Genomic DNA, 111,647 nt, shown 5'->3' on the forward strand with positions numbered 1-111,647 from the left:
AAATTTGCTTCTTGACTTTCCCCAGAGAAAAATGGTCGTTTTAAAGTCAAGGGCTGGGCCAGGCCTGTTTTGCCAGCCTCAGGTATGGTTTTCCAGAGCTGCTGGGAACTTGAGACCTTAAAGTTTACTGAATCAAACGATAAAAACTTATGTCTAGGTATTTTGAAGTGACATAATACATAATATTGATAAGCCATGTGCCTCATTTTAAAATCCTACATATTATTTATTCTTTATGTGCTGACATCCTAATTGAGTCTAAAAGTATACAAATTTTATATTCTGTATGTCATCTTACAGGGATTATTACTTACCAAAAATTGTTGTCTTGGAAGGTTAAAAGCAAAGTTTTTATCAAATCTATAACCATGCTACTTTTAAATTTTGTCATTTGTGGACAGCTTTATTCTGATGCATTTGTAGGTATATGTTTAGAAAAACCCATGAAAAGGACTCTGACTTAATTTAAATTGCAGGTTTGTAAGCAGGTCATATTTTTGAACTGGATGAAGATTTATAGAAATTCAAGGAATAACTGAATTCAAAACCTACTGGCAAATAATCAGGATAAACAAAAATAACTATGGGACTAAATGAATTGAGGATAATTATTCTTATGACTGTTTAAAATATTGTTGACTTTTAAATCTTTTGTTTCCCAAATATAAGGAAAAGTAAAGAGCAGACATTCTGCATTATAAGAACTTACAAAATTGGTAACAGGTTCATTTCACAGTGCACTCCGGGCGACGAAGATTTCAAAGATCATGGCTTACAACCAGGAGATTTGGTGTGTTGGAAAAGATACCAAATAAAAGACTTTCTCCAACCTCGTTGGAGACGACCTTACCAGGTATTACTAACTAACCCATGTGCAGCTAAACTTAAAGGAGTTAGCTTTGGATTCACATTTCTCATTTGAAAAAGGCACCTGACTGTGAATGGGCATCTACTTCCATCTCTGACACCCATCTCCACCTGGAGCGGAGATCAAAGACTTTTCAAGGACAAGAAACAGCAGAGGTCTTTCAAGGATGAGAAGTTGCTGTCCACAAAGGCAGACAGCTATCCCAAGATGACGTCAAAAAGGCCTGTATACTCACAAACTGATATTACTAGCTGTGGTGATTCAAAGTTTTTAATGGGGAATGTTATCTGTCTTTATTGTTTAAGTATGTGTCTCTGTTTAAAATTATTTAGCTAGTAAAATTTCTGCTTGTGTCTCTTAAAAAAAAAAATGAATGTATTGCTAATCTGAGGAATGTTAATTATTTACATGTCACCTAAAAATTAAGGCTAAGAGTTTTAACTAGCTGGAAAGTATGGCTTAGGTGTGATGGAGGAAGGTAAAGAGAAATACTTAATGGAAGGTCTGAGGCATGGTTATGCATTTTTGAAGGACATAGAAAGAAGGTTTGAAGGCTAATTTGAAAGTGTGAAATTTATGAAGGTTTTGTATGTAATGAGAAGGAAAAGAGAAATGTTAAAAGAAAGTTGAATGCATGATAGGCCAGTAAGCTGGGGTAAGTAAAATAGGGAAACTGAGCAGAAAATCCTATCTTCCTTAAACCAAGGACACTTGGGAGTAAATAATTTGCATTTGCCTCCCTAAACAAAGGTTAAATCATTTATGTCAATCTGATTAGTGTCATTTGCCGTCCACACCCAAGGACAAATGAGTTAGAAAATAAGCCTTATTTTGATTAGTTCTTTTAGAATGTATGTTAAGGAATTTTAAAATTGCTCAAACCTTGCTGCCTTGGGTCCGGTTCTGCGTGTGTAAGAAGGGACAGAGTAAGGTTTAGCAGCAGGAGTGAAGAGGCAGGCAGGGCAGGAGCAGGCCAGAAGAAGCTGGCAAGGCCATCCAAACCACCCAGCGCTATCGGCCAGAGCCGCCTGAGGCAGACCTCCTCGGACTGGCAACAGCTGACTCTGACTGGGACAGACTGGGCTCTTTCCAAATGGGCCCCCATGAGCCGATGGTCGAAATGAAAATCGGGGGCCAGACTGTGAACTTTATGGTTGATACAGGAGCAGAGCACTCGGTAGTTACTCAGAAGGTAGCTCCCCTCTCAGGACAGGAAGTCACCATTATTGGAGCTACCAGGACCACAGCTGCAAAATGTTCTGCCGCCCCCGTTGATGTCAGTTAGGCGGCCACCAGGTGGTTCATGAATTCCTGTATTTGCCAGAATGCCTGTACCCCTTTCTTGGATGTGATCTCTTACAGAAATTACAAGCCACCCATAAGCTTGTTCGAGACGCCCTGCGAATGCCATCTCTGTACATCCTTTCCAGCCTGGGGACTCAGTGTGGGTAAAGAAGTTCACAACCCAAGGACTCACCCCAACTTGGAAAGGACTATACACTGTCGCCTGCAGAACTGGCTACACCACTCCCAGCTCCTGCTCCAGGAAATGGCCTTGATCCCGGCAGCCAGCGGCCTCACCCGTGAGAGCCAGGAGGAGGCTCGACGTCCGCAAGAGTGGAACTGGACTTCAGTGAGGACAGTACTAATGGGGACCGTGGCACTAGGGCGCTTGGTAACTGTAAGAACATTTTTTTTTCTAGCCAGTGAGAAAGTCCAGGGACAAGTGGGGCTAGATGCACAGGGGGACAGAAGAGCAGGAACAGAATAGAGAATGCCCCTAAAATAAGTGGGGTGAGTAAATGAAAATTAAATGTGCCAAACTGGCAGTTTAGAAAAATTAATTCGGTCTAACTACTTTTAGTTAGGGGGCAGTACAATCCCCTAACTAGTAAAAGATAAGTCCATGATTTGACTCATGTACATAAAACCAGTGGGGAATGAAGTATGGTACCTATTTGCTTTCCTTACCAGTGGAAAAATTATTTTGATTTTCTGAATTGTATACATCATCCCATGCGATTGAATGACCATCCCATTGATTGTGATCTTACTGGTTTTGGAAAGCACATTCTTCTGTACCTGGGAAACAGGACAGCGCAATTACCCTAGGTCATTTTAGTGACCACAGATAATGCATTCCAGTTGACTCAGTGGTCCCAAGGCCAGGGCAGCGCAATTACTCTAAATTTAATAAATTCCTGGCAACTCAGTGGTCTCAAGACCCGAGGGCTCTGGATAAGGTGTTTCTGTCAATTCAGTGATCCCGAGACCCAGAACTATAATTCTGCTTCTGTAAACAGTTTTGTTTTTTGGTTTTTTTTTGCGAACCAGGTTCCTCATTCCAAACCCTGGTATGTAATCAATACCTTTGTGATTTTTGTGTTCATGGTATGTAAATGTTATACTAGATGCAGAAAAGCAAAACTTAAGACAAACAGCAAAAAGACTCGGATCATGATGGCTCAAAAATTAGAAATGATCCAGAATACTTTTTAACCAGGACGTATAGGACCTGACTGCCTCCCATTTACCTGCCCTTTTTTAAATAATAATAATTCGACCTTAAATGCCATCTAAGGTTATGGTCTTGTCCCATCCCCAGTGGTCCACCTGTTCAGCAAGACATGCTGACACCGACACATCCTAGGAATGAGCCTTCCTAGCACCGTGGGACTCCATTATCCAACCAAAAGGTTGGTCATCAATGCATCCTTTGGATTGATTTATGACCAAAAGGGGGATGTGTGGACGAAAGGGGCCACACGCTGACCTGACAAGCTCAGGGAAGGCCTGCGTGGCAGCCCAGCAGACTCAGAGACCTAAAATAACCACAAAGGATGGTCTGAAATTAAACTTTGACTAAAAGCAGTGATGGTGGGCAGTTATGTCCTAGGCCGGTATCTTCACTGACAAGATCAACTTTGATCCTTACTGAGCCCATTTGCCTTTTTGCCTCTAAGATAACATTCCTTTGAAGTGTCTGGGTAACTTGTAACTTCCCTTTTTCTGGACCCCCTGGGGCACAACCAAATGTTCTGGGCTCCAGGGCAGATACTACAAATTCCTTCATTATCATGCTAATTGATCCTGCACCCACCTAAGTATATGTGTCCATCATTTTACCTTTTATCCAATCCCAGGGGTTCCCCCCCCCCCACTTTGCTTAAACCCACCTCCTTAATCTATCACCAATGAATTTCATGTAACCCACCTACATTCCTCCTTTGATTGCAAATGTATAAATACAAATGTAACCCCTCCATTCTCCGGAGCACTATCTCAATTCATTGAGGTTCTGCTTCCCGGCATATGTCGACAGTTTGGCTCAAATAAACTCACAAAAATTCTTTACAGGTTTCAATGGTTTTTTTACGTTAACAAATTTTTATTTATTTATTGACTTAAGAGAGAGAACGAGACATCATTTGTTGTTCCACTTGCTGATGCATCCGTTGGTTGAGTCTTGTATGTGCACTAAGAGAGGATTGAACCCACAGCTTGGCATATGGGGAGGACACTCGAACCGACTGAGCTGCCTGGCCGGGCTGTACTCTAGTTTTCCAAAATGTTATGATTGAGGAGAACAGGCGGAAATGTAAGGAATCTTAGAATTATTTGTTACTACTGCACGTGAACCTACAATTATCACCACGGAAGTTTCAGTCAAAAAAAGTAAAGGTCTTTCTCTGATTGTGTGTTTTGGTTTTTTGCCAAACCTACTTTGAAACTGCAATATAATTGGATTCTATCTAAAGCTTGCTTTCCCGCAGAACTTGCTGCTGTGTTGGTAATAGCATATGTCTGCACTGTCCCATATGGCGGCCACTGACACATGTGCCGCACTATTGAGCTCTGGAAATGTGGCTGGGCAACTGAAGAACTGAATGTAAACTGTACCGTTGTGATTAAAATAACATTCCAATGGCCACCTGTGGCTTGGTGGCTTCCATAAGGGACAGCACAGACATGAAATTTGGCTTTATATTCCCCTATTCCTCTGCTGTAAGCACTAAAGAGGAAGAAAATGCATTTCCCACCACATCTAATTTATGGACTTTCTGAGGATGCATCCTGACGAGTTACTGTGAGTATGAGAAAGGGCTACCAAGCCACCTGGTACCTCTACACTGGAGCCTCCGCATACGGGTAACTAACTGGCCTTGCAGGTGACTAAGGCACCGATTTTTTTAAATATATTTTTATTGATTTCAGAGAGGAAGGGAGAGGGAGAGAGAGATAGAAACATCAATGATGAGAGAGAATCTATTGGCTGCACCCTGTTCGCCCCCTACTGGGGACTAAGCCCACAACCCGGGCATATGCCTTTGACCAGAATAGAACCTGGGACCCTTCAGTCTGCAGTCTGATGCTCTAGCCACTGAGCCAAACTGGCTAGGGCTCGGGCACCGATTTTCAACTTTTTTCATTTCATGGACACAAACTAATTACTAAAATTCTGCGACACACCAAACATATATGTATTTTTTGCCGATCTGTCAAAAAAAATAGCATAATTTTGATTCACCAACACAGGTCAGCTCTTGTTGTTTTGGCCAAGCATGCCAAGCTGTGGCCCACAGGCCGCACGCGGCACACAACGAATACTCACTAACAATTACTCATTTACTTCGTCCCTTTGTATTCAGTATGTCTCTATCGAAATAAACCGACGTTTCTATGAAAATTGAGGCGTTTGTTTTTTTGCGGCCCGCATAAACCTAAACCTTGTTTATTTGGCCCGTGTTAGCCTTTGAGTTTGACATGCTTGTATTCAGGCTTTTTTAATTTGACAACCTAAGGGAAAAAAGAGGTCAGTGCCCCTGAATAAATTGGTATTGCATGTTTTAAAATGTCTCACACTGTGGCACACTGGTTGAAAATCGCTGGTCTGGAGAGGTGGTAACGCTGGGATGACTCACATGAATAGTTGCCCACTGTCATGTAAGAACCAGCCAGGGATGAGCCAGAGCTTTGCTCTCACACACTTAGAGGACAAATCAACACGCACGTGAGCGCTTGTCATGTTCACACAGCTTATTCCACGATTCCAGTTCCAAAGACTTCTGTTTTCAAGCTACATTTTTTAAAATATGGGGGAGCCCTAGCCGGTTTTGCTCAGTGGGTAGAGCACTGGCCTGCGGACTGAAGGGTCCCAGGTTCAATTCCAGTCAAGGACCGAGGCCGGGTTGCGGGCTCGATCACCAGTGGGGGCGTGCAGGAGGCAACCAATCAATGATTCTATCTCATCATTGATGTTTCTAGCTCTCCCTCTCCCTTCTCTGATTTCAATAAAAATATATTTTAGAAAATACAGGGGGGCCGGCGGCTAGGGAGCCAGGAAGGAGGGCAGTCTGTACAAATGTCCCATTTCTAAAGCTTAGTTAGGGGAATCCCAGGGAAAACCCTTGGAGAACCAAGGATTGGGTTCAGTTGAAAGGTAGCCACACAACCAATCAAAAAGATTCTCTACTGCCCAGCAGGCTGAGCCAACAGACAGTGGCCTTAGACTCTGGGCCAGTCCACCTGTCACCCTGCAGGCGGCCCTTGTTTACCTAACAAGCACCCCTGGGAGGGTCCCTGGGCCACGCCCAGAGGGGGCGGGGACTGCGCCTGCGCCTGCGCACTGGGCAAGAGGCGCCTTGGCGCCCAGTCCAGCACGTGCGCTGATGCTCGGAGCCTCCCGGGCCCTGATCGAAGCCGTTGGGCATCCACGGCCCGCTCCGCTCTCCACGCAAGTGCTTCTCGAGCCTCCTTCCCGGCCATGTCGTCCTGCAGCCGCGTGGCGCTCGTGACCCGAGCCAACAAGGGCATCGGCTTCGCCATCACGCGGGACCTGTGCCACCAGTTCTCCGGGGACGTGGTGCTCACGGCGCGGGACACGGCACGGGACCGGGCGGCCGTGCAGCAGCTGCAGGCCGAGGGCCTGAGGCCGCGCTTCCACCAGCTGGACATCCAGGACCTGCAGAGCATCCGCGCCCTGCGCGACTTCCTGCGCAAGGAGTACGGGGGCCTGGACGTGCTGGTCAACAACGCAGCTATTGGTTTCACGGGTAAAAGGCTGGGTGGTTGCAGCGGGGGAGGGGGAACACCCCAGCACCTGCAGCCAGGGTGGCTGGTATGTCAGGGAATCGGTACAATGGGGCTCCTCTCGTGTTTGGGGTGCAGGATGGCTCCCGAGGGGAGTAGGAGAGGCAGGGGGCACGGTGCCACTCAGTGGTTCTCAACCTTCCTAACGCCGCGACCCTTTAATACAGTTCCTCATGCTGTGGTGACCCCCAATTTCATTGTTACAAATTGAACATAATTAAACCATAGTGATTAATCACAAAAACAACATGTAATTATATATATATGTGTGTATATATATATATATATATATATATACACACACATATATATATATATATATATATATGTTTTCTGATGGTCTTAGGCGACCCCTGTGAAAGGGTCGTTGGACCCCCAAAGGGGTCGCGACCCACAGGTTGAGAACCGCTGCGACTAGATCATAGTGCAAGAGAAACTGGAGCACTTTGTGGCCCAAGGACCTTTTTGTTCTTGGGAGTCTTCTCTAGGTTGTCACCGTTCCTCCCGGTTTAGCCTTGAGGGCATTTGAGTGAATGTTGAATGGATTTTTAAATAAACAAGAACCTTGCACAAACAGGTTCGGAGATCCCACTGTGCACCTTCACCAGCCTCCGGGAATGGCACCATCTCAGACACTATAGAACATCAGGGAACAAGGAAATGGTCATTGCATGGGCGCCAATTCTACACAAAGTTCACATTTTGTTTTTATTTTTTTTTTCAATATATTTTTATTGATTTCAGAGAGGGAGGGAGAGGAAGGAGAGGGAGAGAGAGATAGAAACATCAATGATGTGAGAGAATCATTGATTGGCTGCCTCCTGCAAGTCCCCCACTTGGGAACAAGCCCGCAACCCGGGCATGTGTCCTGACTGGGAATCGAATCGTGACTTCTCCTGATTAATATAGGTTGATGCTCAACCACTGAGCCACACAGGCCAGGCCAATTTTCACATTTTATGTCATTCTATAGAATGGTACCACATAGCTACTATTTATTAACTATACACTCTTTCTCTCCTGAAAGGGAATGGTCCCACACCATTTCACATTAAAGCAGAAGTGACGATGAAAACAAACTTTTTTGGTAACCAAGATGTCAGCACGGAGCTGCTGCCTCTCGTGAAACCCCAAGGTGAGTCTAGGAGCCCTGGCTGCCTTGTATGTGGCAGCACCCAGTCCTGCCCTCCCCTGGTGTCATCTCCAGGCCCCTCCCTGCTCCTGCTCAGCTGCCCTGCCCCCTGGTGTCTCACCTGGCCAGGTGCCCTCAGCCTCAGGACTGGGCCATCTTTGCTGTCTGTCCCCTTGGTCTCTGCACAACCGGCTCTTGCTTATCCTTCAGCTCTTTGTTCAGAAGACTCCTCAGAGAGGCCAGTCATTGCTCGTGCCCCTCACAACCGTTGGAGTCCCCTGAGGATCCCAGGCCAGATCTTCCCTCCTCCTCTTCCCTCTCCGTCCTTCCCCTCCCTTCCTGAGTGACCGTTCCTACCTCCAATACATTAGGCCCCTGAACTCTTCTGCATCTGATCACAGGGGCCTTTCTTTGTACTCTACTAATACAGTGCGTTGCACCTATTGGTTCCGAGATGCTAAGCCAACCATGCACATCTGAGATAAACATCACTTGGTTTTCACAAGTTCAGATGTCTGTTATTTCCTCAGGAGACAGTCCAGGCAGAAGTCCTAGGCAGGTGTCTTATCCTGAGTGGTAAACCAGCAGGAGGAAATAGGAAGCCTTCAGAGTCACTGGTCTTGTCTATAAGTTTGAACAGAGGGGCTGTTTGAAGCAGAGGAGCTAACAGTCCTGGGATTTAATTATCAGGTGCTTCTCATAAATTGTGGAAGGCCACAGCTAAGAAAAAGAAAGGCCTTTTTCCATCCTAACAAGTGGGTTACGTAAAATCCATTGGTGATAGATTAGGGAGGCAGGAGAAAGCAAAGGGGGGGGGGGGGAGAAATGAGGGGAAGAGGTGGGACCACTGGGATTGGATAAAAAGAAAAGTGATAGACACATACTGCCTTTACTGAGGTGGCTGCAGGATAGTTAACTGTCAGTAAGTAACTCAGTTATAATGAGGGGATTTGTGGCCTCCACAAAGCTTGCCTGACCTTTGAGGGGTCCAAAATGACAGGAAAATGACTTTGACATTCCAGTGATATGTTATTGTAGATGCAAAAAGACAGTAGAGAGGCTCCATTATGCTGAAGATTGACCTTTGTCAGGGAAGGTGTCGGCCTAGAACATGATTACCCACCGTAAACTGCTTTTTAGTTTAAAAAGTTTTAATTTCAGCCCAGCCAGTGTGGTTCAGCATTTGATCTTCAGCCTATGAACCAGAAGGTCACTGTTTCAATTCCTGGTCAGGGCACATGTCCAGGTTGCAGGCTCCATCCCCATGAGTGGGAGTGCAGGAGGCAGCCAATCAATGATTCTCTCTTAACATTGATGTTTCTTTTCTTTTCTTTTTTTTAAAATATATTTTTATTGATTTTTTACAGAGAGGAAGGGAGAGAGATAGAGAGTCAGAAACATCGACGAGAGAGAAACATCGATCAGCTGCCTCCCGCACATTTCCTACTGGGGATATGCCCGCAACCCAGGTACATGCCCTTGACCGGAATCGAACCCGGGACCTTTCAGTCCGCAGGCCGACGCTCTATCCACTGAGCCAAACCGGTTTCGGCAACATTGGTGTTTCTAATTCTCTATCCCGCTCCCTTCCTTTCTGTAAAAAATCAATAAAATATATATTTTTTAATAAATAATAATTAAAAGTTTTAATTTCAGACACCATTGTGGTTACTTTAGGTTTCTGAGTTTACAAGACTGCCACGCAGACCTACCCTGAGCTAGTCAGATTAGCGTCGGCCCCTTTTCCTCATATATTAGCCCCTTTATGAAGTATTCAGTTTGAATTGGCTACTAAGTTTGAGTCTGTGATTCCTCCTGTGACACGGGGTGAAATAGGAGTGTGGGTGAGAGTAATGACTGATGATCAGCAGATGAATAATGGGTCTTGCTACAGATCCATCCTGCAGATCACTTGCATGATGTACCCGCTCAGAAATCAGATAGACATTTAGTTAGGCCAAGGAAGGAATAATGTGACTGAGGGGCTCACATACATTCTAGAAGGAGCCAGAGAGTAAATGTTTTCAGCTTTGCAGCCACAGTCTCTTGGGATACTCTCATCTCCTGTGGTAGCATGAAGGCAGCCACAGGTTCTAACCAGTGAGCAGGGCAGGGTTTTACATCTCTCTCTGTTAACTGTGACCAAGGACAAAACAAAGTGTAGGCACTTTAAGCAAACAGGATTATGTAACCATGAAATACACATGCCATCACCAGCTTGGTCCCCGAAAGACCTTCATAAATGCTGCCTCCCACTTGGGGGTCCCACACTGAATGCAATCACAGGGCCTATTTGATTCTGCCTTGGTTTCTCTTAAGAAAGGAAGGCGATCTGTGTCCTCAGAGGCAGTTGCCCTGTGCAAATACTTCATTGCATTTTAGAAAAAGCAGACATGCCTTTCTGCAGTGGAGGATGGGCCTGGGTCCCAACCAATGAGTCCTGCACCTACTTCCACCTTCTGGGCTTCTCCTGAAGTAGTTCCTTTAGTTCAACCAAAGCCCTTGATTCCCATCACCAACCCGTGTGCTTGGGGGAAGCACAGCCCTCCACCCTGTCCACTGCTGGGCTCAGAGCTGGGATCAAAAGAGGGTGTTGCGTGTCCTGCTTGGGCCGAACTTACATCACAGGAAGGGCCAGACCCGGAATGGGGGCCGTAGTAAACCTGGAACATTCAGCCCCCCCCCCCCCCCCCCCCCCCGGTGGTGGGAGGGAGGGACGGAGGGTAGAAGTCACAGCCCTGAAACACAGAACTCAGTTTGTGCTGCTTCTCAGATTGTCTGGGACACCACAGAGCGCGACCACACCCCCGAGCCCCTGTGACCCACAGCGCTGTCTGCTCTCTGTTCAAGTGCCCCCAGGACCCCTGCCAGCCATGGGGTCCTAACCCCTGTGGCCCTGGAGACTGTGGCCAGTAAGGGCACCCGCTTCGCCATCACACCGGACCTGTGCAGGCGGTTCTTGGGGAAGCGGCGCTCACTGCACAGGACTCGGTGCGGGGTTGGGCAGCTGGGTAGCAACTGCACAGGCCGAGGGCCAGGGCCCCGCTCCCACCATCTGGCCATCCTTGACCTTAGAGCGTCACATGGATTCCTGTGCAAGGAGTGTGGGGGCCACTGGGAGGTGAAGACCGGCCAGGGATGAGCCCGGAGCTTTGCTTTCCCACACTTCGGGGACAAATCAACACTCACGTGAGTCCTTGTCGCGTTCTCTCAGCTTATTGCACAATTCCAGTCCCAAAGACTTGTTTTGGGGGCTGTATTTTTTAAAACACCAAGGAAAAGCCATGGAGAACCAACGCTAAGGGCTCAGTTTAAAGGCAGTCAGATGACCAATCAAAATGATCCTCTGCTGACGGACAGCTGTCGGCAGCAGCCTCAGGCCTTCGCCTTGGGCCCGCCCATCTGTAAACCTGCCAGGTGGCCCAGGTTTGCATTCCCAGCCTCTGGGGCCTGGGCGGAGCCGGGAGGGGCCACGCCCCTGGGGGCGGGGCTTGTGCCTGCGGCTGGGCCACAGGACTAGAGACTCCAGCCAGTGCGCACGGTGCCCTTGCAGTCGCCCTCGCAGACGCTCCGAGCCTCGCGGGAGCCCTGGTCGCAGTCTTTGGGCATCCGCGGCCCGCTCCGCTCTCCAAGCAAGTGCTTCACGAGCCCCCTGCCCGGCCATGTCGTCCTGCAGCCGCGTGGCGCTCGTGACCGGGGCCAACAAGGGCATCGGCTTCGCCATCACGCGGGACCTGTGCCGCCGGTTCTCGGGGGACATGGTGCTCACGGCGCGGGATGCGGCGCAGGGCCGGGCGGCGGTGCAGCAGCTGCAGGCCGAGGGCCTGAGGCCGCGCTTCCAGCAGCTGGACATCGACGACCTGCAGAGCATCCGCGCCCTGCGCGACTTCCTGCGCAAGGAGTACGGGGGCCTGGACGTGCTGGTCAACAACGCGGGCATCGCCTTCAAGGGTAAAAGGCTGGGTGGTTCCAGGAGGGGTCACCCCAGCACCTGCAGCCAGGGTGGCTGGTATGTCGGGGTATCGGTACAATGGGGCTCCTCTCGTGTATTGGGTGCAGAATGGCTCCCGAGGGGACGAGGAGAGGCAGGAGACAGGGGTGCCACTAGATCAAAGTGCAAGAGAAGCTGGAGCGCCTTCTGGCCGAGGCACCTTTGTGTCCTTGGCCCAGATGCCTGGGAGTCTTTTCTAGGTTGTCACAGCTTCTCCTGGTTTAACCTTGAGGGCAAGGGGGGGTGAATTTTGCACAGACAAGTTCACAGAGACCACAGAGTGCACCCTTCACCAGCCTCCGGGAATGGCACCATCTCAGACACTATGTTCAGAAAACATCAGGAAACAAGGAAATGGTGGTTGCACAGTGCTATTACTCGGGACAATTATACAAAAAATTCACATTTTATATCATTCTATGGAAAGTTACCACATGGCTACTATTTATTAACTATACACTCCTTCTCTCCTGAAAGGGAATGATCCCACACCATTTCACATTAAAGCAGAAGTGACGATGAAAACAAACTTTTTTGGTACCCGAGACGTCAGCACGGAGCTGCTGCCTCTCATGAAACCCCAAGGTGAGTGTAGGAGCCCTGGCTGCCTTGTTTGTGGCAGCACCCAGTCCTGCCCTCCCCAGGTGTCATCTCCAGGCCCCTCCCTGATCCTGCTCAGCTGCCCTGCCCCCTGGTGTCTCACCTGGCCAGGTGCCCTTCAGCCTCAGGACTGGGCTATCTTTGCTGTCTGTCCCCTTGGTCTCTGCACAACCGGCTCTTGCTTATCCTTCAGCTCTTTGTTCAGAAGTCTCCTCAGAGAGGCCAGTCATTGCTCGTGCCCCTCACAACCGTTGGAGTCCCCTGAGGGTCCCAGGCCAGATCCTCCCTCCTCCCCCTCCCTCTTCGTCCTCCCCCTCCCTTCCTGAGTGACCGTTCCTACCTCCAATACATTAGGCCCCTGAACTCTTCTGCATCTGATCACAGGGGCCTTTCTTTGTACTCTACTGTTACAGAGCATGGCACTCATTGGTTCGGAGAGGCTAAACCAACCGTGCATATCTGAGATAAACATCACTTGGTTTTCACAAGTTCAGGAGTTCCCCCAGACCACCGTCAGGTTCAAGAATCCCTGCGAGGACTCAGAACTCAGGGACGCCATTATACTCAGAATGGCAGTGCTCAGCAGCAGAGGAAAGGGAGAGTGCTGCAGATCGACCGTGGGGGAGCTCTCAGGGGCCAGGGGGCAGGCGCCAGGGAAGCCCGGGCAGGGAGTTTCCAGCTATCCTGTCGCGTGGAGTCCTGCGGACAGCAGCTGTGTGTGTGAGAGGAACAGGGAGCACTGCCGTCCAGGGAAGCTCACACACCTTGTTTCAGGTGTGTCTGCTGAGGGCTGGCCTCACGGACATGGCCCGCTGTTCGCTTGGCTAACCTTCCTCTCCAGCACCTCCCCCAGGGACCCATTTGATACCAGGTAGCCTCACCATAACCATATTGTTAACATCCACTGTGTAGCCTGACCCTAAACCCCCAAGGTGACAGGACAATCTTTTTTTTTTTTTTTTTTAAATATATTTTATTGATTTTCCACAGAGAGGAAGGGAGAGAGATAGAGAGAAACATCGATGAGAGAGAAACATCGACCAGCCGCCTCCTGCACATCCCCCACCGGGGACGTGCCCGCAACCCAGGTACATGCCCTTGACCGGAATCGAACCCAGGACCCTTCAGTCCGCAGGCCGACGCTCTATCCACTGAGCCAAACCGGTTTCGGCAGGACAATCTTAAGAGGATGAACAGTCCAACGGTTTAAAGTTTACCCCAGCAGCCCTAGGCAAAGGCCAAACCTTGCTCTGGCCAAGCTTAATCCTTTATTTTCACAGCCTTGCTCCCAGCCCGCCTCCCCTCTCTTCCCTGCTCTGTTCCAGCCAAAGGATCACTGAAGGTATAAACTCTATATAGAATTTATATGACAGAAACAGACACAGGACCAGAAGTATGCCTGCCATTTGGAGGAGCCAGTGTGGCCTAAGGAGAGATGGGAAGGAGCAGATAGTCCATCCGGTAAAGCCACGACATACCAAGATTTTGTCCTCCTTTGAACAACTGATTTACCCTTTAGCTGGCATACAACTGTTTTTGCAGAACTATCTAATTTAAGAGGTAAATTGAACCCAGCTAGCTTGGCTCAGATGTTGAGGGTCGGCCTATGAATCAGGAAGTCATGATTCGATTCCTAGTCAGGGCCAATGCCCCATTTGTGGGCTCCATCCCCAGTGTGGAGCATGCCAGAGGCAGCCGATCAATGATCCTCTCTCATTGATGTTTCTATCTCTCTCTCCCTCTCCCTTCCTCTATGAAATTAATAAAAATATGTTTAAAAAAAACATTTCTCTGACATCATCTGAGATATACTGGGTATGACAGGTTTCTAGACTGTCTCTGGCCTTCATCAGAGAGGCAGTCTTCATTAATGCTCATGGAAACTTCCTGGTCTAGAATCCCAGCAGATTTGGCACCGGAATGCTCGCGCCTGCCTTTCTACATAACAACCTCCTTTGCATTTCAGGCAGAGTGGTGAATGTGTCGAGCATGGAGAGTCTCAGAGCTCTGAAAAACTGCAGCCCGGAGCTGCAGCAGAAGTTCAGAAGTGACACCATCAGCGAGGAGGAGCTGGTGGGGCTCATGAACAAGTTCGTGGAAGATGCACAAAACGGGGTGCACCAGAGGGAGGGCTGGCCCAACAGCACGTACGGCATCACAAAAATTGGCATCACCGTCCTGTCCAGGATCCATGCCAGGAACCTGAGTGCACACAGGAGAGAGGACAAGATCCTCCTGAACGCCTGCTGCCCAGGGTGGGTGAGAACCGACCTGACTGGACCCGAAGCCTCCAAAAGCCCAGAAGAGGGTGCGGAGACCCCTGTGTTCCTAGCCCTTTTGCCCTCAGATGCTGAGGGGCCTCATGGACAGTTAGTTACGGAGAAAAAAGTTGTAAAATGGTGAGCTCCTCTCTATGGGCCCTATTATGTTATCTGTTCTGAATAGACCAAAAGGACATGCACACTGTCACATCATTTCTATCCAAATATAGTATACTAGAGGCCCAGTGCACAAAATTCGTGCACTGGTGGGAAGGGGGTGTCCCTCAGCCCAGCCTGCCCCCTCTCACATACTGGGAGCCCTAAGGGGATGTCCTAGTGACGGCTTAGGCCCGCTCCCTGCTCCCCTTGGGGATAGGGCCTAAGCCGCAGTCTGGCCTCCCTTTGTGGGAGGTGACTGGGCTGATCAGGGGAAGGCACCAGCCCATCACCCCGCTGCTGCAGCCACTGCCAGTCACCGCAGCTAGCAAGGATTTTTCATCAACACGGACTCCAGTCCCTTCACCATGAAAAAATGACAACTTTCTTTAGGCATTTTGAAGATGTGTCTTTCATATAATAATAATTTCTTTATTTTTTTTTTTTATCCTCACCTGAGGATATGTTTCCATTGATTTTTAGAGAATATGGAAGAGAAAGGGAAAGACAGAGAGAAACATCAAAGTGAGAGGAACACTTTGATTGGTTGCCTCCTGCATGAGCCCTGACCTGGGCCCCAGCCAGGGAGGAGCCTGCAACCTAGGTACATGACCTTGGTCAGTATTGAACCCAGACCCTGCCATCGGCAGGCCAAGGCATTATCCACTGAACCAAACCGGCTAGGGCAGGATATGACATTTCTTAGCCTTCCAGCAGTGGACCTTCGTTTTTTTCGCCAGGAGTGTGGTGAAAAACCGTAGATCACCTTTTTAGATTCTTATTACCCAAGTTACTAAGAATATTGCCAGTGGCTACAGGGAGCTTAACCAATGAGTGGTCAGAAAAGGTGTTTCCTCTGTAGTTCAGACTAATCCCTGGCTTGGCGCCCCCGGCCGCCACCCCCCCACCCCTCACCCCCCCCCCCACCCCCCGCCCCAGGCCTGACACCTCTGGCCCAGGCTTCATGCCTGGGCAGGGGACCCCCATCTCCCCCGATCCCCGACTCCGCCCTTGCCCAAGCCTGACGCCTCTAGCTGAGGCGGCAGGCCTGGGCAGGGGATCCCCACATCCCCCCCGCCCATCACTGGCTCTGCCCCCCGCCCAGGCCTGACGCCTCAGCCAGAGGCATCGACTCCCATCACCCTCTGATTGACCCCCATCACCCTCTGATCGCAGGATAGGCCCCTTGCCCAGGCCTGACGCCTCCGCCAGAGGTGTCAAGTCTGGGCAGGGGACCCCCATCTCCCCCTGATCACCGGCTTTTGGGTGGCTTCTGGGGTTGGCCTGCAGCCCAAGATGGCGGCTCGCACTGGTGGCTGTGCTATCCTGCCCTGCCTGCACTATGCAAATTAGCTGCCATCTTTGTTGGTGGTTAATTTGCATATCATGCTGATTAGCCATTGGGAGGCATAGCAAAGATATGGTCAATTATTAGATAGGATTGTTAACATAGGAAACCTTCAAAACTTATAAAACCAGAAGTTTTATAAGATTTTTTGAGCCAAAGTCTCAACAAATGCTGGAAGCAGAATCTCAATGGATGAGATCATGCTCTGGAGAACATCGGATTTGCGCCTTGTTTGATACATTACAATCAAAAGAGGAGACATAAGTGCTGGTAAGGTTCTTGGGCCCGTGACTAGGGGACTTGGGCTGTGAAAGAATTCACAACTGTGAGAAGAGATGGATACAGAGAGAGTTTATTTCACTTCCCAGAGGGAAAGCGCCAGTGCATTGCTAACCAAGGGCAAAGAACAACAAAACTCTTTTCAAGCCTGGGACGGAAGGGAGGGGCACCTGGGGGCTGCTGCTGTTGCTAGGTGCAATGGGGCCCACAGCAGGGGATGTCTGTTATTTCCTCAGGAGACAGTCCAGGCAGAAGTCCTAGGCAGGTGTCTTATCCTGAGTGGGAAACCAGCGGGAGGAAACAGGAAGCCTTCAGAGTCACTGGTCTTGTCTGTAAGTTTGAACAGAGGGGCTGTTTGAAGCAGAGGAGCTAACAGTCTTGGGATTTACTTATCAGGTGCTTCTCATAAATTGTGGAAGGCCACAGCAAGGAAAGAGAAAGGCCTTTTTCCATCCTAACAAGTGGGTTACGTGAAACCCATTGGTGATAGATTAGGGAGGCAGGAGAAAGCAAAGGTGGGGGGGGGGGGGAATGAGGGGAAGGGGTGGGACCACTGGGATTGGATAAAAAGAAAAGTGATAGACACATACTGCCTTTACTGAGGTGGCTGCAGGATAGTTAACTGTCAGTAAGTAACTCAGTTATAATGAGGGGATTTGTGGCCTCCACAAACCGTGCCTGATCTTTGAGGGGTCCAAAATGACAGGAAAATGACTTTGACATTCCAATGATATGTAATTGTAGATGCAAAAAGACAATAGAGAGGACCCATTATGGTGAAGATTGTCAGGGAAAGCGTCGGCCTAAAACAGGGGTGGGCAAACTTTCTGACTCGAGGGCCACAATGGGTTCTGAGGGCCACAATGGGTTCTTAAACTGGACCGGAGGGCCGTAACAAAACCATGGATGGAGTGTTTGTGTGAACTAATATAAATTCAAAGTAAACATCATTGCATAAAAGGGTACTGCCTTTTTTTTCTTTAGTTTTATTCATTTCAAACAAGCCGGATCCGGCCCGCGGGCCATAGTTTGCCCACGGCTGGCCTAGAACAGGATTACCCCCGTAAACTGCTTTTTAGTTTAAAAAGTTTTAATTTCAGCCCAGCCAGTGTGGTTCAGCATTTGACCTTCAGCCTATGAACCAGAAGGTCACTTTTTAGATTCCTGGTCAGGGCACAGGCCCAGGTTGTGGGCTCCATCCCCAGTAGGGGGCGTGCAGAAGGCAGCTCATCAATTATTCTCTCTCATCATTGATGTTTATCTCTCCCTCTCCCTTCCTCTCTGAAATTAATTAAAACAATTTTTTTAATTAAGAGTTTTAATTTCACACCACCACTGTGGTTACTTTTGCTTTCTGCGTTTGCAAGGCTGCCACGCAAACCTACCCTGAGCTAGTCAGGATAGCATGTGGCCCCTTTTCCTCATGTATTAGCCCCTTTAGAGTATTCAGTTTGAATTGGCTACTGCTGAGTCTGTGATTTCTCCTGTGACACGGGGAGAAAAAGTGGAGTGGGTGAGAGTAATGACTGAACAATAGCAGGTGGTAAATGGTTCTTACTACATCCTGCAGATCACTTGCATGCTGTACCCGCTCAGAAATCGGATAGACCTAAAGGTAGGTCAAGAGAGGGACAGTGTGACTGAGGGGCTCACATACATTCTAGAAGGAGCCAGAGAGTAAATGTTTTCAGCTTTGCAGCCGCAGTCTCTTGGGATACTCTGATCTGCTGTGGTAGCATGAAGGCAGCCACAGGTTCTAACCAGCGAGTGGGGTGGGGTTTTACATCTCTCTCTGTTAACTGTGACCAAGGACAAAACAAAGTGTAGGCACTTTAAACAAACAGGATTATGTAACCATGAAATACACCTGCCATCACCAGCTTGGCCCACAGAAAGACCTTCATAAATGCTGCCTCCCACTTGGGGGTCCCACACTGAATGCAATCACAGGGCCTATTTGATTCTGCCTTGGTTTCTCTTAAGAAAGGAAGGCGATCTGTGTCCTCAGAGGCAGTTGCCCTGTGCAAATACTTCATTGCATTTTAGAAAAAGCAGACATGCCTTTCTGCAGTGGAGGATGGGCCTGGGTCCCAACCAATGAGTCCTGCACCTACTTCCACCTTCTGGGCTTCTCCTGAAGTAGTTCCTTTAGTTCAACCAAAGCCCTTGATTCCCATCACCAACCCGTGTGCTTGGGGAAGCACAGCTCTCCACCCTGTCCACTGCTGGGCTCAGAGCTGGGATCAAAAGAGGGTGTTGCGTGTCCTGCTTGGGCCGAACTTACATCACAGGAAGGGCCAGATCCGGTAGGGGGGCCGTAGTAAACCTGGAACATTCAGCCCCCCCGTGGAGGGAGGGAGGGACGGAGGGTAGAAGTCACAGCCCTGAAACACAGAACTCAGTTTGTGCTGCTTCTCATATTGTCTGGGACACCACAGAGCGCGACCACACCCCCGAGCCCCTGTGACCCACAGCACTGTCTGCTCTCTGTTCAAGTGCCTCCAGGACCCCTGCCAGCAATGGCGTCTTAACACCTGAGGCCCTGGAGACTGTGGCCAGTAAGGGCACCGCCTCGCCATCACACCGGACCTGTGCAGGCGGTCTGGGGACTCGGTGCGGGGTTGGGCAGCTGTGTAGCAACTGCACAGGCTGAGGCCCAGGGCCCCGCTCCCACCATCTGGACATCCTTGACCTGTAGAGCGTCTATCAGTGGTTCTCAACCTTCTGGCCCTTTAAATACAGTTGCTCATGTTGTGACCCAACCGTAAAATTATTTTCGTTGCTACTTCATAACTGTAATGTTGCTACTATTATGAATCGTAATGTAAATATGTCATATGCAGTATGGTCTTAGGCGACCTCTGTGAAAGGTTCATTCGACTGCCAAAGGGGTCGTGACCCACCGGTTGAGAACCGCTGGATTCCTGTGCAAGGAGTGTGGGGGCCACTGTGAGGTGAAGACCGGCCAGGGATGAGCCCGGAGCTGCGCTTTCACACACTTCGGGGACAAATCAACACTCACGTGAGTCCTTGTTGCATTCTCTGAGCTTATTGCACAATTCCAGTCCCATAGACTTGTTTCGGGGGCTGTATTTTTTAAAACACCAGGGAAAAGACCGGGAGAACCAGCTAAGGGCTCAGTTTAAAGGCAGTCAGACGACCAATCAAAATGATCCTCTGTTGCCGAAGCCGGTTTGGCTCAGTGGATAGAGCATCGGCTTGCGGAGTAAGGGGTCCCATGTTCGATTCCAGTCAAGGGCATGTACCTGGGTTGCAGGCACATCCCCAGTAGGAGATGTGCAGGAGGCAGCTGATCGATGTTTCTCTCTCATCGATGTTTCTGGCTCTCTAGCTCTCTCCCTTCCTCTCTGTAAAAAATCAATAAAATATATTTAAAAAAAAACAACAACAAACAAACAAAATGATCCTCTGTTGACAGGCGTGGCCAGCAGCCAAAGGCCTTCGCCTTGGGCCCGCCCATCTGTAATTTTGCCAGGGTGCCTGGGTTCGCATTCCCAGCCCCTGGGGCCTGGGCGGGGCCGGTAGCCACGCCCTGAGGGCGGGGCTTGCGCCTGCGCGCTGGGCCACAGGACTAGTGACTCCAGCCGGTGCACAGCTTGCGCCCTGCAGTCGCACTCGCTGACGCTCCGAGCCTCGCGGGAGCCCTGGTCGCTGCTGTTGGGCATCCACAGTCCGCTCCGCTCTCCACGCAAGTGCTTCTCGAGTCTCCTGCCCGGCCATGTCGTCCAGCAGCCGCGTGGCGCTCGTGACCGGGGGCAACAAGGGCATCGGCTTCGCCATCACGCGGGACCTGTGCCGCCGGTTCTCGGGGGACGTGGTGCTCACGGCGCGGGACGAGGCGCGAGGCCGGGCGGCCGTGCAGCAGCTTCAGGTCGAGGGCCTGAGCCCGCGCTTCCACCAGCTGGACATCAACGACCTGCAGAGCATCCGCGCCCTGCGCGACTTCCTGCGCAAGGAGTACGGGGGCCTGGACGTGCTGGTCAACAACGCGGGCATCGCCTTCAAGGGTAAAAGGCTGGGTGGTTCCAGGAGGGGTCACCCCAGCACCTTCAGCCAGGGTGGCTGGCATGTCGGAGTATCGGTACAAAGGTCTCCTCGCGTGTATGGATGCAGAATGGCTCCCGAGGGAAGTAGGAGAGAGTTTGGGGGCAGGGGTGCAGCAAGATCAAAGTGCAAGAGAAACTGGAGCGCCTTCTGGCCCAAGGACTTTTGTGTTCTTTGCTCAGATGCAAGTTTTCAGTTAATTCTGGTTTAGGCTTGAGGGCATTTGAGTGAATGTTGAATGCATTTCTAAATAAACAAGAACCTTGCGCAAACAGGTTCAGCGATCCCACTGTGCACCTTCACCAGCCTCTGGGAATGGCACCATCTCAGACACTATAGAACATCAGGGAACAAGGAAATGGTCATTGCATGGGCGCCAATTCTACGCAAAATTCACATTTTATGTCATGCTATGGAATGTTACCACATAGCTACTATTTATTAACTATACTCTCCTTCTCTCCTGAAAGTGAATGATCCCACACCGTTTCATATTCAAGCAGAAGTGACGATGAAAACAAACTTTTTTGGTACCCGAGACGTCAGCACGGAGCTGCTGCCTCTCATGAAACCCCAAGGTGAGTGTAGGAGCCCTGGCTGCCTTGTTTGTGGCAGCACCCAGTCCTGCCCTCCCCTGGTGTCATCTCCAGGCCCCTCCCTGCTCCTGCTCCTGCTCCTTGGTCAGCTGCACTGTCCCCTGGTGTCTCCTGGTGTGCCCTAGCACCAGACCAGGTGCCCTCAGCCTCAGAACTGGGCTATCTTTGCTGTCTGCCCCCTGGTCTCTGCACAACCGGCTCTTGCTTATCCTTCAGCTCTTTGTTCAGAAGACTCCTCAGAGAGGCCAGTCATTGCTCGTGCCCCTCACAACCGTTGGAGTCCCCTGAGGTTCCCAGGCCAGATCCTCCCTCCTCCCCCTCTCTCTTCGTCCTCCCCCTCCCTTCCTGAGTGACCGTTCCTACCTCCAATACATTAGGCCCCTGAACTCTTCTGCATCGGATCACACGGGCCTTTCTTTGTACTCTACTGTTACAGGGCATTGCACCTATTGGTTCCGAGATGCTAAGCCAACCGTGCATATCTGAGATAAACATCACTTGGTTTTCACAAGTTCAGGAGTTCCCCCAGACCACCGTCAGGTTCAAGAATCCCTGCGAGGACTCAGAACTCAGGGACGCCATTATACTCAGAATGGCAGTGCTCAGCAGCAGAGGAAAGGGAGAGTGCTGCAGATCGACCATGGGGGAGCTCTCAGGGGCCAGGGGGCAGGCGCCAGGGAAGCCCGGGCAGGGAGCTTCCAGCTATCCTGTCGCATGGAGTCCTGTGGACAGCAGCTGTGTGTGTGACAGTAACAGGGAGCACTGCCGTCCAGGGAAGCTCACCCACCTTGTTTCAGGGGTGTCTGCTGAGGGCTGTTCTCACGGACATGGCCCGCTGTTCTCTTGGCTAACCTTCCTCTCCAGCACCTCCCCCAGGGATCCGTTTGATACCAGGTAGCCTCACCATAACCATATTGTTAACATCCACTGTGTAGCCTGACCCTAGGCCCCCAAGTAAACAAGGACAGTCTTATCAGGCAGGACAGTCCAGGGTTTAAAGATTATCCCAGCAGCTCTGGGCAAAGGGCCAAACCTTTGCCATTTGCACTTTACCCAGCATGCAACTATTTTTGCAGAACTATTTCGTTTTCTTAAGAGATAAACCGAGGCATTTCAAGAAATTAAGAGTTTCTTTGAGAAAAAAAATCTATTTGAATTGGGAAACAGCAAACCGGAAGTGCTTAGGAATGCTCTATCCACAGGTATTGGAGAGAGACCATCACAGAGAAAAGGCAGAAGCAAAATAAGGAAATTATTGATTGGCTATAGCTGTAAGCCTAGGTGTCTGTTTTTGATCGGTGGTCCTTAGGTTGCGGTTTTGTAACCTTGAGTGTGGAGAGAGGCTCAAAGACCCTCTTTGGACAGATTCAAGCCTCGGACTAATGAGAGGGCACAGTTCTCTCATGGGCACGTGCAAGTCCCAGCTTGGAGGGCAGAGCCCTTCCAGCACAGTTATAGCCAACAGCTATAGTTGTGAGCTTGAACCTATCATCTGAACACGTGGCCCCACGTGTCTGAGTGATGTAGGCTTGATAGAGTTCAGGTGCATGTAATTGAGTAGGATCGAAACCCAGGAGAATGTTGTAAACATCTTAACCATGCCCTTTGCCTCATGGGATCTGGCTATAAAATAAAGACTCAGCCTGTAGTCCGTGGCACTGTCTCTCTCCATCCGAGAGGGCAGCGTCCCACCGAGACCCAGCTTCCTTCTCTTGTCTGTCTTTTTTCAATCCTTCACCTCCCCCACTCGGGCTCACCGAACCTGGCTGAGCTGGCCCCGCACACAAGGGGCTGAGTATGCCATGGCCGTGCCGGCCCGCCACACTTGAGGCATTTACAGGCTTAGATTTTGGTTTGCCCACGTAGGCCGCCGTGGTATTAGAGCCGCCGGCGTGTCACGCTTCCTTGTTTGCTGAGTTTCGCAGTACAGAAATTCGCTGGTGGCTCACTAAACCCAGCTCCTCCTCAGGCTAGTCCCTTCCCACATATATTCCATTCTGAGGAGACTAACTCAGTCTCCCAATACATGTGGTTACTGATAGCAGTGTCATCATGTAACTCACTTACACATAGTCATTGAACATTGCCAACCAGGCCAACATTACACCATATCACAGTGCAGTTGTACATGGACCTGACGAGTAAGAATCAAGGGCGCTGGCACATTCCCCGTGTCCCAGTCACTGACGGTCGGTTCAGTGCATCACCGTGTCATGGGAACCTGCCGCCCAGAGCCATGCTGCCCAGCTGTGCCAGCTCCCCTTCCAGCTGTCAGTCCCCAAAGCGGGGTGGTCTTGGCAACACCTGGCTTCACCCTTTCTAGCGCCCCGTACCATGGAGCCAAGAGACGAGATCGTGTCTGGAGGCACCAGTGTCTTATTGGACTTCTCTTTGTTGGACCCATTTTATTCATTCCTTTGCCCTTTGCCACCATTCCTTCTCCCCAGTTATCTTGAGTTTTACCCCAACTTTTTCACTTTCCAGAGGGACGTGAAGTTCAGCCACGTGCTGCTCCCGACAGCCTGCTGGACGCTAGTCTAACACATGCCTCCCTCCAGCCCACTGCTGGTCATGGCGGTAGGGTCACACAGGCCCAGAACCGGCGGGCTGTCTCCACCTGTGTTGCTTGGTCTGCAGGTAAAGCTTGTCAGTCCAAATTGGTGCCGTATCTTCTGGTCCAGTAGAGACTGCTCATCTCCGGCCACTGCCTGCACCCCGACCTGCCAGCTTCAGGCAGGGCCTTCCCCTCGTGCAGTGTCTCCCATAACCCTCTGCAGTCTCTGCTCCCTCGCTGCCAGGTAGAATGGTCCTTGGCATGTTGTGGCTCAGAGGGTGCAGGAGTCAATGTCCACAATGATCCCACCTCTGCCTCACTGCAGCTGCCCACCTCCGCTCCACCACTGCTCCCCGCTGCCCAAAACCCACATGGGAGAAGACAGGCTCGTTTTCTCCCCATCTGGGTTTTGGACAGCTTGTAACACTGGCCTGGTAATTAGCCCACTGAACTAATTTGTGTGTGTGTGGGGGGGGGGGGGTTGTTTGTTTTTCTATCATCACTGAAGATATTTTTTCCATTGATTTTTAGAGAGATTGGAATAGAGAGGGAAAGAGAGAAATGTCAAATTGAGAGAGAGACATTGATTGGTTGCTTCCTGCACGCACCCCAACCAGGGCCTTGGCCAGGGAGGAGCCTACAACCAAGGTACAGCACTGCCCTTGACCATGCCCTTGACTGGAATCAAACCCAGGACCCTTCAGTCTACAAGCCGATGCTCTATCCACAGAGCCAAATCGGCTAAGGGCAGTGGTCGGCAAACTGCGGCTCGTGAGCCTCGTGTGGCTCTTTGGCCCCTTGAGTGTGGCTCTTCCACAAAATACTGACTTCTGCGCATGGGCCACAAAGTTTCAATCTCACTGTACATGCACGTCCGCACGTGGTATTTTGTGGAAGAGCCTCACTCTAGGGGCCAAAGAGCCGCATGTGGCTTGCGAGCCGAAGTTTGCTGACCACTGGGCTAGGGCAAACTAATTTGTTTTTATCTCCCGTGATCAAAGCAGCAGCCTTCCAAACCGGGTGTTGTCTGTTCACCTTAGAACTGCTTTTTGTTGGTCAGTAGACACCTGTTCATAGAGCCCTGCACAAGTGCCCGTAAGATCCTCATAAGTTCCCAGAGATAGTCTTGGGGGAAAGAGACTACCTACTGAATGCAATGAGCACCTCCTGTGTTCCCTTAACCTGTTCCGGCGATAACCATCTTCACGTTCTCATGGAACTTCTGGGCACCGCCCTCCACATTTAAACGTTTCTCTGATATCATCTGAGACATGCTGGGTATGACAGGCTTCTAGGCTGTCTCCGTCCTTCATCATACAGGCAGTCTTCAGCAGTGCTCATGGCACACTGGAAATTTCTCAGATGGAAATTCCTGGTCCAGAATCCGGGCAGATTTGGCACCCGTATGCTCGCCTGCCTTTCTACATAACAACCTCCTTTGCATTTCAGGCAGAGTGGTGAATGTGTCCAGCATGGTGAGTCTCAGAGCTCTGAAAAACTGCAGCCCGGAGCTGCAGCAGAAGTTCAGAAGCGACACCATCAGCGAGGAGGAGCTGGTGGGGCTCATGAACAAGTTCGTGGAAGATACTCGAAACGGGGTGCACCAGAAGGAAGGCTGGCCCAACACTGCCTACGGCGTCACAAAAATCGGCGTCACCGTCCTGTCCAGGATCCACGCCAGGAACCTGAGTGCGCACAGGAGAGGGGACAAGATCCTCCTGAATGCCTGCTGCCCAGGGTGGGTGAGAACCGACATGGCCGGCCCTAAAGCCACCAAGAGCCCAGAAGAGGGAGCGGAGACCCCTGTGTTCCTGGCCCTTTTGCCCTCAGATGCTGAGGGGCCTCACGGACAGTTTGTTATGGAGAAAAAGGTGGAACCATGGTGAGCTCCCCTCACAGCCCCCTCCGTGGGCCCCATTGTGTTATCTGTCCTGAAATGACCAAAAGGACATGCACACTGTCACATCATTTCTATCCAAATATATGTATTGTTCACGTGAGAATCATTCACACCTGTGAAGAATTTTTGTGAGTTTATTTGAGCCAAACTGTCGACAAATGCTGGGAAACAGAATCTCAAGGGATAGGGATAATGCTCCAGAGAAGGGCAGTTTTTTTACCTGGTTTTATACATTAGAACCAAAAGAGGAGACCTAAGAGGGTTACACAAAATCCCCTGGTGATAGATTAGGGAGGTGGGGAAACCTCTGGGATTGGATAAAAAGTAAGATGATAGACACGTACTTCTCTAACGTAGGTGGGTGCAGGATAGCTAACAGTCAACAATTAGCTCGCTAACAGTGAGGGGGTTTGTGGCCTCTGCAGAGCGGTGCCTGTCCTTTGAAGGGCCCAGAAAAAAGAAAATTACTTTGACATTCCAACGATATGTCATTGTCGCTGCAAAAAGGCAATAGACACGCTGGGCTTCTGGTTTCCTTCAGGACACAGCTCCCTCGAAACCTTAGTGGTTCCAGAATACAGGTGTCCCCTCCCCACCCAAAACCTACACCAGTTTCTGACAACCACATAGGCAGTGCCAAGACACTAACCAGGGGCCTGCCGTTCACATCCTAGATGGGTAAATAGTGAATCCCACTTTATCCATCTGACTCAAAGCCCAGCCAACTCCCAAAATATCACCTGCACTCAACCAAAAGTCTACCTGTAAGTAACAGTCCGTCGTGTTAGGTTATCGGATGTTTAACACTGCCCTTCCTAACTGCATGGCTCCTAAATATATTCTTTTTCTTTTGACTGGCTCTCTCACCTGCTTTGCCTCCTTATCCTGGATTCTGGCCTGTTCATAGCATTTTGGGGACTTCCTTGTAAAACACAGGGCAAAAACATGGGCTAAACATTTTGATGGTTGCCTAATGAGAGGAAGGTTGAGGGGATGGGTGAAAAAGGTGAAGGGATTTAGAAGGAATTGGTGACCTCTTGGTGCATGGGTGACCTCTCAATGCATTGACTATATTCCCTACGCCCAGAAGATAGCCAATAATCCTATATAATAAAAGGCTAATATGCAAATTGATCAAACAGCGGAATGACCAGTTGCTATGACGCACACTGACCACCAAGGGGAGCACTGCTCAGCCAGAAGCTGGGCAGCAGCGGTGGTAGAGAGTGGGCCTAAGCCAGCAATTGGACATCCCCCGAAGGCTCCTGGACTGTGAGAGGGCACAGGGCAGGCTGAGGGAGCCCCACTCCCGAGTGCACTAATTTCGTGCATTGGGCCCCTACTGTAATAACTAGGTGTGGTGCCTGATGGGTATGAGATTACTTGGAATGATCAGTAAGTTGTATAATGTCTAATCACTGGGGCATATGCACCTGAAAGTAATATAATATGGCATGTCAACTATCATTGAAAAATTAAAAATGCGCCCTGACTGGTTTGGCTCAGTGGATAGAGTGTTGGCCTGAAGACTGAAGGGTCCCAGGTTCGATTCCGGTCAAGGGCATGTACCCTGGTTGCAGGCACATCCCCAGTAGGGAGTGTGCAGGAGGCAGCTGATCAATGTTTCTCATTTATGTTTCTAACTCTCTATACCTCTCCCTCTCTGTAAAAAATCAATAAAAATATATTTTTTTAAAAAAAGGAAGAAAAATTAAAAATGACTTTTTAAAAAATGGGCTAAATGTGGGGATGCTTTGAGGACAAGCATTGAGCTACACAGAGTGGCTCACACCAACAAAGACACCGCCATGCTCCCTTAGGGGCCAGCGACGGTGAAATATCCATGCCAAGTGACTAACCAAGCCTATGGGTGTAGAACTGTTCATTTACAGAAAAACAAAGGAAGCCAATGGATACCAAGGGCAACAACTTAGATGAAATGTATTTTTTTGAAAACATGAATTAAGCGTCCACAAAAAACAAAATCTGAATAGCCCTATATCTATTATTATTGATTTCAGAGAGGAAGAGAGAGGGAGAGAGAGATAGCAACATCAATGATGAGAAAAAATAATTGATCAGCTGCCTCCTGCACACCCCACACTGGGGGTCAAGCCCGCAACCCTGACATGTTCCCTGACTGGGAATCGAACCGTGACTTCCTGGTTCATAGGTCCGTGCTCAACCACTGAGTCACACCGGCTGGCCAGCCCTATATCTTTAATAGAGTTCCGAATAATCTGCAGGTGGGTGGTGGGGAGGGGGATACATTGGTTGAGCCACAATAAGGGACCACACATAGCAGGTGCACACCTTCCTGACCTCACCTGTTACTTGATGGAGAAGGTGAAGTCAGAAGCGCCGGCAGCTCAGCCAGCTCTGCTAGAGAAAAGCTGAGTCACGATGAGATCGAAACTCTCCATAAACCCACAAATCGCGAGAAACGCCCTGGGATCAAACACTCAGATTACACTAAAGAAGGTGGGTGGGGGAGTTCTAATCGCCAGTCCACACCTTGGCACACCTTTGGGATTCCCTTTCAGTTGAGCTTTGTGGGTACACAGGTTTCACTGGGAGAAAAAATTATGTATGTCACCTTGGACAAACCTAAATGCAGACACTTCGCAGCCGCGGGGGGTGAACACATCCCAGTAAAAGGCTTGGCACACAGTCAGAGCTTCATAAACATCCCTCCCGCGGGGGCGCACTGGGAATCACACAGGCATGTACCTGCGCACACCTGTGCTTCTACTCGTAGGACCGCTTTGCCCTAATTCTCTTTGGAGTTTCTCTTAAGCAAGCAACGCCCTCAGAAGCAGTTGCGAGTCTAAAATTTCATTGCATTTTAAAGAAAAAACAGACATCCTCCTTTTACAGGGGATGATGGGCGCAGACCCAAGAAAATCAGTCAGCACTTTCTCTCCGTGTGGGGTTCTCCTAAAAGACTTTCTTCTATCCAACTGCCATGCGCCCCTAGACCCTACCCACCCATCACGGTCCGGTTTTGCGTTGGGAGAACGACAGCCGCCCCACGGGCTGACCACGGCTTGGCCCGGACGCCGCGCGGGGAGGGGGCGGGCCGGGAACCGGGCGTTCCGCAAGCTTCGGGAACAGAAGGCCCCTCCTCGGAGGGAGGGACCGAGGCCGGGCCTCGTTCCTCAAAGTCGCAGCACGGAATCCCCGAACTCAGTCTTGCGCGGTTTCTCTGACTGCGGCCGGGTCTCCGAGGTGGGCCTCTAGTCCGATCCGCTCTCCGTGCACGTACCCCGCGCGCCCCGCACCCGGCCATGTCGTCCTGCAGCCGCGTGGCGCTCGTGACCGGAGCCAACAAGGGCATCGGCTTCGGCATCACGCGCGACCTGTGCCGCCAGTTCTCGGGGGACGTGGTGCTCACGGCGCGGGACGAGGCGCGGGGCCGGGCGGCCGTGCAGCAGCTGCAGGCCGAGGGCCTGAGCCCGCGCTTCCACCAGCTGGACATCGACGACCTGCAGAGCATCCGCGCCCTGCGCGACTTCCTGCGCAAGGAGTACGGGGGGCTCAACGTGCTGGTCAACAACGCGGGCATCGCCTTCAAGTGTAGGTGCGGGAGAGGGAGGGCCTGGGTGCCCCGAGGTGGGGGACGGGGAGCCGCAGGCGCTCCCCCCGCCACCCGCCTGAGCGATCAGGAAAGGCAGCGTGCGCCCCGGTGGAGGGCTCTCGCTTCCCGGAGTTTCGGGAGCGGTTCGCTCAGCGCCAAGTGGGCCGGGGTGCTGTCACCGCGCGCCCCGCCCGCCCGCAGGCCTGTGCGCGCCTGTGCGCAGCCCAGGGCCCTCGCCGAACTGTCAGCCGCCCCTTTTTGCAAGTAAACTGCCTCCTGGGAGGGGGCCACGCCCTGCTTAGCTCATCAGCTTTCTGTCTAAGGCAAGAAACGTTTTCTCTGCGTAGGGTCTCCCCGCTGGCTTGGGGCTTTCGCTTTCTTGAAAGGGCGCATTCACAGATGCCAGGAGCCATCTGCTCGGGACAGGAAATGAGTCTCTGAGACCCGACGAGCCCCGGCACCGTGGTGGACTGGAGACTTTGTTTAATGGAGAGCTTTGATAGGCTCGGGCTTAAAGGAAGCGAGCCTGTTCCCTCCCCCGGGGAACTTGTGGTGGTTACCGGACGCACAAGGGTGGTTTTGAGTAGCATCTTTGATACTTTGCGGGGTAGGGGGTTAAAGCGATGACTGACCCTATGGCTCGATTAAGGAAGGCATTGAGCTAATGCTGCGGGGAGAAAGAAATAACAGGCCAGCCTCACTCGCAACCCAGTGGAGAAGAGAAACCTAGAGGCAGAACCGAGTCAAGCGAGCTATTGTGCAGCGCGAATCTCATCCCCTTGGCGGTGGGTGCTCCCCATTGCTGTGCACTCGCACCTGCCACTCAGTGTGCGGGCTTTCTGGGAGCGCAGGCAGGTGGGTGGCTGACACCCCCTCCCCAGTGGCTGAGGGACTGGTGGATAAGTGCCCGTCCCTGAACTGCAGGTGGGGGGGACACTGGCCTGCGCTGCCAGCCTTGCCCCTCAATGTGTGGGCAGCGGACTCAGCACCTGCGACCCTGGGCGCCCGCTGCCATCGCAGAGCTCAAGGCTTTGCCCCACACCTGCTGAATCAGAACCCGCACCTTAACAGACTCACCAGGGGCCCCTCCGCCCGTCCAAGTCCGAGAAGCAAAGGTCAAAGCCAGGCTCGCCCGCAGCCCAGCCGCCGCAGCGTCCCCTGGGAACTCGTTGGACGTGCAAATGCTGGCGCCCCACCCCAGGCCTTCTCCATCCAACTCTCCGGGCGGGTCCCAGAGAGCTGTGTTCTAACTGGCCCTGCAGGTGATTCAGGTTCCGGGTGAAGTTTGGGAACCACTGACCTAGTGGTTTAAAAACTGTAAAGTGAGCTTTCCCCCCTTTAATTAGAGATCAGGTCCACTTTGCCTGACTCTCTTTGTTTCCTTCTCTTTTTCAAAGTTGATGATCCAACACCCTTTGACATTCAAGCTGAGGTAACTCTGAAGACAAACTTTTTTGCCACGAGAAACGTCTGCAACGAATTACTGCCGATCATAAAGCCTCATGGTGAGTCCAGCGTGTGGATTGTCACGTTGCATCCCTCAGCACGGAGTGAGCCAGGGCCTCTGCTTCCCAAAGGGGCCACCCAGGGGTGCTGTTCTCTGAGGGGGAAACATAGAAAATGGTATTTTATATGCATAAATATATATATTAACTTCAGAGAGGAAGGGAGAGGGGGAGAGAGATAGAAACATCAATGATGAGAAAGAGTCATTGATGGGCTGCACGCCCCTCACCAGGGACCGAGCCCACAACCCGTGCATACGCCCTGACCAGGAATTGAACCCAGGACCCTTCAGTCTGCAGGCCGACGCTCTATCCACTGAGCCAAGCCAGCTAGGGCCAGGCATCATTTTTTTATAGTGCTGTATCTGGTCCTCACCCAAACATTTTAGCTTTAGCTTTAAAAGGGATGTATGCCACATGGTGACGCTCTTGATTCTCCCAGGACATGAACTCAATCCTAGAACAATAGGTGTTGCAAGTCTTAAAGGTCCTCTTGCCTTTTTGCAACCTCGGGGAGTCCTCCTCCAGCTCCCCAGGGTGAAGGGGCCACACCCAGCTCCCCTGGGGTTGGGGGTGGTGTCGGACCTAGCACTGTATGACTTTCCCTGTATTCCTTTCTTGCACCAAGCTTGGTCTCGCTGATTCAGAACACCCACAAGTACATTTTCTTTACTAGGAAATATCTTGCCCACACTCCAAAGCATTCAATAAATAGCTTTAATTGTTTCTTGCACAAATATGTGTTGAGTGCCTCCCGTAACCCAGTCATTACTCTGGTGATGTGTGCATCATGGGCCAGGACAGTTGTGCCCTCGGAGCACTGAGTCCGGTGGGGGAGACTGTCATTAGCAAAGAATCGCAAGCTTCTATTACAACTGTGCTGGAGGGGGGAGGAGGGATGGGGCGGGGGGGGGGGGCGCCGGGGAAGGCTTGCTTCCCTGAGGAGTTTGTTTCCCAATAAGTCAACTGTGAGTCTAAGAAAAAGCAACACTGTGATTCTCATTAGAAATGCTCTTTTAAAAGTTTAACATTTTTTTAAAAATACATTTTATTGATTTTTTTACAGAGAGGAAGAGAGAGGGATAGAGAGTTAGAAACATCGATGAGAGAGAAACATCGATCAGCTGCCTCCTGCGCACCCCCACTGGGGAAGTGCTCGCAACCCAGGTACATGCCCTTGACCGGAATCAAACCTGGGACCTTTCAGTCCACAGGCCGATGCTCCATCCACTGAGCCAAACCGGTTTCGGCAAGTTTAACATTTTGAATAATGATGATCTCTAGTGCAAAAACCTTAAAATCTAAAAAGTTGCCTGAGAGAGCTGCACCTGTATTGCCATCCGCCCCCACCCCCGCTTGCCCAACCCCTGTCTCCAGCCCCCACAGGTAATTCTCTTTATTGGCTTCTTCGCGGGGTGGGATCCTGGGAAATCCGCAGGTAGCGCTGCAGGTACTGGCAGGTACGGCAGAAGGAAGCCCTGGGTCCTGGTTCATGGAGTTGGTGAGTGCCCAGGGCCACGTGGGTGGCGTTTTACATTCATATCTAAGCAAATCTAAATGCATTTTTTTGCTCCTTTTTCACACAAAGGGAGACGTTAAGCATACTGCTTGCCACCTTGATTCCTTCGTTCACTCTATCTGGGGCTCTTTCCAGACCAGGACAGAGCTTTCCTATCCTTTCTTACTGCTGCGTAGCATTTCACTGCAAGGGTGTCTCTCACTAAGTACCAGGATGTCTATTCCCTGTGGATCTTAGAATCATAGAATTTGAAAGCTGCAAGGTGCTGGAGAAACCTTACTTCCTACACCTGCACTTTCAGAGAAGGAAACAGGCTCAGAGAAGTGAACACAGCCAGGCGGTGAGAGGGCTGGAAACAGAACCCAGGTTTCCTGACTACACCCCTCAATCAAATCAGGATCGTTAGTTCTCGTGAAGTAAGGATTGCAGCTGCCAAGTGATCGCAAACCAAGCCCTTTGAAAGAGAAAAGAAGGCGGGAGGGAGGGTGGGGCTCAGGGATCAACCCAGGACGGGTGAGTCGCTGGAGGGCAAAATGCTGAGTATCAGTGCTTCTTGATCTGTAGGGAATTGCTAGCTCCCTGACTTAAAAGCCCCTCTTTCTTTAGGTTTATATATCACTTTAATTTTTAAAAAATATATTTTTATTGATTTCAGAGAGGAAGGGAGAGAGAGAAACATTAATGATGAGAGAGAATCATTGGTTGCCTCCTGCACGCGCCCCCCCCCCACCACCACCACCAAGGATGGAGCCTGCAACCTGGGCATGTGCCCTGACAGGGAGTCAAACCAGGACCTCCTGGTTCATAGGTAGATGCTCAATCACTGAGCCGCTCCAGCCAGTTTCTATCACTTTAAAGAGTTATTCCGCTTGCTTATTTGTTTGAGATTCTGAGTAAATAGGTTAAGCAAGTGTCCAGCCACTAGGGGGAGCAACTTGCCCACTCTTTCTAGAAGAGTGTTTCTGGACCAGTGAGGCCACCTGGACCTCAGCGGAGGGGGCTGGGGGGGCATGGCTGCAGCCCTTCTCCAGGCTGACTGCACCCATCTGGCTTTTGAGACTGTCACCCCTTGGCCTCTCCAAGAGTGTGTCCTTAGATCAAAGAGGACACTTTCGCCCTGGCTGGTGTGGCTCAGTTGCTTGGAGCAGAATCCCGTGCCCTGGAGGATCTCGGCTTCCAACCTTGGCTGGGGCTCGAGCAGGAGGCAACCAATTGATGTTTCTCTCTTACATTGATTGTTTCTCTCTTTCTTTCTCTCCCCCGCAAAACCCACAAACATAACCTCGGAGAGGATTAAAAGAGGACATTCCTTCCTCTTAGGTTTTGTATTTTCTTTTTTTTTTTAATATATTTTATTGATTTTTTTACAGAGAGGAAGGGAGAGGGATAGAGAGCTAGAAACATCGATGAGAGAGAAACATTGATCAGCTGCCTCCTGCACACCCCCTACTGGGGATGTGCCCGCAACCCAGGTACATGCCCTTGACTGGAATCGAACCTGGGACCCTTCAGTCCACAGGCTGACACTCTATCCACTGAGCCAAACCGGTCAGGGCAGGTTTTGTATTTTCATCAGAGACATAGGGTAGCTCCCATAACTTGATTTTCTTTTCTATCTTCCATTTCCATATATATAATATGTTATATATATATATATATATATATGTATATATATATATATTGTTATATATATATGTATATATATATATATTGATTTCAGAGAGGAAGGGAGAGGGAGAGAGAGATAGAAACATCAATGATGAAAGAGAATCATCAATCGGCTACCTCCTGCACGCCCTACACTGGGGCTTGAGCCCAAAACCCAGGCACGTCCCTGAGGGGGAATCAAACCAGGACATCCTAGTTCATAGGTCGATGCCCAACCACTGCCCCACACGGGCTGGGCTAGAGTCATGTCTTTTCATCAGCAATTAAACCTGCACCAGGATTCAATCACAGTCCCTCGTGGCAGAGCCAACCAGCGGCCGTCTGTGTGACCTGCTTCCGTGTTTTCGCTGTCGTTCCAGGCAGAGTGGTGAACGTCAGCAGTCTGCTGGGCTCCCAAGCCCTGGAGCAGTGCAGCCAGCCCCTGCAGGAGCTGTTTCGCTGCAAGGCCCTCAGAGAGGAGGACCTGGTGGACCTCATGAAGAAGTTTGTGGAGGATGCGAAAAATGAAGTGCATGAGAGCGAGGGCTGGCCCAACTCGGCCTACGGGGTGTCTAAGCTGGGGGTCACGGTCTTATCCAGAATCCTGGCCCGGCGTTTGGATGAGAAGAGGAAAGCCGACAGGATTCTGCTCAATGCGTGCTGCCCCGGGTGGGTGAAGACAGACATGGCTGGGGATTTCGGCTCCAGGACTGTGGAGGAGGGGGCAGAGACGCCGGTCTACTTGGCCCTCCTGCCTCCGGATGCCACGGAGCCTCAGGGCCAGCTAGTCCGGGACAAAGTGGTCCAGAACTGGTGAATGGTGAAGGCCTTCTGTGGTGCTTACTGCTTAATAAATGAGGGGCGGCTGAAGGGATCCCGTGCTGGAGTCTGGTGTGTTTCTGTCCTTCAGGAGTGTGGATTGCGATCTCCCCGTGGGAAGATGTCTAGTTCTGAAATCAAGCCGAGTGACTTTGTTACACCCACACTCGAGCCTGCCTGCGAGGAAGAACCTAGTCATGTGGTTGTTAAATGTGAGAGGTTGTCAAATGTCAGAACCAGCTGGAGGGTATGTTACGTCAGCTGGGGCCCAAGAATGGGCGCTTCTCACAAGTTCCCAGGGGCTGCTGGGGCTGCTGGGGCACTTCGAGAGCTGCTGGTCTAGGAGGTCTCAGACGATGGGGGTTTCCCAGCTGCCCTCTGCTGCTCCTGGGCTGTTGACTGTGGAGCCGGTTTCCTTAGCTCTGCACCTCTGCCTCTGCCTTCTATCCCATTGTTCTATTACACTGAGTACATTTTATAAAAATCATATTTTATTGACTTCAGAAAGGAAGGGAGAGGGAGAGATAGAAACATCAGTGATGAGAGAGGATCATTGATCGGCTGCCTCCTGCATGCCACACACCCCCCTCTGGGGAGCAAGCCCACAGGCCTGGCATGTGCCCTGGCCAGAAATCGACCTTCAACCTTCTGGTTCATGGGTTGATGCTCAACCACTGAGCCGCTCTGGCCAGGCTCATTTGAGTGCATTTTCATTGGTTCTTATATTTAAGTTGTAGATGTAGCTTGTTATGGGGTGGGGCCACAACATTAGTAACAAAGAAACAGAATTTCCGGAGGATGAGGCCCAGAAATCAGGATTTTAAAAAGATTCCCAGGTGATTCTAATGTGCAGCCAAGGTTGAGAACCACTGCCCTAGGGAGAGGAAGCTGGGCGTTGCTATGCGACATCATTACCCAGTGCCCATAGCAACCATTTCTGGGCTGGGCTGGGCAGAGCACCTCATTTTGTGCCATGGGGTCTTGTCAGCGTTGGCTGTGATTTGGTGGGGTGTCGCTATCGGGTGGTGGCAGGCTGTGTCCCACTTGGGGGAAGCCAAGTGTTGGTTTGTCAGTGCCAGGTCCATGGTGCCATTTATTTTTAAATGGCCAGTGTGCGCCATGGCAGCACCTGTGTTGAGCATCTGCCCCCTGGTGGTCAGTGCATGTCATAGCTACCAGTCGGACAGATGGTCACTTAGCCTTTTATGTATATAGACTAGAGGCCCGGTGCATGAAATTGGTGCACAGGTAGGGTCCCTAGGCCTGGCTGGTGATCAAGGCCAATTGGGGCCTTCCTTTGTTCTGTGCCGTCCTCTGGTGGTCAGCGCACGTCATAGCGAGCAGTCGAACTCCCAGTCGGTGGAACTCCTGAGGGGACAATTTACATATTAGCCTTTTATTACATGGGAGGATTCTTGGTGATTTGAGAGAGGTGATAGATCCCCTTGGGAATCTGAGACAAACTATATACCCTTTCTCTAGAAACATACATCTATTCAAAAGGTTCTGTACAATTTATAGTGTTCATGGTCCTCCCAGTCCCACCGCCTCACCCCCCAACCCCCCCCCCCCCCAAAAAAAAAAAAACATTTTCATGATTGCCTTGCCTTCAGGAGCCCTGGACTAGATCTGAAAATTCCCAAGGGATCTTAAGGGGTTAACTGGGTAGAGGCCTCTACAAAATTACCACCTCCGTCAACAGGTGGCACTGCTTGGGTTGGCTGGCACTGCTTCCCAGCTGGTGCAAAGGTGCTCAGGAGAACCACATCCTTCAAGGTGCCTCTCGCCCTGCAGCTGTCAGGCCAGGCTGGGCGGGTCTGAACGGGCCAGGTCCGAAGGCTCGTGAGAATGACAGGAAGGGGTTACAGTTTATCTGTAAATATTAATGCTCTTTAGAGTTGACGAGAAGCCCCATTTCTGAGCCAGAGTGCACGGAAGGAAGCTCATTTCATGAATTAATTTCTTCACTTCGCTGATGCCAAGGGTGGAAAGGTGCGGCGTGTGGGGAGGAGGCACCGTAACCAGAGTGCCCGAGCCTCCTGCGGCCCACCTCCTCCCCAGGGCTTGGGTGACGGGAAGGATAGGGTGAGCCATGGGTCCCAGCTTTCTAAATCCCACGGTTCTCCTATCTGCAACTCCAAACCCCTCCTCAGGCCGGCTGATCCAGTGACCGACGTCCCCTTTTGCTGGGTGGGTCAGGGGAACTCCGGGTGAGAGGCGGAGCCACCCTGTCCATTGTGTGAGGTCTTAGGGGACAGTCTCACAGCGAGGGCGCGAGCTAGTGGCCCCCGCGATGGACGCCCACAGCCCGCGGGGAAGCTGCGCGGGGGTCCCGCCCACTCACTGAGAACCCGCCTCCCAGCCCCTCCGCCAGGTGAGGTGCCGCCTCCTGATCCGTCCCCACTCCACCCCCGCCCCAAGCGTCCAGGATTCGCCCACGGTCCTGCCCCACGCACAGGGCAGCCCTAGTCCCCGCCTCTGCGCGCCGAGGGCCCGCCCACCCGTCCAGCTCTAGAGCCAGCCCTTGGCCCCGCCCCCTAGAGTCAGCCATTGGCCCCACCCAAGCACAGCGGACCGCCCATGGCCACGCCCCTCCGCGCCGAGGGCCCGCCTACTTGTCCCGCCCCCTAGAGCCAGCCCTTGGCCCCGCCCCACGCACAGAGGACCGCCTCCTGCTCCGCCCCGGCGCGCGGAGGTTCCGCCTCCCGGCCCCGCTCCTCTCCCTGGATCCGCAGCTGCACTGGCTCGGGCGCGGCGCTTCCTCCGCGGTCCGGGCTCCGGGCTGCGCCGCCGGTGTCGTCCGCTCTTCCTGCCCCAGCCCGGCCGGCCCCTCCGCGCCGTCCGTGGACGCGTCCCCGACAAAGGCCGCTGCCGCTGTGGTAAGTCGGGCCTGCGCCCTCGGCCGCCCTGTGGGACCAGGGAAGCCGGGGCGTCTCCCGCGGCCCCGCGAGCGGCGAGGCGGCGCGGGCGTCCATCCCGGCGCGCAGGGTCCAGGCTGCGCCGAGGGGTCGGCTCTGGAGTGGAGGCGGTTCCGCAGCGCGACCCGGGCCCGCGCTGCTGCAGTGCGGGGGCGGCTCCCACGAGGCTACGCGTGAGCTCCGGCCCGCGACCCCCGAGGGGCAGCCCGGGAGGCTGGGCAGCGCCGCTCCCTGGTCCCGCGGCTCCCGCGGTGCCGGAAGTGCGGCCACGCCCTGGCCGGGCCGGCGCGGCCTCGGGTCGGCAGGTGGAGGTCAGGGGGTCACGGCCATCAGCCCCACCCCGCCTGCTGGCGGCGGCGCAGCGGTGCCTTTGCTTGCGGTGCGGTCCTGGTCCGGGAGGAGGCTCCAGGGACCGAGACCTTTACGGAGCGCGGGCTTCCCTGTGGAGGGAGGACCGCGGCCCCCGGCTGTCCGCAGAGGAGGGTCCGAGCCGCCGCGCGCTCTGCCCGCCTGGCCCTGCGCCTGGCAGGGTTGCCGCGCCCGCTGGCGTGCGGGCCCCTTCCCGCTCGCGGTGCAGCTGCTCGTGGAGGCTGTGCCCGCGGGCCTTCCCCGAACCTGGGGCAGCTGCCGCACACGCAGGAAAACCTTCGTGGGATGGTTTTGGAAGGAGATGGAGGCCCCCCTCCCCCATCCTCCCCCCTCCCCGCCTGCTCCCACGAGTGTCTTAAAGCTTTCCACAATTTCATTACCACTCTGACATTAAAAATAAAAATAAAAAAGTGCCCTAGAGTTGCCTAAACCAATGAACCAGTCGCCCATGGGTGTTTCTGCGCTATAGACTGAAGGTCGATATCTGTTGATAAGTGTTCTGCTCTTGGGAGCGTGGCTGTCCTTTTTCAGTTTTCATCTAACTCGGAAATGTGCCTTCCTGTAAACATCTTTACAGTGAACTTATTTTAGATCAGGCAGTAGATTTGTACTTGAATTTGTTTTTTAAAATATGTCTTTATTGATTTTTAGTGAGGAAGGGAGAGGGACAGACAGAAACATCAATTGGCTGCCTCTCACAAGACTGACCCCGCAACCTGGGCATGTGCCTGGACCCGAAATGGAACCAGTGACCTTTTGGTATATTCAATGCTCAACCACCAGCCACACCAGCTGGGCGAATTTGGTTTTGTTTTTTTTTTTTTTTTTTTTTTTTTTAATATATTTTATTGATTTTTTACAGAGAGGAAGGGAGAGAGATAGAGAGTTAGAAACATCGATGAGAGAGAAACATCGATCAGCTGCCTCCTGCACATCTCCCACTGGGGATATGCCCGCAACCCAGGTACATGCCCTTGACCGGAATCGAACCCGGGACCCTTCAGTCCGCAGGCCGACGCTCTATCCACTGAGCCAAACCGGTTTCGGCTGGTTTTGTTTTTTTTTTAAATAAATTAAGCATGTGTAAGGTGAGAGAGTTTCTGCTGACATTTTAGATGTTCAGGCAGATACATCTGGTGAGATACACTTGTGTAAGTGACAAGCCTTTTGTTTATTTGTTAGTGGGCTGTAGAACCCTTATCAGTTTTATGAGCTGGCGAGTCTTGCACAGAAAAGTTATTCAGGATAGATTGCAAGATCATTATCAAAAGAGCTACTTTGAGGGCTGAACGCTAACTTTTACCTGTAGCATAACGTAGTGAAGGCTCGGCTCTGATCTGGCCTGCGCTGGCATCCTGATGCTGCCAGTTGCTTGCCCGGTGACCGGGGCAGTTTTTTCTGGAGGGCCTGATTCCCAGCATCCTCGTCTGGAGGCCCATGATACCCAGGTCCCAGGACTCTTGTGTGTTACATGAGAGAAATGCAAACATAAATGATGGATTTACCAAGCCCACCCAGAAGACTTCCTTAATGCATAATATTGAATGCCCCAGATTTTGAAATAAAGGAGCTTGCTTGAATGACTATTTCCAAACTTCTCACCTGTGCTCTTAGTTACACTGACTAGTTCTTTCTTCATATAGCCAACCATAACATTGAACTGCTCCACTTACCTGCCCTTACCTGGCCCACACCCTCCTTGCCCTGAGCACGCACCTGATCGCTGACAAGGCTCTCTTCCTGCTAACTAGCGGTCCATACCTGTGGACTTCAAGGACCCCTGTGGGAGTCAGTCTTAGGATAAGCAGAGTGCCTTAAAGAGAGAGGTAGGTGGAGCCTTGTAGGCCCTGTGGTGAGTGGGGAGGAGTTCGGATTTATTGTAAGTTTAATGGGAAGAGTTTACATGTGATGGGGATGTGTTTTAATTCACGTGAAGAGGATTCTTGGAGCTCTGTGCACCGGAGGGGGCCAGAGTGAAGGGGAAGCATTCAGAGGCCTCTGCAAGCTTGCAAGAGAGAGGTGCGTGCACAGAGGTGCAATAGAAAGAGAGCGAGTCCACAGGTGTTTGGGGAGAAGAGCCAAGTGGACGGGCGGTGAGTGTGGCAGGTGAAGAGAAGGAAGAGTCCGGAATGATGTCAAAGGTTCCGTGGATGGGGAGCCACTTTCTGAGGAAGGAGCATGCTGAGCAGATAGAATCAAGAGTTTTTAGAAAACAGCCTTATTGAGGTATAGCATAACACTCATTCGAGTATACAACTCAGTGATTTTTAGTGAATTTGCAAAGTGTGCAGCCATGGCCATAATCCAATTTTAGCACATTTCCACTTCCCTAAAAAGATCCCTTGTGCCTATTTGCAGTTACTCCCTGTTCCTACTCCCCACCCTCGGCAACCACCAATCTACTTGCGGACTGTATAGATTCAGCTGTTCTGGGCATTTAACACAAATGGAATCATACGTGGCCTTTTGTGACCGGCTTCTTCCCCTAAGCGAGTATTTCCCAAGTTCATCCTTCCTGCAGCCCGTGCCAGTACTTGGTTCCTTCTCATTGCCCAATAGGAGATATGGCCCTTCACCAGGGCCAGTAAGTGAAGGTGGCGAGGCCATGTTTTGCTGAGGGACACTTGAGAGTCTGGTTTGGGATGCACTAAGTTGGAGACACCTGTGCTACTTCCAGGTGGAGGGGTCCAGTGGACATTTACATGAGTCTGGACATCTGAGGGGAGGTTTGGGCAGGTGTTATAAATCCAGGGGTCATTGGCATGAAGATCATATTTGTAAGTTACAGGAATGGGGAGATCACTGAGGATAAAGAGAGAAAGAAAGAGGACCCAAGGCTTGGTGCCAGGAATGCCAACCTTTCCATATCTTGTTGAGTACTTCCCAGAGTTCTAATTTGTTTGAATAGACTGATGGGTTGACTTTCAGATATTTTTAATAGGAAATATTTTTATTTCAAAATGTACATATTGAAGGCAGCCTGGAACCTTACAGGATTCTGGATGTGTAAGCCTACAGAACAGACAAGGACACAGAGCTGCCCTGGCCCTGGGGTTGGACCTGGCGGGGGGCGTGAGAGGGAGGGTGTCCTTTCGTACCTATGAGCCCCTGAAGTCGTAAACATAGAACACTTCATAGATCAGCAGTACACGCTATCAGATTTTTAAATGAGTAAGAACAGAACGACATAGGCCCGTATGTGTATTCTGTACTTTACATCGTATAAGTGAGGGTGCTTCCACAAAGTCAGGTCAGTGCAGCACTGCCTGTTCTTGGTTTCCCTTCGTCACAGTGGGGGAAAAATAAAGGGATGCTGTTGGAGTTGGGAATAGATTGGCTACAGCTTGGGCTTTGTAATAGCTGCAGGGGTTCATATATAATGAATGGCTCTAACCACAGGAATATTCAAGGGCAAGAAGAATAAAATGAGGGTTGCTTGGGCCCTGGTGTAACCACCCTACATGCAGACTCTACACTCTGGCCTAAAGCTGTCAGGGCAGCACCTGGTGGGTGATTGCAGCTTAGTAACTGGACAGGCTGTCAGACGCCACACTCTTACATCTCATGTTTTTTTAACATTTTCCCCCCCACCGGATTTTCTTCGAGAATATTTCCAATTCTCTGTCCTAGTCTAGTTGTAGAGGGTTGCACTGCCCAAAAGCTTGTTTCCTCAGGTTTTATAAACGCCCTACAGTCGGAGGGGCCATCTGCATTCACAGTTACCCATCAGGAACAACATGCATCATCCGGTTTGTAAGTTTCCCTCCTAGAATTATTCTGTCAATGAAGTAAAACCCTGGCATCTTGCTTCTGCCTGCTCCGTCCCTTTGTCCTGCTCAGAATCCAGGAGGCCGGAACTGTTTATCTTTTATCTACCATAGTGCCTGGCCCAGAAGCCTTGCTAAATATTTGAATTGGATCACCTATTCCGGGAGTTTGTGGACGGGCACCTGTCCTCGGTAGCTCTGGGCTAGGTGTGATGTGTGTCCTTGAATAACTGCCTCATTTGTTTATTTTTGATTCGCTTTTAGATACTTTCTCTGCTGTGAGAATGTAAGATGGATCCAGAAGAGCAGGAACTATTACATGACTACCGATACAAAAATTACTCTTCAGGGATTGAAAAGGCTTTAAGAAATTTTGAGTCCTCCAGTGAATGGGCGGATCTCATCTCTTCACTGGGCAAGCTCAACAAGGTATGTGGGCGGAGCGCGTTTGGATTGCGTGGAGGTGGTACACCGCTCTCCTTTACTTTCCTAAGGGACTGTCTTACTCTTACACCACTGTTAACCAGTCAGTGCACATCCCTCCTTCCAGCTTTTTCCCTGAGCATAGCATCAGTGTGGACATTAGTAGAAGAGCCAGTCTTTTCTCAACAATGAAATTGCCCAGTCAATTACTCAAAGATGGATTGTTCTCTTTGTACTGCTTAGGATTTATATGGCTTTTTCTTCTTAGGTTTACTTTTAAATAAATATTTTTCTTGATTTCATAGAGAAAGGGAGAGGGCGAGAGATAGGAACATCAATGATGACAGAATGGCTGCCTCGTGCATGCCCCCCATTGGGGACCAAGCCCACAGCTTGGGCATGTGCCCTGACTGGGAATCGAACCGTGACCCCCTGGTTCATAGGTCAACACTCAACCACTGAGCCACACCAGTCAGGATTTGGTTTATTCTTGACCATTTTTCTGCTGATTGGTAACTCCTGGAAGAGCAAAGGATGAAATAAATAATGAAATCTACCTGGAAACTGTGTGTGTGTTTGGACGAGGAGAAGAGGTCAGGCCTAGGAAGACCCGAACTGGTCAAGTGCGGGCTTGACCTTGTGTGCTGGGATGGGGCCGTTGTATTTTCCCATGCTGCTCAGAAGGGGGATGGCACAGTAATGGCCAAGTGCTCAGAGGACCATGTGACCACAGGCGGAGCTTATCTGGGCTCTGTGGCTGTGGGGCCAGGACGCCTGGCTGGGGTACCTGCCTTTTGAGCCCAGTGCTATGTGGGAGTTGGGGGTGCCCCTCCCTACTCTGCAGCTCTCCAGCCCCCAGGTCGCCGACACTGGGGACTCTGACAAACCTCACTCGAGAGAAAGGATCTCTCCATCTACCTCTTCAAGGCATAGGCGGGGAGTGAGGAACGCCAGAGGCTGACCCCGGTGCAGTGCCTGGCAGCGGTCCGCCCGGCTTCCAGAGCAGCTCCCCGCACTCCCCCGGGCTGTCGGGCACGCAGATAAGGCAGTGATCACAGGTTGTGCCCGGAAGCTGTGTGTGTCCTGCAAAGTATATTTACAACCTGTGGTCGTCACGGCTGGGCGCTGGCTGGATGCACATGCCAGAAAAGAGCAAGTCAGAGCCTGGGAGTCGGGTTGAGAGTGCTGGCTCAGGAATTCCCAAGCTGACACCACACTCGCGTCGTGCCTGAAGGTGGCTTCCTCTGTCAGGGGAAGGGAGAGGCGCTGGGGTAGGATTTAGGTGTATGCAGGTTCTTCCAGATTTTTCGACGTTTTAGTTCTCGATTCTCCTGCAATCTAAAGATAGCGTACTTATTTTTGGAGGGTGTGTGTTCATTATTTTTATGTTGAGGTAAAATTCACCTAACATAAAATTTACCATTAACCATTTTAGACTGTATTGTTAAAGGGATTTCAATACATTCACGATGTGGTGAATCACCACTCTCTAGTTCCAGAACATTTCCACCATCCCCAGCGGAAATCCTTCCCAGCCCTGCCCCGCCCCCACCCCTCTGAGATGCTTTCTGTGTCTATGGACACAGAGAGATGGAATGATACAACAGGTGGCCTTTTGTGTCTGGCTTCTTGCAGTTAGCATGTGTTCAGGGTTCATCCAAGTTGTAAGATGTATCAGTATTGTATTCCTTTTCATGACCAAATAATAAGGACAGACCACATCTTGTGTATCCATGCATCCGTCGGTGACCTTTAGGTTTCCACTGTGAGGCTGTTTAGTGCTGCGATGAACATTTGTGTACAAATTTTTGTACACAATTTTTGTACAAAATTTTTGTACATTTGAGCACCTGTTCTCCCTTCTTCAGGGCATATACCTAGGAGTGGAATTTAAATGCAGGTTATCAAGTACAGTTACAACCTTTTTTTTTTTTTAATATATTTTTTTTATTGATTTTTCACAGAGAGGAAGGGAGAGAGATGGAGAGAGTTAGAAACATCGATGAGAGAGAAACATCAATCAGCCGCCTCCTGCACATCCCCCATAGGGGATGTGCCCGCAACCCAGGTACATGCCCTTGACCGGAATTGAACCCGGGACCTCCCAGTCCGCAGACTGACGCTCTATCCACTGAGCCAAACCGGTTTCGGCACAACCTTTCTTTTTTAAAAAATATATTTTATTGATTTTTTTACAGAGAGGAAGGGAGAGGGATAGAGAGTTAGAAACATCGGTGAAAGAGAAACATCCATCAGCTGCCTCCTGCACACCCCCTACTGGGGATGTGCCCGCAACCAAGGTATATGCCCTTGGCCGGAATCGAACCTGGGACCCTTCAGTCCGCAGGCCGATGCTCTATCCATTGAGCCAAACCGGTTAGGGCTGTTACAACCTTTCTTTAAGGAGCTTTTCAAGCATTGGGCATTCATTCATTCATTCAATAGGTATTTGAGCGCCTACAACATGCCAGTACTGTTCTAGGTATCAGGGTACAGCAGAGAGCAAAGGGGAAGCTGGGCGATAAACAAAACACCTGGGATCTTAGCTGGAAGAGTATTGTGGGAACAGTAAGGAGGGAGGAGACAGTAAGTGTTGGGGGGATGGCACAATATTAAATGGGTTCATCGAGGAAGGCCTTGCCGAGAAGGTGCCATTTGACCAAGTTCCGAGGCTGTGCCATGTCTGCGGCCAGTGAGGCCACGGAGCAAGCGAGGGATGGGGAGAGCATAGGAGATGAGGCCACAGCGGCAAGGGGTGGGGAGGGCTCCTGGTCTTGTAGGTCCTTTAAAGCGAGCCTGACAGCGGCCACCAAGTCCTCAGGGAGCCCTGGGAGCTGAGCAGAGGGCATGGCCTGGCTTCCCGCCTGGTTTGCTGGAACCACTTCCAGCTGCTCCCTGGGGCAGGAAACAGGACGGGTCGGGGAGGCAGAGATAGGGACACCACAGAGCTGTTCCCGTAAGGAGGTGGTGCTGTGGGGCAGGTGTGGATTCCAAACAGACTTGGTGGGAATAGCTAACAGGACTCCTTGTGGATAAGATGTGGGGTGTAAGAAAAAGAGGAGCCAAGTGCGACTCCCAGGCTTTCTCCCGGGTCTTCAGCTTGAGGAGACGCAAAGATGTGAGGCAAGGATGGGGTGGGGAGACCGGAGGAGCTGGCTCCGTGGGTGGGCAGGGAGAAGGGGTCACTTTGGGATGGGTTAGTGTGATCAGGTAGATGTGTGAAGGCATTTGGATGTGAGTCGTATTGGATAAAAGTTTAAAAACACCAGTTTTTGTACCAGTTGGTACCCAGTCCTCTAATCCCACTACTGTGTCCTCTTTGCTCGAGCTTCCTGTCCTGCTGCTGTGATTAGGCAGTGAGTGGGAACAGCCCCTGTGAAAAATTTACAAGAAATCGGTGGGATGAGGGTGACACTGTCCCTACCTCAGCCCTGCCTGTGACAGGCGACACTCCTAGAGAGCGTACCGTGTGCTGAGGACCTGCCCTGCGTTACTGTAATCCTCACAGCCTGTCTTGACATTGGTCTCAGTCTAAGCAACTTGTGAAGGTCATGGCCAGCAAGTGGCGGAGGGAGGACTCAGACCCTGCCTGCCTGGCTGCAGAGCCCAGCGCCTGAGCTTCTTTCATGCCTGTGCCTGCGAGGCTCACAGAAGGGACAGGGTTCACCTCTGTGTGTGAGGGGCGCTGTCTTCCTCATCCCAGTGAGGTGACTGCAATTCTTAGCCCCGTTTTACTGGTGAAGATTCACGTGCCCAATGTCATGTGGCTGTGATTTTTATGGGTTGAATTATATCCTCAAAAAAAAAAAAATTGAGGTCCTCAAGCCCAGAACCTCAGAAGGTGGCCTCATTTGGAGAGGGGGTCTTTACAGAGGACATCGAGTGAAAATGAAGTCATTTGGGGTGGGTCCTGATCCAGTGTGATTGGTGTCCTTGTAAAAAGGGGAAATCTGGACTCAGACACACATGTGGGGAAGGCACCATGTGAGGATGAGGGCAGAGGCTGGGTGATGCAACGATGAGCCGAGGAACCAGAGATTACCAGCTGACTCCAGAGAGAGAGGCCCCTGGAGCAGAGCCTCCCGCAGCCTCGGGAGGAGCCAGCCCTGCCCACCCCGGGACCTTGGGCTTCGGGCCTGCAGGCTGTGTGGGCGCATTTCTGTTGCTGTGCGTGCTGTGTGGTGCTTTGTTACAGCAGGCCTGGCAAACTGATACAGGAACAGGACCGAGGCATGAACACCTGGGTGCTGGGGACACAGCAGTCAACACGGGGTTCCTACTCTCAGGGCGCAGGGCGGTGGTGGCAGGAGGCAGGCAGCAAACAGAAATGTGCTCAGAGCGAAGAGGAAAGTAAACCAGGAAGGGAGAAGGATGGGTGCTAGGTTAGACAGAGATGGCTCTGATAACGTGACATTTGAGGTTTGAGCAGAGGCCTGGATGCAGTGAGTGAGCTGCTGGGGAGGCCATCTGGGGCCTGGGCCTGGGTCCAAGGTGCATGGGGGAGGGCGTGGCTGGCTGAGAGGTGACAGGAGAGGAGGGAGGAGGTACCAGGGCTGGTCTCGGGTTTTGTTCTGGGAGGGCAGGAAGCCATGGAGCTTACAGGAAGGTTAGGAGCAAGGTGATTGCTGCCTCACCTGGTAGGAGAACCCCTCAGGCTGATGCCTGGGGGTGAGCCCGAGCCTGGGAGTGTCCGGGTGGCAGCGGGCAGTGTCAGCTCCAGATCAGTTACTGGACAGGGGGTTTGAGAAGGCGCTGGGGGGAGCAAGCCTTAGTGATTGCCTCTGCATTCAAGGCCACCTGAAAAAATAAATAAATAAATAAAAAGGACACCTGAAAACTACAAAGGACACTTGCTGGGAGTTGATGTGAACAGAGAATTTTCTTAAGGCTTTACTAGTAGTGACGGTTAGATTTCTTGGACTCCTGCATGAGCACAGAAATTGAGTGAGTAAATTAGTGATGAGTAAGTAAGACATCTAAATGCAAATAGAAACAGTGCTGTAGTCTACAGGGTCAGGTCAAGAGGCTGATGGAGACACTGAAGCTCAGACTTGCTTGAGGCCTCCCAGCCCCACGGGCAGTATTTCAGCTGAGCCAGGGCCGCTGGGAGGCCCACATGGGGTCAGGGGTGAGGGTGCGGATGTCGGGGAGTGCTGAGCAGCTGAGAAATGAGTGAAACATAAGCCTGGGGACACGGAAAGCGTGCCACCAGCCACCTGTGTTTCTTCATCGGAAGACGGGGAACATGGGTGACCGTGGTGAGGGTGAGTGGCTTTTACAGTGTGCAGGCTGTAGTAAATTCTGGGGGGACAGAATAAAGAGCAGAATTGGAACCTGTGCTGTAGGTGGTCTGTGAGACAGCGTGTCGCTTCCCCGGTATCTTAACCAGGAGATTGGGGGGCCATGGCGCTCCTGTCGTGTGTGCGTGTGCGTGCGCGGGTGTTGAGTGTTAACCCTGACACACTGGGCAAGTGCAGACAGAATGACACTCGGCACGAGTCTAACCCGCACGACCTGCCGATGGTAGGTGACGGCACTCTTTCTGTGTGTGAAGCCGGGTGGTCAGGTTGCTTGTGACGGCTGCACAGCCGATGAGAGTGGGCCCCGTGTCCCCCATCATGTCCCCCATCGTGTCCCCAGTATTGCCTTTCTGGGTTCTTCCTCCGAGTGAGACCAGCAGAGCGCCCCTTCCACAGCCGGCCAGCAGCTGAACTTCTGCAAGTGAGTGTGAGCTGCCAGGCCCGGGGCTCCAGCAGGTGGTACGTCCAGATGCTTAGTACCAGCTGCACGTCCACCACACTGTGCCCGCCTCTGCGGCCTGGCCTGGTGTTTGCCCAGAAAGTGCAGTCAATATTCACTGCGACAAGGTAAAGCGGATTCAAAAGAAGAATTTTAAAAAGGAAACAGTGTATTCTGACGCAGCTGTCTGAGCTGCTGCCGGGGCTTCAGTGCCTCTGGGGTCTGGGGGTGGCTGTCGGGACCTGCTGAGTTGATGATTGGGTGCCCTGCTGCAGTGCGGTGACGGTGACGGTGACGGTAACGGTGACGCTTTGGAGGAGGAAGCTCCTCGTTTACAGAGGAGTTGGACACTGTCAGTCCCCCAGTTAAACAAGAGCTGACCTCACTGGCTGCCCGTGAGTCCCCACCCATGTTGTGCCTTTTTCTCCAGCTGTCACTCCCCACTTCACCCAGCCTGGGAAGGTGGCCAGGCCACTGCCGTTTCAGGGGAGGCAGGACACACTCAGCGTCGGTGCTTGGCCTCCTTTCATGTGGGAGGCCCTGGCCAGTCCTTTCTGTTGCCCTTCTTTCTGGAAGGGAAGGCCCGTGGCAAATGCTTAATGACTGTTCCAGCCGCTGCCACCTGGCCGGTCTTACTCACGTACTGTACTGCGTTGTTTTCGCGGCAGGAAACGAGCATCCTTATGAAGCTGGCCGACTTCCAGAAGGAAGCCAGGCGGTGTTTTGCCGTTTGCTTGATGGAGATGCTTTTAACTGGCGACGAGCACCTGGCGCTCTGAGTCAGCCTCACTCGGTGCTTGGCTCTCAGTAGGGAAAGGGAACATTTGCCATTTCATTTCACAGGCTAACACAGTTTACAATCACACACAGTTCCCCCGCCCGTGTTGTGAAACTACCTTTTTTTTTTTTTTTTTTTATATTTTATTGATTGTTTACAGAGAGGAAGGGAGAGAGAAAGAGAGTCAGAAACATCGATGAGAGAGAAACATCGACCAGCCGCCTCCTGCACATCTCTCACTGGGGATGTGCCTGCAACCCAGGTACATGCCCTTGACCGGAATCGAACCTGGGACCCTTCAGTCCGCAGGCCGACGCTCTATCCACTGAGCCAAACCGGTTTCGGCGTGAAACTACCTTTAACATTTTAAAAATTGTGATAAAATACACGTACAGTTTATCATCTTAACCATTTTAGGTAAAGTATGCACAACATAAAACTTACTGAATCAGGTTTTGAATCACTTTAAGTGAATTGAATTACTTTTTGAGCCCATGGTCTACCCTTTGGGGTTTTTATGGTGTTTCTCCCACGACCATTCTGGACCGGCTACAAGTCCCAGAGAGGGTCAGACTGTGTCACAGTAAATCAACATGACAGACGCCATCTGGGTGGAGCCAGTAAGACACTTCCTGGTCTCTGTTAGTGAAGCTCGGGTGTGGGTCCAGCCTATTTTTTCAAACTTTTATTTTGTGTTTTATTATTTTGTTTTGCTGAGCCCATGAATCCGGTGAGGTTAAAAATTATTGCAATTACGCCTTAACGATAGCTCGAGTAATACTTTTAAACTAGTATAGTCCATGAGCGAAAGAAACAAGGAAGTTTAATTTCCTGTTTAATTATAGTTTCTCCTTTCTGTTTAGATGTTTAAAAAGTGATTTTGGAAACATGACCCTTTTTTCCTTCCCAATTAATTTGTTTTCCTGAGATATTTATTCTATAGTTGTAGAAGAACATGTCTCAAAAAATGTTTTTAATATGCATCATTTTTCAGTGACCAGTCACTTTGGATTTTTGGTTTCCTGAAAAACACAACCCAAACAATGGAACTTCCCCCAACAATGGAACCATGCTCTACACCTTTCTCCCTGGAGAGGGTCCTCCCAGCAAAGTGAGGGGACAGAGCCTGGAAGGAGAAAGGCAGGGTCAGGGCTGCAACAGCTGGCAGGGGGAGAGGGAACCTCTGCAATACTGGCAGGAGAGGGAACCTCTACAACAGCTGTAGGGGGGAGAGGGAACCTCTACAACAGCTGTAGGGGGGAGAGGGAACCTCTACAACAGCTGTAGGGGGGAGAGGGAACCTCTACAACAGCTGGAGGGGGAGAGGGAACCTCTACAACAGCTGGAGGGGGGAGAGGGAACCTCTACAACAGCTGTAGGGGGGAGAGGGAACCTCTACAACAGCTGGAGGGGGAGAGGGAACCTCTACAACAGCTGTAGGGGGAGAGGGAACCTCTACAACAGCTGGAGGGGGAGAGGGAACCTCTACAACAGCTGGAGGGGGGAGAGGGAACCTCTGCAACAGCTGGCGGGGGGAGAGGGAACCTCTGCAACAGCTGGCAGGGGGAGAGGGAACCTCTGCAACAGCTGGCAGGGTGGAGAGAAGAAAAATTCAGTCATAGCAGCTGGTTCTCCCTCACTGGCCCTGCCCCAAGCTGCACAGGGTTATGAGGAGAAAGCACCTTTCCTTAATGACACCCAGAGTTGGGTGTATTCTGCATCAAGCATGTTTTGGGGATGCTGCTTTGTGCTGCTCACACAGAATGTGTTTTTAGGGGGGCCACAGCCCTGTTTTCTCCGTGTGCTGTCACTGGGAGCAGGAGCACAGCCTGGGGAGTCCAGGGCCGGGAGCATTCCGAGTCTCCTGCACAGAGAGATTCCGACTCTGGCCCTACGATGCGAAAAATTTTCATTCAATATGACTTCTAAAGCCTGTGCCACAAGTGCCACGAGTGACCCCACTCACCTCACTGGCCAGCGTGAGTCTAGCTGCCTTGTCTAGGCTCAGGAGGGCAGAGAAATGAGACCTAATGGTGGGCACAGCCCAAGGCAAACAGACACTTGGGTGTCTCCTTTGCACCTCAGGTGACCTTAGAACTCACAGAGCAAAGGTCAGATTTGGACCCCAGCCGGTGTGGCTCAGTTGGTTGGGAGTCATCCCATGAACCGAGAGGTTAGGGGTTCGATTCACCATCAGGGCACGTGCCCAGTTTGCAGACTCTATCCCCGGCCCCGGAAGGGGAGCATATGGGAGGCAAAGCCAACAGCATGCGTTTCCATCACCTCCTCCCTCCATTGTTTGTTTTTTGGGATTCTTTGGATAAAAGCACATGTAAATATTCTGTTGGCTTTACCTTTGTTTTAAGATATTAGACTCTGAAAAATAATGTTTCAAGGTAAATCTCTAGTTTATCTATTTTTTAAGGATTTGTTATTGATTTTTAGAGAGAGAGGAAAGAAGGGAGAGAGAGAGAGAGAGAGAGAAGCATCGATGTGAGAATGGAACATAGATCCTGCAAGCCCTCTATCTGGGATTGAGCCTGACACTGGCATATTCTCTAACCAGGAATTGAACTGGCAACCTTTCATTGCACAGGATGATGATCAACCAACTCAGCCACAATAGCTTATCTATCTATGTATATAAAAGGCTAACATGCTAAGTGTTTGTCCAGCCGGTAGGTATGATGCACACTGACCACCAGGGGGCAGACACTCAACGCAGGAGCTGCCAAGCTGCAGTGACTTGGCAGCGGTTGTTCTCGGGTGACGCACCCCAAAACTAGAGAGAAGGGAGCTCGATTCCTTGCGGGGCCCTGCAATTCTACCTTTAGCCGTGGGTTATGATGCTGCTGGGGCACTGTCGGCCCCGAATCTAGTTTACTGCACACTTGCATTTGCGTTCTACACCCTGTACGACAGTAACTTTGCTGCAGAGTGCCCTCTCGCACTCTGGGACCCCTTGGGGGATGTCTGAGAGCTGGTTTCAGCCTGATACCCGCAGGCCAGGCCAAGGGACCCCACCTGCCAGAGGACCCCCCCCCCCCCCCTTGCAGCTCACTCTGCAGACGCCCTTTGAGCCATGGCATCACCCCGGGTGCAGCCGGCTGGGGAGAGACTGTGGGAGGTTGGCTCCAGGGCGTGTCCAGCCCATGTGGCCCAGTCTTGCCCCACCGGCCACCTTCTAATTTCCTTTCAGTGTGCACGAATCTGTGCACCAGGTCACTAGTTTTTAAAAAAATGTAGTTTTATTGAACTTGGGAGTTTAGTTAGACTATAGGCTTCTGATGAAAAATACCCTTTTCCTTCCCATCCCTTTACCTCCTGTGAAGCCTCAGTATTTATTTTAGAGGTGGGATCTTTTTGTTTGTTTATAATCCTAAGATGGTCCGGGGGCCAGCGGCTCTGACTCACCGGCAGAGTGCAGTTGGCATTGCCGAGTGTGCCACTTCCTCCAGGCAGCCTACTGTGCTTAGGCACAGAGGACTGAAGACAGCAGAGAGGGAGACAGACCTGCTCCCTCTGAGTGGCCGGCTGCCTAAGTCAGACCATTAGGCAGGCAATTGCTGGAACAGCATTGTAAGTCGGTGGTAGGTGTGCACGTGGAACCCAGTGGAGGAGAAACTGAATGTGGGAGGGGACCATTCTGCCTCCACGAGGGGCACCGAGCTGGTTTCGTGTGAGGAATCAGCAGGGGGTGGGAAGGAAGGCCTTTCGGGCAGAGGGCCAGCGAGGGTCAGCTGAGGCCGCCAGGGGCTGTGTTGTTAGGGTGTGAAGCTGAAGCGGCAGGAGGCGTGCTGTGGAGGCCTTCGAGTGGCTGGTTTAAGGAGTGTGGACTTCACCCTGTCGGCCTTCAGTAAATATTTGTATGAGTACGTCCGCCATAGTGACAGACACGCAGTATTTTAAGCCTGAATCACGAGGACTCACCCGGCCATGGTGCTTGGCGCCTGGATGGTCGGCGTTGACTGCTCACACCCCGTAAGCACACACCAGGGATACGTTAGCACAGACAGGGCCCGGGTCCTGCTTGGGGACACGCAGCCCTGGAGCCAGCAGGGCTCTGTGTCCCAGCTGAGGACTGACTGGGGAAGGTGCCAGGAGTCACAGCCGAGAGGGTCCCCACCCATCTCTTCTGGGCACCACCTGGCTGTGAGGGGCAATTCAGACTCCGCCTCTCCCTGGACAAAGGGCCAGGGGCATCCAGGGAGCACAGTCTTCCCAGGGACGGAGGTGACCTCGTCCCACGTGGAATGCGTGTGCCTGCTCTGTGTAGACGGGGCCTTCCCAGGGGAGCACACGCCTCACCGTGCACAGGTGCTCACGTGTGGCCTGACAGTGAGTCACTTGGAGGGAGCCAGCTTTCCCTGGCTCTCGAGCCCGGAGCCTGCCTCCTCCCCAGCATTGGGGGCGTCCCCGGCCTTGTGTGCTGGAGCCTGGCTGGTGCCCCAGGCCCTCATCCAGTCGCTCTGTTCTCCTGTTCTGTCTCGTCTCTCACAGCCACCTGGGCCTGCTGGTGTCTGCTATGGTCATCATCTTCTTCCTCGTGCGTTTCTCTCGTTTCCAGGCTCTTCAGAGCAACCTGAAGTATTCCCTGTTGCCACGACGGCTCCTCATCAGCAAGAGACTGGCTCAGTGCCTGCACCCTGCCCTGCCCAGTGGGGTGCACCTGAAGGCCCTGGAAACCTATGAGATCATCTTTAAAATTGTGGGCACCAAATGGCTGGCCAAGGATTTGTTCCTGTACAGGTACGCCAGCTTCCCCAGGGCCCCCTTATTATCCAGGTAACCCGTGTTTCCTTCACAAGATCAGTGAGTGACAAACTGCAGAGCTCAGGGGTGTGCAGCGGTCACCAGGAGACGAGGGCTCACCTCCCGGAGCCCGTCCTCCAGACGCCTCTCTAAGGGTGTGGGTGCGTGCTGGCCCGTGGCCCCCTCGGTGCTGGCAGTGCGTCCTGACCATCTCAGGACAGGCAGGGGTCTGCATCTCCAGCTGGGACGCCGGTGGCTGCCCATCTGGAACTCCTGAGTGGGTCTCACTCACCCTCTCGCCTCTTCTCCCCCAAGCTGTGGGCTGTTCCCGCTCCTGGCACACGCGGCCATGTCGGTGCGGCCCGTGCTGCTGGGCCTGTATGAGAAGTACTTCCTGCCACTGCAGAGGCTGCTCCTGCCCAGTCTCCAGGCCTTCGTCATCGGCCTGCTGCCCGGCCTGGAGGAGGGCTCGGAGATCTACGACAGGTGGGTCTCAGCGCACCGCGGCTCCGCCCGTCCAGGCTGTCGTGGGCCAAGCCGTTGGCGTCTTGTGGGAGAATCTGGGGGAAAGTGCAGAGATGCACGGAGCAGGGCCAGGTGTGGAAGTGGGGCCAACCGTGTACATGTCTGGTCTGGTCTCTGCTTGACCGAGTACCGTGTTCTCCTGAGAACACCTCCTTTTACGGGTGGGGAGGACGGAAAGGTTTCCGGGTCTCTCAGTCCGAGTGACAGTGACGGGGTTCTGACCCACGAATGGCAGATCCGAGCCCTTCCTGCCGCACTAGGCTGCTTGCCAATAAGAAAGCCAGGCCAGGTCTCCGTGCTGGGCAGGGCGTGAAAAGGTGATGCTTAGCAGGCTGGCTGGACGCTTTCAGCAGCACTGGGAGAAATTTGTGAAGCGGACACGGCAGGCGTTTCCGTCCCTGCTTCGGCGGGAGAGGGCAGACACCCATTCAGACTGCGGAGTGTACACCGTGTCCCGCTTCTCTGGAGAGCTGATGGGAGGCTTTCCCACATGAATAGAGCAGGCAGCCTCTGCTCATGTGATCGCTTTCAGGGCCCACGTGCAGCCCGACCGGGAGGCTTAGAAACCTCTGGCTGGCAGCAGTTTTCATGTGATTACACACCCACCACTCGTTCCACGCCAGTCCCTAGTCACCCCCCCTTTGCCTTGGTGTGGGGGCTGCCCTGGGGTGGGGAGGGGGCGTGCAGGGGTGGAATCAAGGAATTGATCCAGGGTCTGCTAGCCAAGGGAACCAAGCAGTCAATGACGTGAGGGCAGGTCTAGTGACCAAGGGTGGTTTGAGTCACCAGGATCTGTGTGGGATTTGACAGCCCATCAGGAATGTAAGCCTGGCCGTTTCCAGCTGTCACATGGAGTGGGCAGGTGCAGCTCTCCGTTCTGGTGGAGAATCACGTGTACTGTGGGTGGGGTCACTTGGATCCGCTGCCTTAGGAGGCAGTCTGGCTCCCTGCCATTTCAAAGCCTGACCACCATGCCCGGTGGCTGCCCATGGTGAGGTGAAAGGTCAAGGTCACAGAGGGGTCAGGGAGAGGACCTTTACCAGACTCTGTCTCTTGACTCCTAGACCAGGCTCTTCCTAGAGGTTCTGGCTCATTCATGTTGACCAGCCAGGTGCATGTATGTCTGGGTGTGAAGTGCTTTTTCCATTGTCTGACATGAACACCAGTTCCCAAAATGGCCTGCATTTAAAAAGTCTGTCAGAGTGGATGACAGAAGGGCGTCAGTAGTTGGGGTGCTTCTGTGTGTTCTCTTCGTTGAGAAACGGGGGTTCGCTATTTTTTCCTTACACTGTGGTTTCTTGCCATGGAACCCGGAGCGAGTAGAGCTGCATGGGCCGCTGAGAAGATGGGCTGGGACAGGAAGCCAAGCCCAGGGTCTGCAGCCCCGGAAGTCGTTCAGTGCCAGCTCTCCGAGGGAGATGCTGGGCGCGGGCTCTAGGGTCCCTGACCGCACGTCGGGGTACAGTCATTGAGGCGACGCACAGATGTTTTTGTCACTGTATCCCTGTCTGTCTGAGAGAGTTCTCCGGAGCTGAGCCGGCAGCGCCAGCAAGCACTGTGCAAGGACAGGAGCGGGGTGGGGTCACGGTGTCATGCCGGCGGAGACGCAGGGGGTGAGGCAGGCGGGGCTCAGGCGGGCGGGGGGCCCAGGGTCGTGGTGCTGGTTGGTGCTGCTTAGAGAGCGGAGGGCGGGATGGGCCGGGGTCAGGCCCTAGTGTTCACGCTGGCTTTCCAGCCCCCGATGCCGCGCGCCGACCCGACCACGCTCCTTCGTGAAGAGCCTGTGAGCAGCTGCACAGCTGCGGGGACCTTGACCCTGGTGCTGTGGTGACCTGGGTGCTGCGGTGACCCGGGTGCTGCGGGGACCTTGACCCTGGTGCTGTGGTGACCTGGGTGCTGCGGTGACCCGGGTGCTGCGGGGACCTTGACCCTGGTGCTGTGGTGACCCGGGTGCTGCGGGGACCTTGACCCTGGTGCTGTGGTGACCTGGGTGCTGCGGTGACCCGGGTGCTGCGGTGACCCTGGTGCTGCGGTGACCTGGGTGCTGTGGCTATGTGGCCTGTCACCTGCTGCCTGTGGGCCAGGAAGCTGTAGCTCCCAGGAAGTGTGTGTTTTAGCAGATTCAGTGACAGTGGCAGGTGAGCAAACAGAAAGACAGAGAGCAGCAGCTCAGAGAGTGCTTTCCACGGCCCGGAGAGCGAGCCGGGCTCTTCCTGGAGCAGCACCGCGAGGCGTGGGCACGTGGGGGAGGAGCCCTGAAACTCTGTGATCTCTTGTCCACAGGACAGACGCCCTGCTCCTGCGACTGTCCCTGGTGGTCGGCAAAGAGGTGTTCTACGCTGCCCTCTGGGGGAGTGTGCTGGCCAGCCCGGCCGTCCGCCTGCCCGCCTCGCTCTTTGTGGTCGGCCACATCAGCAGGGACTCGCCCGGCAAGGAGCAGAAGCACATGCTGGGGACGGACCACCAGCTCACGGTGGGTGCTGGCTTCTCGCTGGGGGTGGCGGCCGCTGGGCACGCAGTCCCGGGCTGTCACTGGGGCCACAGAGGGACGTCAGTGGAGTCCGAGTGTGTGTGAGGATGAGCAGCTGAGCCGGACGAGGTGGGGGTGTCCTCAGGTGCAAGGAACCCCAGGATGGCGGTGCTTGTTTTTAACACACGCATTGCGGTGTGTATATTCGGACGCGTGTTGTTCACAGGCGAGGGGCCCTGCAGGAGGCCCTGCTCCTCAGCAGACTATTAGCGGTGACGTTCCCGAGAGCCTTGCACAGACTCTGCCGCTTTATAAAACCCTGCTCGCCCCTCTGCCTGCGTCCCGCTGTCCACTGCCCGCCCGGGAGGCTCCTCCTCTGGCCACCGCCTGGGTCCCACCCCAGCCACATCTCTGGCTGCTCTCTAACCTAGACTGTCGGGGTTCCTCTGGTGCCCATCCCCTCCCCTTCGAGGACAGCTCTCTTCCCTGGCTGGGACACGCCTTCTCGTGACCTTAAAACACAGGAACTTCCCAGGGTTTGGCCTCTTTTCCCAAACGCACCTTCGTGTTTAATGGCCTGCTGTCTAGCGCCACCTAGTGGTGCACCCACACTTGGAACGGAAAACGTTGGCAATGGAATTCAGCTGTGAGAAAGGCAGCAGCTTGGTGTGAATTACCCTGAGTCCCTTCCTCTTTGCAGCGAGGGTATAATAGGTCTTCCTCACGGGCCCTCGAGGGTTCAGTGAAGAGACTGATGACACGCCCTGCGCTGTGCTTAGCACCCGGAGAGCCTCATAAATGCGTCCTGTCTCCTGCCCATTGGTACCGCATCTGTCTGTCTGTCTCCGTGCTCACGGTCCTGCTCCAACTTCCGCAGTCTTGCTTCCGGACCACAGCATAACTTCTAACTGGTGTTTCTCCTTCCCATTCCCTACCCTTCCCCTCCCTTCCCATTACTAAGAGGTTTGCATAATTTTGCTCATGTCTACACTGTGTGAAAAATATCTGGCTTCTGTTGCCCAAAGTCTAAACTCTAGAGTGTTCTTAACAGTCTGCTCCCAACCCACCAAATACCTCACTCTCCCCTTCCGGCCCCCCACTCCCAGAGCCACCGCCCAGCCCAGCCTGGAAACTGGTGGGATGCTGTGTTTGCTCCCGGGGTTCCCTCCTGCACTCGCTGCCCACCCCTCTTCTCCAGAGGTCTCCATGGAGATGCTTCCTGCCTGTGAGCTTTCCCACAAAGCTTCCTGGTTTTTCCAAAATAAAGGTCTCTCCCTCTCTTCTGCTGAATTCTCCTAGCTTTTTATTGACATTTGTCTTATACTCTGATCATCCACTCTGCAACTATGCTATACCTTCTGTGCTCAGAAAAGATGCTCAAAACAGGTACTGAATGGGTGTGGAGTCCATTGGACACAATGTCTTTGGAGTTTGAGTTTAGCCAAAAGTGTTTATTGGAACCTAAAGACATTCCTTTCTGGAGTCATAGAATTCGAGGTCTCAGAACCTGATCATGTGGTCCAAGCCCTCTGGCTCTGAGACGAACAGGCGAGGGCTGCGGTTGACCGGCCTCCCGACCTCACAGCCCCCAGCGTCTAGAGCTCGAACCCAGGCTTCCCATGTCTACACCTGTTGTTCTGCCCCGCATGCTTTCACAGGGCAGCTTCGAGTTCCCGGGAAAGTTACTTTCCTTTCTGTGACCAAAGAGTCGCTTGCAAATGACATGAAACGTCTTGGGAATGAAACATCTGCGTTGTGTGTCGTTTATAGGTGAAGGCCTTGTGCGCGTCACTGTTGGACGCCAATGTTCTGGTGCAGAGAAATACTCTGGAAATAGTTCTCTTCTTCTTCCCGCTGTACACCTGTCTGGTGAGTCGGTGTTATGAGGGAGGGGTCCCTGGTATTTCCGAGGAGGCGGTGGGCAGGGTCGACCTCAGGGTTGGTCTCGGGCGGTGAGCAGCTGCTCCGTGATCGCCGTTGGCTCTCAGCCTCTGCAAGGTCCTTGTTCACATTTGTGAGGATGCTGATCACGTAGCAGCTGCTGTCCCCGGGCTCCTGGAGAACTGCCCTTTAGGAGGAAGCTCTGGAGACCAGTGAGGAAGGGCCGCGTGCCAGGAGGTCAGTCACTGACCTGACCGTCTTCCTGTCCCGCTAGGATTCCGAGGAGAGAGCCATCCCCCTGCTCAGACCCGACGTCGTGCGCATCCTGGCCGCCGCCGCCCAGACCCTGCTGCGGAGAGACATGTCTCTCAACAGACGGCTGTACGCGTGGCTGCTAGGTACTGCGACGCACAGCGACCGAAGTACAGGGAAACCTCCCGGGCGGACTGGTGGCGGAGACTTCCATCTGCTGGCACATGTCTGAGGCCTCCCGTGCGGAGACATAACCCGGTGCCTGTGGCCCTGGGCGCCTGGGTCCTGCCATCCCCACCGCACTCTGCCTGGTTGGCAGCTGTTACTTTAAAAACAGGGAGGTAACACATGAGATTTAAAAAATTCCAACCGAATTCCACTTTAAAAAGCTTGGAATACCGCAAAAACTGCCGCTAAACCTTATCCAAGTAGAGGCCATTGCTATGGAGAAGTTCCATAGGGCGAGGCTGTGAGAAACCCGCAGACGTGGACTGCGTGTGGAAGGCGGTTCTGCGCAGATGGGAGTGCGCGTGGCCTGAGATGTTCGGGAGACGCCTGTTTAACAGCGCGCATCTGCACCCAGGGCGGTGCTGCTGTGCCTCGCAGCCTGTGAACTGTAGGAAAGGAGCCCTTGACTGTTGCCGGCAGCTCACAGGGACGGGGTCCAGGAAGTCACAGGCCGAGACTCATGATTTTAAAGACTTCATTTTCTTGAGCAGTTTTAGGCTCCCAGCAAAATTAGGAGGAAGGGACAGAGGCTTCCCATACACCCCCTGTTCCCACCCAGGCACCACCTTCCCATCGTCAGCATGCCCCCCTGGGAGGTACATCTGTCACCGCTGATGAGCCTATGGTGGCATGTGTCATCTCCCAGAGTCCATAGCACCCATTAGGGCTCGCTTTTGGTGTAGTAACATACGGTGGGTTTGGACAAATATCTGATGACATGTATCCACCAACATGGTATCATACAGAGTAGTTATTAACCCCCAACACATAGACTTTACCACACCACAGTCAGAAAGCCCCCTGACCTTTTCTTCCCTCTCCCCTGGTTATGAAAGTCTCAGAAGTCATTGCGTGGAAGCTTGTGAAGGATTTCACTGTGAGTCTTTTTTTTTTTTTAATCTATTTTATTGATTTTTTACAGAGAGGAAGGGAGAGGGATAGAGAGCCAGAAACATCGATGAGAGAGAAACATCGATCAGCTGCCTCCTGCACACCCCCTACTGGAGATGTGCCCGCAACCAAAGTACATGCCCTTGACCGGAATCAAACCTGGGACCCTTCAGTCCACAGGCCGACACTCTATCCACTGAGCCAAACCGGTTAGGGCTCACTGTGAATCTTTAAGCATTTTTATCATAAGGATGGTTTTGCTCAGTGCATCCCTCCCTCTAGTGGGGCTGGTCCCGCTGTGTCCTGCTGCAGCCCCAGGAGCTTCAGGTTCTTTGATTGTCCCACGAGGACACTGCTCCTCGCTCTGCGGACCTCTCAGACCTGCCCAGGGTTCAGAAGGACGCACCGATGAGAATGCCTTGATGTCACGTGATGGTGTCCAAATAAACACTGGTTTTAAAAAATGATACTCCATTAGACCCTGGTAATCACTCCTGTCAAACACAATCGGGCTGAATTCGTGGGACAAACTGAATTGATGCCCATTGAGATGTAATTCTGTCTGTCCGACCCTTAGCTCTCCACCGTCGGGAGGGCGGTCGTGTGTCTTGTCTTGGGGATCTGGTTTGTGTTCTCTCAGAGGAATTTTATCTTTAGAAATATCGTAGCATGAGACCTTTGCACAGGCTGATGCTCTTTCTGTGTGCAGATCTCTTCAAGCTCATGGCGCTTGTTTCTTCACAGGTTCAGACATCAAAGGAAATACCGTCATGCCAGAATCCGAAACCTCAAGTTCTTACCAAGATCAGTCCTCGTATTTTTTTGAAAAATATTCCAAGGACCTTCTAGTTGAGGTAAAGGAGCATTTCTGGGAAGTCAACCCCCATTCCTGACCATGCGCTTCAGAATGTCTCTCTGCGGGACCTCAGAGTAGGCGCCGGGCACGTTGCTGGCGCCCGGTCAGGAGCACTTGTGTCCTCAGCGCTGCACCCCCGGTTTCCTTTCTGTCCCAGAATGCCAGTCATGTCATGCGCCACGGTATACAGTGTCCTCACATGTGGCTTTAAAAACACAGGGTCTAGCTGAGCTGCTGCACCAGGAGTTCTCAGACGCCGACGCAGAGGAACGCCACGCCGCGTACCTGAGGCCCTTCCGCATCCTCACCAGCCTGCTGGACAAGCCGGAAATAGGTACTGTTAGAAACGGGAATTAAACACGGCAAGAGGAAGCCAGCACTCCCTTCAAATAGAAGTTAACCTTTGGAATTTCAGAATCTTAAAGTACGTTACTCGTGTTATGGGGTTCCGGTATCCTATCTGGGCACCTCTTAAAAGCCTCACACGGAGGTTTGGACATTTGTGTTAGGAAGAGCCTTTGAGCTCCTGTGTGCGTGTCGCGTGGGTGCCTGCGGAGCACTCACAGCGCCGACTTTGTAAGAACAGGTCTTCCTCAAACGTCAGACTTCAGATGAGCTTCGGTTTTATTTTCAAGAAAGGTGCTGGCCGGCAGGGCTCAGTGGTTGAGCATTGACCTATGAACCAGGAGGTCAGGGTTCTATTCCAGTCAGGGCACATGTCTGGGTTGCAGACTCAATCCCCAGTAGGGCACATGCAGGAGGCAGCCCATCAATGATTTTCTCAATTGATATTTCTCTCTCTTCCTCTCCCTCTCTGAAATCAATAAAAAAAAGTTTTTTTAAAAAAATAAATGAATAAAATATTGCACATACTTAACCAATGTCACCAAATAAATTCAGTAAAAATTTTTAACAATACAAGAGAGCTCAGGACAAGGAAAACAAAACAAAACATTATGCATGCGCCGTGCTCCACCCAGCACAATCTGGCTTGATGTTACCTGAACTCCGCCTCAGTCCTCTTACCTGTAATCAGGACATCAACTTAGCACCTGGTCATGCGGCTGCTGTGAGGATTAAATAAGTTAATAGACATAAAAGGCTTAGAGCAGTGTCCAGCACGCAGTAAGCTCTACAAAAATATTGGCCATTTTCAGGGGTGCTCATCCCCAGCTAACGCTGTCATTGCTACACTTTAAGTTTCTGAGCATTTTAAATGGTATAAATCATCTGTATACAGAGTTACTCTATACCAAGCATGTCAGACTCACGGCCAGAGCCACATGCCATGAGTTTGACATGCTTGCTCAATACATTTCGTGAATGTCATTTACTGACTTACAAATGGGTTGTTAACCTTTCTCTGGCCATTTTGCTTTTCATTGCAGGGCCTCAGGTGGTTGGGGATTTGTTTCTCGAAGTCATCCGGGCCTTTTATTCCTACTGCAGAGACGCGCTTGGCTCCGATCTCCAGCTTAGCTACACGCAGAGTGGGAGTCTGCTGACCAGGTCTGGGCTGGGCCTCCCACTTCCCCCTCTTCCTCCCTCCCAAATGCCGTGATTTCACTTCTGTTGTTTACCATACATTGTGCAGATCTGGGACAGGAGACGCAGCCTAGGTCATCGTAACGATGAGTCGGTCCACGTGAAGTGACTGACCTGAATTCGGGAGGAGTCTAAAGGGGGTTTCATCTTATCCCTGCCCTAACCTGGGAAGCACAGACCATATTTATTGGTCAAGTATGAAGAGTGGTCAATGGAGGCAGGCGGATCTAGGTGACCCAGCAGTGACTTACAGGGGGGAGGCTGGTGGGGAAGGTCATGAAGGGGAGCCGGGGACATGAGTCTTCAGGAGATGAGGAGTTTTGGGGGTCAAGGTACGGGCTTCCCAGGCCACGTGCTCCAGGACCCTGAGGGCGGGGGGAGGGGAGGATTTGGGAGACAGCAGACATGTTGACCCGAAGTGTCTGGTTATCTATCAGCCCTATGTTTTGTTTTTCTACTTTTTTTCCTTCTGTTTTTGTTCTTTTTAAGATAGTTCAACCTCTTGTTACTTTACTCTTGATATAATTTCCTTCTGCCTGAATTGGCACTGGGTATATTGAAAATTTAAATCGATTGAAAGATTTTTCTGGTTTTTTAATTGTCAGTGTATCAATAATTCTTAGCGTTTGCTTTATTTTTCCCCGAGTAGTTTATTGTTTTTCTGAATGTGAAAACAGTACATGCCCATTGTAGAATATAATAGTACTCGAAGATATCGAACCGTGTTCTCCTGGTTCCTAGGCCGATGATCAGCCACTGAGGCGCTTTTCAGTATTTTTAATGACCTTGCAGTGTATCCTGTGTGCAAAGCTTTGTGTGGGGTAAATCCCTAGAGTCAATTTCTGAGTCAGAAGATGCACATTTAAGTGTCAGCCAGATGCCCCCCCTGCGTGATTGTGCCATGTTATTTCAACAGTAGAGTATCTCATTGCCTACGGTGGGACTAAAACTGGTTTTCTACACACCCCCCCCTTTTTTTTTTACGAAAGCTCTTAAGCTTATTTCTAAGAGAATGTGCCGACACAGTGAGTGTTTAGGGTGGCATTGTACATGCTCTTTCCTATAGAAGAACAGTGAGTAGCATTTTTATCTTAAACCACGTTTGTCGGTCTCTAGAAATAAGTTGTGAATGCTAAAGTGAATTTGTTTTCCAGACGTGGTGCTCTTGTCATAGATATATTTACAAGTATCCCTCTCCCTTTACAGTACAATCAAAGAAAACAGAAATGCCTCTGAGATTGTTAAAACGGTGAATTTGCTGATCACTTCCCTCAGCACAGACTTTCTCTGGGACTACATGACGAGGCGTTTTGAGGATTGCTTTAGGTGAGTGTCCAGTTCAGGATAATGAGCATTCCGGAAGGAGCAGAGGGTTTCATGGTTTCATAGCTGCTTATTGTGCTCAGATGACATGTAACGGCTAAAGTTGGGTGGTTTCTGTTGAGTACACGATTGGAAAGAATTCACTTAAGATTATAATAGAATAAAAGGCATTGCCATTAAGAAGGTTCCCTTTGCCCTGACCAGTTTGGCTCAATGGATAGAGCATCGGCCTGCGGACTGAAGGGTCCCTGGTTCGATTCCAGTCAAGGGCATGTACCTTGGTTGCAGGCACATCCCTAGTGGGTAGTGTGCAGGAGGCAGCTGATCGATGTTTCTCTCTCATTGATGTTTCTAACTCTCTGTCCCTCTCACTTCCTCTCTGTAAAAAAATCAATAAAATATATATTTTTTTTAAAAGAAGAAGGTTCCCTTCATCTTTGCCACACAATTCTGGAGCCTCTCCATTTATTAAAGTCGAAGTACAGAAACCCCCCTCAATCCCCCCTCCCACCCCCCGTGCATCTCCTAGTTGCTCTGATAAATCCTCTTTCCTCGCACAGCCTTCTGGAGGCTTGATCTGTGAAGGAAGCTTGACTTTGTGGCTCTGTGACTGGACTCAGTGTTTGCTCATCAGTCTCCTTAAGTCCCTACTGAAATCAGTGACTAACTAGTCAGATAAAATCATTCATTTTTCAGCTACTGTAGTCAGCTTCATGTCACTCTGAATCTGGTGAATTACAGCAGCTCAGAATCTCGGGTGGTGGTGACCTCCGGGGAGTCGCGAGTGGACAGGTGTCCAGCCTGCGCCAGGCTCCAGCCAGGCTCCTCCCCTGGAGCAGGCCTCTGGGCTGGGCTGGGAGCCTGGAATGGTTGCTGTTGACAGTGTTCCAGATCTCTGGGTGTGGATCCCATGTGGGTAGGAACCACCCTTATCCAAACTGATGACACATCAACATGAACCCATTTTGGAGACAAGCAGATTCAAGACACTTATTTATTTTTATTTTTTATAGTTAATCCTCCCCCGAGGATATTTTTTTATTGATTTTTGGAGCGAGTGGAAGGGAGGGGGAGAGACATCGATGTGAGAGAGAAGACACATCGATTGGTTGCCTCCTGCGTGTGCCCTGACCAGGGTCAAGGATCGAGCCTGCACCTGAGGTATATGACCTTGACCAGAGTCAACCCCAGGACCCTTCAGTTCAAGGGCTGATGCTCTGTCCACTGACCCAAACCAGCTGGGGCTCAAGGCTCTTCTCGATACTTCTCTGTGTTCGGAAGTTTTAGGCACCAAAGCTTAAGGATTGGCACTATAGAAACTACATTTCATTATGTTTGAAGTAGAATAAGTAGTTTTATTGAAAATTAAAGAAATGTTAGAAAGACTTGATCTGTTTTTCTCTCCTGGGACTTCCGTAGACCAGCGAAGCCGAGGCCCACTGTGGAGAAGAGCGTCAGCCCTGCCCCCACGATCTCGGAGCTCTGCACCCTCCTCGTGTTCCTGCTGGACGTCATTCCCCTGGTAAGGGCCTTTGCTGGGGAGGGATGGCTCAGCGCTTGCTGTTACGTTTTTATTTTTATTTCTTACATTGATTTGTGCAGAGAGGAAGGGAGAGAAAGAGAAACATCGATCAGTTGCCTCCTGCACACACCCCGACCAGGGGTCAAACCTGCCACCTGGGTATATGCCCTGACTGGGAGTAGAACCACCACTCTTTGTTGTAGGGGACGATGCTCCAACCACTGAGCAACACTGGCCAGAGTTCTATGACATTTTCATTAGTCTTATTGGCCTGTTTAACAAACCTGCTACATTTTATGTCTTATTTTATTTATTTATTTTTTCTATATATATACCTTTATTGATTTCAGAGAGGGAGAGGGAGAGAGAGATAGAAACATCAATGATGAGAATAATTGATCAGCTGCCTCCTGCTCATTGAGCCTGCAACCCGGGCATGTGCCCTTGACTAGAATCAAATCCAGGACCCTTCAATCCATAGGCAGACACTCTATCCACTGAGCCAAACCGGCTAGGGCACAGCTAATTTTTTAAAATGACAGTTAATATGTTGGGGTCCATCCCCAGCAGGTCCAGGGGTTCCCAAAGGTGTGGACGGAGTCGGTGAAGAAGGAATGACATGGAGGCAGTGTTCAGTTGATCAGCATAGAGAGGTTCTCTAGTCAGGTTCTGTCCTTATGTCTTTTTTTTATTTTAATTTTTATTTTATTTTATTGATTTTTTTACAGAGAGGAGGGGATAGGGATAGAGAGTTAGAAACATCGATGAGAGAGAAACATAGATCAGCTGCCTCCTGCACACTTCCCACTGGGGATGTGCCTGCAACCAAGGTACATGCCCTTGACCGGAATCAAACCTGGGACCCTTGAGTCCGCAGGCCGACGCTCCATCCGCTGAGCCAAACCGGTTAGGGCCTTATGTCTTATTTTAAAGGGGTTGTAACGTTGGAGCCAGCTTTAAGGGGGCTGAGCTGACGTCATGTAAGCGATGGTGAACTGGGCGTCATGCTGTATTCAGGAGTGGGAGTGAATGTATTTCCTACTTAAACTTCTGTAGTTGGCCAGTTTCCCCAAGGAAGCTAGTTGCCTCGATGTAGAAATAAATGTGGCAGTGGTTTCCTATTAGAAAGGGGAAAGCCACTTGAAAGGAGGAGACAGAAGTCCATGATTTGTCCAGATCAGAAAGAAACTTTGTTTTGTTTCCTGATTTAGGAATTAACATGAAGCTTCCTTATGCTCTAGAAAAAACGGATCTAAGAAGCGTCATGAGGTGCATTTTTTTCCTTGATTTAAGCCGAACCATGTTCATTAACCCGTGTCTGCTTCCCAGGAGCTGTACTCTGAGGTACAGACCCAGTACCTCCCACAGGTGCTCGCCTGCCTGGTGCAGCCTCTGGCCGAGAACGTGGAGGCTTTGAGCTTGCCCGAGCTCACGCATGCCCTGAAGGCGTGTTTCAAGGTGCTCAGCAAGGTGCAGATGCCGCCTTCCTACCTGGATGCAGAGGCCATGAGCGAAAACTCGGTATGTGCCAGGAGCGGCCAAAATGGTCCTCTGAGTCGGAAGGAGCTTGTGCCTTCCTGGGAGCAGAAAGAAATTCTGGGCCGGTTAGTATAGGTAGGACTGGGCGATCTATAAGTAACATCTACAATACGCTTCTCAGATCCTCACTCTGTGGAAGTTCTTAGCACGGATGGTAACCCCCGCCCCTTGCCCACAGGATGAGCTGTGTGAGGGACTGGAGTCTCAGCCCACAGACTAGGTACCGACTGCTGCCTCGGTTGCAAAGTTAGTCCTTATTTTCCCCAAAAGTTATGGCAGATCATCTGCTTAAACTGGGGCAGAGGCTCTGCTCTAGCTGTTGGAGAAAAATGTTCTAAAAATGACTTAAGATATAAATTTAAGTATGTGCAGTCTACAAATTTCAGTCTTCCCTAGAAAGCACCATAGGTTATATGCTGAGGAATTTTAAACTTAATGTAGTATTACCTAAGTAACAGTGTAAGAAAAGAGGTTGGTTCATTGAAGGTTGATGTTTCATTCCTCTGGAAAAGCCACACAAACACAGCAGGTCTTTGAACGGCATCATTTTGTTATAACAGTGAGATGTCATGGGAACTTGACTCCTGTTTATATTAGTTAATCTCTGATAAATCGCTTTCTTTTTACATCATTTTGTTTAAAGTTGCAAAATGTATTGACATTAAGTGAGGACTTACTATACACATACATATGTGTGGATGTGTTTTTATGTGTTATGTGTACGTGTTTATGAAAACTTTATTCTAGCTTTCTCCTCTTATTTTATTTCTTCATGTCTTTATTTTACCTTCAGCCCAATTTCATCATTCATATTTTTAAATCTGTCAAACTGTTTTTAACTACGTTTTTTTTAAAAATATATTTTATTGATTTTTTTACCAAGAGGAAGGGAGAGGGATAGAGAGTTAGAAACATCGATGAGAGAGAAACATTGATCGGCTGCCTCCTGCACACCTCTTACTGGGGATGTGCCCGCAACCAAGGTACATGCCCTTGACTGGAATCGAACCTGGGACCCTTGAGTCCACAGGCCGATGCTCTATCCACTGAGCCAAGCCGGTTGAGGCATTAACTACGTTTTTTTAAATGCTGAAGAATCTAAATAAATAACCTGGAGAGCATGGCGGTCTGTCTGCCTGTCCTGGGGCCTGCGCCTCTGCCCGGCCGGTGTGCCGTCTTCACTGTGTTATACACCGTGCACAGGGGTCCTCTTGGTGTAGAGAATTCTGATTTTAAAACCAGGAAGAGTACATTTACGGTTTGCCTAATTCGGCTGATAGTTAAACCCCTTGGTCTTACAAGATGCACATTATAAACTTCCGTTTTTTGCAGAGTCCGGTAAAAGGTGAAAACGACCTAATTTTAGACACAGAGGCTGTAATCGCAGGTGATGACGATGCTCCGTTTCCTGCACTGAAGTCTGAGGACAGCGGGATCGGGCTCAGTGCGTCGTCGCCAGAGCTCTCGGAGCACCTGCGGGTCCCCAGAGTCTCCCCGGAAAGAGACGACGTCTGGAAGACGGGCGGGAGTATGCAGAGGACGTTCTTTTGCCTCCAAGAGCTGATTGACAACTTTGCGCACAAGAACATCTTTGGGGTCCAGCTGACGGCGTCCGGAGAGGAAAGCAGGGCCGCGGAGCCCACAGGCCAGCGGGACGGGGGCGAGCCGCGGGCCCCAGAGCCCAGCCCCCGCGGCAGGAAGAACTCGTGGGACGCCAGGCCCATCAGCGTGCCCCAGTTTAAGCAGATGCTCTCAGACTGGTTCACAGTTCGAGGGTCTCCATTTAAGACCAAAAATGTGGAGCCACCATCACCTTTGCCCAGCAGCCCCGGCCGGACAAAGGGGGACTGGGCCGTGGACCAGGTGGTCCCTGACCTGGGCGGCTCCAGCGAGGCCTGCAGGGAGGCCTTTGCCGCCGCCTGCCACCTGCTGCTGGACTGCGCCACCTTCCCCATCTACCTGTCTGAGGAGGAGACGGAGCGGCTCTGGGAGACGCTCTTCCAGCCCCCCGGTGAGCGGTGGCCCGAGGGGCCCCTCTTGGGGATCGTGGTACTTAGGCGGTTGATGTCTCAGAGGAGCAGGGATCATGTCGTCCAGGGAGGAATTAGGCCACACTCGCTTCCTCCCGCAGTTTCTGATTAGTTGTATGTGCAGGGCTGGAACATGGAAGTGTTTGATGGCCAGTCGACTATTTCATGAGAGCTGGTGTTAAAGATTTATGCATTCGTCCGCAAGGGCCGGCATGAAAAAGTGCCACAAACAAGCGGCTTAAGCAACAGACACGTGTTCTCTCCAGTCCTGAGGCCAGTCTGAGCTCCGGGTGTGGGCGGGGCCCGCTGCCCCGCGCTCTGGGGAAGGCTGTGCTCCCGCCTCCCCTCGCTTCTGCCGTGCAGCATTGTAGCTCCAGTCTTCGCATGGCTCTCCCCGTGTGCCCGCCTGTGTTCAGGTCTCCCTCTTAAGGACACCTGCTTTATTGGGTTGGGGCCAGGCTGCTGTGACCCCACTGTAATGATTATATAATGGGTTAGGACTTCAATATCGAATATTTGGGGGACAGTTCAACCCATAGCAGGCAGTGTCTGGGCTCAGGCGCCCTAACGAAATACCATGGACTGAGCAGCTTAAACACTGGAACTTGATCTCCTCACAGTTCTGGGGCTGGAAGTCCGAGATGAGGGTGTCAGCATAGTCGGTTCCTGGTGACGTCGCCCCGTGGTGACAGACAGCCACCGTTTCACTCAGGCTCACATCGTGGGGGGTCTCTGATGTCCCATCTGAAGGCCCTGCACTCAGGCCCTCATCCAAACCCAGGGACCTCCCAAGGCTCCACCTCCAGACCATCCCACCAGGGGCTGGGCCTCCACATGACTCTGGAACAGGTCTCACTCCGTCCATAGCAGGCAGAGAGTACTTTAAACAAAGGGGGTTGGGGGGGGAGGGATAGAGGGGAAGGTGGGGAACAAAGTGATTAGGTGGTGGGAATGAATATAGGGCAGGGCTCTCTAAGTCATTACCTTAACTTCCGCACCCTTGGTCTCCTGGCGCCAGTCGCCAGTGGCACAGACCTGGATGGAGAATTGGTCCCTCCATCTGTTTCTGCCCTTTTCAAGGCAATGCCATGTGCCCTGCCACCAGGAGAGCCCTGGGAAAACAATTTGAACCCAAATGTGTGAATTTTACTTCATGTATATTAAGCAAGAATTTCACTGTATCTAAGTCTTTAAAGAAAACAGACATTTTGAATCATCTCAAAGCCCTGAGGTCGAGGGCAAATGATTTGACGAGTGTATGAAAGCAGACGCGGTCTCTCTCACCCTCTGGCTGGAGTGCTGCCTGCAGCCAGGCACCACCGGAGGCCAGGAGGCCTCCCGATCACAAGGTGTTAGAGGCTGCGCATCTGAGCACCGTTCTCGGGTACTTTTGCTTGTTCCCACCCTGTGGTTGGCTTCCTTCCAGGGGCCGGCGAGTCCAGTTTTCCCGCGTGGCTGAGATCCCTCATGACCATTTGCTGCTGTGGGACTGACTGCTACCTCCAGAACGTGGCCATCTCCACGCTGCTGGAAGTGATAAACCACTCCCAGTCCCTCGCTCTTGTCATCGAGGACAAGATGAGGCGCTATAAAAGCTCTGGGTACAGCCCATTTTTCGGGAAGCTGCAGATGGTGACAGTGCCTCCCATCGCGCCAGGAATCCTGAAGGTCATCGCCGATAAAACGGACTTCTATCAGGTATTTCCCGCCGGAGAGCGGTGGGCGGAACCTGGGTCCTCCTCTCGGACCATGTGCAGAAAGCTGTACCCAGGGCTGTGGCCGCTCTGGTGACACCAGATTAGGACTGTGCCTGCCGTGGGCTCCTGGCACAGGGTCTGGCCCTGGAGTGAGTTTCCAGTACCAGCAGTTTAGCTGTAACTTGGTCATGGGAAACCACATTCCCGTAGGTCAGAAATAAGTCCTGGGCAGGGCCATGCGCCAGGCAGTGATCAATGTGCTCTGTGCAAAGAAGATGGCTTTGTCACATGGAAACAGATGGACCAAAAACGTTCTTTTATCTGAGTTGTCCCTAAAACACCATAACCTAGGAGACGTCCTCTCTATGACTGGAAGAATGCCTTCAGATAGCCTCCTCCCGGATGTGGGGACCCACCTGCTTTGGAGCCGCACCCATTGGGGCGGGTGCTCCCTGGACTCGGGGAGGAGCTGCAGCTGGCCCCTGGCCCCGCTGTGTACGGAGCTGAGGTCAAGGCTGGGAGAGGGAGGACTCACATAGGATGCAATTTGGGTCCTGGCAGGGAGCCAGGCATCGGCCGCGGCTCTGTCCACAGCAGTGGGAACAGGCAGGTTTGTGGCAGTGAAGCCGAAAGGCGATCAGAGCGCACCCTGGGTGGGAGGTGCTGGGTGGCCCTCACAGCGGTGGCCGAGGGTGTGTCTCTGGAGCCCCAGCGTCGGTGCCGGGCAGGCTTGGTTTGTGCTCGTTGACCCGTAGGTTCGTGCTCCCAGCTGACCCCTCTCTGAAGCTGAGGGTCTCAGCTGGTGGCAAGCTCCACGTGTAGCCAGCATCGTGGCCTGTGCAGGGTGACTTCTGCTGGGCTTCCTGGTTGGATTTGTTTTGTTTGTTGACGATGTTTCTTTGTTAAGGATTCTCACGTAGCAAATGTAGGCAGAAGCCAGGACCTTGGTACCAGGACTGGACTTGTTCACACCATGTCCCCTTTGTCCCAGAGGGTGGCTCGTGTGCTGTGGAACCAGCTGAACCAGGAGACCCGGGAGCACCACGTCACCTGCGTGGAGCTGTTCTACCGGCTGCACTGCCTGGCCCCGACGGCCAGCATCTGCGAGGACATCATCTGCCACGCCCTCCTGGACCCCGACAAGGCGAGTCTGCAGCCCCAGCCTCCCTCCTGCGAGGGTCCCCCTGCTGGGCAGCCTGTCACTCATGGGCCCAGGGCAGACTGCATGGATTCAGCGGGGGTCATTCTGGGGCCGGTGGACATACTGGTTAGTGAGCAGAAGTGCTAGGGATATCGGGACTAGAAGGCCTCCCACCGCATGAGCTGTCGCCTTTGGAGTCCCCAAAACATTGTTGTGCCCACCTCAGGGCTCCCCCGGGGAAATCTGCCCAGACTGCCTTCGTGTTTGCGGACATCTAGGTGCCTGTGGGCCTGTAGGTGCCTGTGGGCCTGTAGGTGCCTGCGGGTCTGTAGGTGCCTGCGCTGCTAGAAGTGCTGGCACAGGAGGCCGAGAGGAGGCATCGGCCCCGCAGCCCTGGCTGTCCTCGCAGTGCAGTGGTGTCCTGTGCTCTGAGCCATGGGCCTGTCACTTCCCAGGGAAGGGCATGAGCCCCACTCTCCTGTTTCCCTGCCACCACAGGCCTCCCTGCGGCCCCGGGCAGAGGCGAGTGCCGCGCTGACTGTGTGCTTTACTGACAGCGCATAGTGTTACAGGGAGCGAGGGGAGAGGGGCAGGGCGGGCACCAGGCAGGGACCTCCTGCCCCTGCGGCACTGCCCTCCTGCCCCTGAGCTGTCCTTTGCTTCTCAATTGGGTTTCATGCGACTAAGAACAGTGTCCTGCTGGGAAACCAGGCTCCTCACACTCGTTTATTTCCTAATCAAGGGAACCAGATTGGAGGCTCTGTTCAGATTTTCTGTCCTCTGGCACCTGACGCGGGAGATCCAGGGCAACCGAGTGACATCTCACAACCGCTCCTTCGACAGGTGAGGCTGTCTTCCTCATCATTGACCCACAGGCAGAAGGCACTTTGCAGGGTTCCCGGTCAGTGTGCTGGGCTGGGGAAGGGAGATGCGTGACTCGGACCACCTGACTTCACATTCCTGATGCACAGCAGCCGCTCTCAGGATCCCCTAAGTGGCTTCAGGCTGGACACACGTGAATAGATACATGGTGGGGATTTCCCTGCTGTGGTTGAGGAGGAAGGAGACTCCGGTGCGAGTCACTGGGGGATGCTGTCAGAGCGTGCCCCATGGTGGGGGGGGGGGAGTAGGGAAATGGAGAAGGTCTAGTTCTCGATTGGAGTGGTGGCCACACTGGGTGTATTTACTTGTAAAGTCATCAACTCCTTAAGATGTGAATTGATTGCAGGTACATTATAATCCACATTGTTTTCTAAACACCCCTCCCTTGTTTCCAAAACTCTAGGTGTGGGGTCAGATACAGCCTTTCTGGCAGCTCATTGCACTGCCTGGGGCCTATTCCCGGGTCGGATTTAACCGATTGGGCCGAGGCCTGGAGATCAGAACTTCGTTTGTTTGTTTATTTTTAATATATATATATATATTTAAATATATTTTATTGATTTTTTACAGAGAGGAAGGGAGAGGGATAGAGAGCTAGAAACATCGATGAGGGAGAAACATCAATCAGCTGCCTCCTGCACACTCTGCACTGGGGATGTGCCCGCAACCAAGGTACATGCCCTTGACCGGAATCGAACGAACCTGGGACCCTTCAGTCCGAAGGCCAACGCTCTATCCACTGAGCCAAACTGGCCAGGGCTGTTTATTTTTAATATATTTTTATTGATTTCTGAGAGGGAGAGAGGGAGAGAATGATAGAAACATCAGTGATGTGAGAGAGTCGTTGATTGGCTGCCCCCTGTACTCCTCTACTGGGGATCAAGCCTGCAACCTGGGCATGTGCCCTGACTGGGAATTGAACTGACCTCCTGGTTCCTAGGTCAATGCTTAACCACTGAGCCACACCAGCCAGGCCTGGGGATCTGGACTTCAAAAGCTCCCATGCTAATTCCAGCATGAAGCCAGTGTTTAAATCCCAGGTCCTCGTTTGCTGGGGCCCACAGCCCAGTGTGGGTGAGCTCCCTGGGGGTGTCCCTCACATGGTACTGCATGCCGACCTCAGGATGCACTTCCCCCTGCAGGTCCCTGTTCGTGGTGCTGGACAGCCTGACCTGCACGGACGGCGCCATCGGCGCGGCGGCCCAGGGCTGGCTGGTGCGGGCACTGTCTCTCGGGGACGTGGCACGCATCCTCGAGCCCTTGCTCCTGCTGCTGCTCCAGCCCAAAACCCAGCGGACTTCCATTCACTGCCTCAAGCAGGAGAACTCGGCGGGTGAGCTCCCCACGCCAGGCAGCCGGGTCAGCTGTGTCCCCAGGGTGCCCGGGCCAGGGAGGGTGGGAAGGGCGTTGGACCCTGCTGCCCGCCGTGACAGTTAAGGCACTTAGACCCACTTTGTGATTTTGCCAGATTCAAACAGTGTGAAGGTACTTTGTAAACGTGTGGGGATCGAGCCTGCAACCCAGGCATGTGCCCTGGCCGGGAATTGATCCTCCTGGTTCATAGGTTGATGTTCAACTACTGAGCCACAACCAGCCAGGCTGATTGCTCGAACAGTTTAAAAGACCTGATGTTCACTTTACTTGTCTGCCTTTGTCCATCATATAATCTAGACTCTGGTGCTGTAGTTTCATGGGGGAATTTTATTTTTTATTTTATTTATTTTTGGGGGGGAATTTTATTAATAGTAATCTTTCTGTCTGGCTTTAAGACAAAGATCACTCTAGAAAGCGGTTCTCAACCTGTGGGTCGCGACCCCTTTGGGGGTCAAACAACCCTTTCACAGGGGTCGCCTAAGACCATTGGAAAACACATACATAGTTACATATTGTTTTTGTGATTCATCACTATGCTTTAATTATGTTCAACTTGTAACAATGAAATTGGGGGTCACCACACCATGAGGAACTGTATTAAAGGGCCGCGGCGTTAGGAAGGTTGAGAACCATTGCTCTAGAATGAACGTATCCTAGCTCACCCTTCTGTTCTGAAGTCGCTTGTCATCTTGTGATTTTCAGAAGACTTGCATCGTTGGTTTAACAGGAAGAAAACCTCTTTCAAAGAGGCATGTGGCGTGCCCGAGGGCAGCTCGGAGGAAGGTGTGCCTCTGAACCAGTTCACCACCGTGGACCGCGAGGCCATCTGGGCCGAGGTGGAGAAGGAGCCAGAGAAGTGCTCACCGGGAAGCCAGCTGAGCGAGGAAGACCTTCCCTACTACACGGACCTTCTGGACAGAACGGCCCGAGATGCTCCTGACAGCAGCGAGCACACCGAGTCCGCAGACACGAGCTCCGCCCACACGGACAGCGAGAACACGTCCTCCTTGTCCTCCCCCTCCCACGACTTGCAGGAGCTGAGCAACGAAGAGGGCTGCTGTGCGCCCATCCCCACGGGCGGCAGGGCTTACGCCCGGCCCGCAGCCTTCCTGGCGGAGAGTTTCAAGTCCAGTGCCAAGTTAAGCTTGGCGCGTGTGGACTCGGACAGGACCCAGGCCTCGGAGTCCTTCTCCAGTGACGAGGAGGCCGACGCGGAGCTCCAGGCCCTCACCACGTCCCGGCTGCTGAAGCAGCAGCGGGAGCGGCAGGAGATGATCGAGGCCTTGTTCAAGCACATCCTGCTCTACCTGCAGCCCTACGACTCCCGGCGGGTCCTCTACGCCTTCTCCGTGCTGGAGGCCGTGCTCAAAACCAACCCCAAGGAGTTCATCGAGGCCGTGTCCAGGACCAGCATGGACACCAGCTCCACTGCGCACCTCAACCTCATCTCCAACCTCCTGGCGCGCCACCAGGAGGCCCTCGTGGGCCAAAGCTTCTATGGCAAACTCCAGACCCAGTCCCCCAACGTGTGCCCCCACTCCCTGCTGATCGAGCTCCTCACCTACCTGTGCCTGAGTTTCCTGCGCAGCTACTACCCTTGTTACCTAAAGATCTCCCACCGAGACCTGCTTGGCAACCGGGACGTCCAGGTCAAAAGCGTGGAGGTTTTGATTAGGATCATGACGCAGCTGGTCGCTGTGGCCAAGTGCACGGAAGGGAAGAGCGTGGAGTTCATCCGCAGCCTGCTGCAGAGGTGCAAGGTGCAGGAGTTCGTCCTGCTGTCCCTGTCGGCCTCCATGTACACCAGCCAGAAGCGCTACAGCCTGGCCACCACGGAGCGAGGCCGGGCCCCGCGGGAAGACTGCCTCTTCGAGGAGCAGCTCATCAACTTGGGCCAGGACCAGATCTGGAGTGAGCACCCGCTGCAGATCGAGCTGCTGAAGCTCCTGCAGGTGCTGATCGTCTTGGAGCATCACCTGGGCCAGGCCCACGAGGAGGCTGAGCACCAGCCAGACCTGTCGCGGGAGTGGCGGCGGGCCCTGGACTTCCAGCAGGCCATCGGCGCCATGCAGTACGTGCAGCCGCACCCCCTCACCTCCCAGGGGCTGCTGGTGTCTGCCGTGGTGAGGGGCCTGCAGCCGGCCTATGGCTACGGCATGCACCCGGCCTGGGTGAGCTTGGTCACGCAGTCCTTGCCGTACTTCGGAAAGTCCCTGGGCTGGACAGTGACACCCTTCATTGTCCAAATTTGCAAAAACTTGGACGAGCTGGTCAAACAGTATGAAAGCGAATCAGTGAAGCTCTCTGCCAGGTATGGCGACCCCTGGATGGATTATTACTGCATTAGTGACAGGTTTGCAATGAGTGGCTGATTGGCCGGAGAAGTCAGCTGGAGGGTGCTTTGTATCAGAAGCCTGTTTAGCATTGTCAGGAGGGTGACAAGGAACTAAATGTCCAGTTCAGCTATTTTTTTAAAATATCTTTTTGTTGATTTTTTTTTTAGAGAAGAAGGAAGAGGGAGAGGTAGAAACATCGATGCATCAGCATTGATAGGCTGCCTCCTGCACACCCCCCCACTGGGGTTCGAGCCTACAACCTAGGCATGTGCCCTGACCACGTATCAAACTGGTGACCACCTGGTGCGTAGGCCAATGCTCAACCACTGAGCAACACTGTCCGGGCCAGATCCTCTATTTTTAATTCCACCCAGCTACCCAGGCTGGCTCAGTGCTGCAGGACAAGTCAGCCACACTCTGTTAGTTTTGCAAAACAAATAAAAATGGAATCGCCTTCAAAGAAATTCTTAAACATCTAAAAACATTTTTCAAAGTGACTGCATGAGTCTAAAACAGCACAAAAGATGCTACCAATATTGTAACAATATTTCATTACGCGAGTCCAAGTTTGTTTAAGATAGTGATAGCTCTCTGGTTCCTATGTTTGTACAGGGGGGCCTTGACTCACGAGTGTCCCGACTAACGAGTTTTTCGAGATATGAGCCGTCTCTCGGTCGGTTTTTTGCTTTGAGTTGCGAGCTAAAATTCGGGTTACGAGCCAGGTTCAGATACCCCACCGCTAGTTGGCGCAGCGAACGTCACAGTCAACGCCACAACATCAGCCCAGCATCACGTGTCTCATTCGTTCACTTTAAGATTTGACATACGAGTAATTTGAGTTACAAGCTCTGTCACAGAACGAATTAAACTCGTAAGTCAAGGCCCCACTGTATGTAGGATTAAACATCTTTAGAGCCTCATTCTTAAAATTCCTCAAAACCACCTTCTCATTTCTCCACCAAAGCATCACCGCCAAGAGGGAAAACATCGCTCCGGATTACCCACTCACCCTTCTGGAAGGTCTGACAACCATCAGTCATTTTTGTCTTTTGGAACAACCCAACCAAAATAAAAAGGTAAGTTGTTTTTTTTTCTGAGTTGGAGGCAATTTTCATAATATTGTTTTGTCTGGGTTATGATTGTTTCCAATAAGAAATGTTTGTATGCAGGTAATGGAAATGTGTATGCACATCTATGTCAATAATGCAAGCGTGTGTGCACGTGTTTGTGGTTTTGTTCTCCTGGCCATTCCTTCCATCCTGGCCCATTGTTTCATCCGGAAAGTCAGCTGAGATAAAATGTAAAGCCACTTGCTCGGTTTTAGGCTTATATTCACTTTTTCCCACGAGCCTTTTACTCGCCCTGTGGTGTTCATGCAATCTGTGTTGGGAGACAGTTGAGCAGTTACTACTCTGCCCCGTCGGGCAGTGAATTTGAGAATGCAGCCAAGGCTGGGGTTGAATGATGGAGAGCGTCTGTGACGTGCCTCTCAGACGCTCGCCCCTTCCAAAGGAGGCCGTGGGTCAGAGGCACCGGGGAGCGTCCTTCCAGACCAGCGCACCGGGGCCCTGCTGGGAGGCGGCTGCCGTCCTGGGACCCCGGTCCCGGCCCATCCTCGGGGAGAGGGAGCGCTGCCCCAGTGCAGCCAAGCCTCCCGCGCCCATTTCCACTTTCAGGCCGCGGCTGTGAGTGACCCCACCAGCCTGAAAAACGCCAAGAACGCCATTCTGGAGGAGCTGCCTCGCGTCGTGAACACCATGGCCCTGCTCTGGGACGTGCTCAGGAAGGAGGAGGCCCAGAAGAGGCCCGTGGACCTCCTGGGAGCCATGAAGGGGTCCTCTTCCGTTTATTTTAGAACCACCAAGGTGAGAGATCTTCCTCCCCCGTTTTGTTATTTGCTTTGTCTTCATTGTCCCCCAAAAAATAAAGACACATGGGATACATACACAAATAATCAAACATATGTGCTCCGTGAATCCCACGTTAAAAGGAAGTTGGGAGTAGAAATCTCCAGTTTGTTTGTTATGAGTAATTTTTCTTTTTGTTTTGTTAATCCTCACCTGAGGATATTTTTCCATTGATTTTGAGAGAGAGAGAAAGAGAGAGAGAGAGAGAGAGAGAGAGAGAGAGAGAGAGAGATATGAGAGAGAGACACATCAATTGGTTGCCTCCCGCACACGCCCAAAAATCCATGTCATGAAAGGAGAGGGGTGAGTGATGTCCAGGGCCCTGTCACAAGCTTATTTTAAGTTGATTAAGTAATAAAATTATTTCAGGGGTACCTATTTCTAGAAAATGAAAATATCTTTCCTCATGGATGTAAGCCCCTCCTGGGCTGATTGAGATGGGCAGAGGCTGGGGATTCGGATGGGGACAGGGCCGCTCTCCCCTTTGTCACTCTCTGCAAAGCACGGGGTGGCTTCCTTCCAGCCCCGCCCTGCTCGTGGCTGAGGTGGCGGTCCTCGCCTCCTAGTCGCTCCCTGCTCCGCTCAGCCGGGCCTCTGTCTGCCCACCCACATCTGCAGCCACTGCACATCCAGGCCCCCCAGGAGCTGGGATTCCTGTCCCCACGGTTCTGGGGGCGCTGACCCCACTGGCACGGCCCTGCTCCAGGGTTTACGGCCGTGCTGGCCAAGTATCAGGAACAGCAGGGCCCTGACACCACTCTGCCATGACTGGTTTTTTATTTTCAGACCATACGCCAAAAAATTTTAGACTTCTTGAACCCCTTGACGGCCCACCTCGGGGTGCAGCTGACGGCCGCCGTGGCGGCGGTGTGGAGCAGGAAGAGAGTGAAGCGGCACAGTAAGGTGAAGGTGAGCTAACAAGTCACAGCCGTCGCTGAACTCACCCGGACAGAAATACCAAGTCGCTGTCATCCAAGATGACGTCAGAGGCCGACATGGGAAAATCCTGAAGCAGTTGCACCCTTTTAAATGCAGGAGACGATGCAGCTGAGCCCCAGTACGGCCGTGTGCTGGGCGGCTGGGGCGGGAGCTCTCCCAGCGTGCTCTGCTCTCTGTAGTGAGTGCGTAGGACTGCTGTTTAACCGTTTCAATTCAGTACCCAGCAGCGTGCCAGCAGCAGTGTCTGTAACGTACATTTCCGAGGACAAGCACCTGCCATCAGCCCACACCTGGCTAAGGAAGGCCAGTGCCCTACCTGTGAACACCCCTGCCGCCCTTCCCTGGTTGTGATAGCATCTTACAGCTTTTTTTCAAATCACTAAAAAAATTTCTTTAATTGATTGATTTTGAGAGAGAGAAACATCAATTTGTTTTTCTACTTATTCATGCATTCATTGGTTGACTCTTGTGTGTACCTTGACCAGGGATCAAACCTGCAGTCGTGACCTATTGGGACAACTCTCTGACCAACTGAACTATTCAGCCAGGACTAAATCATTTTCTTAAAGGTTTTATTTTAGGGCAGTTTTAGATTCACAACAAAATGAGAGGAAGGTACAGAGAGTTCCCATACACTCCCCTCCCATAGGCAGCCTCCCACTGTCAGCATTCCCCAGGGACACATCCTTCCTGCCCAAGTCCGTAGTTAATGTCAGGCTTTTTAGTTTGTGGAAATAACACTTGTCCGTGGTGGTAAGGAAGATCCACATCATCACATTCCTGGGCCCAAACTGGAGTTTGCATGTCATCCATTCTTTACCTGCTGACTGGTCCATCCGGAGATCCTCCAGGGCTCGGTTTACCTGTCTGTGCGAAACCAGCAGTCCTCTTCCTTCTCTCCGGCTCTTGACCATCCAGGGTCCTACCTTGTCCCTCCCTCAGAGGGTCTTCCCATCCCGGACACTCTCTCAGTGCCCAGCGTGGGCTCCTGCTCCCTGGGGAGGCGAGGGTGGCTGGCGGCTCAGCACAGGCACACGGCTTTGCACCTGTGCGGTCCTTCCCTGGTGATTAACCTGATACTTCCAAGTGCACATGACCATGGAGTGCAGACTTCTAGCATCATCGTGCACTTCCCACATCAGGGCTTCCCACACCTGATTTACCGGGTTTTCTTCCTGCCTTTGGATCTAGAGGGCCATGTCTTTTTTAAAAAATACGTGTTTTTTTTAATTGATTTTTAGAGAGAGAGGAAGGAGAGGGAGAGAGATAGAAACATCGATGAGAGGGAAACATCAACATCTATTGGCCAACTCCTTCACGCCCCCTGCTGGGGATGGAGCCAGCAACCCGGGCATGTGCCTTGACCGGGAATCAGTCGGGTGACCTCTTGCTGCCTGGATCGACTCAACCACTGAACCACACCGGCCGGGCTTGTCTGGGTCATATGCTAGCCTGTTTCCTTCACATTATGTGTTTCTGTTCTAAAATGCTTTCTAAGCTTGAACATACCAGTCTCACTCCCCTGTCATCAAATTCACCTTTTGGTCCTAATTTGTATCAGATACTGGTTACGTTGTGATTAAATGCTTAACTCTCTCTTTATTCCCACCAACAGTCCTGACCCAGTTTTCCTTTAAATACTTAAAAGATTAAAAGAAATCTCTTTCTCCAGGGCAACTCTTATAGGATCCCTAGTGCATCACTCTTACTTTTGTCTTCTCTGTTTTTTTCTTGCTAGATAGTCCCTGTGGCAAGCGCGTTCCAGCTCACCCTCGTCGACCTAATGTGTGCACTCAGCACCCTGCAGACAGACACGGTGCTGCACCTGGTGAAGGAGGTGGTGAGGAGGCCGCAGATCCGGGGGGACCAGGTCAGTAGCCTGGGGGGCCTCCCCATGAACTCGGACCATTCTCCTAATGCCATGTCTTATAAATGTATTGGGGAGGAAAACGGCTCGCAAGAGCAACTAGGAATTGGGGGTGTAAAATGCAGGTGCTCTCACTGGGCTTTGGGGAGATGGGTGAGCTGTGCCCCGAAGGCTTCGGTGTGCTGTGTGAAGGTGGGAGACGGAACACGGCCAGGGACCATCTTCTGTCCTTGCTCCCTGCTGCAGGCGCCTGCCCAGGACTGGTTCCAATCAGGTACCTGCGTCCAAAAGGACACCTTTCCTGAGAGGCAGTGGCACCTGCTTCAAGGAATTTGCAGCCTGAAGCGCATCACAGATAAAGCCAGACACTAGTTAAAGGTGGTAAAGACGGATTTTATTTAGTAACCACAGCGATAGGTGAGAGAGCTGAGCGCAGTTCTGATTTGTGCAAAGGTAACCTGGTTGTTGTTCCATTTCGGGAAGATGAAATAGTTCCGGATGGATGGTGGTGATGGTTGCCCCAAAATCTGTACGTACTGAAACCACTGAACTGTGTACACTTAAAATATGGCAAAGATGGTAAATTTTATGTATATTTACCACAATAGACATTTTTATAAGAAAAAAAAGGAATATTGCCTTTATTTTTTTTAATATATTTTATTGATTTTTTACAGAGAGCAAGGGAGAGGGATAGAGAGTTAGAAACATCAATGAGAGAGAAACATCGATCAGCTGCCTCCTGCACACTCCCTACTGGGGATGTGCCCGCAACCAAGGTATATGCCCCTGACCGGAATCGGACCCGGGACCCTTGAGTCCACAGGCCGATGCTCTATCCACTGAGCCAAACCGGTTTGAGCAAGGAATATTGCCTTTAGATATTGAGGTCATCACTCGGGATGGTGAGCAAGCTCTGGCCGTGGGACTCCACGGCGCTTGTCTGTCGGAGGTCGGTGGGCTCCCCATGAGTGTCTGGCGTCTTGTTACCTTTCACTGTGGCTCATAAATGTGGAGTAACTTGGCCCTGGAGGAGCGCAGCGGGTGGAGGGCCATGGGTTCCTGCTGGACCTGCATGGTGACTGAGCGGGTCTCGGCGTCTGGAGTAGACCTTCCGCCCTGGCGGGCTCCGCGACAGCCTTTGTACAGACGGAGGAGGCATGCGTAGGTGTGCTTCCCTCGCGTTATTTGAATTTCTGCAAGTTTTTGCAACTTCTGCCTCCAGGCTCAAAAAACAACAGCACTGATTGTAACTGCTCGGCTGGTTTTTGGCTGCTCAAAGGACAAACTTAACGTTTTGTGGTTAGTCGGTTAATTAGCTCAACTCTATAATTTCTACACAGAGCTGTCCCCAAGCCCGGAGGAAACCACTGCCTGAGTGACTCCAGCCACTGGAGATTTGGGAAAGTTGCCTGGGCTGACTCTGAGGGGTCCTTGAGCTGAGAACGAGAAGTTTTCATTTCCCTTGTCGGTCGCTGGTCCCAGGTGTTCAGAAGGGTCGGCCCCGGCCCCCAGCTCTCTGTCGGGGGAGGGTCAGTGGTAATGTCCACTTTCCCCGCGCACTTGCTAAGAGCTGATCAGAAAGCAGGTCACAGAGAGGGGCTCCCTGCAAGTGTGCTAGCGGCACTGGTGGTTAGGACCTCGTGGGATGCCTTTATTTGTGTTGCACGTGGGGGATGCTTTCACGGCTGTTACTCTGTTTAAAGACTCTGGCTCACCCCTGCTTCCTTAGGGTGCAGAGTCCGCTCCTCTGTTTGAATTCCCTTCCCACCGACTTGGGTAACGGGTTTCGCTTTACTTTTCAGAAGTCGCCGCTCGTGGACGTCCCTGTGCTGCAGTTCTGCTATGTTTTCATCCAAAGGTAGTGCAGCCCCCCACCCCTTCTCCTCCTGCAGAGCTTGCAGATGACAGCTGCGCCTCTCGGCTTCACGACCGGAGCCTTACTTAGCGCAGGAAATGCCTCGGTGGGGTCCTGACTCCTTCCCGAGGCGTGGGAATGCCCTGGGCCCTCCTCTTCCTCCTGCAGGATCTCAGCTGACATTATAAAACCCGTGTGCCGTGTGCTGAACACGCTGCCAGCAAAGCCTTAGGGGAGGCCTGGCGCACGTGTCTGTTGTAACCGAAAAAAGAAGGAACAGATCAGTCAGCTACGCCTCCTTCCCCCGCTTTCCGACCGTCTGGACCGAAAGTCTGCTGTGAGAGCGTTTGGTTTTGACTTGCTCACGGCCGGTTTCTTTCCTGTGTTTGGACGTAGGCTCCCAGCGACAACCTTGCAGGAGAACTTCCCCTCGCTGCTGGGCGTGCTGAGGGAGTCCGCGCAGCTGAACCTGGCCCCCCCGGGGTACTTCCTGCTTCTTAGGTGCGTGTCCAGCCTTCACATCCCCGCGGGTTCTGCTGGGAGGGTGATGCCTGCACATTCCCGGCCTGACGCTGACTGTCACCCCACAGCATGCTCAACGACTTCGTGACGCGCACGCCCAGCCTGGAGAGCAAGAAGGATCAGAGGGACCTGCAGGTCTGTGTGGAAAGTGGCGGGTTGCTACCTTCCCCAAGGGCTGTGCATCCTTTGAGGGTTGCGTTGTAGAGAATCAGCACCGGGCAGAATCGGACCTGGATCTGCACCTGTGCTCAGGCCTCACTTCCTCCTTTTGCCTTCAGAGGGCTTGACCTCCCTGTGGAGGTTCCGGGTTTAGCTTGAGCACCTGCCAGGGAAGGTGCTAGCTGCCCTCTCCCACTGCGCAGGTGCAAGTGGAACTCGCCTGAAGCATGATTGCAATAAAAAGCCTATCTCTATGCATGGATTTTTTTCCTTAAACACTTTCTCTCCTCCAACCCCCTAAACCCAATTAAAGCAACACATAATCACAGGGAATTTCAAAATGCTGAAAATTAAGGTAAAACTCACCCAGAGGAGAAGGAAAATCTTCTCTTTAGAGTGCAATGCAACTATAAACAGACATAATGATGGAGTTAGAAATTCGTTATTTTTCAGCCAGTATAGGGACTTTTAATCCTCACTCGAAGATATTTTTTCCATTGATTTTTAGAGAGAGTGGATGCGAGAGGGAGAGACAGAGAGAAACACCAATGTGAGAGAGACATTGATTGGTTGCCTCCCACGTGCCCCCAACTAGGGCTGGGAGCCTGCAACTGAGGTACGTGCCCTTGGCTAGAATTGAACCTGGGAACCTTCAGTTTGTAGGCCAACACTCTAGCCACTGAGTCAAACCAGCTAGGGCCAGTATAGGTACTTTTAAAGGGCTTTTTTAGTCAAAGGCTTTGATGTAAGCTAGGGTATATGTGGGTTTTGTTTGGTTGTTATTTAGTTTTTTAATTTTTATCTATTGATTTGAGAGAGAGAAAGAAAAAGAGAGAAACAGAAGCACTAGTTTGTTGTTCCAGTTATTGATGCATTCATTGGTTGATTCTTGTACGTGCCCTGACTGGGGATCCACCCCACAACCTTGGCATCCCTGAGGACACTCTAACCAAGTGAGCTCCCCGGCCAGGGCAGCTGGGGTGTATGTTTGCGGCTTTGGTGCTGTTCTTGCTGATGGTTCGGATCCCAGGCATGTGTGAAAGGTTTCTGCAGGCCCCAGTTCTGAACCGCTGCCGCATAAGATGCAGTAAAGCATTGGTTGGAGGCCCAGGTGGCTCCTTCGGCTTCCACCTGTGGAGAAGCATCATCATGAGCGTGCAGGCCCCTGACCTGGAGCCAGCCCCTCCCCCTTCAGAGCTTTGGACTCGTGCACCCTCCTCGCCCCTTGGCAGGCAGGCAGGCAGGCAGGCGTGCTCTCCCGTCATGCAAACACAACTGCCGGGCTCACAGTGGCGTCAGGGCTGTGCAGTCCTCAGGTATCAAGGACCCACAGCCGCGCTTCACCGGCGACGCTTGGTGACGCTGGCCCGAGAAACCTGCCAGGGTCCTGTCCCGTGAGCCCAGCTACCTGAGCAGGCGCTTCGCTGACCGTACTGACCTGGATGCCTCCTCCTCCTCCCACCCCCGTCGAGTCCACTGAACTTCTTTAATCTTGTTCCTTGTGTTATTGTTGAAAGGTGCATCTCTAGCAAGAACCCATGGTTCTAAAGAAAAGCAATCCGCTGGAAGCTCTGTGCAGCTGTGACATTATGTTTACGCTGTTTTAGCTCCGTCGGCCAGTGCCGTGGTCACTGCCACGTGTGGCTTTTGAACCCTTGAGAGGTGGTCCCTCTGAGTTGGTGCTGTCAGTGTAAAATCACACCGCTGTCAAAGACAGTCCCAAAAGAATGCAAACTGCCATCAGTAACTCTGTACTGAGTACATGTTGGAAGGTTTTGGACATGTTGGGTTCAGCATTACCAACTGGTTTCTTTCAACTCCCTTTTAACGCGACCCCTGAAAATGTAATCTTACCCACACGCTCACAGTGGTGGCTGCGTTGTATTTCTACTGGATAATGCTCTTTCGGGCTCTTAGATTCTTTTTCATAACGAACTTCCTTTCCTCTGTCTCCCGATTCCTCCCAGGAAGTCACTCAAAAAATCCTGGACGCCGTGGCGAACATTGCTGGCTCTTCCCTAGAACAAACCAGCTGGCTGAGCAGAAACCTGGAGGTGAAGGCGCAGCCTCAGATCGCCCTGGAGGACTCGGACGCCGAGGAGGATGTGTGCGGTAGGTGTAGAAGGTCAGAAAGTGGTGCCCGCTGCCCGCTGGCGGGTCTAGTTTTTCCTTAAAAGTAAACTCTGCTTTCACTCCTCACAGCACAAGTCGGATGTGTAACAAACAGCAGATGCCACTAACAGTGTCCCGGTGACTGTTAACCCCCCACTGAGCCTGCGTGGGTCCAGGAAGGATCTTCCCAAGACTCAGTGATAGAAATCTTTGTGGGATTAGAAAACATAGGAAGTGGGGTTTGGGGGTGGGTGGCGGGGAGAGACTGTGGAAACAGTAAACCAGCAAACTGTTGTCAGGCAGGTGACTTTGTGTATTTCATTTCTGGCTTACACACCCTTGCCTCTCAGGGCCCTCGTGTTTCATCATCGTCTGCATGTGGAGACTTGAAAAGGGAGGTCACATAGACTAGGCACACCCAGCCTTGTTACTACTTAAAGCCGCCTAGGAAAATGGTCGGGAGACTCATCGTCTGCTGCAGGCCCACCGGTCAGCCAGACGTTCTAGAAGAGTCTGAATTAGACAAGTATACGGATCAGAAATCCAAAAACAGCACAAAACTGTTTGCCTCAAGTGAAAAGCCAGGTTTGATACCTGTTTTAGGCACGGCAGGCGCGGTGCCCAGATGAGGTTAGTCAAGTCCTGTGAGGCTGACAGAGCGGGGGCCGGGGGGGGGGGGGGGGTTGGTGCACGGCGCCTGGAGAACTGGGCTCCCGCCCGAAAGCAGGTTCTGCTCCCAGGAGGAGGGAGGGCGTGTGCTGGACACAGTGGTGCCACCGCCCATCTCTCCTGCCATGTTCGTCTGACAACTATTTCGTGGTTTGCACGAGATACTGTACCTTGGTGGGGGCCGGTCCATGCTTGCTGTTTCAAGGGACCTGGCATATATGGCATCTGCTGGGGTTGGACCCCAGCAGTACCTGGGATCCCATCACTGGCTGATGTAAACCAGCAATCATGCCTTCGCAGCGGTGCTGGTGGCTCTTCTCGAGGAAAAGAGCCCGTGTATCCCCTGGCTGATTTGTCCTCAGGTTTCTGCCGTGTGTAGTGTGTAAGGTTAGAGATTGACCTGCGTCTCCACCACTCAGCTGTGTCCAGTGGCGGGATTGGGCCTGGCTTTGGTGCAATAATGAACTTTAACCTCAAGACAATGCTGTAGTAATTGCCCGATTTTATTTACTTATGTATTTTAGAAATCATAGCTTTCTAAAGCTTGAGGTGAACCTTGAGCTTTTCAGTAAGACTTAACTTGCAAAATATAGAGTACCAGAAATCGGAGTGCTTGGATGCAAACCCAGTTTACACATCAGCCCTGTAACTCAGGAAACAGACTGGGCCTTCAAAGTGGCGTGATTTTCTCCTCTGAAAGATTTTGTGCGTGCCGTGGGCGTGCAGGTTCTCATGTGTAGGCACGTGTCTAGTATGTGCCACGCGCTGTGTCCTGGACACTGGCACCACAGCAAACAAAGTGGGCAGGGTCTGCACTCGTGTGGGGGCGCGGAAGATGATAATCAACGATTGACTCAACATAGGTGTCTTCTCCATGATGTATGCAGGGAGGTTGTCAGCTGAGGAGGGAGGGTGGTGAGGGCTGTGGGGGGAGCATGTGGAAGAATTGTGTCGCAGAGTGGAAAGCAGCATGTGCCACAGAGCATGTGGCGGGATTACCTGGTAGCATCGGGTCTTTTGCGTTTCATGCCCATGAAATAAAGCAGGATCGTTTCAGAGCATTTAGCTACACAGAACTACCTAGGCTACCTAGCCAGCATTTCGTTTCTCCAGGTGGGAACTTCAGAGGGAGAGAAGCAAGAGAGTTAAGGATGTTTGCGAGGTCGACGCTAGACCATGGGGCGTAGTGGGGGAGGTAGAGCAGTGAAGTCCTGGAGGAGTTGCTGGGCAGTTAGGGTGGTAGACTCAGGGGTTGGAGGCCTGTACACGGATTCAGGATTTGCCAGAGCAGGGTTCCAGGAGTATGTGAGCAGGAAAGATAAAAAGACATGGTTCGATCTGGCCTGTGTGGCTTAGTGGTGAGTGCGTTGGCTCTCCCACCAAAGGGCTGTTGGTTCGATTTCCAATCAAGGGCATGTACCTGGGTTGTAGGTTCGATCCCTGGCCCAGTCAGGGCACATACAAGAGGCAGGCAGTCTGTCTCACATCGATGTTTCTCTCTCTCCCACTCTAAAAAAAATCAATGGGAAAAATATCCTCAGGTGTGGATTAACAAAAACAAACAAACAAACAAAATGGTCCTATCAAGATGCTGGAAATGGAGCTTTTGGAAATTGTGAGGCCAAGGGTATGATGGCTGGCTGAGCAGAGTAACAGATTTTTGGAAGAGAAAATGTCAAGGGCTCAGAGGCCAGGGTGTTCAGTACATCATCCAAAGGAAGGTGGAAGTTCCAAGAATGATGCCGAGACTGGACATGCGAAGGAAGACAGTCGGTGCTAATGTATTTGATCAAAATAGACAGATGGTGTGGTGCTGAAATGGAGCGTGTTGACAGAGAAGAATACCTACGTTACATCCCTGTACATAATCAGTGTGAAAGCTGGGGGCTCATGACTCCCGTTCATGAGGGCTCAGTGGCGACCCATCCATCATGGTCACACACAGATGCTCCTTTGTTAGCAGATGCTGCTGCCGCTGCTTCGGCCATGGTGTCCGCGTCCGCCCCCTCGGTGTACAGCGTGCAGGCCCTCTCTCTGCTGGCGGAGGTAAGCACACGCCTGACCGTCATCCCTACGGAAGTGATTGCATCCTGAACCTTTGGGAAGATGTCTTCTCAGGAGCCAGGGTGTGTGGGCTGCGCGTCCCAGGAGGGCTCCCTGGTCTCGGCCTCCAGCTGCACCGGGAGGTCCCTGTTAGGCCAGTGACGGCGAACCTTTTGAGCTCGGCGTGCCAGCATTTTGAAAAACCCTAACTTAACTCTGGTGCTGTGTCACATAGAGAAATTTTTTGATATTTGCAACCATAGTAAAACCAAGATGTATATTTTTGATACTTATTTTATATATTTAAATGCCATTTAACAAAGAAAAATCAACCAAAAAAATGAGTTTGCGTGTTACCTCTGACGCGTGTGTCATAGGTTCGCCATCACTGTGTTAGGCTGTTCACACCTTGAGGACTACCTTCTTGCCCTCCCTTGGTTCAGAAGATTCCTCTGGTCTCGCCACCCCGCTCCAGGTTCTGGCGCCTCTCCTGGACATGGTCTACCGCAGCGACGAGAAGGAGAAAGCCGTGCCGCTGGTCTCCCGCCTGCTCTACTACGTGTTCCCGTACCTGCGCAACCACAGGTGCCGCGCCTGCGCACCCTCCATCTGTGCGGGACAGCAGGGTATGGGCAATGCAGCCGGTGGCTTTCCTGGGCAGCCTCTGACCTTCACCCCTCCCCTGCCGCCCCATTTAGTGCCTACAACATGCCCAGCTTCCGGGCGGGCGCCCAGCTGCTGAGCTCTCTGAGCGGCTACGCCTACACGAAGCGGGCCTGGAAGAAGGAAGTGCTGGACTTGTTCCTGGACCCTGCCTTCTTCCAGATGGACACGTCCTGTGCGCAGTAAGGACGCCGTCCTATCCCATGTCCTCAGTCCCCACCTGGGAAGTCGTCTCGTAAATCATTCCACACCTGAGACAGCAGCAGAGTTAGCATCAGCCCCAATACTGGGACATGTCACCAACCCGTCTCACTGGGTATTCCTGGGGCAAGAATTAAGTTTTTTAAAAATACGAAGGTGCTTTTTTTATTAAAAGAATTCCAGTGAAGAGATAGTATTACTCTGAAGGCTTACTGTGGGAGCCACGGACTATCAGGCACTGCCCGGCCTTGCCCTTCCCCACTCACACTGGCGAGGCCTCACTGGCCTTGCAGTGCCCGGCCCTGCGCGGACGCTGAGGTCCGTGGAGATCCAGCTGCGAGGTGACCTTCCCGCGCCTTTTCTCGGAGGTCACCAAACCGCCCAGTGCTGTCCTCCTGGCGTGGCTGAGCGTGTCTTCGCTAACGAAGGAGGAGGGCGGAGATTGGTCAGCTCGCTTTGTGTGGCCTGGGAGTTTGCCCTGCCACCACCAGAGCAGTGGCTTGCACCCTATAACCCTGTTGCCCTTTGGGGGGCCCACTGGAAGACACGTATTTGTCTTCACTGCTCCCGTTCTTCCCATCCACACAAGTGTGAACGTATTTAAGGGCAACCTCGGAAAAGCCAGCGTACCTGACAGTTCATGTTTTCTGTTGTGGGAACTGGGAGTTACTCGCCACTCCGTGTTACTCATTCCGTTAGTTATGGCCTGTCACGCTTATAAATGGAAAGCTCTTGCTTAGCTCCCTCATATAAAAACTCCTTTCACTAACTTTCCAGAATGTGGTTTTTAATAGATCTTAAAGGGGCATGGTCTTTTCTTGATGCTTTTAATCAGAATGTCATCTTTTGCATATTTAACTAATTTTGCTTTTTTTAAATATCCAGTTGGAAGTCCATTATTGACCATCTTCTGACTCATGAGAAAACAATGTTTAAAGATTTAATGAGTGAGTTCTCTGTTACTTGCACGTAAGTCACACTTTGAGGGACCGACGCCACTGTCATCAGCTTTGCCCATGTAGTTCAGAGCCCCACTTGCACCTTCATGGCACCACCTGAGCCGCAGACTGCGGTGTGATGAGTGCAGTACGTCAGGACCAGACGAGGGAGCCTTCCCGGCTCCCGGTGTTGGCAGCGTTCCTTAGCAAAGCCCTTTTGCAGCTTTATTGTGGAGAAATACATTACAGAGTCATTATAAGTTTACCATAATTTATAGGAGGTATCTTCTAATCCCTTATCACTAAGACTCACTAAAGACATAAGTATTTGGCCCAGCCAGGATGGCTCAATTGGTTGAGCATATGCCCATGTGCCAGGAGGCTACTGGTTCAGTTCCCAGTCAGGGCGCATGCCATCCACCCAGGCATGTGTTGTTTCTCATCGTTGTTCCTATCTCCCGCTCCCTTCCTCTCTCTGAAATCAATAAATACCAGTTTTTTCCTAAAGAAATAAGTATTTTTACCAATAAATATGCAAGTAATTACCACATGCCTTTACTTAATCAAGATCATGGTTTTTCACCAGGGAAGTAAGAATTGCACTAGTATGAATTTCCTATCATTTCTCACTAAATGGGACTTATGTCCTGTGTTTATGCTAGGCATGCAGAGCAGTTCCTTAAAACTGTTCCCAAGTTTTGAGCAGAAAGCCATGCTGCTAAAGCGTCAGGCTTTTGCTGTCTTCAGTGGCGAACTCGACCAGTACCACCTGTACCTTCCCCTGATACAAGGTAAGAAGCCACCCCCTCAGAGGCCCTGGTTGGGGACCGGGAAGACCTGGAGGCGACACTGTTCCCTTTAAGCTGCGTGAGTCGGCTCCCCAGGTGCACAGCGCAGTTCCCATCCCTTCCGCAGGGTCCTGCACGGATGAGCTCTGTGCCCACATCCGGATGCCCTTGTTCAGAGACTGGCATCTGCCCCGGCCGGAATGAAACTTAAAAAAAATAAAGTTTAGCCGAAACCGGTTTGGCTCAGTGGATAGAGCGTCGGCCTGCGGATTGAAGGGTCCCAGGTTCAATTCCGGTCAAGGGCATGTACCTGGGTTGCGGGCACAACCCCAGTGGGAAATGTGCAGGAGGCAGCTGATCGATGTTTCTCTCTCATCGATGTTTCTAACTCTCTATCTCTCTCCCTTCCTCTCTGTAAAAAATCAATAAAAGATATATTAAAAATAAATAAATAAATAAATAAAGTTTAACCCCACGGACCTCACCTCCAGGTCATTCCTTGAGTCCCCAGGTTCCTAGCCAGTCCTGCCCCCTATCCCTCACCTTTCAGTTTTCTGCTGGTTGGTTTATGTATTTTGTTCAAGGGTGGTTTTTTAAAATTTCCGTTAAAGAGAGAAATAGAACGTAATATACTTACTCCATCTTGTCCGGAACCAGAAACAGAAACACTCATTTAAATGCCAGCGTGCTTGGCAGGTGTCTGAGCTGTGCATGATCCTTTGTGCTTGCAAAGGCGATAAGAAAACACCAGCAAGTGAGCTCAGATACAGAGAAGGTGTCACTGCAGTGCTGCAGGAATCGCAACCAGCAGGACCGTAGCTCAGCTGTTTGCTCTGGCAGTTTATGTTCCTAAGAAACCTTAAATTACGGGGAAAATCACATTGTACAACAATTATTTCAGTAAACAAGTGGGAAAGACTGTTAGGGGCTACAGAGTTGAACTCACAACACTTTTTTCCCCTGCAGGAATTAAAATTGTCATGAGTGTTAAATATACACTTTATTGAATAAATCTATTTTATTCACTCATTCCACTTCCTACTTCTCACCACCAAAATATAGTGTCACCTACCAACCAACCTATATGGTCTTGTGGTCCCATCCCTCACCAAGGCCCGTCTTTGGTTTCTGTGCCTCATATTTCATACTCTGAGGGGAAAATTTAGGTGGTCATTGGTCAGCCAAAAGTTCATGCCTTTCTCCTCCACTGTGGCAGGGGAATGAGAGCCACGGGAACCCCTTCCTTCAGCAAAGGCCAAGGACGAGGAGGCCGGGTAGACCAGGGCACAGACATCTCCCCAGCACCCGCTTCTTACCTGGGTGGTTGGGAAATGTTGAAGCATTGACAATTCCATTTTTCCTTTTTGTCTGCTGAGAAACTCCAAACTGCATATTTGTGTGACATCTTGAAAATATCTTCTTTCCCTAGAACGCCTGACAGACAATCTCAGAGTTGGACAGACACCCCTAGTTGCTGCTCAGATGTTTCTTTTTTTCAGAGTTTTGCTGCTAAGAATATCTCCCCAGCATTTGACTTCCCTGTGGCCAATAATGGTCTCTGAATTAGTAAGTACAAATTCTTACCCTTGCAAGCAAAGTGGAGCTTTCACAAATGCTTTCTCATGAACAGTCATGCGCTACTTGACAGTGGGGATGCGTTCTGCGAAGTGAGTCGCTAGGCGAGTTCGTGGTTGTGTGGACATCGTAGAGGCTCTTACACACCTAGATGGCACACCTGCTCCACACCTGGCTGTCCGCTGTGGTCTGCTCCTAGGCCACAGCCTGTGCAGCACGTTACTGTACAAACAGCATAAGAGTTTTGGGGTTTGTTTGGTTTTTTTGAGGGTATGTTTATTAAAGCTGGCACAGTAAAACAAGGAGGGGCCTAGGATAGAAGAAGCAACAGGAGGGCTGAGGCGGGGCTGCTCTGGCTCACTGGAAAGTCAGAGAAAAGGGGGCCTTGAAGACAAGTTTGGGGTTGAGCCCAGGATGAGCTGCCACTGCCCATGGCTCCCCTGGTTGCCAGTCTCACAGGGTCCCTTAGAATCTGGGACATGGATCCTGAGAGGGAAGAAAGGTGTGGGCATGCTCGGGGAGGGAGAACATGCTGGGGTTTCCAGTTTTATTGAGCTATAAGGGGCATACAGCAGTACATAAGTTTAAGGTGTGCAGCATAGTAATCTGATTTATATGTGTTGAGAAATGATTGCCACCGAAGTTCAGTTGCTTTTGTTACCTCATATAGATACGTAAAGGAGAGAAAGTTTTTCCTTGTGATGAGAACTCTTAGGATTTCCTCTCTCAACAGCTTTCATATAAACCATACAGCAGTGTTAATGGGAGGCATTATGTTGTTATAGGGGGACAGAATTTGTTACCCCAACATGTACCTCTTTGGCATCAGTATTATTTTAGGCTTGTTAACTAAGACACAGCAGACATAGGAGAAGCTCCCCTCCGCAGGGGAATCTCTGTAAGGGTGCCTTCCTCCTGCAGCCGGAAGAGCTGGGCCACCTGATCTCCAGAAACTTAGAGCAGAAGATACGGGCAGGGCGGGGCAAGGAGCTCTTAGGAAAGAGAAAGGATTCCAGGACACAGGGTGGGAGGGGCTTTAGCAAGCAGATTGCTTGCTCTTTGGGGAAATGTGAGGGCCCTTGTGACAGATGACCTCATTGGTGTTGACCAGAAAATTCCAGACTGGCTGATTAGGATTGTGTTTTTGGAAGAGGTTGCAACCCCAGCTACTCCTGGTATTAAATCTAAGTTTGGTGTCACAGGCTTCAGCACAAGTGATGCCATTTTGGTCCTGTGGTTTTCTCTTTAACAGTTGGGGTATCTTTTCATTTTGTTGATTGGTTTTTTTGTTTGTTTCGTTTTGGGTTTTTTTGCTCTATTTGCTACTTTTTATGGACAAATGTATTTTAGACATTAAGCTAGATTTAATCTCTCTCGAATAGTAACTTGCATTCACATTTTATTTTCAAGATTCAGGCATTCATACAGCTCGAGGACGATCTGAAAGAGGATGAGGAATCATTGAGGTAAGGAAGGGCCTGTGCACATGCGTGAAGGTTAGTGGACGTCACTCTGTGATGTAGGGTTACCTAACATCACACTAAGTACCATTTTCTTGAAGTTCTTGTGAAGGGACCAGCTATTTTGCTCATTTCTTAAAAGGAAAAACCCTCTTTATGGGCATTATGATACCAGTCCTAAGTTCGTAAGGCCAAAGGTCAAAACGTCAGAGTTTGGAGTAAGGAAAGTTTATTGACCAAGAAGGCACCAACCTAGAAGATGGGATTTAATGGTACTTCAAATTCATCCTAAGAAAGTGCAGAATTCAGGCTTCTTTTATGTCAAGGGGTGGACAGGTGGGAGGGGCAGAAGTGATTGACAACTGTAGGCATAGGTGGGGAGAGGTTGTGCTTAGTCTATAGACCAGAAGTTCCTGCAGATCTTTGATAAACAATACATACTTTCCTTATCTCCTGGGAGAGGCAGTTTCTGGTAAGGGCCATTTTTGTAAAACTCAAGCCACAAGCAGAATTCCTCTAATGATTAGTGTGTCTGTATGCAAAAAGCTATTTGCCTGAAGGCCATGCGAACAAAGCCGCTTGAACAGATAAAGTCAGAGAGGCCCAGCACTTCCCTGTTATAGCTGCATCCGCAAAGGGACTGCAGCAGATTCGAATGAGCTTCTAACGAGTTTCTTTCTCTGCACATTTATAGAAACAGCAATAAAATCAACAAAACAAAAGTTTCAGTTCCTGACGGAAACGGGCCCTCAATAGGGGAAATGCCCCAGAGTGAACTCATCTTCTATTTATCAGCTTGCAAATTCCTGGACACGGCACTTTCTTTTCCACCTGACCAGATGCCCTTGTTTCAGACGTAAGTCCTATAAGACCTCGTGTCCTCTTAGAGGTAGGAGGGCCTTTCCTGTACAGCATGTGAGAAGCCACAGTACACTTCCTGGTGCCAATGAGCCCGCTTGGCACACTGAGGTTCAGATTACTGACACAGTGGTTTTGTGAATTTGGCTCACAGTGTGTTATGGGTGTGCGTATGTGTGTGTGTGTGTGTGTGTGTGTGTGTGTGTGTGTTTAGGTGCTTTTTGCTAGTAAATGCTTATAAAACAGGAGTTACGCACTGGTGGTCCTCACTGCATTTGTGTAGATTTGTTTATTGTCTTAGTTTTTCATTAAATAACTAGTGGCCCAGTGCACGGACTCATGCACATTGAAAGGAAATTAATTAGAAGAAATATTTTAATATCGCTATTCGCCCTTTCTCTATAATAGAAGTGTCAACCAAATTCACGATCAATAATGACAGATGGAAACACGTGTGTGATTGGTGCCAGCGAGAGCTTTATGTGTATTGTGCATGGGGGAGTTAACTTAGCCTTTTATAGATAGAGAATAAACTTGCTTAATTAGGCCTGCTTTCTGATTTAGCCAAACTTTTCCCAGCCCAGTGAAGCACCCCAACTTCTCTTTCAAGTAATTGTCAGCAACACAGCAGTAAATATCAACACAAAGCAGATTATTATTATAGATCACACAGGGAGAACAAAGGGTGAAATATTTAACTGCAGTGTTGGCTGCAACACCCCAGTGTGGGCTGTCGCTCTGGGGTGGTGGCGGGGCCTGTGTCCCACTTGGGGAAAGCCGAGTGTTGCTTTGTGGGCGCCAGGTCAGTGGTGCCATTTCTCTGTGCATGTCACAGCAGCTCCTGCGTTGAGCATCTGCCCCCTGGTGTTCAGTGCACATCATAGTGACTGGTCAGGCAGGTGGAGGGACACTTAGCATATTAGCCTTTTATATAGAGAGATTTGTATATATAGATTGGGGCATACCATCTCTAATTCACACTGCCCCTCTTGGCTCACATTTCCTGTGGGCTTCACACAGCTGCTCATCATTTAGTTTTATGCCAGACACCGCTCCTCTCGTGCCATTCCACTAAGGAGGGTAATCATGTGGGAATGTTTGTGGTTAAACGTGTGTCCTTAAATGCTTGTTACCACATGAAAGAAGCTGATGTGAAAAGGTTACATGCTGTGTGATCCCAACTACATAACATCCTTTAAAAGGCAAAACCAGGAAGAGAGTAGAAAGATCAGAGGTGCCCCGGGGTCGGGGAGGGAGGCAGAGCACGGGCTTCTTCAGGCAGTGAAACTGCTGTGTGTGCTATTGAGTAGGTGGTTTTATTGAGCAGAGTGATTGCTTTAGAAGAATGAAGCCACAGACCAAAGGTGATAGGTGAAAAGTACAGAAACTGTATTGCAAGCAGACACTTCCTCAAAACCTTAATTCTCAATTCTAAGCCTAGCCCTGGCTGGTTTGGCTCAATGAATAGAGCATCAGCCGGCGGATTGAAGGGTCCCGGGTTCGATTCTGGTCAAGGGCACATGCCCAGTTGTGGGCTCCATTTCCAGTGGGGGGGGGGGTGTGCAGGAGGCAGAAGACGATCAATGATGCTCTCTCATCATTGATGTTTCTATCTCTCTCTCCCTCTCCCTTCCTCTCTGAAATCAATAAAAATATATTTATAAATAAGTAAATTCTAAGCCTCAGACTCTGTCCCTCTGGACGGACAGAGGGGCCCCTGAGAAGGGTGACCGCCGCTCTGTCTTGAGGCATTAAACAGGCAGGAGAGCCCCTTTTCTTTCGTGGGACCTTAGCCCTGTACTCAGCTTCCACGCCGCGAACACCTGCACTTTTCCTGTGTGGTTACCTGTGTCGGTGGGGTCACTGCTGACTGATCGTACAGCTCTCCCAGCTGTGCTGGCAGAGAAGCCGCATCTCACAGCCTCCCCGCTCCTCAGGTCAGGGCTGCTTTTGGCCTGACTTATGGTCACTTTAATGCTCAGGCCAGTGACCCTGTCTGTCCTCGGGCTATGGCTGTCTTCCTTGCTTAGCCCAGATGTATTTCTATTTGCCTGGGGCATTTCTCTGTCCTCTGTACAATAAGATAAACACCCTGGCGCCTTCAAGTCTCATCCCTTCCCATGGACCTTTTTCATTCCTATAGCTCCCTAAACCTGCCTGCTTTACCCCTAAAACTGCTTTCACTGTAACAATGGCACGTGTCACTGTGTATTAGCCTGCCAGTGTTCTCAGCCTTCCTAATGCCGCGGCCCTTTAATCCGCCGGGTACGCGTATGTGGGCAGATCTGCATGTGGGCAGACCCTCCTGGAGACCGATAGAGGAGCGGTGTCTCCGTTCCTAAGACCATCGAAAATATGTGTTTTCCAGTGGTCTTAGGCGACCCCTGTGAAAGGGTCGCGACCCACAGGTTGAGAACCGCTGCTCCAGACTCACGGGATGCCTAGCAGCAGCGAGAGGGAGCCCGTGGTGAACCATGACCCAGGGTAGTGATGGTGCGTGTGCACCGCTCCGGTGGGGGATGTGATAGTGGGGAGGCCGTGCCTCGGGGGGAGGGGGTGCTTGGCAACTCTGTCCTTTCTGTTCCGCTTTGCTGTGAACCTAAAACTGTTCTTAAAAAGAAAGACTTTTTACAAAGTGGGTGCTGATGTACATGAATATGCAGAGCAGCACTATTCCTAACAGGCAAAGAAAGGAGACGGCCCCGCTGCCCATCAGGTGCTGAGTGGAAAGTAACGTGAGGCCTGTCGCGCAGCGGGGTCACTCAGTGGTAAATACGAAGGGAGCACTGGCTCCCGCCACCACGCAGGGGCCTCGACAACACGTGTGAGGGAAAGAAGCCAGGCACACGGACCGTGCTCTGTCATTCCATTGGTAGGAAATGCCCAGAATAAAACTGCGGCATAGAAACTAGATGAGTGGTTGCCTAGATGGAAGGGGTGTAGGGGACTGAGGGGGCGTGAGCAGGAATTCTTTTAGTGTAATGAAAATAGCCTAAGATTGATTATGGTGATGGATGTACAATTCTGCACGATACTAGAAGCCATTGATCTGTACACTTTGCCCAGGAGAACTGCATGGCACGGATTTTAGCTCAGTAACGCTGTCGAAGAGGCTCTGAGCAGCGTGCTGACCTCGCATTCTCCCCGCAGGTACAGGTGGGCGTTCGTTCCCGAAGTGGACACGGAGGGCCCCGCCCTCCCGGCAGAGCTGGAGGAGGGCCAGCAGGAATGCACGCCCCACACCGTGAGGATTCTAGAACGTCTCAAGTTAAAATATGGGGTAGGTGTTTTCCGTTCCAAAATGCCTACTCATGGAAGGCGGGAGAAGGCTAAGGGACGTAGGTCAGCACGCCACCTGATTTTAGTCACTTGGAATCATTTTCAAAATTTACCTGAGTATTAAAACTTGGAGATGGTTACAAATCCCATCTTCAGTTTTTCATTTACATGTCACTCTCCCATCCCAGCTGCTAAGAGGCACGGCTCCCTGGCTAACAGTCATGTCAACGCAGTTTATTACTTAGAGGAGGGCAGGGGCCTCCCGTGGGGTGGGCTTTGGGTGAAATCTGGCGGGAAAGGTCGCTTGAAGACCTACCTAGCCTTTGCATGTCTGCCGCTGTCCTTAGAGCTGACATGAGGTGCATGAAGCACCGTCTCTTGGGACTGTCGCCCGCGTGCACTTCACTGGGATCTCCAGCCCTGAGCTGAGACATGTCCTTTGTATGGTCTTTTTGTTTTGTGCTTGTTTTCGCCAGGAAATCAGCCGCTCCGATGAGGTCACCACGCAGAGCGGATTCCCTCTTCTGCGCCAGCACTCGGTGTCCAGCCTGAGGCAGCTGGTGCCGTTCTTCACGACGCTAAACTGTGCTTTTAAAGCCCAGAGCAAGCCGCCCGCGGACGCCCGAGGTCCTCCCCTCCGGGAGGGCCCTGCCATGGACAGCCCGAGGGTCTTGAAACAGCTGGAGGGGTGTGTGGAGTGCGATTTTCTGGAGCATCTGGAATGTTAACCTCCGAGACAGCTGGTTTTGTCCCTTTACTGAGTCTTCAGCGGAAGCGGATTCTGCACAGGGAGCAAGCAGCCAGGCAGGCTTGGCAGACACGCTAGTCCGCTGGGATGCGGACTTCAGGTCCTTTCCTGCTGAGCAGCCAGTCCACTTCCCCAAAGGCCTTGTAATATATGTGGATTGAATTATACGTTTCTTCCTCAATTTATGTAAAGAAAATAAAGTTAATATATCATCTAACGATTGCACAAAATCTGTAAGTTGAAGTAAAGTATGAAGAGTCATTCTCTTTGTCGACGTAGACACATGGGTCTGCCTAGTCTGTTTCTCTACAAACTAACTGGTTGGATATTATTTTTAAGCTTTCACACACATTCCTTTAAAGTGTCTATTTTAGTACCACATTTTAGAACTAAAATGTATTTTCTGAAAACAATAATTGCCCATCAGCAGTGGGTGCTTGGAGAGGCCATCTGAGTGTATTTAGCTCCTGCCCATTAAAATCATGTGTTTGCACCGTTCAGCTGCGTAAGAAATGCCTCGTTTTCAGCCCTCACAGCTGTCGCCGTAGATATGTTCCCCCGTGACCTTGCCAGCACGTTCCAGTTAACGCAGGCCAGTCAGCGTGCTCTCGGAGCCTCTGGTGCCCCTCACAGCTCCAGGGAAACTCCCTCTGGGACTCTTCCCTCCCCCCTCCTTCCGGGACCTCTGCCCCTGTGCACACATCGCTGCTCATTACAGTGATCCCTCCCCAGGCACGGCCCCCAGCCTGGCAGCATGTCACCCAGTGTCTCCACGCCTGTCTAACCCTTAGGTTGGTCTTCTGCCAACCACCCCCCATGGAGTCCTGGCTGGGCGCCCCTCTGCTGCGGCTGGCCTCCCAGACCTGCCTGTGTCGCGCCCGTCTCGGCTGCAGCGTGCAGTCCCTCCCCTGGCCGAGTGACGCCTGCTGTCCTGCCCTGATGAGTGCTCGCAGCCGTCCTCTCCGCAGACGGGTTGGGGCCTGACGAACGATGGGTCAAGTTTCTCCTAACATCCCCCTACTTCCTAGTTTGTGTGCAGGGCAGCACTTTGTGTCATTAGTCCCAACAGAGGATCTGGGGAGCACAGAGCCACGTGGTTCCCTAAATAAGAGCTAGAAATAAGCACCCAAAGGTGCCGCTAGATATCATCCTATATAATAAAAGCCTAATATGCAAATTGTCCCCTTGGGCAGTCTTTCTACCTGGAGTTCGACTGGGAGACAGGGAGTTCGACCGCTCACTGTGACGTGCACTGACCACCAGGGGGCGGCGTGGGACATGGCCTTGGCAACGCGGCGCTGGCAGCGGATGGCAGTGGAGCCGCTGCCGGCCCCGATGGGCACTGACGAGAGCAGGACCGCGGCGGGATGGTGGAGCAGGAAAGCAGGCGGCGCCAGGCCAAGGTGGGTGCCAGGCAGGGCTCCAGGGCTTCGAGACTGGGGCTGTGAGCCTGGGGGCGCGAGCTGGGGTCCGATCCCCACAGGCCACCCCAAGGGACCCCATCCATGCACGAATTCATGCACCGGGTCTCTAGTGATAGTTATACAAAAGGGTGTTAAAAATCACATGCGGCCCTAACTGGTTTGGCTCAGTGGATAGAGCGTCAGCCTGCCAAGGGCATGTACCTTGGTTGCGGGCACATCCCCAGTGGGGGGTGTGCAGGAGGCAGCTGATTGATGTTTCTTTCTCATTGATGTTTCTAACTCTCTATCCCTCTCCCTTCCTCTGTAAAAAATCAATAGAATATATTTTTTAAAAATCACATGGGAATTGTTTTTGGGGTGTCAGGGGATATCTTTGAAAACATTTGCAAGTTTGGCCACTACAATTTTTTAAAGTATTAAAGTATAGAATTATAAATCCTATGTAACATACTGTGCGTTACCTACAATCCAGGTTTTGAGGAGATAACCATGTGCTCGTTAATAGTTAACATTTAGGTAGGTATATGTGTGCCATCCATCAAAATTTACAACAAAACTAATCGCTTGTGAGTGGATAAAAAAGCTGTGGTACATTTATACCATGGAATACTATGCAGCAGTGAAAAAAAAAAGACTCTCTTACCCTTTGAAACAGCATGGAGAGTATCGTGTTAAGTGAAATAAATCAGTGGGAGAAAGACAAGTATCACATGTGGAATCTAAGTAACAAAATAAACTGATGATCCGGAGGCGTGGAAGCATGGAACAGGGTGAGGAATCTCAGAGGGAAGGGGGGGAGGAGGCAATCAACCAAAGACCTTGGATGTATAAGTGCATAACCCACAGACCGCAGACAATAGGGTGCTGAAGGCCTGGGGCGTAGGGGGAATATCAATGGAAACTACCTCTTCAAGTTGTTGCAACCACCCTCCAGGCCTTCAGCACCCTATTGTCTGTGTCCACACACCCCTGTTTCTCCTAGGGAGTAGAAGTGAGTTGGAGGGGGTCAATGAGGGAAAAAAGGGGATATGTAATACCTCCAACAATAAAGATTAATTTTAAAAAACATAATTGCTTATTTATAGCATCAGTAGCTATTATGCCATGAAAGGCAGTGCTTACATCTGTATTTAGATTTACAAAATTTGTTTTTTTTTCCTCTCCAGTATCTAAAACAACTTAATGGTCTCTGATAATACCATATGTAATTTAATCCTTATTTATTTAAGAGAAATCATTTTGTTTTTTACATTTTTTTTTTTTTTTGCTCAACTTTTATTTTATTTATATATTTTTATTGCTTTCAGAGAGGAAGAGAGAAACATCAGTGATGAGGGAGAATCATTGATCAGCTACCTCCCACACACCACACACTGGAGATCAAGCCCACAACCTGGGCGTGTGCCCTGACCGAGAATTGACCTCATGGTTCATAGGTCAATGCTCAACCACTGAGCCACACCAGCTGGGCTATTCAGAGAAATCTTACAGGGCAGGGATTCAAAACACACCCCTGTTTCTCATAGAACACTAAAGAAGTCTCACAGCCCTAACCGGGGTGGCTCAGTGGATAGAGGCAGCTGATCGATGTTTCTAACTTTCTATCCCTCTCCCTTCCTCCCTGTAAAAATTCAATAAAACATTTTTTCAAAAAGTCTTACAGCCCTGGCCGGTTTGGCTCAGTGGATAGAGTGTCAGCCTGCGGACTGAAAGGTCTCTGGTTGGATTCCGGTCAGGGCACATGCTGGGGTTGCAGGCTCAATCCCCAGTAGGGGGTGTGCAGAAGGCAGCCCATCAATGATTCTCTCTCATCTGTGATGTCTGTATCTCTCTCTTTTTTTTAAACATATTTTATTGATTTTTTTCAGAGAGGAAGGGAGAGGGATAGAGAGTTAGAAACATCGATGAGAGAGAAACATTGATCAGCTGCCTCCTGCACAGCCCCTACTGGGGATGTGCCCACAACCAAGGTACATACATGCCCTTGACTGGAATCGAACCTGGGACCCTTCAGTCTGCAGGCCGACACTATCCACGGAGCCAAACCAGTTAGGGCAGATGTCTGTATCTCTTCCCCCCTCTCCCTTCCTCTCTGAAATCAATAAAAACATATATTTCATGAAAGAAAAAGTCTTACAAATGCAGTATATATTCAACCTCCTCTTTTATCAGTGTGTATTATAGTAGTTGAGAATATAAGCTCCGACGTCAACTGGCCTGGGTTTGACACTCAGCTTCCCCACATACTAGTCTGGGGACATACTTTGTGTCTGTTTTCTCATCTGTAAAGTGGGAATATCAATGGAAACTACCTCTTCAAGTTGTAGCAACCACCATCTCTGCCACTCCTGTGATCTATATAAACCTGTTTTGTTTTTGTTGTTGTAGTTAATCATAATCTTAGGATATTTTTCCATTGATTTTTTTTAGAGTGAAAGGGGGAAGAGAGAAAGAGAGAGAGAGATGTGAGAGAGACACATTGATTGGTTGTCTCCTGAACATGCCCATACCAGGGTCAGGGATTGAATCTGCAACCCAGGTACAGGCCCCCGACTGGGAATCGAACCCTCGGGCGATGCTCTGACCACTGAGCACACTGGCCAGGGCTATACCAACGGTTTTGATCATGCACCCAGCAGTAAAAATGAAGCCTGTGCCCACCCCCAATATCCATAAGCCTATGTGTTACAATAACTTACCTGAGTCCCCACGTACATTGTATATGTGATAAAAGAGGAAGTCGGTATTTTTACGTGAAGACAAACTGTATTGAGTATGTCATAAGAGGGAATGGAGGAAGCTGAGGAAAACGAAACTCGCAGCTCCGATATCATCTTCCTCCTCCCCCCCTCCCCCCCAGGGCCCTCTGCACCCGCCTTGGAGATGACAGCTCCACTCGACTCCTCCCAGGGGGTGGGTGCCCCATGGCCACCCAGCAACCCAAAGGCTGCCCCCTGAGGGCCAGCAGTGTGTCAGGACGGGGCATCGCCACGGGTGGCCCTAGCCGACGACACCGCTGTTCTAACAGCTGCAGGTGGCGCAGGGGTGCAGCCGGGTGTGGTGGGAAGGGTGCCTGTCACTGGGTGCTCTCAGGGTTCCCACTCTGCGCTGCTGCGTCACGTGCCTGGTTTTCTTTCTGACCCCACCTTTAGGAGGTGCGGACCGAGCCAGCAGAGCCAGGAATTGAAACCTAGCTCACTCCCGAGCCCTGTTCTCAGCCCCAGTGGGGGAAGTCAGACAGGAAACCCCCGAGAGGTCAGCCGTGGGTAATGCCCGGAGGACAGTTTTGGAGACGACCCGCCCTCCTGACCTCCCGCACAGCCACCTCACCAAGGGCCACAGCACGAGGGGGGCGTGTGGGGCGTGTTGTGGAGGAGGGCAGGCGGGCCTCCCAGCACCTGCATGTTCCGCCCAGTGGAATCGGGAGGAGAATTGACCAGGTTTGTGGAAATAGTTGATGGAGTTTTAAACAAGCACCTGGGAGACCGGACAGAATTCTGTGCCATCGGAATGACATGCTCTGATGTAAGACAGTGCCTTCTCCCAGCTACTCTTTGCAATTCAGTGGCTCAGTTGGTTGAGCGTCATCCTGTGCATCAAATGTCACCGGTTCGATTCCGGGGACAGGCCAGGGCACCTCCCCAGGCTGCGGTTTGACCCTGGTTGGGCGAGTACAGGAGGCAACTGATGAATGTTTCTCTCTCACATTGATTTTTCTCGCCCGCCCCCTCTCTTTACCTTCCTCTCTTTCTCAAATCAGTTTTTTTACAAAAACATATTTATTTAAGAAAAAGAAGATCCTTGAAGACAACACTATCAAAGGAGTAAAGCTGTGTAGCTAAAAGGAAATGTTTATTAGATCTGGAAAAGGACAATTAAGTATCATACGTTGTAAATTCTAAGTTACTCTATAAATTTAAGGGAATCCCCCAAGAAATAACATTTGGAATTTTTGAACAACGTAAACTCATTTAAAAGTGTACAAGGATCAATAGGCAAAAGCAGCCAGGAACTTTCTAAAAGAGAAAAGTAACGAAGAGAACTCGCCTGAGCAGACCTTTAAACATAGTATGAAGCTGAAATCATTGGTGTCGGCGCAGGAAGAGAGAGGAGGCCAATGCGGCAAAACAGAAAGTCCGCCCGTGTGGACATAGAGGGACAGAGCACGGTAGTGTGCAGTAAGAGGGACACTTTCAACCCAAAGGGGGAAGAGAAGCAGCTTATTCGATAAATAATGTTAGGATAACCGGGTAAGGAAAGGGAAAAAAGTTAGTCATACCTCACATCTGTCACAAAATAAATTCCAAACAGATCAAAGATCGAAACCATGAAAACACTATGAAAATGAAGGAATCAAGAGAAGATATTTATATAAGCAAAGAATGAAGATGATCTTTCATCCATAAGTATTAATTCCAGAAGCCATAAGAGAAAGTTTTATAATTTTGACTATATAAAATGTTCTTTTAAAAATTCTGCATAACAAAAATCATTCACAAGCAAAGTAAAAGACAAATGGAAAACTGAGAAAAAATACCTGAGATTTGTATTATCAAGGGCTAGTTTCTCCAATACTTAACTCCTATCGAAAGAAAAAAAACTGAAAAAGAAAGGGACAAAAGATATGTACAGAGAGCACACATATACACACACCCACATGCACACATGTGGCTTTCACACATGTAAAAAGATGCCCAACCTTACAACATGATGATAAAAATTAAAATTGTGCCCTAGCCGGTTTGGCTCAGTGGATAGAGCGTCAGCCTGCAAACTGAAAGGTCCCAGGTTCGATTCCAGCCAAAGGCACATGCCCGGGTTGTGGGCTCGATCCCCAGTGGGGGACTTGCAGGAGGCAGCCGGTCCATGATTCTCTCTCATCATGGATGTTTCTATCTCTCTCTCTCCCTCTTCCTTCCTCTCTGAAATCAATAAAAATATATTTTTTAAAAATTAAAAAAAGCCAAACCGGTTTGGCTCAGTGGATAGAGCGTCGGCCTGCGGACTGAAAGGTCCCAGGTTTGATTCCGGTCAAGGGCATGTACCTTGGTTGCAGGCACATCCCCAGTGGGGGGTGTGCAGGAGGCAGCTGGTCGATGTTTCTCTCTCATCGATGTTTCTGACTCTCTGTCCCTCTCCCTTCCTCTCTGTGAAGAATCAATTAAATATATTTTAAAAAAATAAAATTTCTCTGAGCTATTATCCACTGACTATTTCAGCATATATCAGTCATAGGAGAAAACAGGATCCCTCCTACATTGCTACAGGGAATATAAATTGGTGCCAGCTATGTGGAGGAAATTTGGCAATTACTATCAGAACTATGAACAGATATATCTTTTGACCCAACAACTCTACTTCCAGGAGTTAATCTGATATACATACTGTCGGGTCTGAGCCCCTGTGCGGGGGACTGGATCTCCTGGGACACCAGGTATTCCACGGAGAGGCCCTGAGAAGTTGTGCGTATATAAGAGAGTCTTTATTGTAGGAGCCGATGGCCATGTAGCCGTTGCTGCGACAGGAGCTATTGGACAAAGCAGTTCTTCAGAGGAAAGCCCACCCAGTAGCGGTACCGGCTGGGTAACATACATCTTCCCTGCAAAGTAGCAGTTAGCTGCCAACATGGGAGCCCTACGGGGGCCATCATAGGAGCTACGGCCTCACTGAGCAGCCACCTCTGAGCAAGCTGAGTGCTGGCCAGTAACATCTATTTTATCTATCTATCTATCTATCTATCTATCTATCTATCTATCTATAAAAGCTTAAGTGACCATTACAACCGAACGACCAGAACGACTGGTCGACCAGTCGCTATGATGCGCACTGACTACCAAGGGGCAGACGCTCAACTCAGAAGCTGCCCCCTGGTGGTCAGTGCTTTCCCACAGCCAAACTCCCATGGCCCCTCCACCTAGCCGGCTAATCTCCCATGGCCCTTCCCCGCTGCCGGCCAGCCCCCCTGACTGGCCAGCCAACATTCCACGGTCCCTCCCCGCTGCCAGCCAGCTCCCCCAACCTCCCCACATAGGCCCTGATTGGGGGGCTGGCTGGCCAACTTCCCAGGGTCCCTCCCCTTGGCTGGCGGGCCCCCCAGATGGACCTTAATCGCCAGCCAGGCCGAGGGACCCCATCCATGCACAAGTTTGTGCAATGGGCCTCTAGTCTATAATAATAAAAGCGTAATATGCTAATTAGACCGGACATCCTTCTGGACGACCTTCTGGATGAAGTCGCGGGGGCAGGGGCCGAGGCAGAGGCAGTGGCCGTGACGTGGGGGGGGGGGGGGGCAAGCCCCTTGCACCCATTTCGTGCATCTCGCCTCTAGTGCTTTAATACTAACTTAGACAAAAGAGGCTCCTTGCCGAATAGTGACCTCTGTCTTGTGGGTTATAGAAGGGCACGCAGGCGCAGTGTGCATGCAGAAAGATAGCGTGTCCTTGCTTCTGGCACCTGACGATAACGTCTTAGCCTTGAACACTCCTGATTAGGATTGCCACCCTCGAAGTGGCCTTGAACCTCCTTTGCACTCTAGACAGGGTCCCCACACATACATACGTGCAAAATGACTTATGCACCAGTCACTCCTCGTAGCATTATTGATAAGAGCAAGCGTTGGAGGCGCCCTGTGTCCACAGGAGGAGACTGGCTAAGTAAATGACAGCAACATCATGCAATGTGAGGAAGCTCTTTGCGGAAGGCTCTCCGAGATACACTGTTCAGCGTAAGAGAAGATGCTAACTATAGGTTTGTGAAAGCGACCAAATAGTGTACAGAAGCAGTGGCTAAGCCTCCTTCAGGAAGACACAGCTTTGGGTGTGAATCCTCCGTCTCCTGTACTTCCTACAAGAAAATAAAACTACCTATTGACAACCGTGCCTCCTTTTTGAATAGAACCCCCCAAGCAAACCCCTTAAATGTGGTAACAATTTCACATTGTGTTTAATTTTGATTTATTATTTACATATATATATTTTATTGATTTCAGAGAGGAAGGGAGAAGGAGAGATAGAAACAGCAATGATGAGAGAGACTCATTGATCAGCTGCCTCCTACACGCCCCCTACTGGGGATCGAGCCCACAACCCAGGCATGTGCTCTGACTGGGAATCAAACCCCAGACCTCTTGGTTCACAGATCGATGCTCAATCCACTGAGCCACACCAGCCGGCCAGTGATAGCTTAAAGTTCAAAGCTCAGCATGATCTTAAAGATGTCTGCCACACCCAGTTCCCTCATCAGCTTGTGCTTGCATCTGGAACCCACCTGGATGATCTAGGCCAGTGGCTGGCAAACTCATTAGTCAACAGAGTCAAATATCAACAGTACAACGATTGAAATTTCTTTTGAGAGCCAAATTTTTTAAACTTAAACTATATAGGTAGGTACATTGTTATTAACTTAATTAGGGCACTCCTAAGGCTTAGGAAGAGCCACACTCAAGGGGCCAAAGAGCTGCATGTGGCTCGAGAGCCACAGTTTGCCAACCCCGGATCTAGGCTCATCTCATCTCATGTCAAAATTAAATTAATTTATTGAACATCACATAGCTAATAAGTGAAGACGTTGGATTAGGGCCTGGAGAGACACTACACTCTACAATTAAATTAAAATTCTGTTTTGTTTCTTACAAAGTTCTAGTTGACACTCACCAAATTAATTTCACATCTCACTAGTGGGGCACAGCTTATTTAACAGACACAACCTTGACGTCATGGGACTTCTCTGCTTCCGTCACCACTGCACCCTTAGCACCTGACCTTGCCAGTCAGGCCAGGCACGAGTCTCACATGAACTAGTGCAGTTGTTAGTGGTGTTGTGGGCTCTTGGTTCTGGACTTCGTGCAAGAAAGATTTCACGAGACGAGTCCTGGTGATTTTGAGAGTGGGTTCACTCAAGCTGGGGACAGGGACGCAAAGGAAGGGCTTAAGGTCACACCAAGGGGGGTGAGCCTAGATGTGGCTGCCTAGGCCCTTCAGGAAGAAAGTCACCCATGCAAAGGGAGGTAACTGGGCTGCTAGACTCAGGAACTAGTTACCAACTCAGAAAAGGGCCCCTGGGGAAAGGAAAGATAAGGGCCTAAGGAGAGAAAGAAGGTGGAGGGAGGGGCAGGAGAGAGAGAGAGAGAGAGAGAGAGAGAGAGAGAGAGAGAGAGAGAGAGAGAAGAGAGAGGGAGAGAAAGAGGAAGGGAGGGAGAAAGAGAGAGAGAGAGAGAGAGAGAGAGAGAGAGAGAGAGAGAGAGAGAGAGAGAGAGAAGAGAGAGAGAGAGAGAGAGAGAGAGAGAGAGAGAGAGAACACATGCATGTCTTGGTCCCATTGTCTTAAGGATTTTTATGTTTTCTAAAGGCAGGAATTTTAGGGGAGGTCTCAGGGGAGGATCTTTTTAAAAATTTGTTGTTGTTGTTAATTCTCACCCAATGTTTTTTCATGATTTTTTTTTTCTTTTTTAGAAAGAGTGGAAGGGACAAGGAGAGACCGAAATATCGATGTGAGAGAGACACTGCCTGCAACTGAGGTTCCTGCCCTTGACCGGAATCAAACTCTGGACCCTTCAGTCTGTGGGCCAGCACCGCTCTATCCACTGAGCAAAACCAGCTAGAGCCTAGGGGATCTTAATAGAATATTCATCAGCTTTCCAAGTGTGTCCTCTCAGGGTCATGGTGCCAGGGTAGGGGCCTTTAGTCATTGCATCTGGTCCCGATGCCAGCCATGGTGTTGCTTTCATCTGGTTTTGCAGCTTTTCTGGGCCTGGAGCTGAAACATGACTGAGGCCTAGATGTTATCTCTAGTTTGACCAAAACTCTGTCTCTGTGGTCAACAGACCTGAGTCTTTGTTCCTAAGATTATTTGATGCTGATTAGAAAAGCCTCAGGGTCCCGAGGGCTAAATGCTTAAAGGGGTGCTCATTCAGTGGAGAAGGAGGCAGGTGTGTCCAGGGGCAGCTGAGGCCAGTTTGTCCCGCCATCTGTCTCAGTTCCCCATTCCACTGGCCAAAGATTTTCCTGGCTTCTTACTATCCTGCCTCCTAGTTCCTTTTTTTTTGGTTTGTTTTTAATTTCTAAGATTTTAAAATTGAGTTTTAGAGAGAGGCGGGGACAGGGAGAGAGAAACATCAATGGGCTGCCTCCTATACGCTGCTCCCGCCCCACTGGGAATCAAGCCCACAATCTGGTGCCCTGAATAGGAATTGAACTGACAACCCTTCAGTGCATGGGATGACGCCCAACCATCTGCGCCACACTGGCCAGGACCTGGCTCACAATCTTAAAGTTAGAGGAAACCCTACGAAGTACTGAATCCAGAGCATTTCAAATAGGATTAACTAGCACTCTTCCTTAGATGATTCACATTATGTCATTTATCCAAATCTCAGTGGTCAGGGTGATAACAGGACACAGTGTTTTAGTTTTTTGCTTTTTTAACATTTCCTCATTCATTTATTAACTAGAGGCCCAATGCACAAAATTTGTGCAAGAGTAGACCTTCCGCCGAAACTGGTTTGGCTCAGTGGATAGAGCATCCGCCTGTGGACTGAAAGGTCCCAGGTTCGATTCCCGTCAAGGGCATGTACCTGGGTTGCGGGCATATCCCCAGTGGGAGATGTGCTGGAGGCAGCTGATCGATGTTTCTCTCTCATCGATGTTTCTAACTCTCTATCTCTCTCCCTTCCTCTCTGTAAAATATCAATAAAATATATATTAAAAAAAAAAAAAAAAGAGTAGACCTTCCTTCTCCTGGCTGCCGACACCGGCTTCTCTCTGGCACCCAAGACCCAGGCTTCCCTCACAGCCCTGGCTTCATCTGGAAGGACGTCCGGTCTAATTGGCATATTGTACTTTTATTATTATAAATTAAAAAATGTTTTAGTCCTTACAAGCCTCAAAGTTGACACCAGCCGAAACCGGTTTGGCTCAGTGGATAGAGTGTCGGCCTGTGGATTGAAGGGTCCCGGGTTCGATTCTGGTCAGGGGCATGTACCTGGGTTGTGGGTACATCCTCAGTAGATGTGCAGGAGGCAGCTGATCAATGTTTCTCTCTCATTGATGTTTCTAACTCTCTATCCCTGTCCCTTCCTCTCTGTAAAAAATCAATAAAATATATATATATTTTTTAAAAAAGTTGACACCAAATAAGTGTGCTTGAGTAAAAGCACTTGAGGCAGGATAGTAAGAAGCTAGGAAAATTCCTGGGCAAGTAGGATGGGGAAACTGAGACAAGAAAATTAAACAAGGCCAAACAGTTTGGGCAATTTGCAGCCAGCTTGCGAATCCCAAGACCTTGCCTTCCCCAAATAAGGACACATGAGAGCAAATGGTTAATACCACTCCTCGCTGGCCAGAGAACATATGGCTTAGTGACCCTGGGCTGGGAAAAGAGAGAATGAAGACCCCATTCATACCAGTTGTGCCAGCTAAGCCCAAGGACAGATCACTTGGGGGATGTTCGGGCAGGAAAGGGGGGAAAGGGGAACGAAGGAGGAGGTTTTTTTTTTAGATATATTTTATTGATTTTTTACAGAGAGGAAGGGAGATATAGAGTTAGAAACATCGATCAGCTGCCTCCTATAGATCTCCTACCGGGGATGTGCCCGCAACCCAGGTACATACCCTTGACCGGAATCGAACCTGGGACCTTTCAGTCCACAGGCGGACGCTCTATCCACTGAGCCAAACCGGTTTTGGCCAAGGGGGGAGTTTTATCTCACCCACTCAACAGAGATGTGAGCTGCCTTAGGACTTGCCAGACATGATGACCAGTTGTATGTACAAACATTCCAAGATAAGCCACAGCGGTGTAGAAGGGAGCTTTGAAACGTAGTCTGCAACTCAAGATATCAGGCAGAGAAACTTTGAAACCTATAGGGAGACAGGTATGAAACCCCCTGAACCTCCACCAGGTGTGAGCTCAGGTAGTTGAGCTGCCTGCTTGTGCTATATGCCAAGTGTACCTATATAATAAAAGCGTGGTATGCAAATTGTCCCCTGGACCAGGAGTTCAACCAGGGGGTGGGGCCAGCCCCTAGGGACCCTACCAGTGCACGAATTTCGTGCACCGGGCCTCCAGTTTTTAATAAAGTTGCTTACTTTGCTTCAACGCTGCTGTTTGTCTCTCCTCTGAAATCTTTCTTATGAGGTTGACAAGAGTGGGGGAGGAGACCGCAACACCTCGCACGGGGCTGTCCTGTGACACACTCAATACACGTGCACGGCCCTAACCGGTTTGGCTCAGGGTCCCAGGTTCGATTCCGGCCAAGGGCATGTACCTTGGTTGCGGGCACATCCCCAGTGGGGAGTGTGCAGGAGGCAGCTGGTAGATGTTTCGATGTTTCTCTCTCATCGATGTTTCTAACTCTCTATCCCTCTCCCTTCCTCTCTGTAAAAAGTCAATAAAATATAATAAAAAAAAAAACACGTGAAAAAAAATACACGTACACGCAGGAAAGGACTTATCAGGGTGAAAGATGGTTATTCTCAGGGTGAACCCCAAAAGGT

At 51.2% G+C, this 111,647-nt stretch overlaps 4 protein-coding genes across 5 annotated transcripts; all 4 read left to right on the forward strand.

Moving 5' to 3' along the window:
- Window positions 1–6,632: 6,632 nt before the first annotated feature.
- On the forward strand, window positions 6,633–15,140 carry LOC308517359 (carbonyl reductase [NADPH] 1-like; the record flags this gene model as incomplete). 2 transcript variants are annotated; one of them, XM_081088507.1, is made up of 3 exons in its annotated part: window positions 6,633–6,921; window positions 12,559–12,670; window positions 14,652–15,084. In XM_081088507.1, the coding sequence occupies 3 exons, from the start codon at window positions 6,633–6,635 to the stop codon at window positions 15,082–15,084; spliced, it is 834 nt and encodes a 277-aa protein (XP_080944633.1). The 2 variants fall into 2 exon arrangements, with proteins under 2 accessions (XP_080944633.1, XP_080944632.1); XM_081088506.1 differs by lacking the exon at window positions 6,633–6,921 and adding an exon at window positions 11,602–12,041 and having other exon boundaries at window positions 12,559–12,666; window positions 14,648–15,140.
- Window positions 15,141–20,114: 4,974 nt separating this feature from the next.
- On the forward strand, window positions 20,115–26,699 carry LOC308517357 (carbonyl reductase [NADPH] 1). Its single transcript, XM_081088504.1, has 3 exons — window positions 20,115–20,753; window positions 21,261–21,368; window positions 25,390–26,699. The coding sequence occupies exons 1-3, from the start codon at window positions 20,465–20,467 to the stop codon at window positions 25,824–25,826; spliced, it is 834 nt and encodes a 277-aa protein (XP_080944630.1). The 5' UTR covers window positions 20,115–20,464; the 3' UTR covers window positions 25,827–26,699.
- Window positions 26,700–28,980: 2,281 nt separating this feature from the next.
- LOC308517358 (carbonyl reductase [NADPH] 3) lies at window positions 28,981–34,963 on the forward strand. Its single transcript, XM_081088505.1, has 3 exons — window positions 28,981–29,416; window positions 30,815–30,922; window positions 34,469–34,963. Exons 1-3 carry the CDS (start codon window positions 29,128–29,130, stop codon window positions 34,903–34,905), a joined length of 834 nt encoding a protein of 277 aa, XP_080944631.1. The 5' UTR covers window positions 28,981–29,127; the 3' UTR covers window positions 34,906–34,963.
- Window positions 34,964–37,646: 2,683 nt separating this feature from the next.
- Window positions 37,647–98,948, forward strand: DOP1B (DOP1 leucine zipper like protein B). The gene is made up of 37 exons (XM_081086425.1): window positions 37,647–37,786; window positions 42,226–42,390; window positions 53,469–53,650; window positions 53,969–54,139; window positions 56,462–56,651; window positions 58,419–58,517; window positions 58,804–58,927; window positions 60,645–60,754; window positions 60,976–61,090; window positions 62,145–62,265; window positions 63,508–63,627; window positions 65,044–65,146; window positions 66,476–66,667; window positions 68,018–68,696; window positions 70,142–70,413; window positions 71,404–71,556; window positions 72,296–72,396; window positions 73,578–73,768; window positions 74,512–76,120; window positions 77,110–77,221; window positions 77,822–78,010; window positions 78,839–78,961; window positions 80,730–80,861; window positions 82,664–82,719; window positions 83,113–83,217; window positions 83,307–83,373; window positions 85,365–85,509; window positions 88,142–88,224; window positions 88,697–88,806; window positions 88,920–89,066; window positions 89,971–90,032; window positions 90,686–90,814; window positions 92,241–92,377; window positions 93,797–93,852; window positions 94,541–94,702; window positions 97,855–97,984; window positions 98,460–98,948. The coding sequence occupies exons 2-37, from the start codon at window positions 42,253–42,255 to the stop codon at window positions 98,709–98,711; spliced, it is 6,867 nt and encodes a 2,288-aa protein (XP_080942551.1). The 5' UTR covers window positions 37,647–37,786; window positions 42,226–42,252; the 3' UTR covers window positions 98,712–98,948.
- Window positions 98,949–111,647: the final 12,699 nt, after the last annotated feature.

This window comes from Myotis nattereri (genome assembly GCF_964212035.1).
Source record: "Myotis nattereri genome assembly, chromosome: 3".
Taxonomy (NCBI): domain Eukaryota; kingdom Metazoa; phylum Chordata; class Mammalia; order Chiroptera; family Vespertilionidae; genus Myotis; species Myotis nattereri.

Coding starts and splice junctions, on each gene's coding strand:
- LOC308517358 (XM_081088505.1), top strand. CDS start 29,128: ATGTCGTCCTGCAGCCGCGTGGCGCTCGTGACCGGAGCCAACAAGGGC. Junction 29,417..30,814: donor CGCGGGCATCGCCTTCAAGT/GTAGGTGCGGGA, acceptor TCTTTTTCAAAG/TTGATGATCCAACACCCTTT. Junction 30,923..34,468: donor GCCGATCATAAAGCCTCATG/GTGAGTCCAGCG, acceptor CTGTCGTTCCAG/GCAGAGTGGTGAACGTCAGC.
- LOC308517357 (XM_081088504.1), top strand. CDS start 20,465: ATGTCGTCCAGCAGCCGCGTGGCGCTCGTGACCGGGGGCAACAAGGGC. Junction 20,754..21,260: donor CGCGGGCATCGCCTTCAAGG/GTAAAAGGCTGG, acceptor CTCTCCTGAAAG/TGAATGATCCCACACCGTTT. Junction 21,369..25,389: donor GCCTCTCATGAAACCCCAAG/GTGAGTGTAGGA, acceptor TTTGCATTTCAG/GCAGAGTGGTGAATGTGTCC.
- DOP1B (XM_081086425.1), top strand. CDS start 42,253: ATGGATCCAGAAGAGCAGGAACTATTACATGACTACCGATACAAAAAT. Junction 66,668..68,017: donor AGGCCATGAGCGAAAACTCG/GTATGTGCCAGG, acceptor CGTTTTTTGCAG/AGTCCGGTAAAAGGTGAAAA. Junction 72,397..73,577: donor CACAACCGCTCCTTCGACAG/GTGAGGCTGTCT, acceptor TTCCCCCTGCAG/GTCCCTGTTCGTGGTGCTGG.